This window comes from Odocoileus virginianus, unplaced genomic scaffold, assembly GCF_023699985.2.
Source record: "Odocoileus virginianus isolate 20LAN1187 ecotype Illinois unplaced genomic scaffold, Ovbor_1.2 Unplaced_Scaffold_1, whole genome shotgun sequence".
NCBI lineage: Eukaryota > Metazoa > Chordata > Mammalia > Artiodactyla > Cervidae > Odocoileus > Odocoileus virginianus.
Window position 1 is genome coordinate 2551556 of NW_027224263.1, and position 144179 is coordinate 2695734.

The window sequence follows — 144179 nt, forward strand, 5'->3', positions numbered from 1 at the left end:
AGAAGAAAAATTATGAATAAAGTCAAGGAATCAGAAAAGGTCAGGAGAAAGAGCAAGCAATAGGTTTGGGCTACAGCATAAACTATAGAAAGAAGTTAAAGAAAGTTATAAGATCTAAACTTTAACCCCAGAAAAGTACAATGAAATTTAGATGGAGATATACACAGAGAGGGAAAAAAATTACTTCTCTAGAGTAACATGACCATCATATGACACCCTTTTGGAATACTGTCACCACAACAAACAATTAGTTTTATACTTTATAGACATAAAAAAGGTTTTTCATGTTAACATTTGTCCTTTGGGGTCAGTGACCAAGTCAACTCAAATCTGACCAATGAGACAGGTTCTACAGACTCACAACCATCCCAATGAATTTAATCTGACTGTAGATTGTTCCTGGACCAAGGGATACCTAAAAGAACAAGCAGGTCTTGCTTCTTAATCACACCAAATATGTCCCAGTTAAGTTAATATACTGCCATTTGTAAAAAAACCTACCTCCATCAGCTAGTTCCCTAGAGGATTCTAAGCAATTGCTCAGGGCAATTGCTTTTCCTTTGATCTTTCATTCCAGAAAAGCATGATCATGAGAAATTTACCTGGGACTGCTGCCCATGATGGGGTCAATCTCCCTGAAGCAGCCGGAGCCAGTAAGTGCGGGTCAAAGCTCCTCCCCAGCCAGTCTATTCTCACTGGGTACACAAGTATACCCACAACGCAGATTTCATGACTCTGGAGGAGAAAGGTGGCGTCTACAGGAGTAATCAGAATTGGATCTTATCTCGCTTTGAAGTTTGCAGGCTTGGCTCTCCTCTGACTTCCTTCATTATATACTGGAGCTCTTAGTTGGATGATAAGCACAGTAAAAATGTCCCTAAGATGTCCTCTGAAGTCAGGCCTCTTCTCAGGTATTTCTGAGACTTTAATTCTATAAATAGAACTAAGACCATGTGCTATCAACTACAAATAAATCCATGAGGCTGGACAGAACTGGAGGTTTGTTTTCTATCCACTCAGACCAAATCAACTTAGGAACATATATGGATCTGGATGAGATCCTATCTGTGTGATACAGGTGATTTAGTGACCAAGGAATCTGCTATTCTCTCTGTCCGGACTTTGATGTCAATACAGTCAACTAGCTCAAAAACACCCCAAACTGAAGTATTACCACCAAGCTTATGCCCATTTTTACAGTTAAGGGTCTTACCCCAGGAATTCTAAGAGGTGTTCTAAGGGTCAGGGGTTGTCCTTGATAACTCAGATCTCTTTTTGACTTTGTAAGAATAGCCCCTCTTTTCCTAACTAGAAGGTGAATTTAGGAAGATGGCTTCTCCTCTCTGGACCTTAATATACTCTTCCACATTTCAACAGGGTTGATGGTTTCCAAGGCCCTCCAGGTCTATAACTCTATGTGCACATTCATTTGTTTGGAATTAGGTCACCTTTGAAAAATCTTTAGTGGCATCTAATTTGCAGTGAGCCAAAGTTAGAATATAGATTAGTGGTCACCTCTGCTCTCAGTGCCTCTTTGAATGAGATTCACTATTGCTTGGCCAGCAGCAAATCCAAACTGGAAAAGAGGTAAGATAGCAGGGTTTTTACAAACCACTCCAGAGAAACCCAAACAACTCACAAATAACAGATTTATGTTTTTAAAAGGTACCTTGTATCTATGTTTGTGATCTACCTATCAATCATCTTGACCTGAGAAGATGACATGGACCAGAGAAAGGGTAAGAGAGAATCATATTGCAGATTCCATTATTTTAATGGGCTAGAAATAACCAGCCAGGTGGGAAATGTGCTTGATTAGGTCAACCAGCTTTGGCTATAGAGGAGGCTAAAATAAAAGGACCAATCCATTGTGGCCTTTTGTATAATTAATGCTTACTGAGTTTCAAGTTACATTCAATTGCTTGATGTCACATAGATGTGACCACCTAGTGTACGAAGTATTACCATTTGGCTGTTTGCCACCTCCCACTCCTTGCAAGTAGATTCCACTTGGATTAAGGACAAGAATGTGATGAGATGAGTAGCCTGGTAATAAAACCATTTATACTAAGACAATGTAGGCAGAATGGGAGTCCTTGGAACAACACTTTTTGGTAGAGTAGCTTTGTGTAGTAAACCGAGTTACAGATGAGGTAGATAGCCATCTGCTATCTCCTCCTGCTTAGCTACACCAAGTGAAATAAGAAACAAGTGGATCACTGAAAACTGCCCACAATCTAAACAGATTCACTTCTACTGTCGAAAATACGAGTAACACTGCCAGCAATAAAAGTAAAATGGACTAATTTGAGAATCAGACTGACTTCAGGTATTCTTTGGATGGATGAATATTATAATAACATGCAATAATCTATTAAGTGAGCCCAAACAGGAATGATAAAACAGAATAAAGGATCTAAAGGGATTTTGAACAAGTTTAATTTCCTTTGTGCCTTTCTGTGTTTTCTAAATTTTCTACAATGAACACGTATTGCTGTTGAGATCAGTAAGGAAAAAAAAAAAAAAAACCTAAATGGATTTAAATAATCCCCATAGGATGACCATTTTGTTATGTTACATTTGTAGAGTACAGTAAAACCTCAAGTAAGCAGAGCCCAACTTGTAGTTCATCAGCATTTGGCTTTCTTTTTCAAATAATCCATCTTGAGAAGAGGCAAATCACAAGAAAACAAGCAGATATAAGAGATGTGATAAAAAACTAATTTAAATATCTATTTTAAAACCTTGTCTAAATTGTTTTCCAAGTTGTTTTGTACAAATGAATACATGTTACTTAGAAAAACATCATTTTGAAAAAATCATTTTGGTCCCTCTTAACCACCAACTCAACCTCCTGTGTTATTAGCAACAGACGAATGGAGAAATAATTGGTTGTCTACAAGAATCGGGCTATACTCCACTAAATAAATCAAATGGTACCTGAAAGTGGAGTGTTTTTCTTTTCCATGAATAATTAAAAACACTAAGGCAAATTGAAGAAAGCTTAGTTTTGGTCAATGCAGAAGGCTTTAATGAAAAAGAATCCAAGAAAGGAGGGAGTGATTTTAGATAGAGGTTCATGATAGAATCAAGCAAAGGAAGATGTGATCACGACCAAGACAGGACTAGCAGGCTAGACAAGGTAGGCTTGGCTGGTATGCTGGACTACAGAAATACTAAGGAGGGAACTAAAGGGTAGGCAGGATTAGATCCAGAGCTAGCAATCACACTCTTAATCTTATGGTTCACTAAACACCATGGCTGGTCATTCCTTACTTTACATGGTCAGCCCAGGGACTAGACAGTTCCTAGGGTTAAAGCACTAGACTATGTCTGGGAGAATCCTGATCCATAGTGCCTACAGGTGCAGCCTCATTGCTCCTCCCTTGCCCCCACTCCCCAAAAAATCTTTCCATATTCATAGAAGAGGGCAGTGCCACCTCCTCTAGAAGTCAAGTAATGTTTTGAGTTGATACCTTCCTTTGAAACTTCCCTCAGGCTTTGCCTCTTCCTAGAAGCCTTAAAAGTTCAGCTTTGGACTGACCCTTCTCACTGGTAGAGGATGATATTTCATGTCTCCTCCTCCTCTGCCATGTCTAGAAAAGGGGATTAGAAACTCAGTTCAAGGAGATTGAAAGGCAACTTGAGCCTTTTCTGCATCCTCTTGAAGAGCTTTAGCATAGTAAATAGACCACCCCGAGGCTGGGAGAAGTGAGCTTCTGTGAAGAAAGAAATAGTCCAAGGGTGCTTTGACTGAAGACTAAGGAAAAACTGCTGGAAAGAGCTTTTGACTCTAACCTCAAATTCAGGGTGAGTTGATAATAGAAAAATTAAATATTAGTGAGAAAGGTATCAAATTATACCTTAGGCATTTCTTTCTTTAAAAAGGTTTGTTCTAAAAGAATTAACTGCTTTACTAGCTGATATGTTTGGGTTCAGCTGTTTTAATAAAGAGATTATTTTTTATAATAAAAGAGAGGAAAAGCTTGCTTAACTATTTTAAACATGCCTGTGACTTAAGCCTTATTGCTTCAGTCCATGTGACTGTGGCAAGCCACTGCCAACAACCCCTTGAAAGTAGACTCTGGAAAACTAAAAGCAGAAAGTAAAAACAAATGTTCAGAGGGATTTATTTTAAGGGCAGGGTGGGCTTGAAAGGCAGGGTGGGCAGGAAAAGGGAGGGAAAGTACCACACTTCAAGGGAATTGCTCAAGTTGGTCTATGACTTCTATATCTTTTACCCTGACAGTATCTCTGCTCTGTCAATGTTCAGAATATGACCATGAGACCCAGTGAGGTACTCACCTAGCAAGGACAATTCAATTATGTTACTTAAATTCTCCTTACTTAGACAAGAAAAGAGACCATGACAGTTTTGGAAATTTGAGTAATAAGCGATCAGAAAACAAAGGAACTTCTTTTTAGCCCTCAGTTATCCAAACAACACAATTAACCAGACCCTTCTCCCCCCTCCTCCTGCCTATGCATTCCAGCCAACTGAGGTCACAGTGCACTGGGATTCAGATGTATGTTTGCTGGAAGATTTTTTTTCCTGGCACTACTCTCATAGTATCTGAGTTATAAATTATGCTCATTAAATACTTTCTAGAGATTTAAACGAAATGAAAAAGAAAACAAAGTGCCTCCTACTTTTTTCTGTGAAAAGAGAGACCTTCTTATTTTAGTCCAAGTAGGGCCTGCTATTTTGGAATGACTAAACTTGGAGGTGGTTCTCTGCCCTTCTTTAGGGCTCACATTCATTGTAGTATACATTCAAATGGTCTTTTGGGAATAGATGTATAGTGAGCAAAGCTTATTAAGGTTATTTCCCAGGGGCCCCCTTTCAGTAGAATTAGGCTTGAGTAACCTTAGAGATTGGTCATCCTCAGAGGTAACATCGTTCACTAATTTCTTGCCCGGGCAGATCAATTTGTTGAACTGAAGCAAGCTTTTCCACTGCTTCACCAAGAGATTCCAATCATGGAGCCCTTCACTCCTGAGTGGGAGAAAGAGGAAACAGTAAGTATACCTTCCCATCCTAGGCCTTTCATAGGCTTTCAATATGAATGATTCCAACCCTGTAATACCATGCTACTCCACTAGCAGCTTGCAAATTGCTGAACTTGCCTGGATTGTTGAACAAATAAACATCATTACATTTGTCAGGATTGTATAATTACAGTTGCATAATGTTGCTATTAACAAGGTTTTTTGTTTGTTTGTTTGTTTTTTACCAATTTTAACACAAAAGAGGAGGCATATTAATATATAGGTAATTCTTAATTAACTAATGAGATGTGTCCTAAACATTTGTAAGTCAATGATTGGAGTTTGGAATGCCTTGCTGCTTGGAAGCTGTTACATATGTGGTGGTCAAGTTTCTAGGCCAGTCCACAAAGGCTGCCCACACCACATGAAGCAGAGTTGTATTAGTTCTCTCATGGAGGCCCTAGGTCTTGAGAGCAGAAGGAAAAGCATGCTTTCTTCCCATTCTTTGGGTTCAAGGAAAACCCAAAGCATAAGTTTTGAAGTAAGGGACTCTAAACAGACTTTCCCACCCTCATACTTGTTTTCACCCTTCTTCCATCTCCTAGGGATTCACTGCTTTTGTCTCGTCCCAAGGCCTCCCCTGTGATCCTTCATTCTTCAAAACTGCCAACTTCTTCATTTCTCCTAGTCCACATGAAAATGAAAGTTCCCAGTCCTCCTGAGCATGTAGCTCAGTTCAACTTCATTATAATATTAGATGAATTGCCCCTTCCTCTCCAAAACGTATATCTATGGTATATCTGGGCTTCCCTGGTGGCTCAGACAGTAAAGAATCTGCCTGCAATGCAGGAGACCCGGGTTTGATCCCTGGGTTGGGAAGATCCCCTGGAGGAGGGAATGGCTACCCATTCCAGTATTCTTGCCTGGAGAATCCCATGGACAGAGCAGCCTGGCAGGCTGCAGTCCATGGGGTTGCAAAGAGTTGGACAAGAATGAGCAACACTTAACTAATGGTGTATCTAAGAGGAGACTTGTCAATCCCACATGAACCACAGTTGATGAAATTTAAGGGAAAGTAAACAGACAAAGTAATAAGCTCGAGGAAGTTTTAGGAAATGGTAGATATTGGAGGACAAGAGGAAGACGCTATAGTAGACAGCAGGGCACAGACTGAAAGGCAAGTCCTGGAGTCAGTTCACCAAAGTTATACCCCCTTTCTCAGGATCTTTCCTCCCACCCTGTCTGACACCACAGTGCTCTCTAAAGGTTTTTGAGTTTCTCCTCAGTGGCTCCCATGGTCTTGCAGGTTTTTCATAAGTTGGATCTATCTCACTAAGGGTCAACCTGAAAAGTAATAAAAAGTTGGAAACATTCTGGAATAGGTGGTGTCACTGGGTGACAGCAACATAGAACATTTAATGAGAGGTAAGCGAAATGTCTGGGAACTCTTGGATTTAGGTCAAGCCTTCTAAAATTTATTGGGGGTGCTCTTTTTGAGGATTTTTGGGATTTGCACAACCTGCCAAGGCCATTGTGGTCAATTAACATGCTGATTAAAGCCCAAGTGCTAATGACTGCGTGCCTGTTCAGTCACTAAGTCATGTCCGACTCTTTGCAACCCTGTGGACTGCAGCCCACCAAGCTCCTCTGTCCATGGGATTCTCCAGGCAAGAATACTGGAGTGGGTAGCCATGCCCTTCTCCAGGGGATCTTCCCAACCCAGGGATCAAACCTGGGTCTCCTGCATTGCAGGCAGATTCTTTACCGTCTGAGCCACCAGGGAAGCCCATGCTAATGAGGCCAGTGGTCAAATTCACTTTTGAGCCAATTGGCTTCAATCTGTCCCATAGACTCACGGCCCACAGCATCTTCCCCTCTAGCAAGGGAACCCAGATGAGTGAGTGTAAATGGCCTCAGTCACACCCAGCTGCAATGCTGGAAAAGTGCTACCCAGCACACAGCCGATGATGGTAAACCTGCTTCAGTGTTTTCTGCTGCCAACTCCAACACATTCTTAGGAATGCATAGGTTCTTGTACAGTACCTCCAATGCCCATGCTACCCTACCAAAGGGAAAACCCTTCAAGAGCTTCCAAACCCTTTTCTGCTGTGAGAGAGAGTCAGAGAGACAGAGACCAGTTGCTTATTTGCTTGTACTGGTCAACAGAAAAGAACAGAGCCCAGGCCCAGGTAGCAGGGTGGCAGAGGGTGGTGCAGGGGCTGCAGGACAGCCATGTGCTCAGTACAGAAGATTTCTGAAGCATAAATGTTATAACTCAGAGAGGATACCTGTGATCATCACAGAAATGAGAACACCTTGGCTTTCTTAGGAGAAAAGCAGTTATCAACGGCAGACAAAGTTAACAGAGGCCACTGGGAAAAGAGGAAGTATATGGCCTTTGGTCGTTGTGTAGCAGCTAGAATTGTGATTATTCTGGAACATGTTAAAAAGACAAGGAAACAGGAGTGTGTGGAGATGCCCGAACGTTTACTTTAGAATCTTGTGATTTCCAAGGCTATGTGGAGGAAGTGATGGTCTGAGGGTCAGTGTCTCCATGAAAGAAGGAATAAGAAAGCAAGATAAGAGAAGAGACACTGACAGGAGCCCAATAAGGCACTGGATTCTTCCGAGAGAGATACATGGGGGGAGAATCCTTGATAAGTGATCTGTTGTTTTTGCTTGGGAATGATACCCTTCTTGTCAGGGACGAGAGATGAAGGAAATTGTCCTGAATTCAAGCCAGGCAGTTAAGAAGTTGCCAGTCTTATTTTGGTTGGCAAGACCAACCTCAGAAGCAATCAGGCAGGGCCGCCAGAGGAAATAACATAAGCATCTTGCCACGTGGCTTAGATAGAATAATCTCTAAAGGCCTGAGGTGGCTCACCATGTGGCTCAGGTGCTGGACAATGGGAGAGACAGGTGCACCTGCCTGAGAACTGGATAACAAGGCCAGCCTTGTTAACATTCAAACATGTTATCAGCGCAGGAGGCAAGGAGCTCTCTCAGGCTGGGGCAGCCAACCTCCCTCTGAGGCAGCTCGCTCTGCAACAGGCCTCCTCACAAGGTTTTTGCACAACTCAGTAGACCTTGGAATTTCGCCAACTCCATCACACTCTGCCAACAGAGTGTAGGTGGACACTGGCACCCATGCCAAAGGGAGCCCCAGCTTTGAAAGTCTGGCCAGCTCCTGGGCTCTGTTTCCCTGCTGGCCATTACCTTATGGCTTGTTTCTCACCAGCTGCTTTTCTGCTTTTCTTCTTTGGAAGGCTGCAATCTCTACTGGTTGCAGGCCATGGCCCACTTGCCTGTGGGGCAGGAGCAACACAAAAATAGTTAGTGAAGAGGATGTGGCAGAGAGGGGCATGGGAAGACGCTAATTAAGTGTGATCTCCACTTACCCATCTTTGCCCACTGGTGGGGGCACAGGAAGGGGCTTCGTGAAGCCCTTTTTCCCAACCAGCCAGAAGGTCTCTTCTGTGCCTTTGCCCTTATTAGAGAAAAGATGGAAAATCTTAAAGGTATTATAACCAATTTTTCTAAAAAAGTCTTTCTGGTCAATAGGAATGGAATGTCTACAAACATTCCATTTGGCTCAGAAACTGCCTCTGCTTTCCCCTTGTCCCCACTCCCTGGCATCTTCCTTCCAATACGCTTCTTTGTCATATATACCTAAGGCTCAGACAAGGAAATGGCAACCCAGTGTTCTTGCCTGGAGAATCCCATGGACGGGGGGGGAGCCTGGTGGGCTGCGGTCTATGGGGTTGCAAACAGTTGGACATGACTGAGAAACTAACATACGCACACACACACACACAGAAAAGCTCCATAAGCTGCCACCACAGCTAGATGAAAAGCGAACAGCATTTCAAGTTGTCATCTAAATGTTTTGCCTATCCGCCACCACACAGCTCCATCTTTGGGAATATGTGGCTGTTTCGCTTCACTGCTGCCAAAGAGCTATATGTTCAATCGAAGATTTTGTCTGTCATTTTTGCCCTGATCTTTTGGTATTAGTCAACCTGTTGTCTTTTGTACCCAGAGTACATACATTCAGGGTCCACCTCCCCGCAACCCTCCACCATCCAATGGCTGTCACAAAACCCAAAAAGGGAATAAAAATGGAAAGCACACCATGCAACTTGGTTCTTAAGCCCAGGGCATCCTGGCTGCTTTGAGAAGTCTGCATTTCTGCAGTGTTTCTTTTCTTCCTGCCAAGGGAGTCTTACAGGTAGAGAGAGACCCCAGGGAGGCCTCCGCCTACAGCCTCACTAGTTGACTGTCAAGAACCACAGGTCCGAGAAGAGAAAAAGAATGTAAACTCAAGTTCATTGCCCCAGAGCCTGAGTGATGACTTCCAAAGAGCCACATTTTCTGCCCCTGCCCTGCCCTCCCCTCTTCTTCAATCAGTCCTCCTCAACAGCATGGTTCTCTCTCCTCCTTTCAATTCTGTTTTGTCTGTCCTCCCATTTCCCCCAATCCATAAGGGGAAAATGTGTTTACCAAGACTGAGAAAAGTAACGGGATGTGTTTCCAACTCATTAATCTGAAATATGGTCTCACTCTCAGCAGATCTTATTTGGAACAGTTCTAAATTGCTTAACTTAGAACTTCCAATTTGGTTTGCCCCTTTAAATACCAAATCCATTATTCTCTATTTTATATCACATGTATTCATCCCTTAACAATCATGACAACAACCATAATAATTATTAGCATATTTAATTGGAGAATCTTAAAACTTTTCACAAATATTTGGTTCAAGACTCTGAGCGAGCCCTCTATGAGGAAGAGAAAACCACAACAGCCCAACCTCTCTGAACAGACAGCCAACCCACCCTAAGCTCATATAATTGAACTATTTGAGACCAGAAGAAGTGAGCAACTTGAAAATATGTTCATATCACTCATTCTTAAATTTATTTCACCCTCATTGTGCCTGGGCTGAAAATATAGACATGGATTTGTCCTCAAGGAGCTCACAGTGTAGTTAAATAAAAACAACTACCAGGCCATATCTTGGGCCCTAAACAGAAGCCCAACTCTTCTGCCTCTTAAGCAGTTTCCTTTCCTCACAGAATCTAGTTCAGCATCTCATATAGAATAGGTGCTAAATAAACAGAGACTATTCCATTCCCTGGCATTCTAATCCCTTGAGTATTTGGAATACTCACTGTGTCATTGGACCTCGCTTTGGTAAAACATACTCTCAAAACTTGACCCCAAGCCCCAGCCATAGTCAACTGTTTTTCTTGAGCTCTAGAAGCTATCAGGACAGCATGCCAATACCCAAGGGAACTTTTGCAGATGCCAGGACAGTCCAGATATTTGGGTGAGTCCTAGGATGTGCTGGGATGCCAAAACTAATGGTTGCAAAATGAGATGGGAGTATTATGGACTCAGGCAAGCTTCCAAATCAAAGAATATGCTGGGGAGCTCCAGGGGTGCTCTGAGGTTTTGGAGCCCATCCAGGAGAATTCTTAGAATCCTAGCTCTCTGTTTACCCACCCTATTCCAAAATTCTGCTGAAAGGAGAGAGAGAGAGTGGGGAAACAAGTAAGCAACAACTAAAGCCTAAAGCAAACTCTTTGACTCAGTATCAATCCCTAGGCAGTCCCAGAGACCTCCCAAATAATAGCACCTTCCTTTGGCCCGACACTTTTAAGACATCTCCTGTCTTATTTAATCCTCATAAAAACTCTGGAAAACAGGTTTATTATTAACTTCATTCTGCAAATGGGGCCCTTGTTTATCGTTATAAAATGACTTGGCATAGGTGGGACTTTGATCCCAACTCTGCTAGACTATAAACTTTATTTATTTTTTACTATGACTTTCTATATTTTATGGAGGTGGAATTGACATATAACATAGTGGAGGACAGGGAAGCTGAGTGTGCTGCAGTCCACGGTGTTGCGAAGAGCAACTGAGCAACTGAACAACAAACAAACAATTATGTTAGTTTCAGGATCACAGCAAGTCTAGTTAACATGTAGACGCCAAAGTTTAAATGTTCTTCCCTCTCCACTGCATAGCTTTTCCCACACACTGGAGTCAAGGGGCAGGTCTAGTGACCAAAAAGCAGCTGTTGGTAATTTTAAAGCTTGCAATTAATGAGTTTCCTGATAATCACAGGTCAGAAGGGGACTCTATGTTGAGAAATGGAAGCACAGGGAAGATAAAGTTACTTGTCCAATGTCACACGTTGAGTTATCGATGGGACAAGAATTACAGACCAGACCTTCTGACCTTCATGACTCTGTCAATACAACTTCATTACTGCTTAGCTCAATTGCTGGTGTGTAAATGTCCACCTCTGGCAAAGACAACAGAAACCACCTGAGAACAACCATTTGGGAAAATCTTTTTAGAATGTAAATCTACCTGAGATGAGAGGTCCTGGCAAAAGCATGTGATAAGCCTAGATATATACAAAGTCTCAGCAAGGAGCTTCAAACTTGTCAGGAAAATGATAAGTGAAGCAGGACTCATTCATGTAAGAGACGAGGTAATAAGATGACTTATCACCAGGCTACTTGGAGAAAAATACTGCAAAAAAAAGAAATAGCCAGTTAAGCACTGATGATTTTTGTGCCACTGTGGTAGCTCAGCTGGTAAAGAATCCGCCTGCAATGCAGGAGACCCTGGTTTGATTCCTGGGTCAGGAAAGATCCCCTGGAGAAGGGATAGGCTACCCACTCCAGTATTCCTGGGCTTCCCTGGTGGCTCAGACAGTGAAGAATCTGCCTGCAATGCGGGAGACCTGGGTTCAATCCCTGAGTTGGGAAGATCCCCTGGAGGAGGGCATGGCAACCCACTCCAGTATTCTTGCCTGGAGAATCCCCATGGACAGAGGAGCCTGGCAGGCTACAGTCCATGGGGTCGCAAAGAGTTGGACACGACTGAGCGACTAAGCACAGCACAGTACAAGAGGGGGTTGGAGTGGACAGTGGGACAACTTCCTAGAGAGCATGAGCTTCTCATCTCTCAATGTGTCTTCTTCTAAGCTTCCTTATTTTGGTGTCTCTCTTTGTACCCCTCACCCACCCAATTACTCAACTGCTCTGTGTTTTCTTCTCTCAGCCAACCCAACCCACATCTTTGATCCCACTAAGAGAAACAACTTAAAGCGTCATCACTCCAATGGAGAGGGGATGGGGTTGGCAGAGGAGACTGTTGTTGATGATGGCACCAAGCCTTGAGCTTAAGAGAAGAGGCTCTAATGGAGGAATTTTAAGCATCAGCCAGCTGGAAGGAGAGGATGCTTTTGGCCATCAACTTTGAAATCACACCTGGCTCCCCATCAAATATGGTCCTTCTGACCCAGGTACTAGAGCAATTCATGCTTTCCAGCAGCACAGAGTGGATGAGGGGTGGGAATGTTGAAACAGAGTTTTTGAAGTGTGCTGGAATATATTGCATATCCTCAAGGGACAAGGAATCCTCTGTCCCCCAGTCCCTACTAGGTGATAGTCAATACCTTTCCCTGGTGGGGAGGTGAAGGCTCAGAGACAGAAAAGATCTCCCCTCTTCTTCCTTCCTTCCTTTGGGTCTTACTTCCCATCCTTATCTTTCTTCTCGCTGGCCCTTCCTTTCCCCTGGGGCACCCTCACTTCTCTCTCAGTATCTCCCTCTCAATCTCTCTTCCTCAGGAAGCCCCTGATAACCCAATAACCAAGGCCTGATGTGGCTGGCCTTAGGGGGCAGCCTCTTGCTGCCTCTTCCTCCATATTCCCTGGGATAGGGGAAACTATGATGTTGCAAAGGGCCCTTTTGAAGTAGTCCTGCTTTTATCTGTGAACCACCCAAAGGTGTGATTATTCCTAACCAGTATGGCAGGAGGCAATAAAAATCTGGGGGGGGGGCAGGTGGTGAAGGCATATTTTTCCTTTTCAGTTGCATAAAGTGGCACCTCTTCAGTCCTTAAGTTCTCTCTTAAATGAGGGAATTTGTGTTTAGTAACATAGGGAGGCAAGTGCTTCAGGAAACTAAGCCACCTTTGTCCTCCTCTGCTGAGAAATGACCAAATATATAGAGGGATCACAAAAGCCTTGGGTGACTTGATTCATTGCCCATGTAATATCACCACTCCATCATATCTTTGTGTTCTCTGCAGAGGTGGGAAAGAAACCTCTGTCCCCTAATAAGTGATCTATTCCCTCTGCTAGAGACATTAAGGATCTATTGGAAGGGACAATCTAGGATTAGCCATAGAAGGAATTAACTGATCAACTATAATCAGGCCTTTCGATCTTTGACTTCTGAAATTCCTTTATATGTAAATTGCAACCATTTGGGGAAGGCATACCAGTGACAGAAACAAATTATGCATCACTCAGTGCCCAGATTTTGCTTTGCTGGAGATTTGGGCTTCCTTGGTGGCTCAGACAGTAAAGAATCCGCCTGCAATGAGGGAGACCTGGGTTTGATCCCTGGGTTGGGAAGATCCCCTGGAGGAGGGAATGGCAACCCACTCCAGTATTCTTGCCTGGAGAATCCCCATGGACAGAGGAGCCTGGTGGGCTATAGTCCATAGGGTCACAAAGAGTCAGACATGACTGAGCAACTACATACAGAGAATAATCACTGAGAAAATAATTTTCATGTACAATGGTATCATAGAAAGACTACTAGGGCTTTCCTGGTGGCTCAGTGGTAAAGAATTTGTCTGCCAATGCAGGAGACATGGGTTCAATCTCTGGTCTGGGAAGATCCCACATGCCAGGAGCAACTAAGCCCATGTGCCACAACTATTGAGCCTGTGTTCTAGAGCTGGGAGCCACAACTACTGAGCCCACATTCCCTAGATCCCATGCTACACAAGAGAAGCCACTGAGATGAAAAGCCCACATGCTGCAATGAAGAGTAGCCCCAACTCGCCACAACTAGAGAAAGTAACAAACACCTAGCACAGACAAAAATAAATAAATAAACATTATTTTAAAAGAGAAAGATTAATGAAGGAGAAGTCAGGCTTCCTGGGTTATGGCTTGACCCTGCTGTCAGTTGACTATGTGACCCTGATCAAATTACTTCACCATTTTGGGCCTTGGCTCTTCATCTGAAATTTAAAGGCATTAAATGATCAAATCTCTAGAGTCTCTTATAGCTGGGACCACCTGGGGCCCTAGGGCCATCCAGAGGAAGATGAAAAGAATCCAGTGGAAATGGTGAAAAAGAAAAAGAGATATTAGTCTAATCCTGAATCCTAGATCAACTGATAGCCCTCACAAAGAAAAGGTGTTATGTTTGTCTTTCATCAGAACTGACTTCATTCTTCCTGGTCCTTGGGGAAATACATAAAGCTTCTCTGTACACAGGGGATTGATGCTGTGGATGAAAAATGTGAAATGAGGGCCACCAAGCCAATGGACAGAAAATCCAAACTCCCCAGTAGTGTAGTTTATTGAACAACACTTGGCACTGCCAGATACTAAATGAGATGGAAGTCAGACAATGTAAATAATAATGCAAAATTCTGGGCAATTTTTTAAGAGAGAAAAATGCAACTCACAGTCTGAAAAATGCAGAGGGACTTTTAACAATCCTTCTCACTGCAGCCATATTTTAAAGAGATGAAAACTGAGGCAAAGGGAATGATCTTTGGGGAACCACACATGGAATTGAGAATTCTGCCTGAATTACAGCTCTGAGTCTCAGACACCCAGGTAAACTCTTTCAGCAGACCACGACCTCTCCACAAGCAGGTGTGTCCAAGTGGTTTGACTCAAAAAACAAAAGGACATTATACCTTGAGCTCTGTTCTTCCTCGAAGCTCCACTTCATAGCCTTCACCCAGGGTTCGAAGAATTGTCACTGTGCTATGACTGACGTGAATGCGATAAGCTGCAAAAGCAAGAGAGGCATGACTTTGGGTCCTTTCAGGTAAAATCAGTGACAGAATATTAATGTCATAAATGCTCCCACTTCTGAATGGACGAGACCCTAAGCAGATTCCCTGAGAGAGAGAGTATGCTTTAGTTAGGGTTTCACTGGAGGAGGTAAGGGGAAGGGATGGTCTTCCTCACCAGGCCCAAATAAAACATTAGCTGTAGCACCTATCAGCCTCCTAGTCTACTATCTCAGATGAAAGGCCATGCAATAGAAATGGTTGAGATGACCACCTGTAAAAGAATGAAACTAGAACACTTTCGAACACCATACACAAAAATAAACTCAAAATGGATTAAAGATCTACATGTAAGACCAGAAACTATAAAACTCCTAGAGGAGAACATAGGTAAAACACTCTCCGACATAAATCACAGCAGGATCCTCTATGACCCACATCCCAGAATTTTAGAAATAAAAGAAAAAATAAACAAATGGGACCTAATGAAACTTAAAAGCTTTTGCACAACAAAGGAAACTATAAGCAAAGTGAAAAGACAGCCCTCAGATTGGGAGAAAATAATAGCAAACGAAGCAACAGACAAAGGATTAATCTCAAAAATATACAAGCAACTCCTCCAGCTCAACTCCAGAAAAATAAATGACCCAATCAAAAAATGGGCCAAAGAACTCAACAGACATTTCTCCAAGGAAGACATACAGATGGCAAAAAAACACATGAAAAGATGCTCAACATCACTCATTATCAGAGAAATGCAAATCAAAACCACAATGAGGTACCATTACACGCCAGTCAGGATGGCTGCTATCCAAAAGTCTACAAGCAATAAATGCTGGAGAGGGTGTGGAGAAAAGGGAACCCTCTCACACTGTTGGTGGGAATGCAAATTAGTACAGCCGCTATGGAAAACAGTGTGGAGATTTCTTAAAAAGCTGGAAATAGAACTGCCATATGACCCAGCAATCCCACTTCTGGGCATACACACTGAGGAAACCAGATCTGAAAGAGACACGTGCACCCCAATGTTCATCGCAGCACTGTTTATAATAGCCAGGACATGGAAGCAACCCAGATGCCCATCAGCAGACGAATGGATGAGGAAGCTGTGGTACATATACACCATGGAATATTACTCAGCCATTAAAAAGAATTCATTTGAATCAGTTCTAATGAGATGGATGAAACTGGAGCCCATTATACAGAGTGAAGTAAGCCAGAAAGATAAAGACCATTACAGTATACTAACACATATATATGGAATTTAGAAAGATGGTAATGATAACCCTATATGCAAAACAGAAAAAGAGACTCAGATGTATAGAACAGACTTGTGGACTCTGGGAGAAGGCGAGGGTGGGATGTTTCAAGAGAACAGCATTGAAACATGTATATTATCTAGGGTGAAACAGATCACCAGCCCAGGTTGGGTGCATGAGACAAGTGCTCGGGCCTGGTGGACTGGGAAGACCCAGAGGGATCGGGTGGAGAGGGAGGTGGGAGGGGGGGACCGGGATGGGGAATACATGTAAATCCATGGCTAATTCATTTCAATGTATGACAAAAACTACTGTAATGATGTAAAATAATTAGCGTCCAACTAATAAAAATAAATGGAAAAAAAAAAAAAAGAAATGGTTGAGATGAAGAAAACAGCAACCACTACTTGCCCTCGGCTGAAATGTGACCTCCTCTGAGGGAAGTTACAGTCTCACAGGCTTCTGCTGGGGCTGAACCCTCAAGGTTGGCATATCCTACTTAAGAGACAAAAGGGTATCTTTTCCATACACATTCATCCAACTATCTTTCAACACTGCTATACTTAAAATGAGACATCAATGAGAAATGTCCCAAGACCTCTGCCAACATTGTGTGGTGACTACATCTATAGCTATCTTTTTGGCAGATGCCTCTAGCTGTGTACACACATGAATGAATGATTTTCCAACTAATACAAACTTAGGATAAGAGACTGGGGAACTATGACTAAAACGTCTATTCAGAAATTAAGTGTAATTCTTTGGTGAAGAGCAATCATTTAACTGAGGTAGGATCCTTAACTGTCCTGAAAACTATCTTCCTGGGAAGTAAGATCTTGTTCAGGCTGAGTGGTCAATAAAAGTCCAAGACAGTCCCACACACACTTGAGAAAGTATTGAGGGTGGCCAAAAAGTTCGTTCGGGTTTTCACATAAGATCTAGTGGAAAACTTATCAGCTAACCTAATAATTCTTTTTCTTTCATTTATTATTTTTGTTGGAGTATAATTGCTTTACAATGTTCCCAATAATTCTTTTAGAATCTGAGTATAATCTGAGTAGCATGGCATGAGTGAAAAGAACCGCAAGAAATTTTTGCTGTCTTCTACAATGACTTTCCTTCTGTTGACAGCTCAGTATTGTCATTTGTGTCTTCCTCACTACTTCATGGTCATCCCCAAACCTCCACTCCAAATGGTTCTTAAAAGTCATCTAGTGTGTCCCTAGCTAGCCCTATGTGTGACATTCCACTAGCATCTGGTCATGAGGGAATATCTCAATAGAATAATCCTACTGATGGGGAACACACAGTTCAACACAGAGAGATAGCTGATTCCAACCACCATCCAGTTGTGTGGCAAGGGAGATTACTCCAGGGCTGAGTCACTAGTCACTTCCATTTTAGACTCAGTAGATTCAACTGAACATAAAAGAGGTGTTGATGAAACTGATTTTTAAAAAATAGACCTATGATGCGTCCTAATCTCATATCCAACACGCACTTAGAAGCTACCTCTTTACAGGTCTTCAGTCAGGAGTAGCACTTAATGTCATGTTTCAGTCACAGTCATTAGCTTCCAGAAAAGCACTCTAACCAGTTTCTGTAGTACAGAGACTACATATGTATACTTCTCTATATCCCTCACAATGCCTTCCTTACAGAGTCGGTGCTTCATATACATCTGCAGTGCATGATTCACTCCATTTTCTACTTCCTATCTGATCACTGGACAAGGTTCTGACTGAATCTGAAAATCCACTTTCTGCTCTCAGCTCTGTATTTCCAACATAATGTGTGGAGTCTCCCTGGTGCAGACCAGAATATGACTTCACTGTTCTACAGGCTTACATCAGTCCAGACTACTGTGCCAGCTTCACTTCCTCCTGGGTCGCACTTCCAGAGCAAAGTTATACGCCTGAAGCAGTTCCTGGACGACTACGCCCATGGCCTCTGCCATGTCTGCGGCATTTGAAGACTTTGCCAGATGTCAGAAAATTTATTCTGACAACAGCTTCTAAGTTCCGTGCTGCCTCCTTTATCATGGCTGCACGGGCTAGATTGACTAAGACTGGACCTATTGTACAGGCCTGTTTCTGCACATGAGTGATGAGACGTGGGGTCAGACAGGGCACTACCCACTGTGATATAAGCCACCATATCATCAGGGACTAGGTTGCATACACTGCTGAAGTGTGAGAAGAGCTTGTCTTGCTTAGTAGCTGCCAGAGCCAGGGCTGCTAAGAGCTTAAGTGATTTTTTTCTAATATGTAATCCATGAAAACTGTATATAAAATCTATTGTTGTCTCTGTTTTTTTATACTAGCTTGAACAAATCACTTTGCCTAACTATGATATAGGTAAAGCACACTGTGATTCTGACATTGCCTTAGGAGTGATAGGAAATAAACAAAAGTGTTGTCAGCCACAGACAAATGGCATAATGGTTTGTATAGTTTTCTTCTCAAAGCAATGGGGGAGAAATGGCATCTTTGATACCATACCTGGTTTGATAGAAGCTAAGAGTTTTATATACAGGCAAGTTGAAATTATTTCAGAATTCCAAGCTCCTCAGATTGAAGATTTATTGCTAGCTAAATTTGAGGGTGCTTTGATGAAGTCAGACCTCCTGGGGTCCTAACTAGTTCAAAAGAGGACTAAAGCAGGAAACATCAGCTGGTTGGGAGGTAGTTGACTCTGGGTGTGTCTCTACAAACTAGTTAAAAAACTAAAAATGTCAGTTCCTTTCTTATTTATTTTTTCAATATGATGCCCACAAACCCATCAGGCTGGCCAATTTTTTCCTTTACCCAAAGGATTTTTTTGTTGTTGTTTTGATCAAATTGCTGGCTGATTCAGTGTCACCTAGCTACAGCTTCATTTCTAAAACAAGAAAGGTACATGTTCAGTCCAACATCACCCCCTACTGGTTTGCCATTAGAGACAAAAACTTGTGTGTTACATCCCCTTAAGATTCTCAAATTACCTTTTAATAATTCTTTGAAACATTCAAACATCTCTGTTCTCTTTCCCCTCTCTTGAGAAAGAATCACTTTCCCAGTAGTGGGAGATTACCATCCCATTCATTCCTCTAGAGGTACTCACGTAACCCTGTTGATTCCATCCGAGAAGCTGTGTTCACAGTGTCTCCAAACAAGCAGTATCTGGGCATGGTGAGGCCCACCACTCCAGCAACAACCGGTCCTATAGAGGAGCACAAGTAATCAGGATTATAGTCAACAGGTATGATCCAATGTTAATAGAGGAACACTGCCAAGGGAAGGAATGTAGCTGCAAGAAAGATTAAAGTTGCCACTAAATAGCTCTGGGACTCTGAAGGAAGTCTTACGGTGACTAATGAACTCTTTGCCCTACAAGAAAGCAAATTTATGACAATGCAGAAATGATTACCCTTCTAATTGATGCCTTTGTTCCAAGTAACAGTTACACCCAAGATGCTTATATCTGTCAATATGGACAACCGAGCATTAAACCCAATCAGGAAAGCCTGGGCAGGGATTCAGAATCCAAGCATGTTTGTTTCAAGGGGAAAATGTGAGTCTTTCTTGTGCCTTAGGGTTGGAAGGAGGTATCCATGGGGCTAAATGTCTCCCAAATTGTGTCTATAAAGAGAATTATTGCTAAGACAGTTGGAAAATCTGAAAAGAAGTATAGTTGACATTCAATCATTTGTGTTAGGGGCATGGAAGGGTAGTATATAAAGATAATCTGAGAATATTTTCTATTTGCCCTTAGAATGGTTTTTGCTTTTACATTTTAATACAACCATGAAAAGTGTTCAGAGAATGAACATTACTTGAAAGAAATTTCAGCAACCATACTGAAAATCTAGTTCAAAAAGATCTAGAAATGTCTCCAACTTCACCTTTCTTGTCTCTGTTCTAAGTGAAAATTGTTTAGCATTATCTTTTTGCTGTTTCGTGAGTTAGAGAAGGGCTTCCCTGGTCACTCAGATGGTAAAGAATCCGCCTGCAATGCGGGAGACCTGGGTTTGATCCCTGGGTTGGGAAGATCCCCTGGAGGAGGGCATGGCAACTCACTCCAGTATTCTTGCCTGGAGAATCCCCATGGACAGAGGAGCCTGGCAGGCTACAGTCCATGGGGTCGCAAAGAGTCAGACATGACTGAGCAACTAAGCATGCACACACAAAATAATTATTTTTGCTCTAAAAAATTCCTTCTGAGCATTCATTTGTAAGAACAAAAGTTAAAAAGAAAACTACAAAAGTTATGTTTCTCATTATAATTCATGTCTCACCCATTAAGAAGCATTCACTGAGCACTGAACTAGGCACCAAGGGGAATAAAAAAGAAATGTGTCATATAGCCTCAGTTCTGTAGGAATTTAGAGCTTAATCGAAGAGAGGAGACTACCAAACCAGAAGCAGTTAAGCAACAGTCCAAGACAATGTATGGTTGAGGCAAGTGCTCTAATGGTTTAGAAAATGGGAGAGGGGTTGCTTATTAAGGCATGGTTCAGTCCAAAAAGTTCCAATGGAGAAGGTAGGATTTGATTTAGATCTTGATGAGTGAGTTGGATTTGAGTAGGAGAAAAGGGACAAAAATCAAAGGTTTGTGGTTGGGATCGAATTTGGAATTTTGGGAAGCTCTTATAGAAAGCAGTCTGCTTAGTTCAGGTGCCTGGGGAGAAACTAGAGACAAGATTGGCTATTGGGTTGTACAAGATGGTGGACCTTGAACCACTAGAGAATTTTGAGCAGGGAATTACATGATGAAAATTCTTTTTCTTTTTTTTCTCACATCAGTGTATAGAATGCACTGAAAGGGGAGAAAGTAAAACCAGGGAAAACAGTTAAGTGACTATTGCAGTAACTCAAGCACAAAGTTGTAAGTACTGGAAAGGAGGTGATGATAGAGGGCAAAAAAGGAGTGATAAAAGAGAAAGACATTAGAGAAGGAGAACCAACAGACATGTTGACTGTCTGATTGACAACCATGAGAAAATTAGCATGTGGGCTTGTGAACTTATGCTGGTTTGTGGGAAAAGATGACTTGAAGTTTCAGAAATGCAAGATTTGAAGTAATGGTAAATCATCCAAGAAGAGTTGTGCCGAGGGGAGTTGTTAATGTGAAACTGAAGCAGCAATGAGAGATGAAGGCTCCTGTTTAAAAGAAAAGTAATGAAAATCATCTATGTGCTAAGCATTCGGGATATAAACATGAGTAAGATCTGGTTCCTGCCATCAAGGAGCTTATAGTCTAATGGATGGACAGGCAAGCAAAGATAGATTATGATAATAACTATGAGAAGGATGGATAGAAAGAAGCAAGAGTGGAAGCAAGAAGAAGTTATTGCAGTGATCCAGGCAAGAGATACTGGTGGCCTAGACTTGAGTAGTGACAGTCAAGAAGAGACAAGACAGAATCAAGAAATATTGAAAAGGTAAAATGTAAATATTGAATGTAAATATTGAAAAGGTAAGACTTAGTAATTGGTTGAATGGTGAAGATCAGAGTGAGGGCAGAGTCAAGGAGGATGACTCTTAAGACTAACTGGAATAACTAGGTGAATGGTAGTGACACCAACTGAAATAGAAAATAAATATAGGAAGAGGAGATCATTTATATGGGTAGAAAGTCACTCTGTTTTGGATGTGTTGGTCTGATGTCCGTGTGGAACATTCAAATGGAAATGTCAGCAGTAAGCCTGATATACAGGACTGAAGCTTAAGGGAGAAGACAGGTGTTGAAGTTGTGGAGTTGGAAGTCATCAGTACACAAGTGGTAGTTAAACCACAGACATGGATGAGATCACCCAGAAGAGCATAGCAGGGGAGAGAAACAGTGGGTGAAGGACAGAACCCTGGGACATATCAATATAGACAAAGACAGAAGGCTTTCCAGGTGGCACAGTGGTGAAGAATCTGCCTGCCAATGCAGAAGGTACAAAGGATGCAGGTTTGATCCCTGGATGTGGAAGATCCCCTGGAGAAAGAAATGGCAACCCACTCCAGTATTCTTGCCTGAAAATTCCATGGACAGAGGAGCCTGGCAGGCTACAGTCCCTGGGGTCACAAAGAGTCGGACACAACTGAGCATGCACACAGACAAAGACAGATGAGATTATCAGACAATGGTAGAAAATGAAAGCCAGTTTGGAGTGAGTTGAGAAATGAATTCAAGGTCAGGACATACAGAGAGCAAGGAGATCACAGCTCAGAGCTTTGCAGAAAATGTGGGAGCAGTTAGAGAGCAGGGATTGCTAAGGGAGCCAGTAAATGAAATAGACAAGAAGCATTCAGAGAGTGAGGAGCAGGTCATAAAAGCCAATTGGGGGGGAATTGTCAAGAATACCAAATGCTGCAGAGATAGGGGCAGACTAGGGCTGGGAAAAGTGGTGAGGGCTGAAGCCAGATGGCAAAGGGGCTAAAGAGGGAGTGGATAGTGAAGAAATGGCGTGATAAATGTCAATCATTCTTCTACACAATGGTAGGAAAGGGATGAAAATGATGGGAGAAGAAAAGGGGCCTAGAAGAGCAAAGTTAAACAGGAGGTGAGTAGAAGCTAATAGATGAGAGACCTGAGAAGATACCTGGGAATGTATAAAGACAGATGGAAAGGGTACAATGAAGGGCCATCCTGAAGATGTTCAAGCAAGTGAGGAGGGAGGTGGGAGAAAAAATACTCCAGCAGTTGAGACTTCAACAAATTAAAGGAATGATCCTTTAAATACTACATATGCAGGCTGGTCCTGTATCATAAACACGGAGATGTTGGCTCTAACAAGAAAGGTGGACTGGAAGGGTTTGGTACTTAGAACAAGAGCTTCTGCCCACTGGGGTAGGGCAGGTGCTGGAAGGAGAGGAAACTTGGGGAGACAAAAAGGAATGATGCAGCACTAGACACCTGGATAATCCAGCTGCCAATAATCAGGGAAGAGCTACCCTCTTCCTCCGTTTCCAGCCTTTCCTTGAGGTGCATAATGTTTTCTCCCACTTTAGCTGCTGGTTGTTACCTGAGTGTAGGCCTATTCGAATCCGGACTGGCACCTCTGGCATGTGCCGCATTTTGAAGGTACCCACGGAGCTGAGGATGTCTAGGGACATGTTTGCAATCTCGGCTGCATGCCTCATGCCATTCCTCTTTGGGAGGCCTGAGGCCACCATGTAAGCATCTCCAATGGTCTCTACCTGGAAATCAGGGGAAATAGAATTAGCAAGTAAATAGTGTGTGTGTCTGTGTGTGTGTGTGTGTGTGTGAGAGAGAGAGAGAGAGAGAGAGAGAGAGAGAGAGAGAGAGAGCCCGCATACATGAATGCACGTGTGAACTTTCATACAGTTAAAGGGTATGATGGACGCTAAGTGTTCTTCTTGTAAAGTGAGGAAGTCAGAAAGAGACTCTCAGTGCTTCACAGGCCTGGCTGCAGAGTAGAATCACTTAAGAAACTTATTTTAAAAATACTGATGTTTAAGTCTTACACTCATAGATTCTACAGTTACTTCTCAGGTTCCTGTCTGGCCCGAGTGAACTATCTGGCTCCAAATAATTCCTGGGGCAAGGGAAAGGGGAGATTTCTGGGACTGTCCATGGATATTCACTGGGGAGCACCCTTGGAGAAGGTGCTTTCCCAGCAAGCATTTCTCTAGACCATTTGGGGTCAAAGAGCCAGGGAAGCTTTAAGGCAAATATAGGGAAAAGGAAAGGAAGGAAGTGAAAGAGTCTGTTTCTTCTGCTTTGCTTGCTAATATGACAGTTTTGCAGCTTCCTCAGGTATGAGAGCCGTCTTTTCCCGCCAGCCCCCTGCCCTAGCACTCCCTCTCTAAGGAGCAGCAGTACTAGCCCTCCACTGCTTTGCAGGCGGCAGTTAGAGCTGCACACCTGTGAATAAAGGTGACTCTGTGCTCCTCGTCTTCCCCACAGAAGTGTATCCACTCTTTCTAGTGACTAGTAAGGTGAAGCTTTGCAAGTAAATCCAAAAGATAAGTAAGCTGAAGGGATGTCTATGAAATGTGCCAGTCAGACTGCTAGTACAAGTTTCCATTCAGTTAAAACTTTATGTTCTCCTAGATTCTCTAAAAAACTAGGAATAAAACTACATTACCCAGCAATCCCGCTACTAAGCATATACCCTGAGGAAATCAAAACTGAAAAAGAGACACATACCCCAGTGTTCACTGCAGCACTATTTACAATAGCTAGGACATGGAAGCAACCTAGATGTCCATTGACAGATGAATGGATAAAGAAGCTGTGGTACATATATACAATGGATTACTCAGTCATAAAAAGGAACACATTTGAGTCAGTTCTAGTGAGGTGGATGAACCTAGAGCCTATTACACAGAGTGAAGTAAGTCAGAAAGCAAAACAAATATCATGTATTGACATACATATATATGGAATATAGAAAGAAGGCACTGATCAACCTATTTTTAGGGCAGCAATGCAGACACAGGCATAGAGAATAGACTTGGGGACACACTGGGGGAAGGAGAGGGTGGGGCAAATGGAGAGAGTATATGGAAACATATACACACACATGTAAAACAGATAGCCAGTGGGAATTTGCTGTATGACTCAGGGAGCTCAAACTGGGGCTCTGTGACAACCTAGAGGGGTGGGATGGGGTGGGAGGTGGGAGGGAGGTTCAAGAGGGAGGGGACATATGTATACCTATGGCTGATTCATGTTGATGTGTGGCAGAAATCAACACAATATTGTAAAGCAATTATTCTTTAATTAAAATGAATAATTTTTTTTAAATGGACAAAAAAAAAAACTATGTTCTCCTAAATAACTGCACTCACAGGGCACCATGGTTAAGAGCATGAAACTCTGAAGTCACACAGCCTTGTTTAGAATCCCAGATGCACCTTTTACAAACTGTGTGGCCTTAGTCACATAACTTTTCCCCTCTGCGCTTCAGTATCCTTATCTGTAAAATAGGGACAATGAGAGCACCCACCTCATAGAGTGTTTTAAGGACAAAATAATATATGTCAAAACAATTAAAACCTGCCTGGGGGATGATAAGTGCCAGCCATTACCATCATCATCATCACCATCTTCATCATGGCCAAACTGATGTGACTTGAAATAAACCATAGGACTGTGCCTATGACTCAGTTCCAGATAAAATTTAGTACTTGGCAGTAGGCTCCACATTATAACTTTCTATAGTGATCCTTTGCACCTATGGGGCTTTGTACCTCAGGATGCTTCCATTCAGGGCCTCCCTTACCTGATACAATTTGAGAAAAGGATTCCTGCTCTCAGATAAATAAGCATGCCTGCCCACACAGCAGAAGGCAATGGTACAATGCAAATACTATATGTACAGGAGGGAGAAACTCACTGGCTGGCTATTATCATTGACTGGTGGTTGATCCTTCAGCTTTAACAAGTCAGTCACCCAGGAGACCCCAGGGATATGGATGAGAAAATTAGAAGGACAGGGAACATGAGTGCTTCTTGGCCTTGGTGTGATGCTGGTATGGGGAATACGGGTTGCATAAATCAGAATAAGGACACGGAAAGGGTGGATGAGGCATAGAAAAGGTCTGGTTGAGATGCAGCGGTAGTAAGAAAACTGAAACTAAAAACAAATCACCAACTTCATAATTCTGCAGCAGCCTTCTCACTTCCACTTCAGATTATCAAGTGTCAGGGGAGGTGATTCCAATTTTATAGGTAAAGAAAATGAAAACACAAACGGATTTGGTGATCTGCCACTGGTTTAATATTTATTTCCTCTGTACTGTGTCATTTTTATTAAAAAGGACTGAATACTTAGATGTAATTTTTGGATTCATATAGCCCTACTCTGTCCTGAAAACAGCCCGCTAGCTTCCTATTGCAGCCACGAAGTATCAAAATACCTAACAGCCTCATTCCCAAGACCCCCAACAATTGTCTGAACAGTATCAGCTGGATTGATTAAACCCGTGGCTGTGTTACTGCCCACACTGAATCATCTTTGATTTTAATTTCAACTGAATTAGCTTTCAGTGATTTGTTTTTCTCTTCAGGCTGCTTGAATTCAACAAGTTAAGACAGGTAGTCTGATTCCATGGATTTTTCCTCCACCATGGTTTCCACGTGTGCTTCTTGATTAGTTTGCAACTCATGCTGATTGACAGGCATGATGCCTGTTTCTGAGCCCTATTTAGGCAGCTTGGCCTAGCCCTGAGGCTCTCTACTTGACCTGAAAGAGCCCTGTCTAATCTGAGATAGACACACTGCCCTGTGTGTGATTTGAGAGTTGGAACCTTTCAGGCTACTGTGAAGGATCCAATGAATGAAGCTACTCATTCTCCAGCTCCAGCTGGGTTCCTGGGACAGAGAAGCTGTCTAAAGTGTGGGATGCCTGGGGCATCTTTTTCCATTACTAAAACAAGTTTCGATGTTGCAGACAACATGGACATGTTCCTACACAGCTATGAGATTTTTAGTCATTTTTCTGCCTAGAGACAAGGCAACACATAAAATCAAGGGGAAAGAAGCATGGCACTGAAATGAGTGAATATAGTCATCTGTTCTCCACTCATCTTCTGCCACCTTTGATAGAAATAGTGGAAAGTGACACGCTGGAAGGATCGGGGAAAGTGGGAGCAGCAGGTTACAACCTCACAATTAATCACTTCCTGAGACCTCAGACCACTAGGTGGGCTTTAGGTTACTCTGTAGCAATCCTAGAAGAGCCTCAGGTCCAATGTTGAGTTTCCTCCTGTATAAAAACAGTACCTAAAGGAGGGAACCAAATTTTAACAGCACACATTATATATACAAAAATTTTCCCAAGATGAACTTAGTCATCAACTATGGGCCAAACACTAACACTTCTGTATGCCCTTCCATGCCTGCCCTGTGGGTACTTGGAAACTGAAGAACAATAATACTTTTTGGTTTCAATCTCTTCTTAGTCCCAGTTCTAGAAAACAGCTCAAAAGAAATCTTACCAGCAATCTCTTGCTGTGTTGAGCTTGTTATTTTGAAAAATGTGACATTATATGCATTTTATTTGGCCTTTGTTTTCAAAGGGAGACCAATGGAAGTGGTATACTATTTAAATTTTAATTCCTAAATAACAGCATTTGATAAAATTGCATCCTTCCTTCAATTTTGGAGTACACACAGGTGGGCCTCATATCAAAATTGCTCTCTGGAACATATTGTCCTGCTAAGTAACATACCTTGTAGACATCATGACTGCCAATGATGGCATCAAAGAGAGTGTATAGGTCATTGAGAAGATCCACCACCTCAATGGGCTCACTCATGGCTGAGATGGTAGTGAAGCCCACAATGTCACTGAAGTACAAGGTGACCAAGTCAAAGCCTTCCGGTTCGACTGTGCAGCCCTTTTTGAGAGATTCAGCAACTGATCTGAAAAGCAGGCACAGATATTCCTCAGAGGACACAGGCTTCCCTCCAGGCCACATCTGCTAGAACACAATTTCTCCAAACTTCACTGCCAAGTAGGTGAGAAGGAAGAAAATGTCACCGGGATGCAAACACTCATTCTTTCATTTATCTTACAAACAGATACTGAGTGCTTACAATGTGCCAGGCAATGTGCCAGGTGCTGGAATACATCATTGAGCAGAGAGTCCTGGTTTGTTCCTTTGTGGACTCTTTCCAACTCTCTATCCTTCTTTCTCTGCTTCCCCCAGACCGAACCACTCCACCCCACCTGGGGGCAGGAAATGTTCCCAGGAGGTTGCCTTCGCAGGAGACTAACTTCCCTGATTATCTCCTAGCAGATTATGATAAGGGGACTTGAAAAATTTGGAAATGGTAGCAACACATAAGGCTCTCACTCTAAGGAAGGAAAAGCTTAGAAAAACAACCCAGCTACTTCCCTCTAGGAGCTCAAAAAACTGTCTCCTTTTAATTGGTCAACTTCCAGGCAAAGTCATGAAGTGACAAACAGAAAAACCAAGGCACCAAAAATGTAAATGACTAGCATGATACACAAGAAGTGGAAAATTAGGAAGTGTGCTCTGCTCCCTGGGTTTTCCAATTCTTTGATTTGAAGGTGTGACTCAAACCTACTGGGAGTAGAGAGGGTACAGGACACGTGGAGGGAGCAGTTAGCTGATGGGCACTTTTTTTTAGTATTTTTAATAGAACACACTGTTACAAGCATTCACACTCCTCAGGTGTTCACACATACGGTGGTAGCATCTGTGTTAGGAGCTTTTCCGTTTTCTGTTTTTCGATTTCCAGCTCTTCAGTTCGCTCCTGGATCAAATCTTCCAAGTTGCTAGAATATTGCTCCAGCATCCGAAGCATAGAGTCAATAATATTAGTCTTCTTCCCTTTATTGAAAGTTTTAAACTGGAAGTAAAGCAGAAAGAGAGCCAGAGAATTCTTACTCCTTAAACTTAGAGGTGATGGAGCAAGACCCTTTATCACACATTCCTTCCTCTAAAATGCCAGGGCAAGAGATGTAAACCCAGGTATAAATAGGAAAAGTCACTTCTCACTCTATTGTTACCCTGGCCCATTCACAGGGCTCTTTTTCCAGAGTAGTTCTTCCCCTACCCTTCTGGTTCTTTCAAGTCTAAGCAAAGGTGTTCTCTGGTCTGAGTGGCAGCAGCCACTTCAAAGGCAAGAGGATTTGGTCTGGAGCTCAGGCCAGTCGTGAAGTGGGATAAGGGAAACAGGAGGGCTCTTTTACTCTTCTAGATCATCAACCTATAAAACTATACTTATCTTCTAATGCCACCATGTTACCAGTTCTTGGACAGCTGGAGGTTCCTTGACCTCTTAAATGTAACCCAAGATTTACAATTTTTTTTTAATGTTTGTTAGTCACCCAGTCATGTCTGACTCTGTGATCCCATGGATTGTAGCCCTGCAGGCTCCTCTGTCCATGGAATTCTCCAGGCAAGAATACTGGAGTAGGTTGCCATTTCCTTCTCCAGGGGATCTTCCCGACCCAGGGATTGAGCCCAGGTCTCCTGCATTGCAGGCAGATTCCTTACCATCTGAGCCACCAGGAAAGACTGGTAAGATCTACATCGTAAGATCTATCCTTATTTCTCATCATGGGGCCCAAGAATAATGGTGTCTCCTAACACTTGGCCTTCATGGCAGGGTCATGTAGAAATTCAACTGGTCTTGCCCCTGATCCTTTAGAGGTAGCTGCATGCCACAGATTTGCAATATGCCCTCCTGGAACCCTGTTCATCTACAGGGACAAGGAGCTTGTCATAACATTGGTTCAGTTCAGTCACTCAGTCATGTCTGACTCTTTGCAACCCCATGGACTGCAGCACACCAGGCTTCCCTGTCCATCACCAACTCCCAGAGCTTGCTCAAATTCATGTCCATTGAGTCGGTGATGCCATCCAACCATCTCATCCTCTGTCGTCCCCTTCTCCTCCTGCCTTCAATCTTCATGAAGGGTAGCCCCTCCTTACTGCTGTATTCAGCAGGCAAAAGGCTGGGTTGACACCGAGAGAAGACTGGTGGTAATTTTGCTCGACAAACACCTAGGAATCTGTCCCAATGAGCCCTTTAACACACATAAGGGTTCACACATGTTCTACGTAGCACTCAATGCCCCAAGGCTAACACTATGAGCTTCCTTCTGAGCCTGGTCTGTATCTACCTGTCCATCAAGGTCCTGTTGGTAATCACAGGAGCAAACTCAGATGCTTTGGTGCTCAGATGCTCAGTCGTGTCTGACTCTGTGTGACCCCATGGACTGTAGCCCGCCAGGCTCCTCTGTCCATGGGATTCTCCAGGCAAGAATACTGGAGTGGGTTGCTGTGCCCCCCTCCAGGGGATCTTTCCAATTCCCCTATTGCCTAACCCAGAGGGCCTCCTCCTCTTCCCATTTCAGTTGGATTAGCTGCACAGATTGGAGAGGCATTTCAGTGAGGGCAGCCCCAAGCCATCCTGTTTGAAGGTCATATGATGTGCACTCCTATCTATCACCGGCTTCTGTGCTGCCTTCTGAAATAACATCTCTAGCATCAACACCAAGGTGAATGCTTTTCTTCCTGCCTCATGGTAAGTTTTCAGAAATTTGACCTCCATGGTTCTGTGCCTTTTCCCTACTACTACTGAACACCTGTTTGAGTGTCCTCAGGAGACTCAGCCAGGCTAATGGAGGCATTCTGAGCCAGGGACATGGATGACTTAATATTCAGGGCCCCCCCAGGCTTTCAATCCAACTCTTTCCATTTTCCACCTCAGATACCTGCCACTCACTGAGCATCTCAGTGCGGTACACCAGCCAGGTTCAAAAGCCTCTCTGCCACCGCTGACACAGCACTCCCTCAGTTTTGGTATCCTTTCACTTGAACAAAGCCCTCAAGCGCATGCTCTGACATAGGAACTGCACCCTAGCAGGGCTCCCTTAGCCGGGCTCTCTCTCTCCGCTCCTCATTTTCCCTGTTGAATCCCGAATTCTAGGGAAAGAGTCAAGCTCTTTAGAAACTCAGTATCTTAAGGAGGGAGCTTATCACTTTTCATGTACTTTATTGCCTCAAGTAGGGCTTACCAGGTGGCTAAATGGTAAAGAATTCGCCTGCCAATGCAGGAGACGCAGGCTTGATCCCTGGGTAGGTCACCTGGAGAAGGAAATGGCAACCCACTCCAGTATTCTTGCCTGGGAAATCCCATGGACAGAGGAGCCTGGCAGCTACAGTCCATGGGGTCGCAAAGAGTCAGACACGACTGAGTTCACAGGGCTTATTGCCTCAAGTAGTTCCCTGGGAACCAAAGGAATCTCCTGCTTTTGTACTCCATGTGTGCACTTCCTTCCATCTTGAAAACACTTTCAAACTCCTCATATTTTCCCATACCCTCCAAAAACAATCTGGCTTCACTTAAACAAGATACTCATCAGAGTTCTCTGGAGTTTCCAAAGCAAATAGGGCTCTATGAGGGTCCCCATCTATTCCAGGATCCACCTACTCCTTCTACTAATGGTCTCAATGACACGGCCTTGCAAATGCTTAGTGGTTCAAGTTCATCTTTGAAAGGTCAGTTAGGTCAGATTGTGGATGGTATGGAGCAGAGGTTCAGATACAGGAGAGACCAAAACGAATCCTAATGCTCTTGGGGGATATACTGGAGATGATCCAGCACCAAAGGGCCTTCGAATAGCCAGTTCCGTGCTTCAACCCCATGATGAATGCTTTTTTCTCTTTCAAGACGTTCCTTCCACAGTATGATGAAAACCCAAGCAGTTCGTTTTGGTAGGCTGGCTTCAGGATGGCTTCTGGGCAGTGCTAAGTTTCACAGAGTCCTTACCTGGTTAAATATTTCATCAAATGTTGGTCGTTGCTCTGCAGCCTCAGCCCAGCACTGCTTCATCAGCTGGAGACATTCTGAGGGTGCATGCTCAGGAGGAACCACTGGTCTGTACACTGGAGGAGGCTTCTTAAGTCTTTCTATGATTTCTGTCAGGAAGCAAAAAAAAAAAAAAAGTCTACAAATTGTGGGGAAAGTACCAAGATTTGGTAAAGATAATTGAGTTTTAACCAAGAATGATGTTGGGCAAGAGAAACCACAAAAAGGCCATCTATTTCACTTTCTCCTTAGGTGGCCTGAATCTAAATTATATCTGAGCAAAGGCTATATCAATCAGTTGAGAAAGGGAGTGAGAAACTATTAATAATTAACTGAGGTATTTGGTATCATTTAAGCAGGCTTCCCTGGTGGCTCAGTGATAATGAATCTGTCTGCCAATGCAGGAGATGCAGGTTCGATCCCTGGGTCGGGAAAATCCCCTGGAGGAGGAAATGGCAACCCATTCCAGTATTTTTGCCTGGGAAATCCCATGGACATAAGGAGCCTGGTGGCCTACAGTCCATGGGGTCGCAAAGACATGACTTAATGACTAAACAATAACAAAATCATTTAAGCACAGCTTTGTTCTGCTTCTGCTACATATTATTTATGTTTTTATTGAAATATAGTTGATTTACAATGTTGTGTTAATTTCTGGTATATATCATAATTATATATGAAAGTCCCTCAGTTGTGTCTGACTCTTTGCGACCCCATGGATTGTAGCCCACCAGACTCCTCTGTCCATGGAATTCTCCAGGCAAGAATACTGGAGTGGGTTGCCATTCCCTTCTCCAGGGGATCTTCCTGACCCAGGGATCAAACCCACACATCTCCTGCATTGGTAGGCGGATTCTTTACCACTGAGCCACCAGGGAAGCCTGTGCTATACAGTGGGACCTTGATATTTATCCATTGCATCAATGATCTGGCTCCTTTCACCCACCCCCAAATATCTAAGCCTTTCAATCCCCACAGGAGACCCAATTAGCCCCCACTGAAGGCCCAGGTTATGGGCCCTGCCTGGTCTCTAGGGGAAGGGACTTAAGAACACCATTAAATCATTCAGGGCCTCATTGGGATCCTCCTGGCTGCTAGTACTTGACTTCCACTCTGAGTGGAACATTTACTATGTATCAGACTTTGCATGGTCTCTCTGCTTCCAGCCTAGCCTTCTCCAAACCATTCTGAAAACATTAATTTGGCCATGTCACTTCTTTGCTTGAAATCTCTTTATGGGTTTTTATTACCCACAGGATAAAATCCAAGCCCTGACTATCTTTTCAGCTCATTTCTTATCCCTAGTCCCCTCTTCACACCCTTGACTCTCACATCCTCATCATGAACCAAACCTTGCTGGCACCACCAGTGTGTCTTTCCTACCCTTGCCTTGGCTATAACCCTCCAGCAGTATGGCTTTATACCACATAAGAAGTATCACCTAGCCTCCATGAAAGAATTTCAGTTGTTGCCTCTGCTCCTTGTGACATGACACCTTCTGCTCTGCTAACTCAGGCTGGCCCGTACAGTGATGGTTTCTCCACCACATCTCTCACCCTGGCCCCAGTGCAATAGATTCCATGGAAATTGACCCTATGGAGTGCAACTGCCCTACCCAACTCACTAGTACAGGGAGTCTCTTTCTCAGAATACCATCAAGTCCCCTTGTCCCTGTGTCAGGATACCGACAATGAACTAGGTCACCTCTGTCCTTAGGCCCAGCATGGTTCATGTCCTTGAGGAGCTCATAGTCCAATTGGAAAGATAAACAAGGACCAGCAATATAAGTGCTCTAGCAGACATACGCACAGGAGAGCACAGAGGGGACATCTATCCCACACTTAAACGGTCAGAGAAGGTTTCCCAGTGAAGGTGACATGAGTTGGATGAGGCAAGGTGGGGAGAAGGCATAGGCAACACATGAGTAGGCACCAAGGTGGGAGAGATGGTGGTGATTTCAAGGCACTGCCAGTAACATACCTTAGCTGGAGTATGAGGAATGATAGAAGATAAGCCTAGAGACGCGGCTAGGGACCAGACTGTGTGTCTTAAGTGAGGAGACTGGGCTTCATTTAACTTGTGATGAGGAGCTGTTGGGGAGGGGGTTTAAGTAGAAATAAAACTTTGGTTGGGGCAAAAGACTACTAAGTATTTTAGGTTTGGTTTGATTTTGCATTTTTAAAATCTTGTATTTTGAAATACATATAGACTTGCAGAAAAGTTGTAAAAAACTGAAAGTACAATAATTGCCTATATCTCCCTTACTCAGCTTCCCCCTAATGTTAGCAACTTATAAAACCACAGTACAGAGGAAGTTAATATCAGTACAATGCTTATTACTAATCAAGAGTCTTTATTTGAATTTCATTATTTTCCCCCAATATCCTTTTTTTTTTGTTTCACAACCCAATTCAAGATCCATATCATATTTCATTGTTATGTCTCAGTCTCCTCCAGTTTGTGATGGTTCCTCATTCTTTCCCTGTCTTTCATGACTTTGATACTTCTGATGAGTACTGACCAGTCAGAATGCCTCTCAGTTGGGCTATGTCTGATGTTTTCTCATGGTAAGATTGAGGTTATGCATTTGGGGGCAAGAAGACCACAAGGGTGGTACTGTGCCCTTCTCAGTGCATTATGGCAGGGGAGACATGATATTGATGTTCCTTGATCACTTGGTTAAAGCAGTGTCGGCAGGGCCCTCCACTAATAAACTTACTATTTTTCCATTCCTAATTAGTTAATATCTAGTGAGTTCATACTTTTAGAATATGTCAGCATCCTGTTTCTCCTCAAACTTCTGCCTGGTAGCCAAAGATTCTGATGGGAGATAAGGATGAAAGACTATGGCGGGTCACAAGGAAAGAAGGGGAGGATTCTGACATCCAGGAGCATCAAGGAGGGGGCACTGAAATCTCTGGCAGGGGGTATCTGAAAGGAATGGTAGGGGGCTGCTAAAAAAAAAACTAACATAAAAGTCCTGTAGGCTCTTGGCTTCTGTCACAGTTAAGAAAAGGACCAGCTTCTTGGGTGGGGGGGATTTCCTTCCAAATGCCTAAAGCGTCCTGGCTCCAAGTCCCACCTGCACACAACACAGGCTGTTTGCAGACCAGCAGGCAGTTAGCACAAACATAGGACCGTGTTCACTCTTTTGGCAAATCACAACAGCCAGGTTGGCCTGATGACCTGGATCATGGTGGGGTCCTGGTACCTTTTTCGCATCTCCTGCTTACCTTTGGCAGGCAGATCCATCATGCAGAATGGGGTGCCCCGGACCATCACTTCCTGCATGATGATGGCAAAGCTATAGACGTCTCCTGCAAAAGAACGTAACCTGCTGCCCCTCGGGGCTCTCAACAGTTCAGGGGCTGTCCACAGCAACTCTGAAAAGAAAGCATTGTGTAATGAATCCAGGGAGAATTAACTGACAGCATTTGCAATGCCCTCGAGGGCTCCAAGGGTGCTGTTTTATTGACTGCTTTATATTTTTATTAAGACAGACTGGCATGCTAGTGTTGCCCTCCCGCCCCCAGGGTCTGAATCTATGAATCTAGGAATTACTCACAGCAAAAGCATACTACTTTCCCCACCCCAGGAGCATTCAGGCAGACACAGCAGAGGTGTGGGGAAGGGCACAGAAGCCCGAAATAGAAAAACTATCTGGTGCTGGCTTTCTTGCTCTGTTGAGTCTGCAAGTAACAGTTGGCCAGCTTCCAGGGCAAGACGAGTGCACTGCCAGACTGGTTGCCATGGATTTGCTGTGTGCTGAGATCTACATGTGTCTGGTAATTTGAATGTGCTGGGGCACGGGGATTCACAAGTTGATTTCTACAGGTCTTAACTGAGGATTAGAGGATCCCCAAGCCTCCTCTGTTCCTTGCAGAGCAAAAGGGTGCAGCAATTCCTTCAACTCATTTCCACAATTATTTATTGAGGATTTACTATGTACCAGGCACCGTGCTAGGGATGGGGCAGTGGCAGAGATGAATTAGACCTTGCCTTTGCCAATGCAGAGTTCACAGACCAGTTGGCAAGACATGCATGTGCACCCCTAACTGCAATACAACAGAGATGGTGATGTGGCCACTGTATAGTGTATGCATAGTCACTCAGTCATGTCTGACTCTTTGTGACCCCATGGGCTGTAGCCCACCAGGCTCCTCTGTCCACAGGATTTCCCAGGCAAGAATACTGGAGTGGGTTGCCATTTCCTTCTCCAGGGGATCTTCCCAACCCAGGGGTCAAACCTGTGTCCTGTGGCTCCTGCATTGGCAGGCAGATTCTTTACCACTGAGCCACCTGGGAAGCTCTATAGTGTAAGGAAGGAAATCTATTAAAAGCCAATATTAAGCACCCGTTAAAAAATCTCTGCAGGTGATGCTAGTGGTAAAGAACCTGCCTACCAATGCAGGAGTTATGAGACTCAGGTTTGATACCTGGGTCGAAAAGATCCCTTGGAGGGCATGGCAATCCACTCCTGTATTCTTGCCTGGAGAATCCCATGGACCGAGGAGCCTGGTGAGCTACAGTCCATAGGGTTGCAAGAGTTGGACATGACTGAAGTGACTTAGCACACACATGCATGCTGCTTTCAAAGAGTTATGGCAATCAGAGACTCAGAAATTTGGGGGGAAGGTCCCTTAAGCAATATATAAAGAAATACCAATTAATAATGGGAATGTTTTACATTGAATCATAAGAAATTACTGTTTCTGTAGCTCAAAAAATGGTTCTGTATTGGCAATTCCATGAGATTGAGCTAATAAAAAAAAAACTGAGTTGATCAAATTATTCCAGGAAGGCTTCCTGGAAAAGTTAAATCTTAAAGGAGCTTGTTAAGAAGGTCAAGGATGCAGTTTCCTAGAGCTGAGAGGGTAAGGGCTTTGCAGGGAGAAGGAACAGTGCGTGCAAAAGAACAAGAGATAGAAAGGAACAAATTGTGGATGCAGGTGATGATAAGCAGATTAGCTTGGCTGAAGAGAAGAGCTCTGTTAAGGAATAATGAGAAATGAGAAATGAGGTTGATGAAGTGGGGAGGGAGGGTCGCTGGAAGAATGAGGGCAGGAGGTGAGAGGCCCCGAGAGCCAAATGAAGGCATTTGGAGTGAATACAAAAGGCAGTAGGGGTGCTGGAGCTGGAGAGGGATTTGATGAAAGTTGTGTTCAGGAAGATTAATCTGGCAACCTGCACAAACTGGATTGAAGAAGGAGAGACGCTGGAATCAGGGAAACCAGCTAGGAAATTATTGCAGTAAGAGCCAGAGGTGAGGTGCAAGGGGTGACAGCAGCAGGATGAGGACCAAGACATATACGAAAGTTAAAATGGACATGGAAGGGACAGGGTGCTCCTCCACGGGAGAGAGGTGGAATAAACAACAGGTTGACAACCAGACAGGGAGGCTGGAGAAGACTGTCTGCTGAGGGTGGGGGTGGCAGGGAAAAGCGCTGGCTAACTTTTTAGCTTGTCAAGTTTGGGGTATTGGGAAGACAGTCCAGAGGACAAGGCCCTAGGAAGCAGGGAGGAGGATAAAAGGTCAGATTATTTTGGTTTGTTGCTGAAACCCAGGAAAGAGACACTCACCCTGGAAATTCTTATTTGGAGCCCATTCTGAATGGCAACCCACTCCAGTACTCTTGCCTGGAAAATCCCATGGACAGAGGGGCCTGGTGGGCTACAGTCCATGGGGTTGCAAAGAGTCGGACATGACTGAGCGACTTCACTTCACTTCACTGATCTAAATGGTGGTCCAGGAAATTCTAGCCTCACCCCAAGCACATACTCATCTCATTTTGTCTTCCAGATGTCCCCAGACTTTGTCCCCCAACTCCCCTGCCCACTCCTGGTGTGTTTTGCCCATCAGTCACCTTGCCTAGGTGAACTGATGCTTGCAAATAAAACTGAAAAGACCGAATAATACTTTAGTCAAAGGAATACATTACTGACTGTGGGATTTCAGGCATATGTTTGAGGTTGGGGGTGCAGGGAAAATGGTATGCAGCTGCTTGTTCCTGGCATCCTCTCCCGTTGCACATTTAACAGCAAAAGAAGGGAAAAGAGGACACAACTCTCGGTTAAAAAGCTGGGTGATTAAATACAATCATTACCAAACAGTATTTTCAGAGAGCACTTACATGTATGTTGCTAATGACTAAAATGCTTTTTCTGCACTATACTTATGTAATTGAGAGTGGGCAGTAATGAATCCACTTACAACATGCCCCCATCTCCCACTTTCCACTCCAGAGCCCAGTAAGAGCCACTGTCTACCATTAGACTTGAACTCTCAGAAAAAAAAGCAAAACTAAAAAAAATCACTTTGGCTTGCTTTGTATTTACTGGAGCCAAGGCTAACTTTAGCCCTGCTATGGTGATAAAATCAACCTTGGAGAGCCAGTGATGTGATACAAGAGAACACAGAGCAAAAGTCAAGAATCCTGGGTTCCCGATCTCAACTGGGTCACTAATCAGCTCACCTTCCTAAACCTTGGCTTCCCCATCTGTAAAATGGAAATTGAGCCAGACGATCTACAAGGCCTTCCAATTGTAAGATTCAATTAGCCCTGTCATCTAAGGTAGGGAGCAGCAAGTTTCTTTATTTTATTTCTTCCATTCATTTGTTCAACAAACATTTATTCCACCAGGTATGGTGAAAGGCACTGTGGGAGGCAAACTTATCTCTTGCCTTCACAAGACTTATAGTTTAGGGAGGGAGAGGAGATAGCTAATTAAAAATGTGATACCAACAAAATGTGGTATTAAAACAAAGTTCAAAGCCTTAAAGGATCATAAAGAGGATAATTTCACCAAGCCTAAGGGATCATAGGAAGCCTCTTGAATCAGTTGAGCCCTCTGGAAGGAGCAGAATTTAGCCAGACTCAGATGAGTGGGTAACAGTGGGAAGGGAAGAGTGTTCCAAGCAATGAACAAGGTATATGTAAAGTTCTGGAAGTAAGAGAGAACCTAGTGCAAATAAACAACTGGAAGGTGGTCAGCTCTGCTGGAATATAGAGACAGCGGTTAAGCACGAGAGGTCCTCACGTCAGACCACGAAGGACTTGTAAGGCATGTAAAGGAGTTTGAACTTTATCCTAAGAGCAAACGGAAGCCATTCAGCGAGTTTTGGCACAGCTGTAACATGATCAGATTTGCAGTTTAGGAAACTCCCTCTGGTTTCGGTGTGTGAAGAATGTGGACTGAGCATCCAGATTGCCATTGCAATTTGGAGAATGGAACAAAAGTGTAAGAGGGAGAAACAGGGAAAGAGACAGACACAGTACATCAAAAAAACAAAAACAAACAAGAAACCACTGCAGGTACCCTGTCCTTACTCTAAAACTAGAGTTTCTTAAGCTTGAAAGTTGCCAACCTGTGAGTTAGATGGAATTCTAGGAAGCTGGACATTGTGTTTTATTTTATAGGTGAGTAATTTTGACAGGAAGATAAGTACTTCCCACTCAGCAGCTGTCATCCCAACATCCTAGTCCTAACATTGGGCAACTACTCCAAGATTTCAAATTGGGATTAGCCAAATAATAACCATATGACTCAGTTGTCAACAAGAACAGGTCCACGGAGAAAATAGAGGGAAGAAGAAACAGAGACAGAGAGAGACATAAAGAAAGACAATAGCACATGTTTCTATTGTGATTACCAAGAGCTTCAAGTCTTTTAAAGCACTGATGGTCAGAGAAAGGAAATTGTTATTAAATGTTTTCATTTAGCTGGGTATAGGAGCTAGTCTTCAGAAGATCTGAACTGGTGCTGCTAAGTAGGTACACAATTTGAGCAAATCTTGAGACTCAGTTATCTCATTTGTAAAATGGGCAAGTTGGACCAGATGACTCCCTAAAGGTTCATATTCCACTGGCTTTATTAAGCGCAAAAATGATGTCACTGATGACTGGACTGTGTCTCTATCTGTGCATGTATCCCTGTGTGTCCTTCAGTCTTCATTTCTCCTATAAAGTCAGCAATTTTAAAAGTTTTAACACCAAAGATTCTTTTAAGAATATGAGTATATGTTGTCATTTTGCATCTCGCTCTGTCTCTTTTGGGTTGTCTGCTTTTTCATTTTTGTGTTATTTCCCCTCTTCCCCCTTGCAATACTGCTTAAAACATTACTGTGCTAATTTCCTGTATTTATTTAACCCTATTCACTTTCTCTCCTTACGTCTTTTTCTTCCTTCCTTCCTCCTTTCCATCAGTTCATTCCCTCCTAGCCCTGAAGTCTCAGATTTCTCCTGTTTCTTTGATCTGTTATGACCCCTACAGGCATTGTCTGGTGCTGCCAAGGGTGCACCAAATAGAAGACAAAAACACAATATGGGCATTACAGCCATGCCTACTGATTTCTTAGAAGGCCATAGTTCCGTCTGACGCCATCCCACACAACCCATGGAGCATTTACTCGCTGGGGGGCCCCCTACTTGCTTCTTCTCTCTAGACAGAGACAGTGAGAGTAGGCTTTAGTGACATCCCATTCCAGAATGGGCTTTGTGGGAGTCCAACTACCAAATTACCTTCCATTCAATCTGACAAGTATTTATTGAGCACCTACTGTGTGCCTAGCACTCACCAAGTTCCTCCAGGGACACCTGGGGTCTCCACACAATATAACCTAATCCTGCCACAGTAGGAATTCAACATTATTGCACTGGCTTTGTTCAGAAGGCTGGGCTGTGTGGAGATTACGGCCTGCAGATTTCATTCAACTCCTTTGGCTTGGAAATGAGGCTGATTTTCAACAAAAGTGAGGAGTTGAATCAGCCTGAGGCTTTAATCCAAGGCATGCTCTCTTGTGAACTTCGGAGTACCTTGTGTGCGTCACAAGGGCACAATACATTGCTTACCTTCCACAGAAGGTTCCTCTTGGGAGAGTCTTAGCGTTTCCAAGATGTCATTAAAGCCATAATCTGTCACTTTGAGTACAAAACGCCCATCCACCACACAGTTCCGAGACTTCAGCCTCCCATGAGCAAACTCTCTGTGGTGTAAGTACTTCATGCCCTGCAGATGATACAAACAAGATTTATTTAGCAACTTACTTAACTGTTTTGTGCTTTTAGAGCCACTTTCTGAGATTGTTCACAGCTACTATGTTCTGGAATTCAGTTTTTTTCTCTCATATGCAGGCAAAGTAAAACTTTTGACAAGAATTGTTTCTAGGTCCCTTTTAGCGCTAAAATTTTACACTCTGAAGAAGAATCATATTTTGTGGATGTAAAGAACTGTATGTATGCTATAGCAAGATTTATTGACATTTCAAACACAGGATGGATCTATACACATATAATTGCCAAGAAATTGAAGATTCTGATTTTCCCCCCAAGGTCTAGCCCAACTCTCATCCACTACTGGTAGGAATGGAAACTGACACAGCCTTTTGGGTGGGTAATTTGGAAACAGTAATCAAAATTGAAAGTATGCATATATACCCTGTGACCTGGGAATTTTACTTCTCCAAATGCTTGCACATGTACACAAGGAGACACTCACAAGAATGTTCTTTGCATCTCTGCTTTATATTATATAATTGGATATATAATAAATAGCTATCAAGAGGGGATGTCCAAATTGTGGTACATCCAAACTATGAAATATTTTGCAACAGCTAAAAAAGTAATAAGACAAACCTGTATGTACTAATAGGGAGCCATATCTAAGTCACAAAGTAAGTGAAAAAGAGGAAGTTGCAGAACTATGTGACAGTATGTATTTTAAAGAGCAAACAAAATCTATAATGTATGTAAATACACACAAAATGAATTGCAAGGCTAATCACCAAACTGTGATTAGCAGTGATGAAGTTGGAGGGAGGATATGAAAGAGGGTTGAGTAATTGTCAATATTTTTCCCATATACATTTATATCATTTGACTTTCAAATTTAATTTAATACATTATTTTTATAAATAGAATTATTTTATGTTCATAATTTATATAAAATATATAACTTTCATAAAATATAGAAGTATATAAAATATATGCAATTTATTGTATGTGTCTTTATAATTTAAAATAGATGATAAAAAAAAAAGCTGGATACTACTTCTGCAGTTTGTTTGGCAATCTTATATGACATTCAAATGTGATGAAACGGGACTTTTTCAGATGACTTTAATCATTCAAAACAAATTCACCCATATTCTAGTGCAGTAATCTCAGGATTGTTTATGCTGAGTCCTTTTTAGTATATGACTCTATTTTGCAACTTGACACTCCTTTGTATTAGTACACTTTACATCTTGCACCCTGGAAATTCTGTAGTCCCCAGTACTTCCAAGCAGAGTCTAGTGGGTGAGATTTCTCCCAAGATGCTTGGGTTTCATTCATCATGGGCCTCAGAGGACTCATTTAGAGGACTCTCCCTTAACTCATGGGACTTTGCTTACGGAGTGAGTAGACAAAGTATTATAATAGGAATTAAGAGATTTAAATTATATTATCAGCTCTGTCACTGGTTGATAAATCAGCTGGTTGATAAATATTTATTGAGCACCTACTATGTGTGGTAGACACTATATTTTATTTTATTTTTCCATTTATTTTTATTAGTTGGAGGCTAATTACTTTACAACATTGCAGTGGTTTTTGTCATACATTGACATGAATTAGCCATGGATTTACATGTATTCCCCATCCCGATCCCCCCTCCCACCTCCCTCTCATCGGGCCTGGTTAGTACGTGGATGGGAGACACTATATTTTAAAAAAAAAAACACCTCATTTTGCTTCTCAGAGCCTCCATAAAAGGAGGCTAATCACAATTCTTTTATGCAAAATTGGAACGAGATAATGTCTATAAAGCTACCTTAAAAAGGGTTAGGCCACAATACAAGGGTCAAGACTCTGATTAACATACAGAAAGCTCAACCAGTCATTGATTATCCAGATCAGCTCACTACAGGTGCATATAGACACAATTTTTATATCATTTCAGGATTTCATGGATTCCACTGGAATCCATGCACACATGGACCCATCTGTGAACCCCACTGACTGTTAACAGTCCTGGCCTCTGAGTGCTGCCTGATAGAACCAATGGTCTTTTCGGTCTTATAGAGTTCCACATCTATAACTATGGCATAGAACTATGCAAAGACCTATCACCTATTTCTAAACTGAACCACCTTTTAGAAGGTGAAAGCCAGGAGATGGGGCTAAGCAGAACTAAACAGCCCAGGAATGAGCCCATCCCCACGTCCAGAAAGCAGAGAAATGGGATGGAAGAGGAGTGCTTAAGGCAGAAGAGTGCTCAATGGCTATAGCCATGCGTGCTCAGTCACTTCAGTCATATCTGACTCTTTGTGACCCCATGGACTGTAACCTACCAGGCTCCTCTGTCCGGTTCTCCCAGTAAGAATACTGAAATGCATTGCCATGCCCTTCTCCAGGGGATACTCTCCACCTATGGATCAAACCCACGTCTCTTGCGTCTCCTGCACTGGAGGCAGATTCTTTACCCACTGAGCCACCTGAGAAGCCCAATGGCTATAGGAAGTATAGATAAATCTGGCCCTCAAATTGGTAGTGGGGGGAACAAACAAATTTTTTCTTTATCAGGACCTTATAACATATTATATATAAATATTCAACAAATAAGAAAGGTGCTGTGAGAAGAGGTGAGGGCCAACATAGGGAAGGAAGGTGGAGGGGTGATCCAAGGAAAATGACCGAAGGAAAATAAAACATCACAAAATATTGAAGTTCTAATCTATGGGGGAAATCTTGGATTTTCAGTCTTTCCATTAACCTTGATGAGATCCAGCAGGAGTGATGATTTAAACATCCAATCTAGTTTCACATCCTGATTCATCAGTATGTCTTCTAGGCTCCTTCGGGAACAGAATTCTGTCACAATGGCAAACATCCCCGAATCATAGAAGAAACCCACCAAAGGGTTAATATTCTCATGACGCAGGTCCTTCATCTGGAAACAGAGGGAGAGAAGAGAGTCACAGCTGTTCTGTCTCAGTTGGAGTTGGGGCCTTCTTCCTGTTTCTTTAGGGACTCTGACAGAGTGGAGCTCAGTGACCTAGGAATACTAAAAAGGTTAGTACAGTAAGAGGTGGAAGAGATTGTCTTTCCGTGAATATTCATGTAGGCAGCATCTATTAAAATAAATAGCTTCTATAAACATCAGGCCAAAGTTTATAAAATTTGTTTCAGAAGAAATATTTAGAATTTGGACATTTTGCCTTTGCATTCATTCATTTTTTTCACTAACATGAGAAACATTTAGGGTGTCCTAACAATGTCCAAGGCATTGGACTGCATGCTAGTGATACAAAGATAAACAAACTGAAATCAATATCCTGAAAGGGCTCACATTCAAAGAGAGGTGATAGACAAACAAACTGACTGATGCATTTCCATGTGAAATGAGTTCTTATCAAAGGGAGAGCAGGATGCTGGTGGAGCTCAGATGGGAAGTGTTTAATTTAGCCTTGGAGATCAGAGAAGGCTTTCAGTTCAGTTCAGTTGCTCAGTCGTGTCCGACTCTTTGCAACCCCATGAATCGCAGCACACCAGGCCTCCCTGTCCATCACCAACTCCCGGAGTTTACCCAAACTCATGTCCATCAAGTCGGTGATGCCATCCAGCCATCTCATCCTCTGTCGTCCCCTTCCCATATTCCCTTTACCGTGCATCTCCCAGCTGCTGTAAATGTTAGCTGATCATTCACAGTTGCTCCATTCTCTTGAAAATTGTCCTAGAGCCCAACCCAAAGGGGAGCTATCTTACTTGATATGTTAGAGCCCACCCACAGATCCCAGGTAATGATTGACTGACTGGGAGTGGTACAAAAGTTCAACTCCCTAGCCTCAAAGGGGAACTCATGGTGTAACTTGTGTGGCAGTATTTCTCCCATAGGATCATAGTGAAGCTAGTCTCAAGCTGAGATCACATACTTGCTGAGCTTTTATTTCTGCCTTATCCTGCATTCCTCTCCCTTTAACTGCCTTATTCTGCATTCCACTCCCTTTCTCTTGAGAGCATTCTTTCAATGAGTAATTTGAACAAGAATTCCCATCTCAGGCTCAGCTTTTAGAGAATCTGACCTAAGACAGTGGGAAAACAAATTTTGGGTGATGAGGAAGACTGATTAATTCAGTTTGAGACATATTAAAAATAAAGGGCCTGTGGAACATCAAGTTGGAAATATTTCAAAGACGGTTGGAGATAATCAGAGTTTGAAGCTCAGGAGAAAAGTGTGTTCTGGATAAATAGACCTGGGAATTGTAAACATGTAAATGGTAGATGAAATTAATGGGAGTGAATGAGATAACTCAAGGAAGTATATAGAATAAAAAGAGAAGGGGGGAATTTCAACATTTAAAGGATGGGGAAAGGAAGAATATCCCACATAAACACCTAGAAATGAGACTAAAGAGAAAGGCTTATTTAGAACATTATGAACACCACAAGAAGAGTTTCAGGAAGGTGAGATAAATGCTGGAAGGAATTTCAGGAAAATGTGATAAATACCAGAGAAGTCAAGTAAGATGAGAACAACTACACCTAGACACATCATAATCAAACTCTTAAAATCTAAAGATAAACTTTTGCAGGCAGTCAGAGAATATACAAAAACCTCTTCATCATTAAAAAAAAGTTAGAGTCAAAGGGACATGTGTGAAAAAACCTTCAGGTAATATCAAATTCAACAGTAAAACATTAAATTCTTTCCCTCTAGAGTCAAGAGTAAGACAAGGATGTCTTCCTTCACCATTTCTACTCAATACTGTATAATAGTATCAAAACATTGGTGAGAAGATTTAAAGAAAACTTAAACAAAGATCTGCACCACATTAATGGACTGGAAGACTCAATATTGTTAAGATATCCATTTTCCCTAAATTGATTTATAAATTCATATAACTCCCCATGAAAAATTCCAAAAGGGTTTATTAAAGTAATAGACTAGTAGATTTAAGAACTTATTGAAAATTAAAATGAACTACTCTAACAAAAACAATCTTGCAAAAGGACAATTTGCAGAGCTTACACAACTTAACTACAGGACTTACTCTGGAGCTATGATAATCAAGATAGTGTGATACTGGCAGTAGGATACACTGATGAGCTAATGAAACAGAGTAGAAAAGTCTAAAAACATACCCACACATATACAGTCAGTTAATTTTTCATCAAGTTGAAAAGTTAATTAAATGGAGACAGGAAAGCCTTTTGTAAACAATTGTTACTGGAACACTGGACATCTCTATGGAAAAAAATTAACTGTGACCACTACTCTCAGTCCATATACAAAAACAAATTCAAAATGGATCATAACTCTATATTTAAAATCTTGGAATAGGCAAAGATTTCTGAGCCACAAAATACAATAAAATAATAAATTGGGATTTCCTCAAAATTATAGTTTGCTTATCAAAAGACACCATTCAATAAACAGGTCACAGATTGAGAAAAAATATTGTAGAACATATATCTGACCAAAAGCAGGATATATAAAAGAATATCTACATGTCAACAATTAAAAGACAAAACTCTCAATTTTTAAAAAATGGGCAAAAACATAAAAAGACAAGTAACAAAAGAAGATATAGAAATGAATTATAAGCACTTGAAAAGGTGCTCAATAACTTTAGTTATCAGGAAAATGCAAATTAAAGTCACAATAATAAAACATTTTCTACACACTGGAAAGTTTTGCAGTATCAGAAATCTGTATCAAAAAGACAAATGTTGCTGAGAATTTAAAGTAACTGGAACATTTGTACATTTCTAACAGGAGAGTAAAATTTTATAACCAATTTGGAGAACTGTTTGTATGTTTCATGTAAGTTATACTTACATCTACTCTATGACTCAGACTATTAAGTATTTACCCAAGAGAAGTGAAAATATATGTTCACAAAAATACTTGTGCAAAAATGTTTACAGTTGCTTATGAAAAGACAACCCAACACACTAATCATCAGAAAAATGCAAATCTAAATTAAACTGCAGTATCATCTCCCACCCACTAGGACGGCTACTATAAAATTTTTTAAAAATAGATAATAAGTGTCAGCAAGGATGTGGAGAAATTAGAACTCATGTGCACTGTTGATAGGATTGTAAAATGGTGCAACTGCTATGGAAAACAGTATGGAGGTTACTCAAAAAATTAAAATTAGAACTACAATATGATCCAGAAATTCACTACTCAGTATGTATACAAAGAATTGAAAGGAGGATTTCAAAGAGATATTTGCATATACATATTCATAGCAACCCAAATGTCCATCAAGAAATGAATGAATAACATAAAATGGAATATTATCCAGTCTTTAAAAGGAAAACTATTCATACGCTACCACATGGATGAATCTTGAAGACATTATGCTAAGTGAAATAAACCAGTCACAAAAAGACAAATACCATATTATTCCACTTATATAAGGTGTCTAAAGTAGTCAAATCCATGCAAACAGAAAGTAGAATAATGGCTATCCAGAAATACAAGGAGGGGGAAAAGGTGAGTTGCTATATAATGGGAACAGAGTTTTATATTTGCAAGATGAAAAAGTTCCAGAGATGTGTTTCACAGCAATTTGAGTATATTTAACACTGTCGAACTGTACATTTAAAAATTGTTAAGATGGTAAAATTTACATAATGTGTTTTACATAATTAAACAAATATATATGGTTGCCTTAATCATAATGCAAAAAAAACTAGAAACAAGCCAAATTTTCATCAACAAGAAAATTATAAACAAACTGTGATATATTCATAAAATGAAATACTACTCAGCATTTTTTAAAAATGAGCTGATACTGATATATGTAAAAACATGCATTTATCTTAAAACATGCTATGTTGAGAGAAAAAAGGAGTGTACGCTCTATCACTCCATTTACATGAAATTCAAAAACAGAAATAAAATACTAATTCATGGTGATAGATATCAGAACAAATGTTGCCTTTGGGGTTAAAAAATATTGACTGATAAGGGAAACGGGATTTTCTGGGGTGATGAAAATATTTTGTATCTTGTTTTGAGGAATGGTTACATAGATAAATGCAGTTGTCAAAATTCATTGTACAGACCATCTAATTATACCTAAATAAAAAGTATGTTGGAAAAGACCCTGATGCTGGGAAAAACTGAAGGCAAAAGGAGAAGGGGGTGGCAGAGGATGAGATGGTTAGATAGCATCACTGACTCAATGGACGTGAATTTGAGCAAACTCCAGGAGATAGTGGAGAACAGGAAGCCTGGTGTGCTGCAGTTCATGGAGTCACAAAGTCGGACACACTTTAGCAACTGAACAACAATGAAAAAATGTATTTCCAAAACACACTGAGACATTACAGGAAGTGAAATAAGCCAGTGACACAAACACAAATACTGTATGATTCTGCTTCTGTATAGTATCTAAAGTAGTCATATTCATAGAGACAGAACATAGACTGGTGGTTACCAGGTATTGAGGGTGAGTGGGGAAAAGAAAAGTTTTGTTTAGTGGGTACAGAGTTTCAGTTTTACAAGATGTAAAGCTGTGATGATCTGTTGTAAAATAATGTGAATATACTTAACACCTAGAGATGGTAATTTTTGTTGTTTCTATCTAATTAAAATTAAAATTTTGAAAAACACGAGATACCCATAGAAACCAATTATGACTAAAACAAGAAAAACTAACAATATGAAACATTGGTGATGAGGTAGAGTAAAGGGAGTTCTCATAACTTGTGTGCAGGAAATGAAAATAGTAAAGGTTTGGTAGTGCCTTATAAAGTTAAACATGTACTATATTATAACATCCCTGGAGGAGGGCATGGCAACCCACTCCAGTATTCTTGCCTGGAGAATCCCATGGACAGAGGAGCCTGGTGGGCTACAGTCCATAGGGTCACACAGAGTTGGACACGACTGAAGCAACTTAGCACACACACACATATTTTAACATAGAAATTCCACTCCTAAGTATTTACCCAAGATAAATTAAAATATGTGTCCATAAAAAGACTTATCAAAAGCACATTCATATCAGTTTTATTCACAATAGCCCAAATTGGAACCAGCCTAAATGCCCATCAGTAGGAAAAATACATACATTGTGTTATATCCATACAATTGACTACTACTTAGCAATGATGAGAACAAGCTATTTATACTTATAACATGAATGAATCAGTCAGTATGCTGTGTGATTCCACTTACATAAGGTTATAGGATAAGCAAAATTAATTCAAGATAGGCCAAAAACCCAAAAACCCAGAACAGTGGTTTCCTTTGTGGTGTGGCAGCGGTGGGAGGGAGCATGAAATAATTTATTGATGAACACAAGGGAACTTTCTTGAGAAAAAGAAATGTTTTATATCAGAGGTCAGCAATCTTCTTCTGTAAAGGTAAATATAGTAAATATTTTAGGCTTGGCAGATTATATATGATTTCTGTTGCAACAATCTTTGTTTTCTTTTTTTAATAACCCTTAAAAAATGTAAAACACATTCTTAGCTACCAGGATGTAATAAACAGGCCAGGGGCCTTATTCTATTTCATAATAGAAGTCTAGATTATATGCACATATCCCTTCATCAAAATTATATATCTATTTTATGAGCATTTCAATGTATGTATTTTACCTCAAAGATACAAAACTGAAAAATAACAACAACAATAATAACCAAGTTAGAGATGTGGGAAGTGAGTGGAGGTATAGATGAAATAATAATTGTAGAGTGTTGGTAACTGTTGAAGTTGGGTGACAGGCATATGGTGTTTAGTTATGTTAATCTGTTTACTTTGCATGTGTTTGTTATTTTCCATAATAAACATCTTTAAAAAGAAACACATCTACGATGTAGCTGAAGCAGTACTTAAATGGAAATTTCTAGCTTTAAGTGATTGTATTAGAAATTAAGAATCAATTATAAAAACTTCCAGCTCAGAGGAGACTGAGGCACAGAGAGGTTATGTGGCTAATGACACAGGCTGGGCTGACACTTGCAGGCTGCCTGCAGCCTCCTACCCTGACCCCACACCAGGCACCACGTCATCCCGGGACAGGTGAGCACATGAACACCTGGCACAGAAGCAGCTCTAAAGGGCAAAATCACAGTGCCTGGCTCTCAGGATGAAAGAATGTAATACATTGGCAGACTGCCAAAATGTGTTTGGCACTTAGTGAGTATCTATAATATCAACTATTTATTTATTATGATTATTGACATAAGAACAATTATCCTCCTTCCAGAGAATCAAGCAAGGATAGGAGGCTTAGTTCCGGGCTGGGTCCTCCTAACAGATACAGAAGGATCCTGCCGTTTCTGCTCTCACCTGCCTCAGGATTTCCTTACCATTTTCTTCTCAATGATTCATATTTTCTTGGGTATATCATATGCAAAATAAAGCTACATGAAAAGTTCATTATTAAAAAAAAAAACCTTCCAGCTCAAAAAAAACTAGAAAAAAAAACAACAAATTAAAAACAAAGAAACTAAAGGAAATAATCAGAATACAAATCAATGAAATAGAAAGCAGACATACAAATGAGAAAAATCAACAAAGCCAAGTTTATTTCTGAGAAAGATTAATAAAATTGATAATCTAGCAAAACTGATCAAGAAAGAGAAAATACAAATTATCAGTATCAGAAATGAAAATGGGAGCATCACTACAGATCTTAAAACTATTTAAAAGATTGCATGAACATATTATATGCAACTTTATGCTGGTAAATTTGACAAAATATATGAAATGGACAGCTTCCTTGTAAGCTGTAACTTACTAAAACAGATACGGAAAGAAATAGAAAGTTTGAATAGTCTAATATTTATTCAAGATATTGAATCTGTAATTTAAAATCTCCACACAAAAAAGAACAATAGGAATATATTTAAAGAGATTTAAGCAGAGAATTGACAAAATCAGGTTTGATTTTGATTCAGACTGCAGTGTGGAGAAAAGATTTCACCAATGGTGAAAATGGATGTGCATAGCATTAAAAAAAAAACTGCCAGTGGTTGCCAGTGGTTAGGGGGAGAAAGATGTGAATAGACAGAACATAGAGGATTTTTAGGGCACTGAAACTATCCTATATGTTACTGTCAATATAATGGTAGATACGTCATTATGCATTTGTCAAAACTCATAGGATATACTACCTTATATGAACCCTAATGTAAGCTATGGACTTGGAATGATAATGATGTGTCAATGCATGCTCATGGGTTATAATAAATGTACCATTCTGGTTCAGGATGTTGAATAGTGTGGGAGGCTGTGTGCATGAGTGGGGGCAGGGGGTGATGGAAACTCTCTCTACTCTGCTTAGTTTTGTTGTGAACCTAAAACTGTTCCCCCAAAATTCTCTCTTTAAAAAGAAAGACAGTAGCAGTAGCTCTAGTGGGTGATGATGGGGGCTTGGACCAGGATGATAACAGTAAAAATAAAGGAAGAGAAGAACATAGGAGGTTTAAGAAAAATTGAGAAGCTTTGAAAAATGGATTGTAGAAACCAATGAAGTACAGTAATGGACTTAAAAGACAATGTTAAGGTGCATTTTAAGATGAGAGACATGAATTTATAGTGGAAACAATATATTTTGCATGACTTTCTGCCATAATGCTTGGTTGTTCAAGTGCAGGCACAAAGAAAGTTAAGAGTTAGGGTCATCTAGAATGTGAGTTTTATAAATTTACCTGACCAAAAAGACAGAAATAATGCTTTCAAATGATCAATTATGTAATCTAAGGTGGACCTGAAATGGGGTGGGAGACAGTAGAGGTCTGGAAGACCCAATGAAAGTATAGGTACAGTTCAAAGAAGAGAAGGCTATAGTCAAAGAGTGTGATGTTTGAATCTATGATTTTGGAAGTAAAGCATTTTCAGTAGCAATTATAGATAACAACAAAGCCCAAGGTATAATGATAGCAGTGGGTGGCTAAAGTGAAATGGAAGAGATGATCAGAGATTACATGGCAAGGAACTAAGTAGCCAAGGTATTAGATGATACAGGGAGTATGCTGCTCAGTTCCACATGATGGGAAAGAACATGAGGCTGAGAAACAGACAGAGCTTGATTTTCCTACATACACCTTTGCAGAAGTTGGGACCCTAAAAGATGTTGGAAGTCATCAGTCCTTTGGCTTCTGACTCCAGCTGCTTCTCTTTCAGGAACATCAATCTGACTGTACAGGACTCCCTTCTGTAGCTGGCTCACCAAGATGTGTTTTCCAGTCTGGCCCCTGGTACCCAGACCTCAACACGTCAAGGTCATGAAAGCACAGAAGTAGTCAAAGCAGTGTTGGACTCACAGTGGTAGCATCATCAGATCACCTTCCTGCTTCATAGAAGTACTGCTGCTGCTGCTAAGTCACTTCAGTTGTGTCCGACTCTGTGCGACCCCATAGACGGCAGCTCACCAGGCTCCTCCATCCCTGAGATTCTCCAGGCAAGAATACTGGAGTGGGTTGCCATTTCCTCTCCAATACATGCATGCAACCCCATAGACGGCAGCCCACCAGGCTCCTCCGTCCCTGGGATTCTCCAGGCAAGAATACTGGAGTGGGTTGCCATTTCCTCCTCCAATGCATGCATGCAACCCCATAGACGGCAGCCCACCAGGCTCCTCCGTCCCTGGGATTCTCCAGGCAAGAATACTGGAGTGGGTTGCCATTTCCTTCTCCACATAGAAGTACTAGAAAGGAATTAAGACTTTTTACAAGATAAATTCTGAAAAACTGTCCTACACCCTAGGACTGAGTTAATATCTGCACCTGACATGGCAACACAAGTTAGTAAGGGGGCACAAAAAGATGTCATAAGGATAATGGGAGCCAGTTTTCTAACTGTTGGAGAAAGGAGTTACAAGTGTGAAAAGGAAAAGAATAGAATGAACTCTGTGGCATTCATTTATAACGGGAGGTATTAGATATGATAGATACATAGATATATACATAGATAAATAGATATACAGATAGATTGAATGAAACTAAAACCACTGATATAAATGTATGAATAAATGGTACAGAAGGTAAGGCTCTTTCTTACTGTACAATCCCAACAAATAAACATAGAAAGAATGCTAGAGTTAGAGGGTCATTAATGGATGACAAAATTAGTAGTATAAATTTGATGAAAAACAGGATATTTATACAGACTCAAAGTATTAATTACAATAGAGAAAAATAACAGTAGCCTTACAGTGGCAAAATCTGGTAGACACCACCTAAAGCAAGTAATCAAAATTAATATCATGCACATCCAAATAAGAATGTCTTTGTTTTTAGGAAATAAACACTGACGTATTTAGAGGTAAAAATGTATGGTGTCTACACCTCACACTGAAATGGTTCTGAAAAAAAGAATATATAGTCATTCCTCAGTATCCATTGGGGATTGATTCCAGGACCTGTGAGGATACCAAAACCCATGGATACTCAAGTCCCTTATATAAAATAGTATAGTGGGCCCTCCATTTCCTTGGGTTTTACACCTGCATATTCAACCAATTCAAGGTTGGTTAAATTGGGGTAGTGGAACCTGTGGATTCTGAAGGCCAACTGTACATAAATTTATAAACAAAGAATGAAAAGCACTAGGCAAAATGTAAACAATTGTTGAACCTGGGTAGGATATACAGGAGTTCCTTGAATTATTTTTGTAGCTTCTCTGTAAGTTTGAAATTATATCAAAATTTTAAATTACCCAAAAAAAAGATATCATGGATGCACTCTACCTTGGGCCTTCTTATTTCCATATTTTTAGCTTAGTAGTTCCCCTAGGTCTGGCCATTTTGGCTCTATACTTTGGATCTAGCTCTTTGTTTGGCATTCCAGATGATCAAACCAGTGTGGAACTACCCATTCTAGCTCTGATCTTGGTCTCCCTTCCGGATTCCTCCTCATTATTTTTCCTTCAGCTCCAGGCATCAAAACCACATGCAGGGCTTCCCTGGTGGCTCAGTGGTAAAGAATCCACCTGCCAATGCAGGAAACACAGGTTCGATCCCTGATCTGGGAAGATCCCACATGCTGGAGCAACTAAGCCCATGTGCACCACAACTATTGAGCCTGTGCTGTATAGCCCACAAGCCACAACTACTGAAGCCCGCATACCCTAGAGTCCATGCTCCATGACAGGAGAAGCCACTGTAATGAGAAGCCTGAGCACTGCAACTAGAGAGTAGCCCCCACTTTGCAACTAGAGAAAAGCCCAAGCAGCAACGAAGACCCAGCACAGTGAAAAATGAATAAATAATTTTTTAAAAAACAACTACATGTAAAAGAAATACCAAATCATAACATCTCATTGGGATCCATGGGTCGCAGCTGGTCTCCCATAGCCCACACCTCTTCCATGTCCCCATTTCCTTTGTTTTCTCACTAGTTCTGAATATAGCATGTGCCTCATTCAAACCTATTGGATTGATTTGAACTTGCCTGATTCAGAAATGTGAAGGAATCCATCATTATCTTCTAGAAATCCCATTTTCATGAGTCTGAAGGAACCAGACAGTCTCCACAAATCTTTTATGAACTCAAAGTTCCAAGGAGTTGATCTTAAATGGTTTGAGAGGGAGCATCATCATCTCTGCCTCATCTTTAGGCTGCTTCCTTAAACAACTCATCCAAGGACTTTTTGAATATAATTGGTGGGATTGGGAAGTCACCATTTGTCTTATATAAATAGAAATTACCAGATGACTTTTCTAGGTATAGCAGCTAGAGAATATGAAAGATTATGGGATATGTACTTAATAATAATCATAGTAGCTACCATTTTACAAAGAAGCTATATGTCAGGAAACGTGCAAGATGCTATACATGTATTATCTTAACGCTGGGAAGCAGACATTAATATACTCCTTTCACAACTAAGGAAAGTAAAGCTCAGAGTTTAGGTGATTTGCTCAAGTTAATACACCTCTTAAATGGCAGAGCTGGGATTGAATCCTTCATGTCTTTTTGACTCTGGAGTCTATACTTCTGCCATTCCATCATATAGTCATAACAAGTCAGTCACCTCCCTGTAGTTTCCCTGTACTGATTTGTTAAAAGACCTTCCTAACAGCTAGTATTTGTTACTTTGGAGAAATGATTGGTTTCAGTGGGAATATTAAACATATTTAATATTATGATATTTAATAATATGAGAGAGAGTTTCTCATACCATTTCAAATATGTCACTTGCACTTGATTCGACGGATTTAATGTCTCCAAAATTTCCAGAGGGGAATTTTTTCAGCCATACCCAATCACCCTAGAAAGAAAAGGTAAAGAGTGTTGAGGAGCCTTAGTTGCCAACAGCTTTAGAGCAACTCTTCCCTTCAACATGAAGAGTTTATAGTTAGACCATCAACACACACAAGCTCTGTTCCTCTTTCTCACCCTCCACCCCATGGATATTCTGTATTCCAAGCTAAAAAGGATGTCATACGGAGAAGTTACAGTTTAAAATTCCAACTAACTAAAGACAGGGAAACAATTGCAGGAATGCAGACCCCAGAAAAGGAATGATACTGATCTCTACAACGACTACCTGAACTCACTGCAGAAAGTGCTGGGTCATTTCACTCATTCATAGCTAAGTGATGTAGCACCAGGTTTCCTGCGATTAATGGTGATGGTTGGTGGTTGCAATTCTGACTGCCTTGAGGCGTCTGTGGTGAGAGATGTAGGGCAGGAGATGCAGTGCAGCCAATGTTGCCTGCATTTACCTTGATCCATTTTTCTCTCATGGGACAGGCCATTTGGGGGCCTTTTATGCTTTAATCATAAACCAATTGGCTTCAACACCAATTAAACATTTTTCATTTGGATGTACAAGTGTACGACCACAGTAACATGAGTAATCTAGACTTTTTCAGAAGTCTATTTCTGACTTTTTAAGCACAAAACTGATTTTCTAAGGCTGCCTGTCAAGTCAAAAACAACAATTATTTTATTGTCTTCACTTTAACACCGGTGCCTGCTAGATAATTTTCTCCTACCTGCACAGCCTCAAGGATTCATCAGTCACCAAGCCCTATTTAGTTTCTGTCCAACCCAAATTCGAAAAAAGCAATACATATATAGATACCTTTTTCTCTGTAATAATAATAATGCCTGACATTTGCACAGCACTCTCTCCTCTTCCAAGTGCTTTCACATCTATTACCTATAGCCTGGAGATTCCATTTCAGGCTGCACCAATTTGTCATCAAGTAGAGATAATAAAGCAGAGAGCTCTATACAGTCAAATTCCAAGAATAAGAGAGTGTAGCCACTCTCTTATTAAGGAATATATCCAGCTGTGGCACTGCATCGGAGACCAGCCGGAGGCGAAGGCTAATAACAGGAGCTACGGGCATCTGAGTTACTTGCCTCTACTGTGTGTCAGAGGGCATCTTCTAGTAAGGAACTCAAAACCCTTTAACTAGGAACTTGCTTTCAGGGGCCTTCAGCAACTGAAAAGAACTATGCCAATCAGGCTCATGCTCACAAAGTTCAGAAAGGTAGTCTAGGACCAGTGCCCATCTGCACTAGAATGGTCAAAGTACCAATTCCTGGTCTCTTGCCTAGCAACTCCCTGTATGTGGCCCCATACCAGCTACATCACAGTCACCAAGGAACTGGTTAGGCAAAAGACATAGACTGGCTGGGCAGATGAAAACATGTGCATGTATGCACACTTACCACATCACTCTACTTAACCCCCCAAATTGTATGTAATTATTTTATATTGTTAGGTTAATCATGTTTCCATTATGGCTTGCAATTATAATGATCCTTCATTTAAAAAATAAAAGGAACTGGTTACAAAGGCCCATTCTAAGGCCCCCCCCCACACTTACTCACTTAGTCATGAGAGTCATGAGGGCCTGACAGCTCAAAGCTTTAGCCTTCAGAGGACTTTGTATTTTGTGCGTTTGTGCTCAGTCGCTCAGTTCTGTTCAACACTTTGCGGCCCCGTGGACTGTAGCCCTCCAGGCTCCTCTGTCCATGGGATCTTCCAGGCAAGAATACTGGAGTGGGTTGCCATTTCTTCCTCCAGGGGATCTTCCTGGCCCAGGGATCAAACCCATGTCTTCTGTGTCTCCTGCATTGGCAGACGGATTCTTTACCACTGAGCTACCTGCTCCTTTTCAGAGGACTCTGCCCAGGATCAAAGGCTGAAGTTTAAGCTGAAAGAATAAACTCTAATGGGAATTTACAAACTCAGCCCATGTGTGCGTTATGTGTGGGTTATACACTGATGGTCATTAATGCCTTTCAGCACCTTTGCAATTCTATTACTTGGATCATGGTCACTGCTAGCTTCTATGGCACCTTTGTGCTAATTAGCAAAGTTAAAATAATAATTGTGTGAGACTATTTATTACCTTGCAGCCTGTGGAAGCCCCGTGATGCTGGGCAGCAGCCCCAGCTGTATGTATCTATGCATATACCACATTTTCATTGATTCATACATTCTCCAGATGCCAGAAAACACTCCCCCAGCAACTTCAATACTCTGGGTATCATCAAACCCTGCCTGACAGGTAAGGCCTCTTCACAGGTTTGGAGTCAGGCTGTAGAGGTGCTGGTGAGAAGCTGAAATTGGGTCTATAGAAATATTAGGCAGGAGAAAGAAGTAATCTCAAGAAACTTCAGGGGTATTGTCAAGGTAGCACAAAGTCAGGTGCATATTTGTTTACCAGTGACTATGTATGTGCATAGTCAGGTATGCTGGTATAAATGTAGATACATGTGAAAGTTGCCCCCACCACCTCATTCCAGAACTAGGCTTAGAGGCCAGAATCTCTCTGCTCACTCCTGCACCACTCTCACATTAGTTAGTGTATGTCTACAGTGTGAATAGTACCCTCTTAGATGCTGACCCCTTGTGCAGTGTACAACCTGAACATCAGTACTGGCAGCCTTGACTCTGTCTATAGCCAGTGCCTATTACCTTCTTCCTGGAATCAGCCCTATTACAGACATGGGTTAGCTATCTCCCTTGCTTATTAACTTTTAATAAGTTAATCAGAGCTTTTTTCCTGCCAAATCACCAAATTTGAGAGCTTCATAGTTAAAGAAATTAAAGCCTAAAGAGATTAAATGACTGGCCCAAGGTCAGAAGGCTAGGTAGTAACAGAAGCAAGGTCTTCCATCTCCCACTTTGTTGCTCTTTCTTCCCATGGGCTTTCTTTAGTTTGGGGTCTTTGTGTGTTTGTTTTAAGATTTAAATACTTCTCACGAACTTTATAAGCAAAATTTTATTGAGTCTGTGTGTGTCCTACTTTATTAATAACGAGGAAAAGGGAGGATATGGGCAGGTTTTATTTTTGCCACACATGCACCATTTGTTTTGTTTTGTTAAGAGAAAGAATGATAAAATATCAATACTTCACTCATCATTCATTTTTTCATTAAGAGGAAGAAACATCAAACTCTATCCACTGAAGTTTTTAAGTCCATAAATTTTGCGCTAAGGCCATGTTGTATTAACTAAGAGCCAAGAGAATTAGGTTCTACACCTGGCTTTTTCTCAAATTCAAGGGTGGCCTTAGGGTAGCTGGGCTTCCCAGGTGGTGCTAGTGGTAAAGAACCCGCCTGCCAATTGCAGGAGACATAAGAGACGTGGGTTCAATCCCTGGGTCAGGAAGATCCCCTGGAGGAGGGCATGGCAACCCACTCCAGTATTCTTGCCTGGAGAATCCCATGGACAGAGGAGCCTGGCAGGCTACAGTCCATGGGGTTGCAAAGAGTAGGACACAACTGAAGTGACTTAGCATGCAGGCACGCATGCTTAGGGTAGTCACTTCATTGGCCTGAGTTTCAGTTTCCCCACCAATAGAGCTGGACCACTTAGATGATTTCTAAGCTCCTTTTCAGCTTTGATGATCTGATTCTGTGATGAGAGAGAGAAGATGGCTGTGGAAAGGAAAGGGGTGGAGAGAAAGAGCTACATGGGATCTAGAAGGTGGGAAGATAGAAAAAAAGGTTCTGGGAAAGAGAGATGGATGTGGAGGATGTGTGAGGGAGAGACAGAAATGGGATAAAGAGAAAAACACAGGGGGAAGTGAAGAGGCAGAGGAGTCAGAGAATGAAGAGGAGGAACAGCTCAGTGGGTTCTCTCTGAGTGTGTCAGGGTGGCACTACTGCTTGCCTCACCCTTCTTCCCTATACAGTGGCTATTAGAACAGATCCTGACATGTTCCCTTTGCATCTGCTGGCCACAGCTCTTTCTCCCAAGCAGCCTGCTCAGCTAGCTTTCCTGGTTCATCTCTGAGTATAAGGGCTGAGTTTCCTGCACAATTCCAGAAGATATGCACCCGTGTGTCCCATCAAAGTATGAATCTGTATCAGTGTATTACAATGACTAGAAAGGCACGTCCTAGAGAAGCCTGTCCTTTGTTACTAGGTATCTGCTACTCCAGGCACATTGTCTGGAGCTTCCATATCTTCCAATAAAAATCTTATGAAAATTCTCTTTAAACAGAAACTAGATAATGAATCTTCTTTAAAACACGCCTAATAGAGGGCCGTTTCAGAAGGCATACTGAACCTCTTTGTTTGGTCTGTTGATTTGATTGACTTCTGCTCTTTCCCAAAGTCCTCCTCAATCTAGCTAGACAGTTTTCTAGCTTCAGCTGTCTTTCTTTGCATGCTGACCTCGTGGTGTGGTATTATTCTCACTAATACCCTCCTTTTGTGCAGATAAACATCCCCTATGGACTGTGCAGTTCAGAAATACCCATGATCTGAATGACCAACAACAATCATTATGGCAACTAACTCAACTGTTTGCCTCCTTCCAAAATGAGGAAATATCTGACAGATTCTTAAAGGCCAATTACATACAGATGTTTATTTTTTTCTCCTTCTTCATTCTATACCAAAACCTTTCAGCTCCACCAAATAAAGCATACCACAATTTAACACATAAACTCTTCTGCAGAATCAGAGAATCATAGAACATTTGAGCCCAAAGAGGCCCCAGAGTTCTCTCAGTTCAGCAATTCTCAACCCTGGCTACACACATAGGGGAACTTAAAAAAAATAACACTGCCTGGGCCCACCCCAAACCAACTGAACCAGAGTTACCAGGGGTGGAGCCTCATAGATATTTTTTTGTTTCCCACAGGGCTTCCCAGGTGGTACTAGAGGTAAAGAACCTGCCTGCCAATGCAGGAGACATAAGAGACACAGGTTCAATCCCTGGGTCTGGAAAGATCCCCTGGAGAAGGGCATGGCAACCCACTCCAGTATTCCTGCCTGAAGAATCCCATGGACAGAGGAACCTGGTGGGCTGCAGTCCATGGGGTCGCAAAGAGTCAGACCACATGCACACACAGAGATTCTAATGAGCAGCCAAGATTAAGAATTTAGTTAAACCCCTCAATTTACAGATGAAAAACCAAGAGACTGCCTTAGGTGTTGAGATTTACTTCAGAATCAGAGGCATCAATACATCTGTAAAGCCAGCAGCCTCATTCCATTTGACGTTCAAAAGATTATCTTGAGATTACCTTATCTTTGGTCTTTGAGAGTGTAGAATTTTCAATTCCCCAATAACTCAAGTTTACATTTGAATCAGATCTCCCCTTTGATTAAATTAAGTTCAAGGCAAGATCCAGAGGTTTCCTGCTCCAAATTTAAAGTCAACACACTTTCTGTAAACTGAGGAAAGATATACCATACTAACCTTGGTGTTTTAAGTAGCTATAAATTATTTATCAAATAGATGAGAGCATTCAACTCCATAATCCAATGATGGAGAACCTAAAAATTCATTCTGACCTGTTTTGGACTTTCTTTGTAGTTACTATTAAAGTTGCGAGCGTTTGCTGCTTGGGGAGTGTCTTCAAACAAAACAAGGAAACCACACTGGAAAGGCCTCACTTTGGAGGGACAGAAAGGCAGTCTGGTTTCCCTTTTATCCACTGCTTAACTCTTTCCTGGGTTTCCCTGATAGCTCAGTTGGTAAAAAAAAAAAAAAAAATCCACCTGCTACATTGCAATCGACCCCAGTTCGATTCCTGGGTGGGGAAGATCCCCTGGAGAAGGGATAGGCTACCCACTCCAGTGTTCTTGGGCTTCCCTTGTGGCTCAGCTGATAAAAGAATCTGCCTGCAATGAGGGAGACCTGGGTTCGATCCCTGGGTTGGGAAGATCCCCTGGAGAAGGGAAAGGTTACCCACTCCAGTATTCTGGCCTGGAGAATACAGTCCATGGGGTCGCAAAGAGTCGGACACAACTGAGCAACTTTCACTTTAACTCTTTCCTGCTGAGAAAAAACAGTTCATCTCTCCAACCGATGTGAGATTTATTCTGGTCACCAAATGCCAGTATTTTAGATCAAGGGGTTGGACGTAGTCTTTTAAAGCTTGAAAGACAGAAATGTAAGTGAAATAAAAAGGATTTCTATTTTAGACAGCAGAAAGTAACCTGTTACTCCATGAATCAGTACAGACTGAGAAAAGAAATGAATAATTTTTAAAAGATTTCCATAATATCGGAGAATAACAGGTATAGGAAGAAGAACCAGAATATGAAGAGTTTGTCCCAACCCTTACTCTATATAAAGCATATCTCTAGACATCACATCACAAACAGTTCACCAGGAAATAATTTCTTCTATTATTATACCTATGTCTTCTGGAATGAGTGACATGGTTAAGTGTTAAGTCTGAGTCTCACAGACTTTTTTCCACATTCATAGTAAATAAACAGTGTGGAAAGATCAGTGAAGTTGTAAGTTAAGTAGATTAGTTGCTGAGGAAAATGGTCAGCTGAATGAGTCTGTAAGGGGATAATGGACAAAAAACTTACCAAAAGGAAAGACTTACCAAAGCCTCAACATTTTTGCACAAAAACTAAGCAAGTTCTAAGTCACTGCCTCGTTTTAAAACCCAAGAAGGGCAGCAAATTAGATAGCTGTTGGATATCCTACCTCATAAATCGCTATGTTGGAGTTTTCACAGGTCGCTGGAGTTAGACTCCCTGAAGAAAAGGAGAGTCTTGGGGACCTTCCACTCTGGACCTCTGACATGATCTGGAAACTTACACTGGCGCGACTTCCTCTCTGTGAAAGGATTAAGAAAGTTCATGAACAAAATTATCATGATTAAGGACAGAGCACAGAGCTATGATATAGGTACTATGTTTATCTGGTATTTTTTTCTTTTTTTATTCCTAAGAAAGTAACTTTCTGAGCTGAGCTCTATAAACATGACATTTATTCATTTTTCCTATTGCCAGCATTTTTTAATGCTACAATTGGCTCTTTGCTTCACCTCCATATGCCATAAAAGAAAGTCAGAGATTTCCATATATTTCCATCTCCTAGAGAAGTTAGAGTGATTCTGGGGGACAAGAAAGAACACCAGTCATAATTCAGTGTGGGACCCTCATTTACAAACAAAAATGAGAAAAGGATGAAAATCTAATGTTTTGAAAACATCGAGTGCAGAACTAGGACAGAATCCCACCCTTCTGGCTGTTAGGCCTAGTTCTTTATGTTACACCATCTTGCATGCATGCTCAGTCACTCAGTCGTGTCCAACTCTTTGTGACCTCATGGACTATAGCCTGCCAGGTTCCTCTGTCCATGGAATTTTCCCCAGGCAAAAATACTGGAGTGGGTTGCCATTTCCTTCTCCAGGGGATCTTCCCAACCCAAGGATCAAACCCACATCTCCTGCATTGGCAGGAAGATTCTTTACCACTGAATCACCTGGGAAGCCCATACCATCTTGAATGACATCCTTTTTCCATGCAGGCAAGATTCATGACACAAGGTATTTCAGAAAGCAATAAGATGGTAGAGAGTAGATCATCTACCCATGATTTATAAGTCTGATGCTTTATAAGTCCAGGTGGCGCTAGTGGTAAAGAACCTGCTGCCAATGCAGGAGATGTAAGAGATGCAGGTTCGATCCCTGGGTTGGGAAGATCCCCTGGAGGAAGGCATGGCAACCCACTCCAGTATTCTTGCCTGGAGAATCCCATGGACAGAGGAGTCTGGTGGGCTACAGTTCATAGGGTCACAGAGTTGGACACGACTGAAGCAACTTAGCACACACATAAGTCTGATAAAAGAGGGCTAGGAAGTGCAGTTAAATGACAAAAGGAAGGATTGTCTGAAATCTTTGTTAACCTTTAAAACTGAACATCTTCAACTGAACTTAATATCTTCACCTGAACCAGCAAACTTATTTTATATGAAGAAATATCTTCTGACCCAGGGATCGAACCCTTGTCTCTTACATCTCCTGCATTGGCAGGCAGGTTCTTTACCACTAGTGCCACCTGGGAAGCCCAATCAATCAACAGGTTCCTCATATTCTTCTCCATGTCTCCAAATATGCCTTTTTAGAATTATAGCAATGCAGACTTAGTAGTCACATTTGGTATTGTCTAGGCTATTCCCCGCCCCCAACTCTAACACTCTCATTTTACAGTGAAGAAACAGAGACCTAGGGACGGGAAGAAGAATGTGGATGTTATATTTCTGGTCCTGTGTGTTCTTTCTACCACATCATGCTTTGTTTCACTCTTGTTTGCCAATAAAAATTAATCTTAAGTACTGTCAACACACTCTGCCCTTAATAGTCTTTGATAAACTAAAAATTACCAGTTGATTTAGCCCCGAGTTCAGTTCATTCCACCAAGACAAGACTATCACAAAGCTCCAAGGCAATGGTAAACTACACCCAGCCCTTAATGTGTTGAAATTCCAACAGTTCAAGATTCAGACAAGATGGAAAACTTGACTCTTCACATAACCCTTGCATCAACCTGAACTCTCCTCAAGAGAGCAAGGCTAGAGAAGAATCTACTTCCCTTTCAGTCTTTATTTGCCTATCTCAGCAGGAGCACTTAAATTAGTATAATGAGTTATAGACCTCTTCATGAAGGCCAAAGGAGAAAGCAAGAGAATCTGCCAAAATCCACATACATTTGGACTTCAGCTTCGCTTTCTTCTAAAAATTTCCTTTCCTGACCTGACTTCTCCTGACTTGCCAATTTTTCTAGACTGAATTAATTTTATATTCACCAAGAGTTTATACTTTCAGACATTCCATTTGGATGGAATTCTTGACTTGGCTTTGACCGATTAGACCCAGCCAGCTGCAAGTTTGTGACTACACAACATTTAAGGAAAATGTATGCTTCCCTATCTTTTCCCATCAGAACCCCTGATACAAGCCAAGTGCCAAAAAGGATGTGAAGGTTAAGAGCTAGGTTCTCCTATGGTAGTGCCATCTCTTTCTACCTGGGCCAATATAGTCAAGAAGAAGAAGAACACTCCCTCTAAGGCTATCTATTTCAGTTGCTATTCATTTTTATCACTCCTATGGTGAAAAGTGATGATGATTGTTTTTTTAAACTCTCATTATGTCAAAATTTATGCACAAGTGAAAGAAAAGATCTATTATCATGAACAAGATTTTAAAACTTTAGGTACTTTGTTCATCTGGAGCTAGCACTATTCTGCTATTTATGGTGGTTTTCTGAGGACTAGTATGAAAGCCAAACATGTTTTGTGTCTTAGTAGGAAAGAGAGGATGGGCTTCCAGGGGACTCAATGGTAAAGAATCCACCTGCAATGCAGGAGACCCAGGAGATGCAGTTCGATCCCTGGGTCAGGAAGATCCCCTGGAAGAGGAAATGGCAACCCACTCCAGTATCCTTGCTTGGGAAATCCCATGGACAGAGGAGACTGGCAGGCTATAGTCCATGGGGTTGCAAAGAGTTGGACATGACTGAGCATGCACACAAGTACAGGAAAGAAAGAAGCCATAGGTGAAGGAGGTTTTATATTTACTGGACCACCGCAAGGCCTATACAAAGGAAAGGATAATTCAGTTCAAAATTGTTTATTGTTTTGATCCTTTAGACCCAAAATATCTAGGCAATTGACATGAATTGTCATTTTGACATTTCAAATGTCAAATGAACATGGAACAATGGACTGGTTCCAAATTGGGAAAGGAGTATGTCAAGGCTGTATATTGTCACCCTGCTTACTTAACTTATATGCAGAGTACATCATGTGAAATGCCGGGCTGGATGAAGCACAAGCTGGAATCAAGATTGCCAGGAGAAATATCAACAACCGTCAGATATGCAGATGACACCACCCTTATGGCAGAAAGCAAAGAGGAACTAAAGAGCCTCTTGATGAAAGTGAAAGAGGAGAGTGAAAAAGCTGGCTTAAAACTCAACATTCAAAAAACAAAGATCATGGCATCCGGTCCCATCACTTCATGGCAAATAGATATGGAAACAGTGACAGACTTTATTTTTGGGGGCTCCAAAATCACTGCAGATGGTGACTGTAGCCATGAAATTAAAAGACACTTGCTCCTTGGAAGAAAAGCTATGACAAACCTAGACAGCATATTAAAAAGCAGAGATATTACTTTGCTGACAAAGGTCCATCTAGTCAAAGCTGTGGTTTTTCCAGTAGCCATGTACAGATGTGAGAGTTGGACCATAAAGAAAGCTGAGCGCCAAAGAACTGATGCTTTTGAACTGTGGTGTTGGAGAAGACTCTTGAGAGTCCCTTGGACTGCAAGGAGATCAAACCAGTCAATCCTAAAGGAAATCAGTCCTGAATTTTTTTTTTTCATTTATTTTTATTAGTTGGAGGCTAACTACTTTACAATATTGTAGTGGTTTTTGTCATACATTGACATGAATCAGCCATGGATTTACATGTATTCCCCATCCCGATCCCCCCTCCCACCTCCCTCTCGACCCGTAAGATTTTAAAAATAGGTTTATTTCCTTTGATCAAAACTTTACTATATATTGCTTCATTTGGACAATGACTACTAGCCATCTGCTTTTATTACTGACCACCCATTTCAGGATAAAATACTTTGTCACAGAATTGAATACTTGTTCTCTTAGTATTAGGTTATCTATTTGGGTTGGTTTAGAGCTTGTACTTCAGTATCTACCCTTCCTAATTGAGGTGGGAAATTTCATACAAGCTATATTGAATATGACAAATCTAGACAAGTTACACTGCATGAGTTCCAGGGTCCTCTCGTGGCTTCAAAATTAGAGACTAACATCAATATGCTTTGACGGCATAAGAATAGAATGTACCTTTCAGTCACTGTGATCACTTTGGCATTCAGCAATACATTTCCAGGAACATGATGTCAACCTTACAAAAGGATCCGGTGATTTACACACGTAAGGGTTAGGGTTGTTATTGAGACTTAAAGCAAACAGCTGAACATTTCATTTGATTCCAGATGTACAAGGTATTATCCTGTAAATCCATTCTCACCCAGACAACTAGTTAAAGCACGCTTTTTACTGTCACATTTCGGCAAATGATCAGTTCTGTCACAGAGATAATTATTTCTCAGATCTTTTATGCTGGTGTAGCAAAAATAGCACATGGGGGCAATGTGAGGTGTTTGCATCCTCTCCAGACACCCTGCCAACCACCATAATAGAATCTGCAGAGACTACTGTCTTTATTTCAACCACACAGACTGGGCACAAAGAGGCATGTGCATGCTTATGTGCTAAGTCACTTCAGTGACCGACTCTTTGTAACACCATGGACTGTAGCCCGCCAGGATCCTCCGTCCATGGGATTCTCCAGGCAAGAATACTAGAGTGGGTTGTCATGCCCTCCTTCCCAACCCAGGGATTGAACCTGTGTCTCTTATGTCTCCTGCTTTGGCAGGTGGGTTCTTTACCACTAGCACCACCTGGGAAGCCCTACAAAGAGGCACACTCTCCCACTACTAGCTAAATTCAACAAAACTGTTCCCTACACATTCTCTTTTTCAAACTTTTTTATGCTGTTTTCTCTGCCTAGGATGCCTATAGGAGCCAGGCAGGTAATATAAATTAATGAAATAAGCTGAGTGCATGCATGCTTAATGGCTCAGTCATGTCTGACTCTTTGTGACCCTATGGACTGTAGCCTGCCAGGCTCCTCTGTCCATGGGATTCTCCAGGCAAGAATACTGGAGTGGGTTGCCATTTCCTCCTCCAGGGGATCTTCCTGACCCAGGGATTGAACCCGCACCTCCTGTGTCTCCTGCATCACAGATGGACTCTACCTGCTGAGCCATCGGGGAAGCCCCAATAGGCTGAGCAGAAGACAATGGAGAGTGATGGAAAGTGTGTCAAACAGCAGAAACTGTTTTTACAAATTTTTCCAAAATGGCAAACTACTGCAGAGTTCCAGCCAATTGCCACAATGATACCCAAAGTTGATAGATCTTCCAACTTGTAAGGAATACCCAGAAATCCAAGATTTTATGTGTAACCTCAGGATTCCAAAATTCTGGCTACAATTTTTATAACCATAAAGATCAAACAAAAGTGGTTACCAGTTTGTGACCTGGGACCTAGACAAAGCCCATCCTTCCTTCTTTAAGACCCAGATTTGGTTCTGGGTCTCTGAGAAGTTTTCCTCCAGTAATCTGTCTCCTCTGAAGTTCTACCATATGTCTGGTTTCCTTTGTGCAACATGGCATCTACTCACTCTTCTGTATGGTATAACTTGTCTCTCTGACTTGACTGTAAACTCCATGAAGGCAGGGACTATGTGCCATCTCTTACAAAACCTAGCCCAAGGACAGGACATAGTAGCAGGCATTAATTACAAACAGCCAATACAACACAATCACAATCAGAACACCACCCTGTGACACTTAAATCTCTTTCACTAGTTGATTGATCCACCAAGCTTTTACAAGCACCTATTACCCCATCAGCACCACATCAGGTGCTATGGTTGACATTAAAAACCAAAGATGTACCTCCGCCCTTGGGGAATTAACAATCACATGTTGAGTCCAAATGTACAAAGAAGGGCTATATAAAGTCATTGCTACCCTATTGTTCAAGGTACTTCACTTTCTCAAAACTGTTCTAAGTCAGCACTATCCAACAGAAATGTAATATGAACCACATGTGTACTTTTAAGTTTTCTAGTAGTCACATTAAAAAATCTAAAAAGAAACAGATAAGATTAATTTCAGTAATGTTATTGAGTTGGTCGCTCAGTCATGTCTGACTCTTTGAGACTCCATGCAGCACGCAGGCTTCCCTGTCCTTCACTATCTCCCAGAGTTTGCTCAAACTCATGTCCATTGAGTCGATGATGCCATCCAACCATCTCATCCTCTGTCACCCCCTTCTCCTCCTGCTCTCAATCTTTCCCAGCATCAGGGTCTTTTCCAATGAGTTGGCTCTTTGCATCAGGTGGCCAAAGTATTGGAGCTTCAGCTTTAGCATCAGTCCTTCCAATGAGTATTCAGGGTTGATTTCCTTTAGGATTGACTGGTTTGATCTCCTTGCAGTCCAAGGGACTCTCAAGAGTCTTCTCCAGCACCACAGTTTGAAAGCATCAGTTCTTTGGCACTCAGCCTTCTTTATGGTCCAACTCTCACATCTGTACATGACTACTGGAAAAACCATAGCTTTGACTATATGGACCTTTGTTGGCAAAGTGATGTCTCTGCTTTTTAATACTCTGTCTAGGTTTGTCATAGCTTTCCTTCCAAGTAATATAGTAATACACTTTATTTAACCCAATATATCCAAAGTATTATCATTTTGACATGTCATTAATATTTTGAAATATTAGAATGAAATATTTTACATGTTTCTGTACTATCCTCTAAATCCAACATGTATTTTACTCTTACAGCACATTTCAATTCAGCCTAGCCATATGCAAAGTGCCTGCAAGTCACCTGTGGCTTGCGGATACCACCAGGGGCCACACAGTAAGAGAAAGGGATGCTCCTTACCTTACTGCCAAAGTGGGGATTGATAAATGTCACATCCTCCAAAGTCAGTAGAATTCTGTTGGGTCCTTTAATCAACTGGATTTTATTTATACGATGTCTGAAACAAGCATAAAGTCAGAAGGTCACGGGGGTTGGATATTTTGCAAACCAGGGGGTAAATTTGCCCTATGATGAAAGTTAAAAAAATATACAAGATAATTGAGAGAATGAACACACAGGGATGTTTACCACAGTATCCACAGCAAAGAGAGAGAGCAAGTCTGGGCCTCATAATTCACAATATTATAAAGACCAAAAGAGAAAAGTGAAAATGCTATTAAAGAAGTATCAGAAGGGAGGGTACTGCATAGGGATGGGTATCTCAGACTATTAAAACAGTGATTCCATATCAAGGGCACATTCAAAACAACACCTCTGAATACTTCTAAAGAATACAACACCTTTTCTCATTTGCCATAGTATATATTCTACTAATATCAGGGCTAAGAATCATTAATCTCAATTTTACAAATACAAAAAATATTAAAGAAACAAAACAAAATTAAGCAAATTGTGTAAGATACCATTGCCTGATGCAGAGCTGGGGCTTGAATCCTGGGTGTCTGGCTATGGGCCCAGATTCCTGCCCACAAGACCACTTGTCTTGCAAAATTGCATCTACGTGTTGCCAAAGCAACAGGTTGAAAAGTGGAAAAATTCAATCAGTTGGCTGCTTTGTCTACATGATTCCAAACAAATGGGCTGACTGTTTTTTTTCCTTTGACTGAATTGGTCTCTTGTCTGAGCATTACATAGACACAGTTTAAACCTGATTCTCTCCAAACATGCCCATTAATTTGTGGTGAATGCAATTATTTCTTACAAATCAATTAGTAGACACAGAAGTTTGTGATGTCTACCCGCATAGTCAGGTAGGTCCTCAGCTGAGCTAACTGGGCAACTTGAGGATCTCGAGGGAATCTTGGATTAGTTCGTGTGGTTGTTTTGTTCTGTTTCATCTTGGGGGCTCTGATAGCTAGAGTTAGGATTCACTTTTTCCATAATCCCTTAATGGTCACCCTGTGGAATGTATTAAAGCAGACAGCCAGAATGGGGGGAACAATCACTGAATCAAAATGCTTTGTCAGAAAAAAAAATGCTTTGTCAGGTTGCTCTAAGAAGTCTAAGGTTTCACTGTAGCTTTAAGTACCAACAACCCAGACAGTTTTTCTCAGTGATTCCACTGATTTGTAAACAAACAATTAATGTGTTTCTAATTGTCTGCCAACAAATATGTCCCTTATCATTGTGGGAACTGCTGCCCTGCAGAGAAAATTAAAAGAGCCCTTTAGTGAATTATTGGGTAGAGTGCATGAATCTTGGCAAAGTAAAGCATCACTCCCTAACTTATCTATTTCATATGTGCAATGAATTGTCTTAAGGCAGGCACACCTGTAAAAATAATCATGCTACAGAATACACTCTAGTAGAAAGAAAACTGAACCCCCCAATCCAGAGATCTGAGGTGCAGTGCAGATTCTGTCATTAATTAACCAGATAACCTTGGATAAATAATTTAACCTCTTCATGCACCAGTGTCCTCATCTCTCCAGCAGGATAATAGTCCTTGCATTACTCGCTTTATAGAGTTGTTTTGAAAATCAAATGAGATAATATATGTGAAAGTGCTCTGAAAAGCATGAAGCACTATGAAAGTATAAGAGCTCATTATTACCATTATCATCATTAGTATTACAAAGCACGGGAGAGCTTTATAGAAAGGCGCGGCAATCTGTTTCGGAGTAGAGAGAAAGGAGGAGTTCAAAGAATCCTTTGTTTTGGGGTGGCTGGGTTCTTTGCACGTCTTTCTTTTTGAAAAGAAAAAAAAACTTAAACAATCAAAACACAGAGAAAAGGAAGGAACAGAGAGCCACTCTCCTGCAAGTAATCACCATCTATTACCGAAACTCATCAGCCGCTCAGCTCTTCTGATTGCAGCCGTGGTGGGCAGAGAAAGGGAGGAAGGCAGTGAAGAGGGGGCACCTTTTGTGCTTTGTTAGCTGGAGACCCAAGACCCAAGTGACTCTGGGAAACGACGTGCCTCTCTCCCGTCCCTGAGTTTTCTGTGGCCACTTGAAGCACCAATTGTCTCAAGCTCATTTTCCTCTCCAATCATTTTCCTCTCTAATCATGTCCCTCTCCAATCATCTCCCTCTCCAGTCTTCTTTGCCCTTCAGCCCACAAGCTCCAAACAAATCCCCCGCCTCCATGCTTTTTTTTCTTTTTTTCTTCCCTCCCTAAGAATTACAGGTCAGGCTCCCTCTGAGCCCAAAGAACAGTCCATTTCATGGGAAAGACCAGCCAGATCAGTCATTTGCGGGGGGCGGGGGGCAGTTGTCAAATAACATAAGCAACTGAGTGACTCCATTTTCCACCCTGCCATGGCATCTTTTGCCACTGGGGAGCCAGAGCCTACTCCTCTTCAAATCTCTCTAGAGGGAGAAGATTTTTATTGGAAGGCATTTATATTCACTAAAAGTAGCTCATGATGTTAATTAAATCTTTATTCCTTGGCACTGGGAAGACCCAGAGGGATCGGGTGGAGAGGGAGGTGGGAGGGGGGACCGGGATGGGGAATACATGTAAATCCATGGCTGATTCATTTCAATGTATGACAAAGACCACTGCAATGATGTAAAGTAATTAGCCTCCAACTAATAAAAATAAATAAAAAAATAAAAAAAATTTATGTTCTGAGTAGGGGTATGTCACAGTCACAGAAATTCAAAGAAAAACTTTAAACTATCATCTTTATCCAGTGTGCTTTAACAATTTATAAGCTACCTACAACTTTGTGTGGCTTTATCAAGTCTCTAATACTCGGGAGACTTGATAATAGTGGATTTTCACAGTGATACTAACATACTAAACACTAGGAATAACACCTGTCAGTTTCAACCCAGGATTTTACATACTTGTTAGAATATCAGAGCTGGAAGGGCTCTTTAAAGATCATCTAATCCAATTCCTTCATTTTACAAATAAGAAAATTCTGACCAAGAGAAATTCAGTGTCTTGTCCAAATTTACACAGATACTTAAGACACTCTATAGACACTTTTTTTCCTTGAAATTTGCCCAAATAGCTCCACCCCGTTCTCCATCAAGTTCTTGTCATATTGTTGTTAGGACCACCCTTACAAAGAGATAACAAAGTTGCGGTTTACAGAGTAGAAAGGGTAAGTAGGAGGGTTGTGGTTGATCTCTTTTTTCCAAAATCATCCTACTGTGGGGAGGAACCAACTGTTAAAGTGTGAAGATTATGAGAAAGGGGTGTCATATTATAAAGCCAGCTTAAGCCATTTATCCCTGATCCTGAATTAGTTCATCAGAGTAGTTGGTCATGAATTTAAGGATCTGAAGAAGAAAGATAAAGACTTGATGGTAATGATGATGGTGATGATTAGCTAGGACTGATTTTGTCCAAGCAAGAATGATGGTAAAAATCTGCAATAGGATACCCTGGGCAAAAGTGATGACTCTCAAAGCAAGGATTCTCAGTTCCCAACAACCAGCAGGAGAGTTCCAGGTGCTTGAGAAGGAGTTGAGATTTACCATTTCTTGGCACCTATGTGAGACAGGTATTGTTCTAGGTACTTTATTGGCTTTGGTTTATTTAATCCCCTCTACAGTCCTGTGAATTCATACCATTATTCCTAAATCTTAGAGTCTAGCCAAAGTTTGCCTAATTCTTGGAACTTGTTAAAATATCCCAGTCCACACCACTTGTGGAGGGAAGTGTTTATAGGAGACTCTGCCAGTGGAAAAGGTAGCACAGATGGGGGGTAGGCAGTCCCTAAAGTACTAGCTCTCTTATTTCACAATAGTGTTGAGAGCCAGATCTACTCACAGGCAATAACACTGACAACACAGCTGAGGAAGTTATTCTTGGCATCATGAAAACACTTCACTCTAAATGGGGCCGGTAGGGATGGTAAATCACTATGGAAAAAAAGAAAATCAGTGGGTCATGTAATGAGGCAATTGTACTGAAACATGACTTCCCAGAAATCAATATTAACAAGGCTATTATGGGCTTGTAGTTTTATATACAAAAAGAAAAAAAAAAGTGTACCTTATAAAGTAAGCAAATCCATTAATAGACAGCAGGGCTATAAGCAACGCAAGGCAGACCGTCACAGCAAAGGTAGGGCTGATGCCTGCAGAGAGAAAGAGGAAGAGGAAGAATGGCATCAGAGAGAGGCTGTATACAAAGGGCACCACAGAGCGACTCCTCGTGCTTTCTGGTGACTCTAAAATCAAGCTACATCTACCTAACTTATTTCTATTCTTCTCCAGCACAGTCTGTCTTGTTGACTTTATGGACACAGAAAGCAATTTCACTGTTCTGAAGCAAAACTACTCACCACTCTGACAATAACAAATCACATGTTTCTTTGGAGAAAAAAGTTCACGAATGGAAAACTTTGAGTACGCTAATTTAAGTTGAACAGCAATAGAGTTCTTGAGAACAAATATGTTATCTCACCTGTGAAGGGTATTATGTTGCCTTCATAAAATAAAAAATCTTTTTAATCCACCCAAGCCCACAGACCTCGTGAGTTATAGATGAAAAACGCAGCACTTGTCCTTCAAGGGTGAGCCTGGTTTTGATAATCAGTATTTTCACTAGGATGTAAATTGTCCTCTGCAAAAGCTAAGTGTTTGGATGCATTACGAAGATTTCAGAGGGAAATGATGCAAGTGAAGAGGAACTGAGGTGCTAAAGCAAAAGAGAAGTTGAAGTCTAATTCAAATAGATGCATTTGGTTTTAGAAAGATGTGGGGTATACCTGCATAGGAATAATATAGATCTTCCAAATTTCTCCTCTGGGTCTCAGAGATTTGATGGAGTGAGAGTTTCCATCAGTCAATCAAACTGCCAGTATTATGGGATTCCGACTGTGTTGGATGGTTGGGGGTGGGGCATAAGAATTATTAGCTCTGGTCCCTGCCCTCCAGGAGCAGTCCATTTGGGAGGAAGAGACACAATCAATATACAAGAAACAATTGGAGAGCAATTTTGTGCTAAGCTGTGAGGTACAGACTTTTAGTTCAATGGGAGTTCAGAGAGGAGAGGGTGGAGAAATTGTATTTCCGTGGTGGAACCTGATTGACAGGATTCAGATACATCAAGGAAAGGACAGGTGAATTTTCCAGCAAGGGAAACAATTGCAGATCATAGCATACAAAAGACCAAGATAAAGAGTCGTGCCTTCCTCTTACTAGAAAAACCTCTTTGGGAGTGGGATCCTTTAACGACTGCAGGCGGCTTTTAAATTGTGGATGGTTATTCAAAGCTGCAAAGTACCTCTCATTGTCCTTATTATTTTAAATTAACTACATAGAGTTCCAAGCTGTTTATGTCACCTGACTGCAAATGATTGATTCTGTGAGTGTCCCAATATTAAAGCATGCCTTCCCCTAAACAGGTTCCCTGTAACCCAAGCTGAGCCAAATTGACTACCTGTGATTTTCCATTCCTTACCTCCTTGACAGATCTTCCCATCTGCAAACCAGCATTTTGCATCTGCTCGAGGGGGCCTGCCACCAGGAAAGTGAATAGGGGTCTCTCCAAACCGTAGCAGCTCCGTTTCCATGTCCACAGTGTAAGTACTATGGAGTTCCCATTCTTTCCAGTTGGTGTCCAGGATTACATATTCTGAAATTCCATTTCCATTTGAATCTGTCCTTATCAACTGGTTGAATCCATAGAACTGCATATTTCTGGAATGCTGAACCAGGCTAGCAGCACTAGCCCATCCATTTTCTTTCATAGCATTATTCATGGCTTGTGCGATAAAGTAAATTGAATTGTAGATGGTTCCAAACAACGGCGAAACCTATTTTTAAAAATTACAATTATCTTGAGCCCTAGTTGCCCTAGAGCAATCTCAGAGTGTATTCCAAGCCTGTGTTCATTATTATGGGCTGCACATCTGAGTGGAGGTGAGCTATGAAGACCCAGAGGAAAAAAAAAAAAGATTGTTTCTCAGGACTTGCTTGGTTTCTCCTTTGATTTTTTCTGTTTTTTTCCCCCCAGGCCTTCACATCTTTAAATATATCAAATATGACAATTTTATGAGCAAACCAAGTCATACACAATATATTTTTATGCTTCTAAACTAAGAAAGTGATTTAGAGTTATAAAGGGGCTAAAAAAAAAGTATGAAATAGATAAGAGGCACTCAAAAGAAATTTACCAGGTTAATTACCGGGACATTATGGATGGTAAAATCATTTGGTTGGTAAAATCATTTGGTAGTTGGTAAAATCATTTGGTTCCCTCTCTCTGAGCTTCAATTTCTTCCTCTCTAAATTGAGGATACATAATCATGAATGGAGTCATCCAGTCTAGCTATCTTACTTGCTAGATATGAAAAGGAGTCCCAAAGAAGTTAAGTGATTGGTCAAGGTCGACTAGCAAACATTTGCTTTGCTGTTCGAAACAGTCATATGGGCTTCCCAGTGGTAAAGATTGAACCTAGGGTTCAATCCCTAGGTCGGGAAGATCCCCTGGAGAAAGAAATGGCAACCCACTCCAGTATTTTTGCCTGGGAAATCCCATAGACAGAGGAGCCTGGCTGGCTACAGTCCATGGGGTTGCCAAGAGTCAGACATGACTTAGTAACTAAAACAACAAACAAAAAGAGCAAAACAGTCATAAGATTTGCAGGACCATTTGTTCCTGTCCAAAATGTCCATGGGCATATTCTGTCCATGTCAAATGGTTCTGGAGAAGACCAAATATCAAGGACATTTTGGCATGGACCAAATGTCTTATGGCTGTTTTGAACATGACTATATGGTCCTGCAAATATCAAAGACCATTTGGCAAGGACCAAATGTATTATGAACCAAATGCAGATAGATGTTTTGGTCATGACCAAATATCAAGGGCATTTTGGTGTGGACCAAATTTCTTATGGATATTTGGGACAGGATCAAATGTCCTGCAAGGGTCATGGTCACTCACCTAGGCATAAAATCAGGACTCTAGTCAACCCATGTCTGTTGATTTGGTTTATTTTAGCATTCTTGATTGAAACACATATTCACCATGGTCACTTCTAGTTCTAAGCTCCTGTGAAACTTCCCAAATCTTAATCTAGTCCAGGGAGCAAATTTAGCTTGCAGACTTTTTTGTTTGGCTTGTTTATAGGTTCTTCTTAATTCCTCTGACCTTCTATCATTGATGTGCCCTACAGCTCAGTCCTTGGTCCTTGGTCCTTGGTCTTCTCTATCTAAACTCACTCCCTTAGTGATCTCTTCTGCTCTCCTGGCTTTAATATATCACTCTATGCCATAAATCTCAGATTTACACTTCCAGTTAAGACCTGTTTCCTAAATTCTAGATTCATACAGTCAACTGCTTACTTGGTATCTCTGCTTAAATTTCAGTGTACCCCAAATCAAACTCTTGATCTTTACCTCAAATCTTTGTGCTCCATTTACAACAAGGCTTTCCCATTTTTGTTAAAAGCCACTCCATTCTTCCAGTTGTTCAGGCCAAAGACCTTGCCCCAGCAACAGAGTTAACTAATAGCAGAGAAGAAACTAACATCTCAATCTCCTGAGCTTTATTCCAATGATCCCCCTTCACCACCCTACCTTAACACACACTATAGAAACAAGCATGGTGAATGGATGACATGTGCTGCCACTAAGGCATCCACACTTAGTTGCCTAGCACACACTGAGGTCCCTTTAGGGGGCTGCACTAACTCTCCCTCCTGACATTCTCAGATGCTCCAGTTAATTGTATTTAGGATTTCTGCAAGAGTCTGCCTGTTCCCTGGGGCTTGGGTAGGTTATGACAATAACTGAAGGCTGGAAGGTAGAGGATAAAATCAATACTAGTAAAACAAATGAGTAAAAACCCTCAGGGCAGCAAGTTCCTGAAAATAGGGAGAATGCTAGTATTCTGTTTCGAAAGGCACAGAGCCTTCTGGGAAAGGGACTGCATCTAACCTACCACCAGAAGCAAAGATTTGAACTCTTAAAAACAATATCCTCGCCTCTAGGCTGACCCATCCCATAGGGTTTTCAGCTGGCCAGCCATCCCTGCCCTCAGATCTCTCGGATTGACCCCTGTTAAAGCTCACTGACAGTAACTCCCCAAGATGAATGAAACCTGAAGCTTATCCTGCAGGATTCTCTAGCTTCCACCACATATCACACACATATACACACACATGCACACACTCACACACAAAGAGCCACAAAATTATGGTAGGGGGACTTGAAGCTAAGGAAAAGAACACAGCTGTGGCAACGGCATTCATTTGCAAAAGAGGGGCTGTCACTATGACCCACTCTCGCTGTGAGGGCTTAGATTTGTGTTCTAGCTGGTTTATGTTGCCATTTTACCTGCTGTGCCCTTCAACAATGGTAACTGCCCCTTCCCATAAGCCAAAGGCATACTCTGTTAGCATTAGTAGCAAAAGCTCTGTAGTTGGCAGCTGTTGCACATAATGAGGAAAAGAAGTAGAGGATGGGACAAGGGAAGTAAGAACACTCTTTACAACCTTCTGTGTTGGCTTCTGACTATAGTTCCAAAGAAGCAAGACAGGATTAGCAGGACCTACTGTCAGGCAGATGACCTTGTCACAGATCACAATGGTGAAACCACTGGTGACTCAGCCTATTGGTTTTGACTACTGTATAGACCCGAATCAGAATGAATGAACTGTGAATAAATGAATGATAATTGAGATTTAATCTTTCATTACTCAGAGATTTTGGGCTTCCCTTGTGGCTCAGCTGGTAAAGAATCCGCCTGCAATGAGGGAGACCTGGGTTCCATCCCTGGGTTGGGAAGATCCCCTGGAGAAGGGAAAGGCTACCCACTCCAGTATTCTGGCCTAGAGAATTCCATGGACTGTATAGTCCATGGGGTCGCAAAGAGTTGGACACGACTGAGAGACTTTCAGTGATTTTGGCTACCCTCGGCCATCTGGAGCTTGTGTCCAAGAAACCAAGGTCTGGGTCAGGAGCAGTGATATTTGAATTTGTTCAGTGTAATGATTCTTGCTGTCATTAAGTTGACTATTATCAGTTCAGATTTACTGTGCTTAAAAGACACAAAACGCTTCCAAAGAATTTTGTCCTTGGAAGTACATTAAAAAAAAAAAATACCTGGCTTGGAAAGCACCATTTGAAGGACAAAATGGCAACATTACCTTTGAACCAAAAGCCAGGTGCATACAGAGATCAAGAAACCAAAAGGTAACTGAATTCTTGTTATTAAAGGTGGTACCTCCAATAATGCATTTCCTGAACTTAGCCAAGAAATGGCTAATAGCCTAATCTGTTTGGCATGATACTCATGAACATCACATTCTTATTTTATATAGAATAAAGCACAAAGACAATTGTAGCCACTATGAGCGGCAGGCAACCTTTTCGGATAACCTGTCTGGTAGGCCCCATCCTGGAAAGCTCTAGTCTTAACCACATCCCCATCAGCCTAGCATCCCCCTGCTAACCACCCATATCTATGGTAATGGAAAACAATAGGTGTAGGAGCTTCAGGTCCCCCAGGCTTGCTGAGAAATCCAGAGGACTTCTTTTGCTTAGCCAAATAAGATCACATTTGGAAAAAATATTCAAAATATGTGTTCTAGCAACATGTATTTGTAGCCAATAGAATTTCAATGAAAACAAAGATTGGGAATACAATGAAAACGAAGAAGGCAGGAACTAAAACCTTATTTCAGAAGTCTTTTTGTGCCAATATATAAAGGTGCAAAGTGTAATCCTTGTCTAATCATGCTGAGACCAAATTAGAAAGTTTGTCACTGATGTCCCACCTCCCAATCTCCATTCAGATTTATTTTTATCTTTTCACAGGTTGCCATAATGTCCTATCACCTTCTCTACTAGAGGAAAACAATTCAATGTGTGTGTGTCTGTGTATGTGTGTGCTCAGTCGTATCCAACTCCATCGACCCCATGGACTGCAACCCCACCAGGCTCCACTGTCCATGGTATTTTCCTAGCAAGAATCAAGAGTGGATTGCCATTTCCCCCTCCAGGAGGTCTCCCCAATCCATTGATCAAACCCATGTCTCCTGCGTCTCCTGCATTGCAGGCAGATTCTTTACCACTGAGCCACCAGGGGAGCCCCAAATGATACAATAAATCCATTCAAATCAAAGTATTAATCACTTAGTAATGTTACTTTGAGTAAAGTACTAGACATGGGAAATGATCTAATTTTTTTAAAGGCTATTGTGTGGTTAAATGGTCAGGTTCTGGTACTTCTGGTATTAGACTTGGGTTAGAATCCTAGTTGGTTTATGGACAAGTGGACAAGTTACCTTGAGCCTCAGTTTCATCATCCATAATATGGAATTCAATCAGTTCACTTACTCAGTCATGTCCAACTCGTTGCGACCCCATAGACTTGATAATACCTAATTTGTAGGCTTGGACTGAGGATTCAATGAGACCATTTATGTAAATTACCTGGTACAAAATAAACATAGGCTACATGATAGCTGCTATTGTTTGTATTTCAGAAGAGGAGCATAGGGCTCTGGTAATATCATCCTAGAAGTTAGTATTCAAGATCCCTGTTCCAGTCTTGAATTCATCACCAATAAATAACAAGAGTCCCAGTTTTAGATCCAGTGTCCTTAGCATCCTGAAATGGTAAAACTGTTCACCTTATTGGGGGAAAGATCTTGTTTCTATTTTGTTTTCCATTACATTACCTGCAGAATGCCTAGGCTGTCATAATAATAAAAATAACAACATTAATAATAACAATAAACATTTATTAAGGAGTCATTAGGTGCCAGGCAAGCTCTTTTATGTGTATTAATTCATTTAATCTTCACAACAACTGTATGAGGTAGGTACTGTTATTATTCCCAATTTAAAATTAGTGAAGATACAGTGAGCTTAAGTAAATTTGCAGCACTCGGCCCTCAGAGCCCATGCTCTTACTTACCATGTTATCACTGAGGTTAATAAATACATGCTAAATTAATTAATGGATGGTAGTTAAACTCACCAATAAAAGAGTATCATGTATACCTTTTGTAACTTCTTTTTTTCCTTTCATGGCTTCCTTATTAAAGACAGAAAAACCAAAATTTTTTCTTCACTCTCTTCACCTTCTCAAACATCACTCCCAAACAACAAGAACAAGAACCAGAAACAGTAAACCTCCACATCTAATGGTATTAGGAGACATCTATAATCTTGAACCACAGAATATGAAGATAGAAACCTGCTACAGGAGTGGTAACTGATTTAGCAGAGTGGAAGGTGATTAAATTTAAGTACCTGAAGAGGGGGGGACTATTGGTAAGCAACAAGGAGATTTGCCCTTTGAATCCTGGAAGGGCTTAGGAGTTAGAGGCGCTATGCACAGAAGTAGGGGTTAGGCAGAGCACTAAAAGAGGGGTAGTTTTGAATGTGTGTGTACAGAATAGATTTCTGCCATCTACCTCTACCAAGGAGAGCCAAATCTCTGCAGGAAGCAGGTTAAACGGATTCAGAGCAGCTCCAGAGCTGGAACACTTGACCCAAAGGACAGTGAAAATGAGGTGGGCCATAGAAAAATGAATAATGAAGCTAAAGTGTTCATACTTAATGATGAAAATCCCAGTCTACTTCTCCCAACATGGCTCCTAGAAGAGTGACAATCAGGATTACAACTCCCAGGAAGGAGATCGAAGCATTCTTCTCTGAAGAAAGTGACTAACCCAAGAGGCAAGATCTACAGATATTCACACACACACACACACACACACACACACACACAAAAACAGCTGGCAAGTCAATTCCCTGATACTGAAACCTACAGGTCAACATGCCCACCATGGACCTTCAAATCCTTCTTTTAAAGCTTCACTGTTAAATATGACCAGACAGCCAGGATCATCACTTAAGGAAAGCTTCCAAGATTAAATAGAGTGACCAAAACAAAGAAGCATGAAAAATTAGGAACTGAGGGAGACATAAAGAGCAAAGGAAAACTTCAAAGAAACTATAATGAATATTTTCAGAGAAATAAGAGAAAATGATATATTCTTGAAACAAAAGCAGGATGCTATAACAAAATAGAATCAAACAAGAATTAATTCTTGGAAATAAAAAACATGATAGCAAAAAATTTAATCAGTAAAAGAGTCAGAACACAAAATTGAGGAACTTTTTCAGGAAGAAACACTAAAAACAAAGATATGAGTGATACAAGGGAACTAATAAGACAATTTAAAAATTCAACCAAGAAAAAAAAAATTCAACCCAGGCAATCTTATATCAACTAGTGGTATTTTCAGAAAGTACAAAGACAATGTTGCTGAGGAAATTATCAGACAAAAAGAAAAAAAGAAAAGAAAATTTTCTAGGCAGAAGGAACTTCTAGATTGAAAGGCCCTACCAAACATACAGCACAATACATGTCAAAAATCCAGGCATAATCATGAAATTTCACTACACAGGGAAAAAAGTGAAGTGAAGTCGCTCAGTCGTGTCCTGACTCTTTGTGACCCCATGGACTGTAGCCTACCAGGTTCCTCCATCCATGGGATTTTCCAGGCAAGAATACTGGAGTGGGTTGCCATTTCCTTCTCCATAAAGAGATAACCTTAAAAGTTTCCAGGGGAGATAAGAAGGAGTGAAAACACATTGCATCAAAGGATCAGGAATAAGAATAACACTGGAGTTCTCAACACCAACGATGGCAATAAGAAGACAAAGCGCCGTGTCTTCAAAGTGCTAATAGAAAATAATTTTTAATCTATATTTATGCTATGCTGTGCTAAGTCACTTCAGTTGTGTCTGACTCTTTGCAACGCTATGGACTGTAGCCTGCCAGGCTCCTCTGTTCATGGGGATTCTCCAGGCAAGAATGCTGGAGTGGGTTGCCTCCAGGGGATCTTCCCATCCCAGTAATTGAACCCGTGTTTCTTGTCTCCTGCACTGGCAGGTAGATTCTTTACCACAAGCATCACCTAGGAAGCCAACCTATACTTATTACAAGCTTAGTCAAACTATTAATCAATAGTGAAGCTAGAATAAAAGTTCACAGTGTAAAATTTTGAAAGTTTAACTCCTGTATATCTTTCTCATAATCTGCTAAAGGATGTGCTCCACCAAAATGAGACCATAAACAAGAAAATGGGAGTCATGAGAGTCATGAATAGTGAATCCAACACAGAAAAAAAGAGAAAAAGGAATTTCCAGAGTGGCAAAAAGGAAGATCCTATCATAATAGTTGTACAGCAACCTTAGGTAGCAACAAGTTTAGATTGGAATAGGAGGACAGAGAGCCTCAGGAAAAACAAATGAAACTGATAAGGGATTTAACAGATTTTGCCATGTATAAAATTGTTTTGAAAGGATTCTATAGTTTTATCAGACAGTGCAGAAAGACTTGGAAATCCAAATTAAGGAAAAAAATTAAAAATAAAGCAATTATTAACTCCAGTAAAAATCAGAAGTTATAACTGAAATGAATTCTTATCATAGTATACCACATGGATTATATATGAGTGATATTTAGACAGGTAAAATATTAAAAACATAAAATATGAATTTAACTAAAAGGTGTGACATAATTGAAGTCTGAAGGAGGGTAAGAAAGTATATAAGAGCTTTAACTATAATGGGAAGTGAGCAAATAATATCCAAAGTAGAGTAATCAAGAAATCAGTAGCAGTATGATATTTAGAAATATAAATACCACATACATATACACCATGGAATATTACTCAGCCGTTAAAAAGAATTCATTTGAATCAGTTCTAATGAGATGGGTGAAACTGGAGCCTATTATACAGAGCGAAGTAAGCCAGAAAGATAAAGACCATTACAGTATACTAACACATATATATGGAATTTAGAAAGATGGTAACGATAACCCTATATGCAAAAAAAGAAAAAGAGACTCAGATGTATAGAACAGACTTGTGGACTCTATGGGAGAACGCGGGGGTGGGATGTTTCAAGAGAACAGCATCGAAACATGTATATCTTGTTAGGGTGAAACAGATCACCAGCCCAGGTTGGATGCATGAGACAAGTGCTCAGGCCTGGTGCACTGGGAAGACCCAGAGGGATGGGGTGGAGAGGGAGGTGGGAGGGGGGACCGGGATGGGGAATACATGTAAATCCACGGCTAATTCAATGTATGACAAAAACCACTGCAATGCTGTAAATTAATTAGCCTCCAACTAATAAAAATAAATGGAAAATAAATAAATAAATAAATAAATTTTAAAAAAAGAAAGAAAGAAAGAAATATAAATACCACAATAGAGAACTAAAAGACATGAAAGTGGTTGTTTCTGATGAAGAGTGAGAGGAAGGCCTAGGGACTGCCTTGTTGATACAAAACATTTTAGTATTTCTTGAATTTTTTTAATTTCTTGTCTTTTAAAACCATGTGCATGCATTGCTTTCATAATTTTGTTTTTTTTTTAATTTTTTGAAGACACGATTGTATAAACTAAAAGGATGTAAACCATTGCTACAAGCACTATAGCCTCTATATTTGGAATTTTCAACTCCACTGGAAGTTATTGGGCAAGGGAAAAATATAGTCATCTTTCTCATATATTTGTTTACTCATTTACAATCTCTCTTTCATTAGAATTTAAGCCCCATAAGATTGGGGACAATTAATGTGCTAGTAAATATTAGCAATAGCTCTAAGAGAAGGGAAAAAACCTCTTACTTATAGCATTTACCTCTTACTTGTAGCATTTACCAATTTATGTGGCATAAATATTCTCAATGCCTGATTCAATCTAACAATATGATGCCAATGAACACAGTGTTGGGAAAAGAGGCACACAATTGGCTTTTATGAACTGTCTCCAATTCTACTGCCAAAAATCCTGTCTTGTTTACTCTTTTATCTGAAGTTCAGCATAGTGCATGGCACATGGTATGTGCTTAATAAACAGCTGTTGATCTGTTGACTGAACAAGAAAAAAACACACACACAGGAGTCCAGGGATAAGCAAAGGAACTATTGAGAAATTCTTTGCCAATAATCATAAAACTTCAAGGAAGTAGGAAGCTTAGGTCAGACTGGAACTTAGAGGCTAGGTCACCATCAGCCAATAAGGTCATTAACCAAAAACAAAAGGCGAAAAGGAAGTAGCTCTAAGTCAAGCACTCTGCTAGTCACTTTACCCACATTGCTTTGTTTGATCTTCCCAACAATCCTAAACGCTGTAGATTACTAATCTTCTTTACAGATGGTAAAATTGATACTCAAATTTGCCCAAGGGTACACAGCTAGCAAAAGGAAAAGCTGAGATTTAAACCAAGTTTGTCTCTTTACCATATGCTCTTTCTGCTATACTAGCTGCCTTTAAAAATAACTTTTAGCAAGGTAATTTAGGGGAAAGGTGGTTTTTGTTTATCAGAGATGAAAAAATAATTATCTTACACTTCCATCACTCTTTGGTTATGAAGGTAAAGCCAAGGCACCTGCAAAGTGGGGGCAGAAACGCATCTAAACTAGCTTCCTTTATATATAAGCTTTAGAGTCTTTGTTTTCGCTCTATTTCCTTGTCTAAAGCAGAGTACAGGCTGCCTAGCAACCAAACTAATGGTGTCTTTTTTACCTTAATTACCTTATGTTTTCCACAAGCTCAAAGAGATTGGATCAACTATTAAGAGTGAAAGGTCTGAAATTTTTGTATCAAAATATCTGCTCACATACACGTATTACACACACAGACACACACACCCATACACACACAGACACAGACACACACACAAACACTTCTTTCTATTTCCCTCAAGCCTGCGATTAAAGTAAAAAAAATGATTTAGTCTTGTATCTATATGATACCATATCATTGGATAAAAAGTACAAAAATTCACCATCTGGTTGCTCGCCTGTGAATACACCAAACAACTGGTTTGAGCAACCATTCTTGGCAGTTTGCAGGATTCTTGCCACTCTTGACCAAATCAATGAATTATTTTTAATAAATATATGTGTGTCTCCTAAAAGAAAGATTTATTATAAATATATCAGTGGCAATAATGTTCAAATCCAAAACTGTTAATATCTCTGCTAGCTACTTTTTTTTATTAGAACAAGAATCAGCAAAATCTTTGCTATCAATACTCAGGACAGAAAGAGATAAGAAAACCTAAGGTTGACCTGAATCATTTATTCAGATAGAAAGGCAATGCACAGAATAAAGGAATAAATAGTATACATAAAGGAGAAGATTATGGAGAATGTGTTAGGCACAATCAATTGCCTACACGACAGCCTTCTTCCTTGCTAATGGAATCTCAATTTTAATTGAGCATACTTTTCCAGCAGCCATAGGGTCAGTCACAATGGTCTCATTCTTCTTTCTAAATTTTCAGTTTGGCATGAGTATGGGACATGACTGATCAGGAAAGTGTGGGGAGAAGTCTGCTTGAAGACATTCTGGGCAAGATTTCCTCACTTTAAAAAAGAGACACAAGAAAGGAACATTTCTCACTTTCATTTGTAGACAGGTCCACTTGGATGTGCTGTCCAGAACTGTAGCAGTCATCTTGGGACCAGGAGAGCAACCAGATTATGAGGGCAAGCCAGCATACTATGGTTGTAAAGTGAAAAAGTGAAAATAACCTGGTTCATTGAACAGCTGAATTAACTGACTCTGAGACAGTGGAAACAGTGTCAGACTTTATTTTTGGGGGCTCCAAAATCATTGCAGATGGTGACTGCAGCCATGAAATTAAAAGATGCTTACTCCTTGGAAGGAAAGTTATGACCAACCTAGATAGCATATTAAAAAGCAGAGACATTACTTTGCCAACAAAGGTCCATCTAGTCAAGGCTATGGTTTTTCCAGTGGTCATGTATGGATGTGAGAGTTGGACTGTGAGGAAAGCTGAGTGCCGAAGAATTGATGCTTTTGAACTGTGGTGTTGGAGAAGACTCTTGAGAGTCCCTTGGACTGCAAGGAGATCCAACCAGTCCATCCTAAAGGAGATCAGTCCTGGGTGTTCACTGGTAAGGACTGATGCTGAAGCTGAAACTCCAGTACTTTGGCCACCTCATGCGAAGAGTTGACTCATTGGAAAAGACCCTGATGCTGGGAGGGATTGGGGGCAGGAGGAGAAGGGGACGACAGAGGATGAGATGGCTGGATGGCATCACTGACTCGATGGGCATGAGTTTGAGTAAACTCCGGGAGTTGGTGATGGACAGGGAGGCCTGGCGTGCTGCGATTCATGGGGTGGCAAAGAGTCGGACACAATTGAGCGACTGAACTGAACTGAACTGAACTGAAAGTCCCCGTATCTTCCAGTTTCGAAAAAAAAAAATTACTTGGGCTATTTTGTGTTGAGCTCTCTGTTAGTTACAGCCAGAGCATTATAACTAATACAATATGCTAGCAAATGCTGGAACTTTTCAACTTATTTATGTGCCACTCTAAATGCTTCTAAAAATGAGTGCCTTCTATTTCTGGCCTCTAACCTACAAACAAAAACTCCCTCTGTATTTTTTCTGATATAACTATCTTTGGCCTTCCCATCTTCCTCTCATATTCCTTGTCTTCTTTTTATTTCTCCCTCTTTGTTTTTGCCTTTTGTCCATTTTTTGATCCATTTTGTTTTTGTCCATTCATTTCTCTGCTTTCTTCCCATCTCCACTATTTTTTCTTCCACTAGTCCCTCTGGCTGTGATTTGAATCTGAAATATGTTTATACACATACTCATCTATACATATATATCTCTATTTAATTTCTTATATATTATTAGGCAGGAATTCTTCCCCATTCCCAAAGATTCCTTTCATATACAGATAGCCCTACTAGCAAAAAAAACACCTAACTTCTTCACCACCTTACTCATTCCTTCCCACAAAGGAGGAGTGACTTAGTCTGACTGGTTCATTTGGAAAGAGAATCAAACATGTGTATCCAAGGCCATCCTAATTTCTTTCTCTTAGGAGTGAGCTACCTATGGGGAGTACATACTCCACTATGCTCTTCTAGGTTACACATTTAAATGAAAGGCATGCCCTCATCGGGCAGGAATATAGGGGTCTGGTAATGCTGGTGACTAGATGGAGAAGGCTGATCAATCTTCAGATTCAGCAGTGGGAAACACATAGACAGAAGCTGTATTCCCCAATACCAGCTTTATTAATAATAAAGCCAGTATCTTCTTACATACCAGCTCTTATTGTTGACTTGATCAGAACTTGGGTCAGAAATAGGATTCATTTTTACTAGGCGCCCTTGAACAGCACTTATATGTATATGTATATATATGTATATATATATAAAATATGTATTTTAGCACTAGTATATATTAAAGTTTTGTGTCCCTACTCTTAAACACATTTTGTTTCTTTTACATGACTGTATGCTGTTATTGCGGGTAGCTTGAAGATAAAAAATAAAAATAAAACTCCAATAATGTGTCTTTGTTCTACAAAAGTTTTTTGCAAACAAAAGGTGTTTTTAACTTGTGTGCAGTTGTCTGTTATTGACTGAGTTTCCTCAGGAATAGAGGCACTTGATAGGAGAAATATTTACTTTCCTGATTTTCGAGTTTTTCTGATCATGATTAATTTGTGAATCTGCACTTACTTGATCTGACTCCAGCTTCTCAGGAATTTCACCTCTAGCTGCTGCCTCCGCAAAGGCTTGATAGAAGGTCTTTTCTTGGGACTCTACTGTGATGGTCAACACAGCATCATAGGCTTCCCGAAGTTTTGGGTTGTTCCTTAGAACCTGGTAGGGGGTATGCTTATAAGGTAAACTGTAGAGCAGGGTGTCATAGGGAACAAAGACATAGGTGCCATCAGTCATCTGCAGATCGTGAGCCCATTCCAAGAGATGCATCTGAGTCTCTCCCCCAATCAAAGTCGAATGCATACACATGATGATTACTGAAACCAACAAAGCAGAGAGGTTATGGCGGCAATTTGTTAGATACAGAACTAAACACTACAAACTGGGAGAAACAAATAAATGTACTATAACCAATTTGATCTATCTTAACGTCTTCAAGATGAGCAAGATGTTGAAACCTTGAGCTGAGGCTGAGGTATTTTCAGGGACTCTGATTAGGCAATAGGGAAAAATCAGATATGTCTACAGGCTGCAGAGTCTAATACTAGCTGGGAATAAGAACAAGGATAGCAAGTGGGAGGTAGCATAATGAAAGGCTTTGGAGTTAGAAGACCTAGGTTTATATCCTAATGTCACCACTTACTAGCTGTATACCCACCCTTAGGTAAGTTACTTAACCTCTCTCTGCCTAAATATTTACTTCAGAAGATGGTAGTGATGACTGAAGGAGGAATCCATATAATGGGCTTAACACACAGTGCTCAATAAATGGTGTATGTGTGTGTTAGTCTCTCAGTCATGTCCAACTCTTTGTGACCCCATGGATTGTAGCCCACCAGGCTCCTCTGTCCCATGGAATTCTCCAGGTAAGAATACTGGAGTGGGTAGCCATTCCCTTCTCCAGGGGATCTTCCCAACCCAAGGATAGAAACAGAGTCTCCTGATTGCATGCAGATTCTTTACTGGCTGAGCCACCAGGGAAGCCCTCAATAAATGGTAACTATTATTATAACTAAGAATAAGACACCTAGAAGAAGATGGGAGATTTTCCCATAGCCACTGTTGCTTTTTATTGCCTACCTCCTACAAACACACATTCTAACAGATGTTGACCAAGTGTTCCCACACTTACCAAGGCAATTATAGAAAATGAATGGCACTAACTCAAACTCTGGTATAATAATATTACAGGTGATATGTTCAATTTTTGAAAATCAAACTTCCTTATAATCAGAATTACTTTGTATTCACTCCAATTCTTCCTAGACTTATGAAACTATGTTGCTTGGCAAGGCTATGCTAGAATAGAGTGGATTGGCCACGGTTGGAGAATGGCAGCTAGATCATGAGACTGAGTCTTATATCCAATTTCGCCCTTGGCATGCTAAATGAGTTTAGTTTAAGTCCACTTGTGCTTCAGCGCCCACATCTTTAAAATGTAGATTCCAATGCATTTCACAGGTACATTGAGTGGTTTAATTAGATAATGCCAGGCAAGTACTCTGAGCTCCTTGAAGAAAGGCAAAGACCCTACTACCATTGGTAATATTAATTATACATGCTTACACGGAACCTTTAATCTCAGGAACTGAGTATGCTTAAACTATGTTCAATGACTAATGTTGGGCATTTACATATTGCTTCCTCTATTTTCAAAAACCTTCTTTGCAGTTGTTAGATAGCCCCAGAAAATTTATTCTTTGAGGCAGAGCTAGTACCCTTAATTTTTTAAGGCATACCTAGTAAGTTATGAAGTTGACTTAAACACCAAACACACACACCCACACCCACACACATACACACACTATAACTTGAATTTTCAAATGACCATTAGCTCCTTCAATATTATTATCCTGAGAGGTTCTACATGTATTTTGATGCACAAACTTTCTGTTGAATACTCTAGGGATATCTCGGGAGCTAGTTCATGAGCCACACAAGGAATTCAACCTCCCTGATTCATAATCACACATTGTATAATGGGGAAATTGAGTGACAGGGAGGTCTGACAAGGCAATGATTGGATTTAGAAGAAAAAATAGGACCGAAGGTCCGGAGCTCCCTAAATTTGGCTACACCATTAAATACGAATCACTGTGGTCAAGTTAGTGCAGTCACATGTCCATTGAGGGGAAAAATTGAGTTTTGTCAGGTGCTTCAGGTAGCTGGCCAGTTCTTCCAACAGTATCTCTGGCAAGTAGGTTAGTATTGGCATCTTTCTTCTACAAAAACAGATCAGTTGATGAGACCACGGTTACCCAAGAGAGATAAAATTCATTTAATTAACTTGTGCATGCATGCTGAGCTAAGTTGCTTCAGTCGTGTCTCTTTGTGACCCTATGGACTGTAGCCCACCAGGCTCCTCTGTCCATGGGATTCTCCAGGCAAGAATACCAGAGTGGGTTGCTATTTCCTTCTCCAGGGGATCTTCCCAACCCAGGGATTGAACTCAGGTCTCTTATGTCTCCTGCATTGGCAGGCGGGTTCTTTACTACTAGCGCCACCTGGGAAAGGAATATTAAAATTACTTCACTGAATGGAAAACATTATATAAAACTAAGTGCTTCGTGTTGGTTGAAATACAACAAATATTTTAACATAGCTGTGGTGTGCCAGCCAGATGCAACCTTCAGTAATGAAACATTCTTTCTCCTAGCTTTTGGGAATGTTTGGAGATAATAGCTGATACCTCCCTGGGAACTAGTCTCAGGTGAGGAGAACCACCTTTCCCAAGATTGTATCCCCTCAGTAGTGTACTAGAGCTGGCTCATGCTGGTTCACAAGAGCCAATGGTTATATTTTCAGGGATTTTCTGAGCTAGTTAATGTCATGTTGGTAGCTTGAAATTGGCCATGGTGGGCGTTACAAAACTATGGGAATCAACAAATGCTACAAATCAGGGCTTTTCCCTCCTCCCCCATAAACTGGCTGTTAAACAATTATTATCACAATGTGAAATGAAAATATCTCCTGCCATATTAATCAACAAGAAATGTCACAGCCATCAGTGATTTCTGGCCTCCAAATGTGAATGAGGGCTCCCAAAACTGCAATCCAGGGGGTGCTGCCACCCTCCACGGTGATTGCTGAGGAGCTGGGGGAATGCAAGAAGCAAGGTGAACAAGGAAACAGGATTGGCCCCAGATAGCTGAGGTGCATATGAAAGGAATGAATTCAGTGAGCCCAGAGGCTTGCATCTTCCCATACATAGAATGCTAAATTCCTTAACTTGATACCTGATCTTTGATGTTCAGACTGCCTGCTCCCTTTGTTGCAAACTTGTATATAGCCTGACTTCCTCCCATACATAGAATGCTAAATTCCTTAACTTGATACCTGATCTTTGATGTTCAGACTGCCTGCTCCCTTTGTTGCAAACTTGTATATAGCCTGACTTCCCCTCCTGCCTCCTTGGAGCAGTTTTCTCAGAGCTACTGAGATGCTGTCTCCCAGGCTCAGAGTCCTAAACATTCCCACCAAATAAAATAACTCTCTACTTTCAGGTTGTGACTATATTTTTTAAGTCAACAACACTGCATGCCTTTCTCTGCATCAGCCTGTGCCCAGTGACTGGTCAATATGGAGGCATAAAGGCCAACACTCCTTGCTACTGCTACTGCTAAGTCACTTCTGGACAATTCTGAAAGGCCATCCCAGCTCCAGAGTTCCCACTGGGACTGGCTGGGGCCTTCGTTGCAGCTGCATGACAGTTTAATTTCTCTCTTTCCAATCCTACTTCTGTCTCTCCTTCACAGACGTTGTCCTTGAAAGCAATCCCCCAATAAGCTTCCTGCAGACAAATCTCCATCTACCATACTTTTTTCCAGGGTACCAATTTATGACACTGGTTTAGATACCCACTGTACACTGAACTGACATCCATCATGGCACGTACAAGATGTATTGCCCTTATTTATTTATGTCAGCTTCTACTATGAAACCATGAGTTCCCTGAAGCAAAAAAACTGTATTTTATTTATTTTTGTATCCTGGTACATAATTATGCACCAAGTATACAATGAATATTTGAAAATTTCAGAAAGAGAAGTTAGGAATTGGGTATCTTTTGTGGGTTCCTTGAGATGTGAGACATAGGCATTTCAGATTGTTAGTATGGAGGAGCAATTCAAAGGGATATTTGCTGGGCAGGTAGATACTAACATGCCTGTCTTTAATGCTTAGTGCCATTAACTATGCTCAAGACCTTACCCTCAACCTGAACCTCTCCTCTTAATTTTCCTTTCATTGGCCCACATGGAGGTCATTTCAGGCAAAGAGTCAGAATTTTTATGGCTGGAAAGACTCTTGAGACCATCTACCTCCTCTTACTCCCTTATTATTTTACAGATGATGAAATGGAAGACTCAAGAGGGAACAATCACAGTATACTCTATTTTTTGCAAGGTAAGACTTTGCTATTGAACATGATTAAAACAGAAAGCATAAATACGGAATTCAAACAACACCATCTTAATTTAATAGATTGTGTGCTTCGTGAATAAGGATTTTTGGATGCATCTGTTCTACATGATTATTTTACTAAATAGCTTTATTATCTCAAAATGACATTCATTAAAATGGGATTTTACCTGTAAGTTGTCAGGAAAGGATTAGTAGACAGAAACCTTAAATCCTTGACAAGGTCTAGGTCAACAGGTAATCATTGAATAATATTAATCTGTAAGTTTCCATCCTGATTGTTAACTGTCAAGCCACTCTACGGCCTAAACAAGGACCAGGAAATACATCCTCCTGAGATCCCATCTCACCAAGATATGATACTAGCACTTTCTCTGAGCCACCTGAGCCCCACTTGAGTTGTCTAACAGCTATGTCTTCATACCGTGGTACACACTATGGCAGGGTGCTCAGAACCCTTCAATGCTAGCAGCAGGAAATGTCATGAAACTCTAGAAGCTAATTCCCAAGTCACTCAACTCCCACTTCTCTTCCTATATTAAAATACTCTATCTAATACTTCCTTGAGATATAGGAACTGTGTTTCTCCAAAAGCAAAGTTTATTTCTCCCAAATTCCTGGCTATAGAGTGCTTGGTGGAGGAACCTGAGCCCAGTCTCACATCTTATGAGATGAAAATGTTTTCACTAGCTACTGCTGAAGAAGTTCTTAGAAGTCCTATTCACACCGTGAGCCTACAACACTGCTCCCAACCCACAGAAACCCTCCATTCTACTGTCCTTGATTTTCATTTTAACCTTTTGTGATATTTCCTACCACTAGCATTCATCTTAACCTATTTCGTGTTAACGGACATTGAGAGAGATGGGAGAGAATAAGCAGTCCAGAGTGGGAGAGGGGTATCCACTGTGATTTATCCCAGGTCTCACATTCTCCCAGGATTCACACCCATGGGGCCACAGCCTGATAGAAGTAGATTCATACCATCCTCCTCTCAGCTCTCCCCCACCCACTCTATAAAATGGATACATAACTAGAATCTGCATGTTTCCCAACCACCACCCCAAAGTGTGATTCAGTGCAGGAGGCCCTCAAAAACCATACTTTTAGAACACCACAGTACGTGATGTGTGGCTATTTCTATCAATTGAGGACACCTCACACATTTTTAGCATTACGTCCTGAGACTATCACTTACATACCTGCCACCAGTGTTGAACTGGTTCAAGAAGCTCAGCATGCTGTCAGATGCATATTACATTCAATGGCCATTCTGTCTGTATTAGATCATGCTTTTTCATACCCAGTAAAACTGGTATTACAAGTACTTTTACTGCCTTCACATTGCTGCCCAGCTTGCATTTTTAATATTCCTTCATATCTTGCAACATATGTTTTCTTCAACTTTTCCTAAACTGCTATGCAGATGTGTGTATGTATGTTTGTGTGTGTGTTCAGACACACACAAGAGTCGTGTCTGACTCTTTTGAACCCCATGGACTGTAGGCCCGCCAGGCTCCTCTGTCCATGGGATTTTCCAGGCAAGAATACTGGAGTGGGTTGCCATTTCCTTCTCCAGGGGATCTTCCTGACCCAGGGATCAAACCCGTGTCTCCTGCATTGGCAGGCAGATTCTTTACCACCGAGCCACCAGGGAAGCCCAGATAAGGGCTTTTAAATGCAGGAAGCCTAGATGTTTATAGATTTTCTCTTGGGCTGGGTCTTCAATAATTACATCATCACTGATAGTGGACCCATTCATGAGAGCAAGTTGTCCTTTCACCATTCACAGTGATTTACATTTAACTATACCAAATTCCCTATCAGCACTAAGGTTCTTGGTCATAGTATTATACTATCACTATTGTTATTACTGTAGGAAAAATGGGATAATGTTTATCACTTTGAGGCACTTAAGAGAATTTCATCAGTGGGCCCAAAAGTTAAGAGAGAAAAATGGAAGGGAAACACACCATGGAAACACAGGATCTCAAGTGAGTATGCCTTAGGGGCATCCCTCAAGTACACAAGAGGCAGTAGAGCTTAAGTCTTTCATTAAACCAGTGATTCTCAAAGTATGATCCCCGAACCATCAGCATCAGCACTACCTTGAGCTGCTTAGAAATGCAGATTCTAGGGCCCTATTCTGGCCCTATTCCAGCCCCCGAGTCAGAAACTCTGGAGGAGGGATGTAAGCCTTCCAGGGGATTCTGCCCACACTTAGGTTTGAGAGGCACTACTTTAGATCAACTTGACCATGTAGCCTAGCCCTCCTACTCACTAGTTACGTGATATTGGGCAATTATTTGATCTCTCTTCGCCTCCAAATCGGAAAAGGCAATGGCAACCCACTCCAGTACTCTTGCCTGGAAAATCCCATGGACAGAGGAGCCTGGTAGGCTGCAGTCCATGGGGTCGCAAAGAGTCGGACACAGCTGAGCAACTTCACTTTCACTTTTCACTTTCATGCACTGGAGAAGGAAATGGCAACCCACTCCAGTATTCTTGCCCTGGAGAATCCCAGGGACAGAGGAGCCTGGTGGGCTGCTGTCTATGGGGTTGCACAGAGTTGGACACGACTGACGCGACTTAGCAGCAGCAGAAGCCTCCAACTCTCATCCATGAAAGTGAAAGTGTTAGTCACTAAGTCCTATCTGACTCTTTGCAACCCCATGAACTGTAGCCCGTCAGGCTCCTCTGTCCATGGGATTCTCCAGGCAAGAATACTGAAGTGGGTAGCCATTCCCTTCTTCAGGGGATCTTCCCGACCCAGGGATCAAACCTGGGTCTCCTGCATTGCAGGCAGATTCTTTACCAGGCTTCGTCCACTCACTAGTTATGTGGTGTTCGGCAAGTATTTAATCTCTCTTAGACTCCAAAGTCTCATCCTTAAAGTGCATTTAATGGTAATTGGCCTTACTTTATAGGGCTGTTGCAAAAATTGAATGAGATGGTCCATATAAAACCCTTGCAAAATGACCAACATATAATAAATACTCAATAAATATTAGCTTTTATCATTATTGTCATTATTACTGGTGTTTTTTTTTTTTGGTATGTGTGTGTGTGTCAAGAATCTTCAACAGATGGCAGAGGCTGGCCAGATCCCTGATAATGAGGTAGTAATAAGGTATCTGATTTTGGAAGAACAAGAGAAGGACATTCTGACAGTGTCCTAGTTACTGAACATCATATTGTAACTAAGCACTCCCAATTTGGAAGGATTTAAAGGAATCCCCAAATGGTTCAACAGCCTGGTAAACCCAAATTGAAAGGATTTCACAATCAGCCAAGCATTGATAGGCAAAAAGGTGAGGAGAAGGGAGGAGAGCTTGAAATAGTCATTTGAAAAGTTCTCTAAAGAGCTTTTCAGTGGGGCCTCCTGCTAGTCTTTGTGAGAATTAGCAAAAGAACTAGGTAATTGCAATTCCACAGGTGCTCAGCCTGTGAGAGATGCTCTTTCCTGCCTCTGGATCAAAACCTCCAACAGGACTCGTGGTTTAAGGAGTGGAGAGTGAACGAATTTTGGCCCTCACATCCACTCAGCTAGGTTCTCTTGTGCAGGGCACAATTTCCATAACCACACACAGCAGCACTGACCATAAGTTGAGGCCTTTATCTTTGATCAATATCTCTCCTTTATGACTTTTTTGGAAACAAAGATAATTGGTAATTGCCTCTGAAGCTTAAAGGAAACAAGCTGACAATCTGGGAGAAACAGAATACCAACTTCTCTGGGACTTCATTTACCCCATTCTTTGATTTTAGTGATGTCTGTGTCTACCTACTTGTTATGTGAGATCCACAGGCGTTGTAAAACTTAAAAGAGAATACCTTTCTCCTGGATAACCCAGAGGATTAAATAATATTATCTATATGCAAATACCTTGTAAACTGTAGAGTTTTCATTGTCTCAGTGGCAGCCTCTAATAACGCCCCCGCTGTTTCCCCTTCCGAAAGCCCACAACCATTATTATTTTTATGATCATCTTTACAGTTAAATTTTATCATTGTCTTGCTGTCGTGTAAGCACAATTTAGACTGGTTTCTAAGAAAGACATTCCTTCTGACTCCAGTTAAGGTGCCAGTAAGCACTCACGCTTATGCTCATGTTGAGTCACTCAGTTGTGTCTGACTCTTTGCAACCCCATGGACTGTAGCCCACCAGTCTCCTCTGTCCATGGGATTCTCCAGGCAAGAATACTGGAGTGGGTTGCCATTTCCTTCTCCAGGGGATCTTCCCGACCCAGGGATTGAACCCATGTCTCCTGCATTGGCAGGCAGATTCTTTACCACTGAGCCACCCAGAAGCCCAGTGAGCACCAGAAACATAAATTTATGTGAAAGAGAAGTGGCATATCAGCCAGAAATAAGATAACTTTCTCTACCCTCCCTCCCCACCACTACGTCTCACTGCCACCACCACTGCCACTGTCACGTGGGGCTGTGGTAAGCAGGTCAGACGAAATCAGCTTTCCAACTATTTCCATTACTTCCAAACATTGCCAGTCCTCTCCAAAGGAAGGGATCCCTTTCTACTATATTTTGTACATCCCAAAAGGTCCTACTCTGAAGGTTTGCTTGCGGGTCCATAGTGTTAAGAAGTAGCTTCATATCCAGCAGAATAAGGAAGAGGCCAGGTCCTGCCTTGCTCAGTCCTTCTCAGCTGAGGTCACCACGAAAACCTTAGTGCTTTTTCAGTCATGATAGTTAACAGCTAGGAATACTATTACAGTATTATACTGTACTGTATAAATACTATATACAGCATTACCATATTTCTAGTCCCAGTCGAAAGGTGCTAGAAAATCAGCTAGAGATGTCAACCACAAATTGGCACTTGTCATGGGTGCTTGCCATCTACTTCTACAAGGATTAAATCATGTGCTGCTGCAGCTGCTGACCTTCAACACCCCTTGAAGGAGTTCAGGGTGGAGAGCAGAAATGAGGCACTCTGTGCTCTGGGAAAACTGGCAGGACAGGTCTTCAGATAGTTAGATATTTTCAGGAGCTGATTTTATGAGCCCAATTCTTGTATCTCCTTGTATCTAGAAAAGCACTAAAATCCTTCATGGTGATGGCTGTTTCTCCTGACTAGCAGAGGCTTCCTGAGACCAGCAGAAACTTTCTACAATAAAATACGTGCTTGATTGCATGTACTCCTTCTTCACCAGAATCACATATATACTGTCCTTTCCCCGTATCTCTTTGGAGCAGTTTCTCAGAGATATCTGAGGTGCTGTCTCTCGGGTTGCTGTCCTCATATTGCCCCAAATAAAACTTAACTTGCAACTCTCACATTGTGCTTTTTTTTTTTAAGTCAACAGATTTTTGATCTAGTATGTGCTGAATCGGGTGTATTGTAACTGTCCTCACTTGTTCTGTTGGCCCAATCCATACTCATTGGGGCTTCCCTCATAGCTCAGTCGGTAAAGAATCTGCCTGCAATGCAGGAGACCCGGGTTCAATTCCTGGGTCAGGAAGATCCCCTGGAGAAGGAAATGGCAACCGCACTCCAGTATTCTTGCCTGGAGAATCCCATGGGACAGAGGAACCTGGCAGGCTACAGTCCATGGGGTCGCAAGAGTCAGACACGACTTAGTGACTAAACCACCACCATACTCATTAGCTTCCAACTCAGTTTCTCACCAGATCTCCCATTCTCTGATGGGACCAGAGATGTGCCCTGAACCTCAGACTTCGTGGCTAGTCCCGATACTCAATTTACATTTATACTCTGAATCCTGCTTCTCATGCTCCTATTGGCTGGTGCACTACTCTCAATGATCAAGCGGACAACAAGTTTACCTTATGACTCACTCCTCTTCTGCAAATCCTTCTACCACATTCCACCCACCACTTGGGGCACCCTCAGATACCAACAACTAGCTGTGCCACGGGTGAGTACCACACACTCTTGGATACTGCACACCGAACTGCCAGAGGTCATACTCAAACCACAGATCAACCAATGGCTCAGTTTCCCTGCATCCACCCCCAACCTACCCACATTCTGATTCATGTTGCTGAGGTCCCAGCATGCCTCATCTGAGTCTGCATATGTTTTGTCAGAAACCCAGGGTAAAATCCTTGCAAGCAAGCTTTGTCTTCACTCACTTTGTCTTTCTGAGTCCTTACTGCACTTTCTGTTGCTTCTCTCCCTATTCAGGGTCTTCCTTTGCTCCATAACCACATACCTTCCTCTCTAGGTTTCCAGGCTCCCACCTCCATTCTGCCCCCATCTACTCTCTCACCCCCATCTTAAAATTTTCATTCCCTTAGTGAGCTGATCCACACTGTTATACAGAAAAAAATCTGATTAAACAAAGTCATATTAAGAAAAAATATCTGGTAACTTAAAGTAGGGAAAGTTTATTTGCATTTTCATGAACTTGAAGCAGTGGTTCTTGACTCTAGCTTTATTTTGCAAGCACCTGGGAAGCTACTTAAAGTACCTTTACTGCGCCCTCACCACCAGAACATTGGGCTATCTGGAGGTGGTACTCTGGCTCCAATCATTTTGAATAGATGTCCAAGTATTTCCAGTATGCAGCCGGAGTGAGAACCATTGACCTAAGGGAATGAATCTCCAATAGTAGGGCAATAATGTGTATTTGCTACCTCCCTGCCTCAAAAGAGTTGTGGGTGTTGAGCACTCAATCCCAACTTCTCTCAGTCTGAAAACCCAAAGAGCTTTGGGGCCTGGATTTATTTAACACTTCATGGTAGGGAACAAAATGTCATTTTAAAGAGTATACTATTTAGAATGGGTGGGATGTGAAATGCTCATGGAATGTAAACTTGCAGGAGACACGGTCTTCATGAAGATTTGTAACATATTATAAAGTTATGGTATTAAATATGTTAGCTTGTTTCTGGCATGACTCCTTCCTGGAAATGGTTTTATATCTTTGAAAATAATTTTGTGCTCTGCTTTGAAAGTATCAGGCTCTATTATGAAGTAATCAGAGCCACACTGATTGCTTAACATTTATAGGATCTTGTAGACTCGAGCTAGAAGCAGACTACTGTAGTTCCTGGAACTAAATATTCTTGCCCTCATCCTCCCATAACGATCATAATTAAGGTCCAATACTGGAGACACTCAAAACTTAAACTGAGCTTCTGGGTATAGGCCAGCCTCAAGCTGGACCATTCTCTGACAAGTGCATTGTTATGTTAAGGAAATGACTGGGACCAGGACTAATCCTAGAAGTAATCAGTTTGACAAGTAGTTTCTGAGCTATCTGTCTGAAAGTGATGGAATGACTGCAGTAGAGGATAAGCAGTGTTCCCACAAATCTTTGCTACTTTCCAGAAAAAGGTAAGGTAGAATAGAAAAAAAAATCAAGACCCAGTGTCACAAGGGCTTGCAGTAAGTATATGTAAAACACATCCATCTGATTTAAGAGGACCAGGAAGAGTCCTCCCCTTCCCCAAAATGCACCCAACTCGCCCTTAGTCAGTGGGTCAGTCCTCTGCTTTACAGTTGCTCCATGGTCTCTGCAAGAATCATCTTTGAACAGAAAACTTCTCTTGGAAGGGGAATGGTTACAATTTAGGTAGGTTTCTCATTTTAATATGCTTTCTTTTATCAGCTAGGTCCCTCCATATCAGCTCATTGTGTGCTGCAGAGAGAGAAGAACCCTGCTTTCAAGGACTAGAAAGCAAGAAGGGGTGGGTGTGCATTTTGGAGTCCAGAGAAGACACGTTCTAAGTGAGAGGTGATGACCCAGGGACACTGGGCACCTATGAGGGAAAGTACCCAGAAGGGAATCAAAGGTAAATCTCACTTCAGTGACTAGATTGGACAAAAATAAAGCTCTAAGAACACCCCTTCTCTGCTGATCTGAAACTGCCGAGGTCCTAAGAGCATGGAGGGTGTGTGGCCACAGCTGCTCTTGGTGCTAATCTTCCCCACCGAGGCGCTGAAAGCAGGCACTGGCACCCAAGGGCATTTGAACCACAGAGGTCTTTGTACTTGTACTCAGTTCATAAAATAGGCTCTGTTGAAGCAGGACAGTCTTGGGGCCTGAGTGTGATTGAAAGGGGGCAAATGCATGAAGAACTGGGGAGTAATGTGCTATCCTAGGCTGTGAGGGTCAGAAACCTTTCACTGAAGCCACATTGAAAGCTGAGCCACGAGAAAGCACTCACTGCGAATTCTATCTGCCTGGCGAATCTGCTGGAGAGCTTTCTGGATGCTTTGGCTGTCTTGTCCTGTGGTCAGGACGACCCCTACTGGTAGGCCGCAGCTTCGAAGAGCACTTGCAACTCGATAGGCTGTGTGCACCCAAATGTCTTCATCTGAGGAAATGACTCCAGCATGAGCCCACTGGAAATATTTCATGACAGTTAGCAGCACCCGGATGGGAGAAGGGAGGGTTCGAGAAAAGGTCGGGTGGCTATTTTTACTGTCTAATTCATAATTCACGCAAGCCCAAGAGAAAATCCCTTTGTCCCAGCTGTTTCCCAGGAGCGAGGCTGCCTCACAGTAGCCGGGGTTGGCAGGTCCAACAAACCCTGAGGCCATCTGGTGGTGGGAAATGAAACTGGAGAGAGCCCTGGAAGCCTGGCAGTCTTCATTGAAAATCACATATTCAAGAGAGTGACCCAGGTCAAAGGCTGGGTCGTTATTGATCCGCTCAGTGGCTAACCGAGCAGCAATCTCAGGCAGGGCCTTTGAGAACAACGGATCACAAGTCCAAGGGCCCACCACCCCTATCTTGTAGGGTGGTGCCCACACCTGCAGTGGGAGAGACGTAAGGACCAAGAGCCACAAACACCACAGGAGCTTGAAAGATGCAAGGCCATGTTGTCCTCGCTGTCTTCCCAGAGTCGCAAACCAGAGCATAAGGTGGGAGAAAGGCCAGGGTCCCAAGAACATAGCCCTCCTGCTTCCAGTAGGCTAATGAAGAAACACTGGAAGGTGATTCTGTTGTTCCGAGATAGACAGTGGGGTGTCCAAGTGCCTGTCAATCAGAAGAAAAGGTATATTACTCCCATTATTCCTGAAGCTTCTGGAAATAAAAGTTATGAAAGAAATGTGTGTGTTAGTTGCTCAGTCATGTCCAACTCTTTGCGACCCATGGACTGTAGCCCACCAGGCTCCTCTGTCCATGGGATTTTTCAGGCAAGAATACTGGAGTGGGTTACCATTTCCTCCTCCAGGGGATCTTCCCAACCCAGGAATCGAACCCGTGTCTCCTGTGTCTCCTGCATTGTAGGCAGATTCTTACCCACTGAGCCATGAAAAGAATGGCAGTCCCTAAACTATAAGTTTCCCTCCCCGACCTTGATCAAAACTCTTCCTGTTTCTCTAGTTCTCGTAATCCTTATCTCAGGAGATGACACCTGCATCTATGCTTGCTCTGGTCAGAAACCTGGCAATCAGCTGAGATTCTTTCTTCTTCTGCCTCTCACTCAATCTATCCCCAATTACTGTTGATTCAACTTCAGCAATAGCTGCTCATCTCATAGTGTTGTAAGGATTACATGGATTAAAACATACAGCAAATGCTTTTAATATTTAATTATTTTAACATAATAACACATCATTAATGTTATTTTAGTGATATTATTATTATTATAGTTTCAAGTATGTCCATTTTTCTCTAGCAGACTGCCCTCTTGGGGCCAGATGCAGATGTTAATAGATAATGGCAATGCAGAGTAAAATGTGCTATGATTGAAGCAGACCAGACAGAGGAAGATAGAGAGGGTCATCTAAGCCCAAATTTCAGGGGAGTAGAAGAGGGACTGTCATTCCTTTCATGGCTCAGTGGGTAAAGAATCCTCCTGCAATACAAGAGACACAGGAGATCCCTGGGTTGGGAAGATCCCCTGGAGAAGAAAATGGTAACCCACTCCAGTATTCTTGCCTGAAGAATCCCATGGACAGAGGAGCCTGGTGGGCTTCAGTCCATGGGTCGCAAAGGGTTGGACATGACTGAGCAACTAACACACACAGAAGAGGAGGAGGAGGGAAGTCTCTCTGAGTTGAGCTTCAAAGAAAAGTTAGCCTGGTGAATGGGGTTGCCAGGGGGTTGGTGCTAAGAGCCTTCCAGGCAGAAGGAACAATATGCAGTAAGGACCAGAGGTGGAAAAAGGAAAAGGATATATTGATATTAGATTCTCAGAATTCCAAGACATTTGTTCTGCTCAGGTCTGTGGTGTCAACCAAGGCAGGCGACAGATCACCAAGAATCCTATATACCATTTATAAGCTTTTAGATTTAATCATGTAGATAATAACTTTAAGCAGAGAAATGGTATAATAAGATTCCCATTTTTTAAAGATTACTCAAATAACAGTGCAGAGAATGGGTTGAAACGGGGCAGGGAGACCAGTTTTGAGGCTATTGTAGTAATCCATATGAGAAATGATGGCAGGGATTTCCCTGGTGGTCCAGTGGTTAAGAATCTGCTTGCCAATGCAGGAGATGGTGATTTGATTCCTGGTTGGGGAACTAAGATCGCACATTCCTCAGGGCTGTGGAGCCCACATGCCACAACTAGAGACAAGCTGGTATGCCACAACAAAGATCCCGCCTGCCTCAATTAAGACCCAATGCAGCCAAATAAATAAATATTTTTTAAACCTTAAAAAATATCACTCACCTAGAGCCAGACATTTTGGAATGCGAAGTCAAGTGGGCCTTAGGAAGCATCACTATGAACAAAGCTAATGGAGGTGATGGAATTCCAGTTGAGCTATTTCAAATCCTAAAATATGATGCTGTGAAAGTGCTGCACTCAATATGTCAGCAAATTTGGAAAACTCAGAAGTGGCCACAGGACTGGAAAAGGTCAGTTTTCATTCCAATCCCAAAGAAAGGCAATGCCAAAGAATGCTCAAACTACTGCACTCATCTCACATGCTAGCAAAATAATGCTCAAAATTCTTCAAGCCAGGCTTCAACAATACGTGAACCATGAACTTCCAGATGTTTAAGCTGGTTTTAGAAAAGGCAGAGGAACCAGAGATCAAATTGCCAACATCTGCTGGATCATTTGAAAAAGCAAGAGAGTTCCAGAAAAACATCTATTTCTGCTTTATTGACTATGCCAAAGCCTTTGACTGTGTGAATCACAATAAACTGTGGAAAATTCTGAGAGATGGGAATACCAGACCACCTGACCTGCCTCCTGAGAAACCTGTATGCAGGTCAGGAAGCAACAGTTAGAACTGGACATGGAACAACAGATTGGTTCCAAATAGGAAAAGGAGTATGTCAAGGCTGTATATTGTCACCCTGCTTATTTAACTTATATGCAGAGTACATCATGAGAAATGCTGGGCTGGATGAAGCACAAGCTGGAATCAAGATTGCCAGGAGAAATATCAATAACCTCAGATATGCAGATGACACCACCCTTATGGCAAAAAGTGAAGAAGAACTAAAGAGCCTCTTGATGAAAGTGAAAGAGGAGAGTGAAAAAGTTGGCTTAAAACTCAACATTCAGAAAACTAAGATCATGGCATCCGGTCCCATCACTTCATGGCAAATAGATGGGGGGGAAACAATGGAAACAGTGAGAGACTTTATTTTGGGGGGTTCCAAAATCACTGCAGATGGTGACTGCAGCCATGAAATTAAAAGATGCTTGCTCCTTGGAAGAAAAGTTATGACCAACCTAGACAGCATATTAAAAAGCAGAGACATTACTTTGCCAACAAAGGTCCATCTAGGCAAGGCTATGGTTTTTCCAGTAGTCATGTATGGATGTGAGAGTTGGACTATAAAGAAAGCTGAGCACCAAAGAATTGGTGCTTTTGAACTGTGGTGTTGGAGAAGACTCTTGAGAGTCCCTTGGACTGCAAAGAGATCAAACTAGTCCATCCTAAAGGAAATCAGTCCTGAATATTCATTGGAAGGACTGATGCTGAAGCTCCAATACTTTGGCCACCTGATGTGAAGAACTGACTCATTGGAAAAGACCCTGATGCTGGGAAAGATTGAAGGCAGGAGGAGAAGGGGACGACAGAGGATGAGATGGTTGGATGGCATCATCACTGAGCTCAATGGACATGAGTTTGAGTAAACTCTGGGAGTTGGTGATGGACAGGGAAGCCTGGCGTGCTGCAGTCCATGGGGTCACAAAGAGTCAGACACGACTGAGTGACTGAACTGAAGTGAACTGAAACCTTATAAAAGGATAGGACAGCACACCAAGAGAGTAGTAAGGATTAAAAATATAAATGAGATTAAGAAGGTAAAACCAATAATAACTTAGTGACTGATAAGATGTAGAAGGTAATGGGAGAAAAAAGGAGGACTCCAAGATGATTTTGAGCTATGCAACTGGTTGGAAAATAATACAAGTCTCCAAGATAGGGAACACTAAAGGAAGGAGTGGGAAGTATATCGTATTCAATTAGACATGTCGAACTGATGATGTCTGTAGACTAATCAAGTAGCAAGTTCCAAGTAGCAAGTCGACAATTTGACATACTTGATCTCATAACAGAAAGCTGAGCTAGATATATAAATTTGAGTGAAATCAATTGATAGAGGGCAACTGAAGACATGGCAGTGTGTAAGATCAACAAAAGAGAGTTGCAGAGTAAAGTTAAGAAGTCAGAGGACAAAGCCCTGAGAACCCACAACACAAAGTTCAGGCAGAGAAAAGGGAGGTCATAATGAAAACATCCATGAATGGTATGGAGAAACAGCAAAGTCCAGGAGCTAGTGGTGTCTTACAATCCAAGAAAGATGACACTTTTAGGATGAAAAGTGTTTATCACATCTCACATTCTGTTGAGAAGTCAGGTAAGCTAAAGATAGAAAGGTATCTGTCCATCAGATTTGGATTCAGAGAGTAAGGCTGCAAGTGGAAGGACCCACAATGAGTCAAAAATGAATGGGAATTTTTTATAATGTATTTTAAATTATTTATTTATTTTTACTTATTTGGCTGCTCCAGGCCTTAATGCTGGCCCCAGGGATCTTTGATCTTCATTATGGTATGTGGAATCTTTTAGTTGCAGCACATAGGATCTTTTTAGTTGTGGCATGTGCAATCCAGTTTCTTGACCAGGGATCAAACCTGGGAACCCTGCATTGGAAGCTTTGGAGTTTTAGCCACTGGACCACCAGGGAAGTCCCACTGAATAGGAATTAATGAAGTGGAGTCAGTAAATGTGGAGAACTCTTTCAACACAATGCATGCAAAGCCTTTCTCCATTTGACCCTTGTTTTTCTCTATACCCCAGCTCCCTGTTCTCATCTGATGCTATAGTAAATTTTTTTACAGTTCTAAATACATGTATCACATAGTTTGTCAAGCATAGGATTTGGAAAATGCCTTTCCTTCTGCCTGGAATGTCCTTCTCCTTCTTCCCATACTCCACTTTCAGATTCTCCTGATGAACCTTCTACCAGCAAAACCCAAATGAAGTGTTCACCACTCTGTTCAGCCTTAGTTAACACTCCCAGGTTGAGTTCATTGTTTTTCCACCTGTGCTTCATACTTACATCCATTAGGAAAGGTGTTCCTTTGATTTATAAACAGCCCCCATTTCTGGTCTATGTTGTGACAAGGATACTGAACTGTTTGATATCTCTGTATTTACAAGACCTCACACTTTCAACTATGAGGGGTGGGCAATGAGGGCAACTTTCTATGGGGAGCAGAGCCCCCTGTAATGGAATTTCCTAGCGATCTTCCTCATCATCCTAATGCCTAGCCAACGCATAGTAGATACCAGATAAATGTTTGTGAAATCAATTAATAAAACATTAAATTTGGTCTAAAGTTAAGAATAGCCTCACTGGATATAAAAAGAAAAAGAATTACTTGCTTGGGAGTGATGTTAATGAGGAAAATCCTTAATGAATTGTTAATTCCAAACAAAGATCAAAATAATGGTATGACACTCTTCATGGCTAATAATCAGCACTGGTATGAACTGGGCAAACCCAACTGGTTGCTTATTGCCAGCAACAATTCTGCCTGTGCTAGGTCTGTTGGTTATTATCTTGACTTTCATCCCTCATTTTAAGAGAAAATTTGACTCTTCAAGAAACCAGCCAGAGGAACATCTGCTGGATCTTACAGACCTACCACAATAGTATGCTCCATCATCTGTGAGCAGGTGAAAGCTCATGGAAAGGACGGTCAGAATGACAGTTGAGGAGACAGATCGAAAAACAGCATGAACTGGGTATGTAGGTTTGAGGGGGAAACTTCAACTTTGCTTTGGAGGTGGTAGAAAGGTAGTTCTGCACTGCTTATATGCATAAAGACATCAAATTTATTCCTAGACTTCTGAAAATGATCTAGTGCAACCTTCCTCCCCTGAAACAGATGCATTCTGTGTGCTCTGTTGAAAGCATCTGGGTGAGATTTATAATGGACAAGGTGTTGAGATGGGGACTCAGCCTAGCTCTCTCAGCCTAGCACTACAAGGTGAGCTCTAGTCAGGAGCCACATACTTCTCTCTCCATCCTCCCCTGGCCCTGATCCCTTATTTGGCATGACAAAACTTGGGAGCCAGGTCAGTCTAGGAGCAGCCCCTTCTCTGGAGTGGCATGGGAAAGGTCCCTATTTTTGTACTGGAACAACGACACTGAGCTGTAGGATCTGTCTTTTTAGGACCTCGCTCTTTCAATCACTAGGATTTGGCAGAATGAAGGCCATTCTATATGGGGAGCAGAGCTCTGTTGACAGCAGCAGAGCCAGGAGGCCAATTAACTGCCTCTTCTTCCCCAAATATACCTAGTTTGATGGGTTATCTCCCAGAAGTTATACATTTAAATCAGAAATTAGCATTAGGAGATAAAAGGCTAAGACTTACTGAGTTCTTGCTATGTATCAAACACTGGGCTAAATTCTGCATGTATTACCTTATTTTTAAAACTCAATATCCATCAACAGATGAATGGATAAAGAAGATGTAGTGCATGTGTGTTTTATATATATATATATATATAATGGAATACTACTCAGCCATAAAAAAAGAATGAAATAATTTAATTTGCAGCAACATGGGTGCAACTAGCTGGAGGAGGAAATGGCAGAAAGACAAACACCATATGGTATCACTTATATGTGGAATCTAAAATATGGCACAAATGAACCTATCTACAAAACAGAAACAGACTCACAGACATAGAGAACAGACTTGTAGCTGTCAAGAGGGTGGGTGGGGAGGAAAGGACTGAGAGTTTGGGATTAGCAGATTTAAACTATTTTATATAGGATGGACAGACAACAAGGTCCTACTACATAGCAGATAGAACTATATTCAATATCCTGTGATAAATCATAATAGAAAAGAATATAAAAAAGAATGTATATATGTATATAACTGAGTCACTTTGCTGTACAACAGACATTGGTACAGCATTGTAAATAAACTATTCTTCAATGAAAAATAAAATTATGATAGTGATAACTAAGTAAAAACAAACAAAAAATAAATAAAATCAACTCATCACAACCTTTTGAGGTAGGTACTATTATTACCCTCATTTACAGATGATGAAACTAAGGCTCAGAAAGGGTAACTTTCCTAAGAGCACATAGTAGCAGGATGGGGATTTATACCCCAGTTGATCAAGCACTGCCTGCCAACAGCCCCTAATTTATGAAATCACTGAGACCATCCTTATTGTACCTTCTATACTACCCAGATTGAACCTGAATGATTCATCGGTGGTTTTTTTAAAAATTCTCTTGTTCCCCTTGAAATAATAAATTAGGTAATAAGAGGGATGGATGGAGTAAACTGGGAGGGATGAACAGAAATTTATCATCCAACTGGAGGAAATTTGTTACTGGTGTTCCAGCCAAACCTGGAGACCCCTCACTCAGGGTGCAGTATTGCACAACTGGGGGAATGGGTCTCCAATCACATTGTACTCTATATGAAGCTAATCCTAGTCTTTGAGAGTGGAAGTCTTGGGAATATGACCTTTGGCACATTAGCTCTGCTTCTTAACTGCCTCATCTACAAAATAAGAGGTAAATTTAATGCCTTTGAGGTAAGGGATTAAATAAGACAGAATGCTGAGCACGCAGCTGTCCTTCAGTAAATATAGTTCTTCCTTGCTGTTTGGGAAAAGGACTGCATTAGGAATTGGAAGACGTGGATCCTTAACCCAGGACTGCCACTGATTCACCATATGACATTGAAGATATCATTACCCCTTCTAGGTTTCTCTTTTACTCCCTCAGTTGAACTAGAGGATCTTCAAGTCCTTTTCTTCTCTGACCTACATTGATCCTGGGATCCTGTACTTCTTCCAAGCAGTACTTGGAAGAGGTTTTCTAAACCTCTGCACTATTAAACTGCTTTCTGAATTCATTCAACATTTCCTAGGCTTTGCTGTTCTAATTAGATTTTGCTGAAGGGTTTAGCACTTGCTTCTACCTGGCAGATCCAGTTCCTGATCATTTTAAATTTTGGTCTAGAATCCTCTATCAAGTACTTACAATGTGAAGTTCCCCCCACCCTTGCTGGGGTTATGCCACACTGAAAATCTGGACTCCTAGAACCATTCACTATCATATCATCATTATGAGGAAGGATACATTGAGAACCTGGTTTGTCCTAGGCGTGTTTGAGTGCTCAGTGGCTCAGTAGTGTCTGACTCTTTGCGACCCCGTGGACTGTAGCCTGCCAGGCTCCTCTGTCCATGGAATTTTCCAGGCAAGAATACTGGAGTGGGTTGCCATTTTCTCCTCCAGGGGATCTTCCCAACCCAGGGATTGAATCCATGTCTCTTGAGTCTCTTGCATTGGCAGGCAGATTCTTTACCACTGTGCCACCTGGCAAGCTAGGCCTGTAGCTACAAGAAAAAAAAGTGGGGGCATATAAGGCTTGGCCAAGAAATTTTACCGCGAAAAGAAACTAAACACACATCAGGAGGAAAAGGGCAATAATGTCCATCAACATGGCTCTATATAAAGTCAAATTTGTAAGTTACCTGCTTGTTTTTGCTCACTATGGTATCTCCAGGGCCATGCCCAGCCTGAAACATTATAGGTATTCAATAAATATTTGTTGAATAAAATAGTGAAGAAGAGACATGGAGTACAAGTAAAATGTTTTCTATTACCATGTTCTTGAAAAGGCTCTATTTTAGGCCTTGGTTAGGAACCACCTTTGGCAAATTATCCAGCAGGCAAAGTTTGTGTTCAAGCTTCTAGTTGGGCTTTCTTTGCCCCCTCTATTAATGGAGAGGAAAAGCAACTCTACAGAAAGAAACTCTTTAAGTGATTTCCACTGATATATAAAAGAATAATAATATTTGATACTTTCCCCTTCTTCCCCCCCCAACAAATGGTGTCTGATTTTAAACATGGGGTGGGGAGAAATTTATGACAAAGGAATTAATCTATAATATTATCATTTCAATTTTAAGCATCAGTAGCAGGTAGGCAAAGGGGGATGGGCCGCTTTGTGAATAGAAAAATAAAGGGAGTTTTGGCACTTCTCAGATCAAAGTGATCAGCTGTCTATTCTAGTTGTAAGGTTGGCATTTTTAAGTTATAATTCAGGTCATTCCACCTAAGCAGAATGCTTACCCATTCCAAGTTTTAAAAAGTTTGTTTTTCAAAAGCACTTTAAAGATTTATATATCATGATCAAATTGGATTTATCCCTGGGATGTAAGGATTGTTCAAATTCATAAATCAAAAAATATGATACTGCATGAACAAAATGAAGGATTAAAATCACATTATCATCTCAATAAAAACAGAAAAAGCATTTGACAAAATTCAACACCCTTTCATGATAAAAACTCTCAACAAAATAGGTAGAGAAGGAATGTACCTCAAAACAATAAAGGCCATATACAATAAGCTCACAGTCCACATCATTCTCAAGGGTGAAAAACTAAACGCTTTTCCTCTAGATCACAAACAGGACAGGGATGCCCTTTCTTACCACTCCTATTCAACTTAGTACTGGAAGTCCTAACCAGAGCAATCAGGCAAGAAAATGAAATAAAAGACATCAAAATTGGAAATGAAGAAGTAAAGTTATCCCAGTTTCTAGATTACTTGACCTTATACTCAGAAAACCCTAATGACTCAAAACAAAACAAACCCCCCACCTATTAGGACTTAAAAGTGAACTCAATAAAGTTGCAGGAATAAAATCAACATACAAAAATTAGTTGCATTTCTATATACTAACAATGAACTATACAAAAAAGTAAATTTAAAATGTAATCCTATTTACAATAGCATCAAAAAATAATAAACTACTTAGGAATAAATTTGATAAAGGAGGTGAAAGACTTTCACACTGAAAACTATAAGACAATGATGAAAGAAAATTAAGGAATACTCTCAAATAAATGGAAAGATATCCCACATAATGGATTGGAAGAATTAATATTCTAAAGTGTCCATACTTCCAAAGCAATCTACAGATTCAGTATTATTCCCATCAAAATTCCAATTTTTTTATAGAAACAGAAGAATAATCCTAAAATTCATATTGAACCACAAAAAAATCTGAATAGCCAAAGCAATCCTGATAAAGCTGGAAGTATAATACTCTTGATATCAAAATACATTACAAAGCTACAGTAATCAAAACAGTGTGGTACTGGCATAAAGACAGACATGTGGACCAATGGAACAGAATAGAGAACATAGAAATAAACCCATGCATATAGAGTCAACTGATCTTTAATAAGGGAGCCAAGAATACACTGTCCTCATTGTCCTGTGAAGAAAGGACAGTTTTTTCAACAAATGATAATTGGAAAACTGAAAAGGGATGAGTTAGACTCTTACTTTACACTATATACAAAAATTAACTTGAATAGGTCAAAAATCTAAATGTGTAAGAGCTATAACTATTAAACTCCTAGAAGAAAACAAGTGGAAATCTTCCTGGCATTAGTCTTGGCAATGACTTCTTGGATTTGAGGCCAAAAGCACAGTAAACAAGAGCAAAAACAGAAAAGTAGGACTACATCAAATGAAAAGCTCTGCACAGCCAAGGAAATAATCAACAGGATGAAAAGACAACCTACAGAGTGGGAGAAAATATTTGCAAATTCTAAACCTGATAAGTGGTTTATATTCAAAATATATAAGGAACTCCTACAAGTCAACAGCAAATAATAAAAATGTGATTTAAAAATGGGCAAGGGACATTAATAGATATTTCTCTGAAGAAGACATACAAATGCTATGTCTATGAATATAGACAGATGGTAGATGAAGAAGTGCTCAATATTACTAATCATCAGGGAAATGCAACTCAAAACCATGAGATACCCCTCACACTTGTCAAGGTGGCTATTATTTTTTTTAAAGTGATATCAAATGTTGATAAGCATGCAGAGAAATTGGAATCCTTGCATACTGTTGGTGGGAATGTAACATGGTGTAGCAGCTGTGGAAGACAGTATAGACATTCCACAAAACATTAAAAATAGATCTATCATATAATCTAGTAGTCCACCTTCTGGATATATATCTAACGAATTGAAACTAGGTTCTCAAAGAGATGTCTGAACTCCCATGTCCATTTCAGATTATTCACAATAGCCAAGATACAGAAACAACCTAAATGTGCATCAACGGATAAATAGAAAAGAAAATGTGGTATATACATAAAATGGAATATTATTAAGCCTTTAAAAACAAGGAAATCCTGCCATATGCAATTACATGGATTAACCTGGAGGATATTACGCTAATTGAAATAAGCCATGACAAATATTGTATAATTCTACTTATATGAGCTATCTAACATAGTCAAAAGGATTAAAGCAGAGAATAGAATAGTCATTGCTGAGGGCTATGGAGAGAGGGAAATGGTGAGTTGTTGTTCAATGAGTATAAAGTTTCAGTTAATCAAGTTGAAAAAGATCTAGTGATTTACTGTACAACACAGTGCCTACAGTTAACAGTATGTATTTTGCACTTAAAAAATTTGTTAAGAGAGTAGATCTCATGTTAACTGTTCTTATGATAAAAATTTAAATTAAAATTTTGCTCTTTCTGTGTAGCATTTTTCAATTTTACACATTTACAACATGGATCCTTCCTCAAAGCACATATCAGAAAATCCCTTTCTATTTGTATTTGTCTAGGTGTTACCCTTTGTTAAACAACTTCCAAGCTGAAGATTTGTCCCTCAATTCTTCCTGGGCTCTATTTCATGCCTTGGGTGGTATTTCTAACTCTTCTAGGACTCTCTGGGAGAGCAGAAAGTTCTGTGTTGCTCTAGAATTTGGTCTTGACCCCTGATCCCAGGATTTTTCAGAAGTAAACTTAGTCTGAGAAAACATGTGGGAAGACAGAAAAGAGAGGAAGACAAGGAAGGAAGGAGGAAAGGGAAAAAAAGGAAGAGGGAGGGAGGGGTGAGAGAGGATACCCTAACCCTTCTTCATTGGGTTTAAAAACAAAATTATAAAGTTCTCATGTAAAAGACACTGCCTTCACAACAAGCCTACTGAAGCCTTCCTTTGGGTTAAAAGGAAATATGGATATAACTGAAAGTTTGAAGGTATGAAATTTTGAAAGTTAAATACTACTGACCCACAGCTCTTCTGGGGCTGTTGCCTAGGTAACTTAGGTTTGAAGTCCTGCATGGAATCGGGCTTCCATGGAAAGTAACTAGAGCACAGGGATGCAACATTTTATTTCTGGTAACTTTCATAATGTGACGGGAAGCCTGATTTCACAAGGGAAATGATTGTTCTTTAAACCTGTACAAAGAAAGACTATGACAAATAGCTCTGAGGAAAATGGTTCCTCATCCTAACTTGTCAAGCCGAAGACATCTATGGATGATTGATCTTTGCAGTTACAGCCTGAGTTAACAGTTTGTGTAAGGCAACATCAGGAAGAAATAAAAAAGAATCATGGGAAAAACTAAATGAAAACTTGGATGAGAGCCTTTGAGCCCAAATCTTGATTTAAAGTGTCCTGAAAGCTCCTTTTCCAACCCTTTTCTCTCATTCTTTCTCCTCTTTCATTCTTTGTTTCTTTTTTCCCCCCACTACATATTGCTGTAAAACTGATGTATCTCAGTCAGAAGTCTGAGCTGCCAAGTGGGCTCTGTTTTTTCCCCACTACAATCTTTCTAATAAACAAGAGCTGTCAACTACTCACCATGTAATTCACTGCTCAAATATCTTCAATTTACCATCTGCACAGGCAAATCTCTGGCATGGCTACTCAGTGTATCCATTTTGGTGCATCCTCTACAGGTTCATCATCCTGCCAAGGACTCCAGTCTGTTGATAAATTCCATTAATGGGGTAAATAATTGAGAGGGATAGTAAACCGTTTTTAAAATTACTCTTCAGCATCCCTAGCCCAAGACTAGGATTAGGATTTAGAGACACTGCTAATCCTTTAAATTGATCCCACCTGTAGCAGAGTTAGTGCTGACCTAAATGCATTGACCCAGAGATTAACAAACAGCCCCCCAGATAAATTCGTCTTCAACAGACTATTTACTGCCTTCTTCTACCTTTCAAATTTGGACTCATATACCTTCGGATTTTGCCTCTGAGTTCTTTGTTCTTCCTTTTTCCATTCTAATAATCACACATCACCCTTTTTCCGGGATGGCTTCAAATGCCAGAACATTCATCAGTTGTGATTCCAGTCCAGGATATGAAAGGTTGCAGGCTGACTCCCTGCAAAATTCAAAGTAGGTGAAGTTTGTCTCCTTCTTCTGTTCTCCTTGAATGCCTTCACTGCCTTTCCTTCCAAGAGAAACCCCCAACTCCCTCCCCTCAACTATGCACATACCCTCACCCTTTAAATCTATCCATTTTCCCTTAGCAATCTTCCTTGTCGTGAGCGTCATTCATTCAGGGAACTGTTCTGGAATCCTAAGGTAAGAGCTGAGGTGTTGGTGGCTAAAAATGACTTCTGGTAAATGATGACTACCACATGGCAGACATTAAAAAAACTAACAGCTTTATTGAGACACAATTCACATACCATAAAATTCACTCCTTAAAAGCATACAATTTGGTGGCTTTGATATATATAACCACACGGTTGTATAACCATCACTACTGTCCAATTCCAGAGCATTTTTATCACTCCCCACAAAGAAATCTTGTATCCATTTAGCAGTCCTTCTCTATTCTTCCCCTCCTCCCAGCCATTGTCAACCACCAATCTACTTTCTGTGGATTTGCCTATTCTGGAAATTTCATATAAATGCACACATATAATATACTGTCATTTGTGACTTGGCACAATGTTTTCAAAGGTCATATATATGGTAGCATGGATCAGTACTTCATTCGCTTTTATTAATATCACTGAATAATTTTCTACTTTATTGAATATATCACATTTTGTTCACTCATTTATGAATGGATGGACATTTGGGTAATTTCCACTTTTTAGCTAGTTTGAATAATGCTTCTACCAACATTGTGTACAAGCTTTTGTATGGACATACTTTTTCAATTCTTTTGTGTATATACCTAAACATAAAATTGCTGGGTCATGTGATGATAACTCTGTTTAGCTTTCTGAGAAACTGTCAAACTGTTTTCCAAAGAGGCTATACCTGAGATTTCCCTGGCGATCCAGTGGTTGGGACTCCGTGCTTCCACTGTAGGGGACCCAGGTTCGATCCCTAGTCAGGAAACTAAGATCCCACAAGTTGCATATGGAGGCCAAACAAACAAATTTTTAAAAAGCTGAAAAAACAAAGAGGCTGTACCATTTTACATTCCCACCATAAATATATTAGTTCTTGTTTCTCCACCTGTTCTTGCCAATACTCATTATTTGTCTGCCTTTTTTTTAGTAAACACTTTTACATGTATATGATCTCATTTTATATTCACAATAACCATGAAAGTAGCTATTATTCCCCCCATTCTGTAAAGGAAGATACCAAGACTCAGATAAGTTAGACAATAATAATATTTATTGAGTACTGATGGTATGGCCGGCATTCCTATCTTGGAATCCCTAGTTCCTTTAATCTGCACAGTGATCCTGTAAGGTAGATACTGTTTGAATTGCAGACATAAAGATAGGAGGTTAAAGTAACTTACCCAAAGTCTTATAGCCACTAATCAGTGGAGCCAGAATTTTTACCCAGACAGTCTGATTCTGAATAAGTGATGTAGTTAAAATTCAAACCCGAGGCCATTTGGCTCCAACAAAGCCCATTCTTATCCTTGCCACATTCCACTAATGCATCTCTTGTGCTCTGCCTCCAAGGCTGCTTGCATCTTAACAGGGGCTCCAGGAAAACCTGGTGACTACCCAAAGGAAACAATCCCTAATTGTGGAATGCTGGGTAACCTGATGGAAATATTCATGCAAGTGAGGGCCTTCTAGATCTACTTAGAGTGCCAGCAGATTCTTCATAGGAGTGTTCTGATGAGGGCTAGGATGGATGCTCAAGGAGCCATATTCAAGAAATGCTCAAAAATCCTGAATAGACATGAGATTCCAAATTTCTAGGCAGGAGTAGCTGAGAATTACATGAATAAAATTATATAAATAAAATTTATATAAAATTATATAAACTTCTAAAGAGATATTTTTACTGAGTTCCATAAACATTTGTCTCTCTCTTATTAATGATAACTAACAGTTACTAAAGGTTCACTATGTACTAGGCACTGTTCTATGGGTTTTACATATACTAAATCACTGAATCATCACAATAGTCCTATAGGATTTGTATTACTATCATCCACATTTTATAGATGAGGAAACTGAAGCACAGAGGTCAAGTAACTTGCCCAAGGATGCACAACTATGTGGTGGAGCCACATTGTGAAAACAAATGGTCTAGCTTTAGAGTCAAGGCGTCTTAAAAGGCATCATAGGGTGAGGCCATTGGATTTATCCATAAGCTCAAAAATATCCACTGGATCTCTAGGCCTCCCTCAGTGACAGTATAATTAGTGATAAAATAACAATGATTCAAAACCACTTGGGTTCCTTGTGAGTCTAAAAATTGCAAAAATTTTACATTCATTCATGTGTACAGTCTCAGGGATCATTCCTATGGACCTTTTAGAATCACTGTGTCAGAAACATCAGCTACATTGTCTGATTAAATATTGTCCCTCAGGGATCTTGTTGAAAAACATTCATGGGATTCTACTGGATTTTATTGAAGCTTATATCAGTTCCCATTCTATGTTCCCTATATTGAAGCCTAGTGATTAACAGAATTCAGGCATCTCTGGATGATCTTTACTTCTTAAGGAGCCATGGAACAAAAGGATCCAAAGGGATCCAACCCTCTCTCCCCACAAGACTGATTGTGAAGCCAGACACATATCTCTAGATTCCTTCTTAACTTTAGCTGCAAAAGCAGAAACACAATTCCTTAATATTTAATGATTGTTTTTTGTACTGCTAAACACTACAGGAAACCTCCAATTATACACATCATGGAAAAGTGGCCAAGGCTTTCCATGACATTACCCTGGGATCTCTGCATTCTTTTCGAGACACAGGATGAATAGTTCTGCAGGGCTGGGGCCTCAATTATAAAAATAGGTCCAGAATGATGTGTTCCTAGTTAATTATCCAGAACAAGGCTTGGACAAGTAGCTCTTTGCAGTCAGGAAGTCATGTGAGAGCCTAAGGAGCAAGGGAGGTAGGGGAAGATGACTGAGAATGGGAGAGGAAAACTATAAGAAAAGATGTTAAAAAATCATACACATTTTGCCACAAGGGCTGCCACGTCATGTGTAACCCCACTGAGGGTAAGGAGAAAAACAAAATTTAACAGTTGTTGTGAGCTCTACATGTGCTACAAGCCTGAGAGGCACTTTCAATTTTCAATTATCACAAAAACTCTACGATGCACATAATACTGTTTTCTCCATCTTTGACAAATGAAGCATAGACAGAGCAGGTAACTTGCTTGAGCGCAAGCCAGAGCTTCCTGATTCCAGTACAGGCTCTGAACAGCAATTTTCAACTTCTCTTTAAATGTTTCACATAAACCCGATCTCACTGAAAGTTCTTTTGTGAATTCAGTAATAATGACAAAGTTCTCTTTGCTTATAACGCTCAACAAGGTATATACTGATTCTTAAAGGAAGGATAGCTTTGGGCAGCAGGCAATATAATAATTACCAATCATTAAGCAACCCCCAAATGACACTGTAAGTGTATTATTTCATTTCTTTCTCACAAAACCCTAATGGGACAATTCTTATCCTCACTTTAGAGATGGAGAAAAAGATAAAGTACAGAGGGGTTGTGTGAGTTGGCCAAGATCCCAAAGCTAGGGAATGCTAGAGTCACATCTCAAATTCAAGCAACACGGATCCAGGGCTGGGAGCTTAATGACTTCGCTATATTGTTTCAGGCTGCAGAGAAGCTATTAGAGAGTATTTTCTTTACCTATTTATCTGTCTATCTATTTACCTATGAGTCAGTGGCAGCTCCACTTCTTGTGATCTTCTCTCCAGGACCCAGCTAGTGGAGTAGCCTGTCTAGAATACACCCAATCAAAGCATTAGTGAACTTTTCCTGCTGTGGATTCCTGGCAATTTTGTGAAACAGACCCTTCCCAGAACAATATTTTAAGTATAATAAAATCACATTAATTAAACTCTACTTAAGTATAATTGCCCAAAAAATGACATTATAAGTTTTCTTCCCCAATTTTGAGAGAAAAGGTGGAATCCTGACTAAGTTTTCTGCCACATTCAGCCCAGAAATCTTGACCAACATAAAGCTCAGTGCTGCCTTCAAGCAGTCAGTGCCCGAACTGAAATTAAAGCTAAGACTGCAATGACCTCCATATATCCACAAGATGTCACTATTGTGCAAGTATTCTGCAACTCAATTTTTTTGTGTGTTGCATGACTTGTAAAAATATTTTAGAAAATGCAGAACAGTAAAAATCAGAAAAAAATTGTTCTTAATGAATACTGTATTTTTTTCTAAAGTCACAATCAAACCACATACAATTGTGTAAGCTCCTTTAAAAAAAAATAACACCATAACATACATAAACTTAAAGGTTCAGAATAAGGAGTCAAGCCAACCTGCCTTCGAATTCCAGCTTCACCTTTCCTAGCCATGTGATCTTGAGATACTTGCATAATTCTTCTTATGAAAGAAATGATGATTAAACAGAGCTACAAACCAGCACTGCTGTGGGGATTAGAGATGACGCATATAAAGAGCTTGGCATACACTAGGTACTAAAAACATGGCATTTCTTAGGCAGAACATTTTAAGACCATACTAAATCCCATGTACTCTTACTTTTGGAGGGCCACTCTATATATTTCCACTTATACTTTGAACATGTACTCACATCCTACATTAAATATATTTTTTGCTAAATTGAAGTAACTTTTAAAATTCTGTTTTTGAAATTTAGAACTTATAACTTCTTAGCAGAGATCATGTATACTCAGGAGTTCTTACAAATGAATATAATCTAACCATCAATTTTTTTCTGATATAACATTTCTGAATACAAAAAGAAATAATTTATAAAATTATGTTACATTTTTAACATTTACTTAGACATTTTTTACTTTAATTTTGCAGTTACCTACATAATTTGAAGCCAATAATTTTCATCAAGTGTAAAGCACATTTGCAGGTCCTTGAAAAGGTCAGTCAGTCAGTTCACTTGCTCAGTAGTGTATGAATCTTCACGACCTATGGACTGCAGCACACCAGGCTTCCCTGTCCATCACCAACTCCTAGAGCTTGCTCAAACTCATGTCCATTGAGTCAGTGATGCCATCCAACCATCTCATCCTCTGTCATCTCCTTCTCCTGCCTTCAATCTTTCCCAGCATCAGGGTCTTTCCAAATGAGTCAGTTCTTCGAATTAGGTGGCTAAAGTATTGCAGCTTCAGCATTAGTCCTTCCAATGAATATTCAGGACTGATTTCCTTTAGGATTGATTGGTTTGATCTCCTTGCAGTCCAAGGGACTCTCAAGAGTCTTCTCCAGCACCACAATTCAAAAGCATCAATTTTTCAGTGCTCAGCTTTCTTTATGGTCCAACTCTCACATCCATACATGACTACTGGAAAAACCATAGCTTTGACTAGACGGACCTTTGCTGGCAAAGTAATGTCTCTGCTTTTTAATATGTGGTCTAGGTTGGTCAAAGCTGTCCTTCCAAGGAACAAACGTCTTTTAATTTCATGGCTACAGTCACCATCTGGAGTGATTTGGAGCCCAAGAAAATAAAGTCTGTCACTGTTTCCATTGTTTCCACATCTATTTGCCATGAAGTGATAGGACCAGATGCCATGATCTTTGTTTTTTGAATGTTTTTAAACCATCTTTTTCACTCTCCTCTTTCACTTTCATCAAGAGGCTCTTTAAAGACTTCTTTAAAGAAGTCTTCACTTTCTGTCATAAGGGTACTGGCATCTGCATATCTGAGGTTATTGATATTTCTTCCAGCAATCTTGATTCCAGCTTGTGCTTCATCCAACCCAGCATTTCCCATGATGTACTCTGCATATAAGTTAAATAAACAGGGTGACAATATACAGCCTTGATGTACTCCTTTCCCAATTTGAAACCAGTCCATTGTTCCATGTCCAGTTCTAACTGTTGCTTCTTGACCTGCATACAGATTTCTCAGGAAGCAGGTAAGATGGTCTGGTATTCCCATCTCTTAAGAATTTTCCACAGTTTGTTATGACCCACACAGTCAAAGGCTTTAGCATAGTCAATAAAGCAGAAATAGATGTTTTCTGGAACTCTCTTGCTTTTTCGATGATCCAACGGATGTTGGCAATTTGATCTCTGGTTCCTCTGCCTTTTCTAAATCCAGCTTGAACATCTGAAAGTTCTCAGTTCACATACTGTTGAAGCCTAGCTTGGAGAATTTTGAGCATTACTTTGCTAGCATGTGAGATGAGTGCAATTGTGTGGTAGATTTGAGCACATTCTTTGGCATTGCCTTTCTTTGGGATTGGAATGAAAACTGACCTTTTCCAGTCCTGTGGCCACTGCTGTGTTTTCCAAATTTGCTGGCATATTGAGTGCAGCACTTTAACAGCATCATCTTCTAAGTCATAGACCTTAGATATTATGCCTTTAGTATTTAATGGATTAAAATGAAAGTTTCTGGCTAACATCATTATCATTTCACTTATGCATTATTTTATGGCCGTGGAATATTTAATTTTCCGTATGATCCAAAATTGACTCAACCATTCCCTTATTATTATAAACTTAGATTGTTTCCATTTTTTTATTATAAGTGATGCTACATAAGTATCTTTTAATATAAACTTCTTTTCAGTATATTAGGATTATTACCTTTGAATTGATTCCCAGAAGTGAAATTACTGGGTCAGAGTATAAGAACATCAATAATGATTTTTGACACACATGGTCTATTTATTTTCTAAAATATTTGGGCCAATTTATGCTCTAATAGTGAATAAAATGAAAAGTGCCCATTTTATTGCTCTGTCATCAGCTCTACCTTGTTTCAAATTTATATTTGTTAATTTCACAGCCCCCCCCAAAATGGTATCTGATTTTAATATGCATTTTTGGAATACTGGTGAGTTGTTCAAGCATTCTTTTGCCATAATTTTTTTAAGTGATATGAATTTCCTGTTTTGTAAAGAGTCTCTTTGTCTCTTCTCCCACTTCTAAGGTCCAGTGGTATCAAGAGACTCAGTTCAGTCGCTCAGTCATGTCCGACTCTTTGCGACCCCATGAATCGCAGCACGCCAGGCCTCCCTGTCCATCACCAACTCCCAGAGTTTACTCAAACTCATGTCCATCGAATCGGTGATGCCATCCAGCCATCTCATCCTCTGTCGTCCCCTTCTCCTCCTGCCCCCAATCCCTCCCAGCATCAGGGTCTTTTCCAGTGAGTCAACTCTTCGCATGAGGTGGCCAAAGTATTGGAGTTTCAGCTTCAGCATCAGTCCTTCCAATGAACACCCAGGACTGATCTCCTTTAGGATGGACTGGTTGGATCTCCTTGCAGTCCAAGGGACTCTCAAGAGGCTTCTCCAACACCACAGTTCAAAAGCATCAATTCTTCAGTGCTCAGCTTTCTTCACAGTCCAACTCTCACATCCATACATGACCACTGGAAAAACCATAGCCTTGACCAGATGGACCTTTGTTGGCAAAGTAATGTCTCTGCTTTTTAATATGCTATCCAGGTTGGTCATAACTTTCCTTCCAAGGAGTAAACGTCTTTTAATTTCATGGCTGCAATCACCATCTGCAGTGATTTTGGAGCCCAAAAAAATAAAGTCTGACACTGTTTCCACTGTTTCCCCATCTATTTCCCATGAAGTAAGGGGACCAGATGCCATGATACTAGTTTTCTGAATGTTGAGCTTTAAGCCAGCTTTTTCACTCTCCTCTTTCACTTTCATCAAGAGGCTCTTCAGTTCTTCTTCACTTTCTGCCATAAGGGTGGTGTCATCTGCCTATCTGAGGTTACTGATATTTCTCCCGGCAATCTTGATTCCAACTTGTGCTTCCTCCAGCCCAGCATTTCTCATGATGTACTCTGCATGTAAGTTAAATAAGCAGGGTGACAGTATACAGCCTTGACGTACTCCTTTTCCTATTTGGAACCAGTCTGTTGTTCCATGTCCAGTTCTAACTGTTGCTTCCTGACCTGCATATAGGTTTCTCAAGAGGCAGGTCAGGTGGTCTGGTATTCCCATCTCTTTCAGAATTTTCCACAGTTTATTGTGATCCACACAGTCAAAGGCTTTGGCATAGTCAATAAAGCAGAAATAGATGTTTTTCTGGAACTCTCTTGCTTTTTCAATGATCCAGCGGTGTTGGCAATTTGATCTCTGGTTCCTCTGCCTTTTCTAAAACCATTTTGAACATCTGGAAGTTCACGTATTGCTGAAGAGAGAATAGCCCCTAATTAATGTCTTGCCCAGCATCATGCAAAATTGGGTAGTTAGTAATAATGTATAATAACTGTAGACTGTAGCTAGCAGTATGGATTGGTTTACTCCATGTCCAATCCACCACAGAGTTCCCATCCAGCTAGGGTTTTGCATGTAAGTTAGATATCACCCACCGAGATTCACTTATGTAAAAGTTTGGCAGATGGAAATGGGCTGTTGTTCTTGTTTAGTCACTAAGCATTGTCTGACTCTTTTGTGACCCTATGGACTGTAGCCCGCCAGGCTCCTCTGTCTGTGGGATTTCCCAGGCAAGAATACTGGAGCAGGTTGCCATTTCCTTCTCCAGGGAATCTTCCTGACCCAGGGATCAAACCCATATCTCTTAGGTCTCCTGCATTGGCAGGTGGAATCTTTACCACCAAACCACCAGGAAGTCCCTGGAAATGGGTTGACAAGCTAGAAATTGTAGTCCTGCTTATAGATATGAGGATTTTCTGCAGTGTTTCGTCTCCGGCTTCCTGGGTATCAAGAGGAACAGAGGGGTTACCCCCAGAAAAGGCAGCAAGAGCATTTTCTCAATGTGGTTTCTAATCACTGGATCGCAGTTATTGATGCTCTTTGTCTACCTCCCTGGGTACTCAGAGAGAGCTGTACCAGATACCGAGGTGACAATGGCAGGTCCTTGATTCTGGCAGGGCTCTAGGGGGTGACAACAAAAGGAGGAGGTCCCTTGAGGTTTAAGTTCAGTATTTTTTAGAACTATTCTTTTAAATCTAGACTCCACTCTCCTCCTTTAGACCTTTCGGCAATTTTGTAAGTACTCATTTCTCTATTTTAAATTCATTCCTGTAAACTGTTATAAACTTTCTAGAGTGCAGTCTAACTGTATCTATTACAGCTTTAAAATACGTATACCCTTTGACCCAGCAGTCTTACTTAGAAAATTCTATTGTACAAAAGTAAGAGCATCAGGATTCACTGCCACAAAGACATTTATTGCAGTGTTATTTTCAGTGGCAAGAAAAAATAACCCTGGAGACTACCTGAATTTCCATCAATAGAGGGATGGCTAAATTCATTACAGTAAATCTACACTATGAGATATTTTAGATCAAACTGAAAAAAATGCTGTGTATGTATGTCATGATATATGTTGTATTTAATAAAACAGGTTACATAATTCCATTTTTGTAATAAAGAGGTAAAGACATCCATTCCTGCTTAAACTTCTTAGAGTGGCTTCTCTTTCCTACCCTAAAATCTGACTGATACACACATTGTCACACTGGCACCATAATCATTAAACATTATGTATTTAAGGAATTGCTAACATCTGGTTTCCAATTCAGTTATGGGCCACATAACTTAGAGAAATATACAATAAAATTCCAGGCCCAATACTTATGAAAATATTGTACTATACAAGGGACTTCTGATTCAGGATGGAATAACTTGTAGCAGACCAATGTTGTTGCTGAGAGTAACTAAAAAAATCAGGTAAAATTCCAAAAACCAAAATCCTTTTTGAAAGTATCAGGGAGCCAGGACTTGGGAAGGGAGATTCCAGAAAGGAAGGAAACTCATCAAAGTAAACCCAACTTCCTACATGTTGTTTTTTCCCTTAGGATATGTTAATTCTTGGCCCAGACACTGAGTAGAGGATTACTCTGATGAGGCAGAGAGGCCATCAGAGCTTTAGGTAATATCACAAGACTGGAGGGATAAAAATTGGAGTTTATGTTGTGCCAAAGTCTTAAGTGGCCACCATCTGGAGGGAGGAGAAGCACAAAAAAGTGAGCATGATATTCAGCCCAGGTTTTTTTTCCTTTCAGAAAATTGCCAAATAAGTTGCATGGGGCAAACAATTAGAGAAGTTAAGCAGAGTGGCTAAAAAGTAGAGTGGAGTTTGGGAAAGTTTCAGAGAGCTGAGGAAAAAAAGGTTGGAGTCTAGAACTTCTCAAGGAGGAAGGTCCTTATGAAACATTCCCCCTTTGGCTCTCATTTGGGACCCCTTAGAGAGCTACATCATTGGAATGGGGCAAACTAGAGGCAGACTGAGTCTAGCAAACCCTGTAAAACAGCTTCAAGTCACTTCAGTGGATGGTTGGATTATGGTAATCTGCCCTTCTGCTGCCTTGCAGAAAATAAGGTGAAACCTCTTTGGAATGACATGTGATCACTTAGACCATGTATGACTTTCCAGGCACGAAGTCTGGCAGTTAGGAAAAAGTTAGTGAAAGTGAAAGTGTTAATCACTCAGTCATGTCCAACTCTTTGCAACCCCATGGACTGTAGCCTGCCAGGCTCCTCTGTCCATGGGATTCTCCAGGCAAGAATACTGGAATGGATTGCCATGCCCTCCTCCAGGGGATCTTCCCAACCCAGGGATCGAACCCATGTCTGCACTGCAGGCAGGTTCTTTAAAAAGTTAACTGACATACAAATAAACGAACCCAAGAAGAGAAAAAAAAACCAAACAATAGAAACAGACTCATGGTGATCCAGTTATTGCAGTTGTATGACAGGGACTATAAATACTCAAGAAAATAAATGACAACATAGTACATGTCACCTGAAAGCTAGAATATATTAAAAAAAAGCCACGTGAAAAATCTAAACTTGAAAAGTAAAATAACTGAAATTAAGAATTCTACACGGACCACATAAAGCAAACTGTTTGTTGCTACTTTTCAGACATTCCAAGTGCCAGCTTGGAATTCCCTTTGGATTACTCGCCTTCCCCACTATATGTAACACTTGAGGGACTGCCAACTAGTATGTCCGCCACAGATTCTCTGGTCACCAAGTGGGCATGAGGTCCAAGCCAAACCAACTGGCTTCCCCTAGGAATTTGAATTTTGAGCTGAGCAATGCAAAGACAGGAAAGAGTTGGAGCTGATTCATAGTGCCAAAGGTGCCTGGAAAAGTGGTCCATTAGATCCTTTTATCTAGATTTCAGACACTGCCTGTTTCTAAGACCTGGTTTTTTAGTTTTTCTTTCTGTGAGCTAAACCATTGCATTTCAAGTGTATTTCTTGATTAGCCAGTATATTCATTTAAGTAATAAACAAACTGCTAAATCTTTGTGGCTTTAAAAAATGTTTATTTCTCATTCATATCAATCTAAAGCCAGTCAGCAAGAAAACGACACTCCATAGGGGCCTAGGCTCTTTCCATTCTTTGGTTCGGCTCTCCTCTAGGTCTTAAGAGTTGCTATGACTGAATGATTATGTCTCCCCTCAGAATCATGTGTTGAAGCCCTAATCCTCATTGTGATAGTATTTAGAGGTGGGGCCTTTGGGAGGTGATTAGGTCATGAGTGGAGCCCTCATGAATGGGATTAGTGCCCTTATAAAAACAGACACAAAAGAGATGAACTGGGGGCCCGCCCTGCCCCCGCTGGCCTGGGTGCTCTAGGCCGGCCTGGGTGCTCTAGGCGCCGCACAGAGACCCTCTGCGCCCGTGCGAACATGGCGCTGCGAGGGGTGCGGAGCGTGCAGGCACGGTGGGCAGCCTGCAGGCCATGTCTGCACCCAGCGTGCCCTGCTCACTGCGGCCCCGGGGACTGCGGGCGGGTGCCGCCCGGGCACTGCACACTGGCCCTGCTCTGCTGTCGGTGTGGAAACTCGCAGGAAAACACGAATGGGTAACAACAGAAGACAGTGTTGGAACAGTGGGAATCAGCAATTTTGAACGGGAAGCTTTGGGAGATGTTGTTTACTGCAGTCTGCCTGAAGTTGGGACAAAGTTGAACAAACAAGAGGAGTTTGGTGCTTTGGAAAGTGTGAAAGCTGCTGCTGCTGCTACTGCTAAGTCAATTCAGTTGTGTCTGACTCTTTGTGACCCCATGAATCGCAGCACGCCAGGCCTCCCTGTCCATCACCAACTCCCAGAGTTTACTCAAACTCATGTCCATCGAGTTGGTGATGCCATCCAGCCATCTCATCCTCTGTCGTCCCCTTCTCCTCCTGCCCCCAATCCCTCCCAGCATCAGGGTCTTTTCCAGTGAGTCAACTCTTCGCATGAGGTGGCCAAAGTATGTTGGAGTTTCAGCTTCAGCATCAGTCCTTCCAATGAACACCCAGGACTGATCTCCTTTAGGATGGACTGGTTGGATCTCCTTGCAGTCCAAGGGACTCTCAAGAGTCTTCTCCAACACCACAGTTCAAAAGCATCAATTCTTCAGTGCTCAGCTTTCTTCACAGTTCAACTCTCACATCCATACAGGACCACTGGAAAAACCATAGCCTTGACTAGATGGACCTTTGTTGGCAAAGTAATGTCTCTGCTTTTTATGTGCTATCTAGGTTGGTCATAACTTTCCTTCCACGGAATAAACATCTTTTAATTTCATGGCTGCAATCACCATCCACAGTGATTTTGGAGGCCAAAAAAATAAAGTTTGACACTGTTTCCACTGTTTCCCATCTATTTCCCATGAAGTGATGGGACCAGATGCCATGATCTTAGTTTTCTGAATGTTGAGCTTTAAGCCAACATTTTCACTCTCCTCTTTCACTTTCATCAAGAGGCTCTTTAGTTCTTCACTTTTTGCCATAAGGGTGGTGTCATCTGCATATCTGAGGTTATTGATATTTCTCCTGGCAATCTTGATTCCAACTTGTGCTTCCTCCAGCCCAGCATTTCTCATGATGTACTCTGCATGTAAGTTAAATAAGCAGGATGACAATATACAGCCTTGACGTACTCCTTTTCCTATTTGGAACCAGTCTGTTTTTCCATGTCCAGTTCTAACTGTTGCTTCCTGACCTGCATACAGGTTTCTCAAGAGGCAGGTCAGGTGGTCTGGTACTCCCATCTCTTTCAGAATTTTCCACAGTTTATTGTGATCCACACAGTCAAAGGCTTTGGTGTAGTCAGAAATAGATGGTTTTCTGGAACTCTCTTGCTTTTTTGATGATCCAGCAGATATTGGCAATTTGATCTCTGGTTCCTCTCCTCTGCCTTTTCTAAAACCAGCTTGAACATCTGGAAGTTCACGGTTCATGTATTGCTGAAGCCTGGCTTAGAGAATTTTGAGCATTACTTTACTAGCGTGTGAGATGAGTGCAATTGTGCGGTAGTTTGAGCATTCTTTGGGATTGCCTTTCTTAGGGACTGGAATGAAAACTGACCTTTTCCAGTCCTGTGATCACTGCTGAGTTTTCCAAATTTGCTGGCATATTGAGTGCAGCACTTTCGCTGCATCATCCTTGTCTTAAGTTAGTGGTGGATAAATATTTAAAAAGCCAACTTTTAGCAAAAGAAACTACTTGTAACAATGTTTCCTGAAGAAAATACCCCTTAACTTTCTAATGACTTCAGATAAACACTGTGCATCTTTTCCACAGCATCCTGTGATTTTTAGGCTAGGCTCCAGTTATAATATTCAGAATTCCTGAAATTATCTCTGATAAAACTAGTTACAAAAATTATGTAATTCAAGGATAACATGGTTATCTTAAACCTTATATGACATTGTAACTTGCTTACAGCTATCCTTGGATTTGGGTCAAAATGATCTTCCCACTAGAAATAACTGCCAGTGGAGAAAAGTTTGTTAGTTGTATAGTGTCTGATGAAGAACATTACTATCTTAATTTTGCAATATACTGTGTTTGCTGGTGCTATTTTTATACAGTGAAGCAACAGCCTTGCAGGAGAATAAACAATTTAATAATAAAGTATTTAACCTCTTAAAAAAAAAAGAGAGATAATCTCTTGCTACCATGTGAGAATACAGCAAGAAGGTGGCCATCTGCAGACAGAGAAGAGGGACCTCATCAGGAACTGAATCAGTCAGCATCTTGATTTTGAACTTCCCAGCTCCAGAACTGTGAAAAGTAAATTTCTGTTGTTTATATCACTCAGTTTATGGTATTTTGTTATAGCAGCTTGAGTTGGCTAAAACAGGCATCTTCTGCATTCATCTGGCAGGATCAAAGGTGGGAGGTTTTGATGGAAAATAGCACATGTCACTTCTGTTCATATTCCACTGGCCAAAACTCAATTACATGGCTACACTTCACTGAAAGGTGGGCTGGGAAATGTAATCTAGATGGGCATCCAGAAAGAAAAAGACATCTAAATGGGCATCCAAAAAGAAAATACTGATGAGTATCCGCAGTCTATACCACAGCCAAAGTTAGTTCTGTTGCTTGCAAAGGAACCTAATCAATACAGATACACAGGACTTCAATAGACAGAGCTTGAAGAGAAGGGCAATTAAGATAGAGGAACTAGGGTAAACAAAGAGAACAGAGCATCATCTGGTTTGGCTGGAGTGTTCAATGGATGATTGGTGTTGGAGGACATGACCACCAGTTGACCCGCAATCTGAACTTGAGCAACTGGAGGCTCCTCCCTATCCTTGGAATGTGCATTCTGCTTGTCTTCCCCAGGCCACAGGCTATCCCAAGAACACAGCCTTGAGATAGTAATGTGGTGGTGAGGCCATCTGAACTGTATATGTTACTAAACCCAGTTAAGGCCTCAATATAAACTTTGAAGATTCTGGAGGACAGGTGTAGATATCTACTCATCTTCCAGACCTCCCCCCCCAAACACAAAGATAAGCCTAGTATATAAACTCCCTTGCTCATTAAATCTGCCATCTACCAATCTAGAGTGCCCTGCCTGCTTTTTGATGTCTCTTTACCCTCTGTGTACAGGGGCCAGTCTGTGAACCAATAGTTGAGAGCAAGTGGAAGGCAAGGTTGTAAGAAGCAGGTAGGGTCCTGAATGCTAAATTAATTCTGTAGACCAAGGGTTGACAAACTCTGGCCTGTGGGCCGAATTCAGCAACCCCCCACACACTGCCTACCCATCCTAGGTTGGTTTTGTAAGTAAACTTTTATTAGAATGCATTCACACACATTGTATTATGTACTTTCTATGAATGCTTTTACTATACAATGGCAGGGATAAGTAGTGGCAATGGAGAATAAATAAGCTCACAAAGCCTAAGAATACTTACTATGTGGCCTTTTACAAAAAAAAAAAAACACATTAGCCTACTCCTGCTTGTAGGCAATTGGTAACTACTGAAGGATTTTGAGCAGGTGAGCAGTATGTAAGATAACAATGGTAACCCTGCATTGAAGTAAATGGGAATATGTAAGCTGGTTGTGTGGTTTGGGGAGAAGGTACAGCTGGAGAGAGAGGAGTCAGGTAGGTGAGTTAGGAAGCTATTACAACAGTATACAAGATAATAATAGTAGCTGCCATCTATCAAGTGGCTAGTACTTGGCAGGCACTGTGATACATACTTTGCATGCATTATAAGATTTCATCTCCACAAAATCCTTGTGCAGCACAATATTATTTCCATGTTACAAATGAGAAAACTGAAACTCATGGAGTTGATACTACTTCTCAATTTCTTTTACAGTTTCTTCCTTCTCTCTTCTCTTGGCTAGGTGGCTTAGGAGGGGACAGTATTCTTCAAGGAAGTTAAGAACATGGGTTACAAAACAAGACTGCCAGTTTTACCATTTTCTTCCTATATGACCTTAGGCAAGTTACTTAACCTCTCTGTGCTTCAGTTTAATCTTTAGTAAAATGATGGTAAGATAAAAATGATACCCTCTAGGGTTCTGGCAAGGATTGAATGAATTACTGTATGTAATGCACTTAGGACAGTGCCTGGAATTTAGTGAGAACCACAAACACGTTTGTTCTTCTTTTTGCAAACCTAAAAATCCTGGCATGCCCCAGAGCTTAGCCACAACCCTTTTCTCTTTTTCTAGCCACACTTCCCTTACGACTCTAAGATTTTTCTTCCTATAACAGTTATTTCCCATTACCCCGTTTTGTTTTCATTAGAGTATAATCTGAAATTATCTTATTTGTTGTTTTGTTCATGTATCTATAATCTGTCTCCCTCACGTAAGGAAAGCAAGACTTAGTCTTGTTCATTGCTGAATCCCTAGGGCCTAGCACAGTACCTGGCACAAAGTTGTTGCTCAGTAAATATTTCTTGAATGAAGGAATGAACTTGTCCAAGTAAGTGGCAGACATAGAATTCAAACTTAGGTCTCACTGATGAATTATGGACGGAGGTTCTTGACATTGTACAGGAGACAGGGAGCAAGACCATCTCCAAGAAAAAGAAAAGCAAAAAAGCAAAATGGCTGTCTGAGGAGGCCTTACAAATAGCTTTGAGTAGAAGAGAAGTGAAAGGGCAAAGGAGAAAAGGAAAGATATACCCATTTGAATGCAGAGTTCCAAAGAATAGCAAGGAGAGATAAGAAAGCCTTCCTCAGCAATCAATGCAAAGAAATAGAGGAAAACAATAGAATGGGAAAGACTAGAGATCTCTTCAAGAAAATTAGAGATACCAAGGGAACATTTCATGCAAAGATGGGCTCAGTAAAGGACAGAAATGGTATGGACCTAACAGAAGCAGAGATATTAAGAAGAGGTGGCAAGAATACACAGAAGAACTGTACAAAAAAGATCTTCACGACCCAGATAATCACGAAGGTGTGATCACTCACACTCACCTAGAGCCGGACATCCTGGAATGTGAAGTCAGGTGGGCCTTAGGAAGCATCACTATGAACAAAGCTAGTGGAGGTGATGGAATTCCAGTTGAGCTATTTCAAATCCTAAAAGATGATGCTGTGAAAGTGCTGCACTCAATATGTCAGCAAATTTGGAGAACTCAGCAGTGGCCATAGGACTGGAAAAGGTCAGTTTTCATTCCAATCTCAAAGAAAGGCAATGCCAAAGAATGCTCAAACTACTGCACAATTGCACTCATCTCACACACTAGTAAAGTAATGCTCAAAATTCTCCAAGCCAGGCTTCAGCAATATGTGAACCGTGAACTTCCAGATGTTCAAACTGGTTTTAGAAAAGGCAGAGGAACCAGAAATCAAATTGCCAACATCCGCTGGATCATCAAAAAAGCAAGAGAGTTCCAGAAAAATGTCTATTTCTGCTTTATTGACTATGCCAAAGCCTTTGACTGTGTGGATCACAATAAACTGTGGAAAATTCTGAAAGAGATGGGAGTACCAGACCACCTGACCTGCCTCTTGAGAAACCTGTATGCAGGTCAGGAAGCAACAGTTAGAACTGGACATGGAAAAACAGACTGGTTCCAAATAGGAAAAGGAGTACATCAAGGCTGTATATTGTCACCCTGCTTATTTAACTTACATGCAGAGTACATCATGAGAAATGCTGGGCTGGAGGAAGCACAAGTTGGAATCAAGATTGCCAGGAGAAATATCAATAACCTCAGATATGCAGATGACACCACCCTTATGGCAGAAAGTGAAGAAGAACTGAAGAGCCTCTTGATGAAAGTGAAAGAGGAGAGTGAAAAAGTTGGCTTAAAACTCAACATTCAGAAAACTAATATCATGGCATTTGGTCCCATCACTTCATGGCAAATAGATGGGGAAACAGTGGAAACAGTGTCAGACTTTATTTTTCTGGGCTCCAAAATCACTGTGGATGGTGATTGCAGCCATGAAATTAAAAGATGCTTACTCCTTGGAAGGAAAGTTATGACCAACCTGGATAGCATATTAAATAAGCAGAGACATTACTTTGCCAACAAAGGTCCATCTAGTCAAGGCTATGGTTTTTCCAGTGGTCATGTATGGATGTGAGAGTTGGACTGTGAAGAAAGCTGAGCACTGAAGAATTGATGCTTTTGAACTGTGGTGTTGGAGAAGACTCTTGAGAGTCCCGTGGACTGCAAGGAGATCCAACCAGTCCATCCTAAGGAGATCAGTCCTGGGTGTTCATTGGAAGGACTGATGCTGAAGCTGAAACTCCAATACTTTGGCCACCTCATGCGAAGAGTTGACTCATTGGAAAAGACCCTGATGCTGGGAGGGATTGGGGGCAGGAGGAGAAGGGGACGACAGAGGATGAGATGGCTGGATGGCATCACCAACTCGATGGACATGAGTTTGAGTAAACTCTGGGAGTTGGTGATGGACAGGGAGGCCTGGCGTGCTGTGGTTCATGGGATCACAAAGAGTCAGACATGACTGAGCGACTGAACTGAACTGAACTGAGGTCAAAGTCCATGTTCTTCATCACCATGCTGCATAGTATAATAATCATGAGACTAGAGAGGAGAGAGTGGATGGAAAAAAACACTTAAGAGGCAAAACTGACATAACAGCAACTGATCTGTTAGCAGTGGAGGTAGGAGTGGGCGATATGAGTAAGATATGATTTGAGATTGAGGCCTGGATGACACTGAGCTGTAGATTTGGGTGTCACCTGCTTACAGGAAATAGCTGAAATTATAGGAAATACAGTTAAGGGAATTGGAGGACGAAAGGAATAAGACAGAGAGAGAAAACAAGGAGAAGGGACCTAATAGGGTCCCAATAGGAAACAAATGATACACTCAAAACAGGAAAATTCAAGGATGCTTTAAAAAAGGGATTGTTTGCAAAGATATAGGCAGGGTGTAGCAAAACCACAAGGGATAACATTATATGCTGGAGTTGTTAAAACCCCTAGACTGGAGGGAATGAGGGAAGGAAACAATTACCAGAACTCAGAAAGATTCATATGGAAGGACTACTCTGAAAAGAACTGTGACCTTTGGTAGATAAACAGAACCAGCTCTAGGTCACTCTTCACGAAAAAGCTAGGGGTAACAAACAACTTAAACTCACTTCTTCTCTTTATGATAACCTGCTATGGACATCCAGTGGACAGATCTAACTGGAAATTAACTAAAAAACAGGGAGTCTGTTGATGTATTCCATAAAGATCATTCTCTCAGGGATGAGAAAAGAGTGAAGAAAAGAAGAGGAGAGGATCTGGAGGAGCAAGTGGAAGCTATTCAACACAGTTTACCCCTCAAGCCCCTGAGTATCCCCTCTTATCCTTCATCTAGTGAAGATTTTGTTTCACAAGCACAGGATCACACAAAGACCTGCTACTATATAACCATAGGGTGATGTGAATCCAGTCAAATTTCCATCTGAAACCTAAAACAATGGCCACCACTACTGCTCTTCACATAAGTTAGTGGGGATTAAAAATAGGGTTTTTAAAAAGTAACATAAAACCTAGCAGCTGCAATCTCTGTTTTTATGGCTTTCCTAAAGTAATAATCAAAGCTGCCTTCTCCCACCACCATTCTATATTCCCCTTACCCTCTGCCAGCATCCAGGCTAGAAATGATTCTTAAATTCATGGGAAAACAAGATTCTAATTCCCATGATTATGGCTATAGGATATAAGTTCTTTATGTATGGTATTATATACATTATTGGGTTGCTTCAGATTCCATTTACCCAGTATAATTGGGCAAAGGGGTATAATAAAAACTCAGAATCATCTGGGTTCCAGAAATAGTCCTCCTTTCCCCCATTGTGTGTCAGTCTCAGGTAGTTGAATTCCATCACATTCAACCCTGAATCCTGGGAGAGTGTACCTCCGTCAATGTATTTGTCTTGACCAAACCTATATTTTCTTCTGTATGATCTAATAAATTTAGAAAGTAGTAAATACGTGAATAAGCCAAAATAAACACTGAATGCATAAAACAATAATGATGTCTAATTTATGGAGTCAAAATATAGGACAAAACCATTGGTCAATAAATACTTATGTCAGAACAGGACAATCTGAGTTAAAGTGTTCTGTGGTCCTTGCATTGTTTAGGAGAATGGCAAATACGCTGATTTACTTTCAGTTTTATTAAATATGCTCATTAACATTTCTAGGTACCCACTAAAAGAATAAAAACATAGCCCATAACTTCCAAATAGAAATGGGAAAGTAGTTAAGATAAATAGACACATATTATAAAATATAAATCCAAATGGAAGCAATAAATAAGATAGTGGAAGAGAAACAAAAGGAGAAACATGAGAAACATCAAAGTAAGATGTTAGAATGTACAATTAAATACAGATAGATCAGTAGCCATAATAAACATAACAGAGTAACCTCTTCAGTTGAAGTCAAAAGCAAATGGGGAAAAAAGACTTCCAGTTACACCTGCAAGGGACTAGCCTTTAGCAGACTAACTTTCCCACTGGAAATAATTATAAAAGTTACATAAAATATGTATTTTAAAAGTGCTTGTAGATGCTGATAAGTGAACAATACAAGCAGGACTTCTTTATATGCTACATGCCTTCAATACAGGATACATACAAGGTGTAAAACAAAACATACCAAAGTTAATGCAATGCATCAAAAGCAGTGCTACAACATGGATGAACCTCAAAAACATTATACTCTGTGAAAGAAGCCAGACAAAAAAAATTCACATAATTCACATATTACATGATTTCATTTATATGAAATGTCCAGAATCAATAAATCCACAGAGAAAGAGAGCAGACTGATGGTTTCTTGCAGCTGGGAAGAAGAGGAAACTAGGAGTAACTACTTAAGATGCACAAGGATTCTTTTGGGAGTGATGAAAATGTTTTGAAATCTGATAGAAGTGATAGTTGCACAACATTGTGAATATACTAAATTGTTCACTTTCCCCTTCAGCTTTTTCAGATACATTGACATATTACATTGCATAAGTTTATCATGTACACTGTGATGATTTTATACAGGTGTATATTGCAAAATGTCTACCACAATAAGATTAGTCAGCACATCCTTTACTTCACATAATACTATTTTGTTGTTGTTATGGTGAAAACATTAAAGCTCTACTCTCATAACAGCTTTAAAGTACAGAATATAGTATTAACACAAGGGACAATACTGTTCACTTTTATATGGTTTTGTTGTTCAGTTGCTCAGTGGTGTCTGACTCTTTGCGACCCCATGGACTACAGCATACCAGGCTTCCCTTGTCCTTCACTATCTCCTGGAGTTTGCTCAAACTCATGTCCATTGAGTTGATGATGCCATCCAACCATCTCATCTTCTGTTGTCCCCTTCTCCTCCTGCCCTCAATCTTCCCAGCATCAGGGTCTTTCCAATGAGTCAGCTCTTTGCATCAGGTGGCCAAAGTATTGGAGCTTCAGCTTCAGCATCAGTCCTTCCAATGAATATTCAAGACTGATTTCCTTTAGGATTGACTGGTTTTGATCTTGCAGTCCAAGGGACTCTCAAAAGTCTTCTCCAGCACTACAGTTAGAAAGTATCAATTCTTTGGTGCTCAGCCTTCTTGATGGTCCAACTCTCATATCACTGGAAAAACCACAGCTTTGACTATATGGACCTTTCTCAGCATTGCCCTTCTTCAAGACTGGAATGAAAACTGACCTTTTCCAGTCCTGTGGCCACTGCTGAGTTTTCCAAATTTGCTGGCATATTGAGTGCAGGACTTTCACAGCATCATCTTTTAGGATTTGAAATAGTTCAGCTGGAATTCCATCACCTCCACTAGCTTTATTCATAGTAATGCTTCCTAAGGCCCACTTGACTTCACACTCCAGGATGTCTGGCTCTAGGTGAGTGACCACATCATCATGGTTATCCAAGTCATTAAGACCTTTTTTGTATAGTTCTTCTGTATATTCTTGCCACCTCTTCTTAATCTCTTCTGCTTCTGTTAGGTCCTTACCGTTTCTGTCCTTTATTGTGCACACTTTTGCATGAAATGTTCCCTCGGTATATCAAATTTTCTTGACGAGATCTCTAGTTTTTCCCATTCTATTATTGTCCTCTATTTCTTTGCATTGATCACTGAGGAAGGCTTTCTTATCTCTCCTTGCTATTCTCTGGAACTCTGCATTCAGTTGGGTATATCTTTCCCTTTCTCCTTTGCCTTTTGCTTCTCTTCTTTTCTCAGCTATTTGTAAAGCCTCCTCAGACAACCATTTTGCCTTCTTGCATTTCTTTTTCTTGGGGATGGTTTTGGTCACCACCTCCTGTACAATGTTATGAACCTCTATCCATAGTTCTTCAGGCACTCTGTCTGTCAGATCTAATCCCTTGAATCTATTTGTCATGTTCACTGTATAATCATAAGGGATTTGATTTAGGTCATACCTGAATGGCCTAGTGGTTTTCCCTACTTTCTTCAATTTAAGTCTGAATTTTGCAATAAGGAGCTCATGATCTGAGCCACAGTCAGCTCCAGGCCTCTTGTTTTTGCTGACTGTATAGAGCTTCTCCATCTTTGGCTGCAAAGAATATAATCAGTCTGATTTCAGTATTGACCATCTGGTGATGTCCATGTGTAGAGTCATCTCTTGTGTTGTTGGAAGAGGGTGTTTGCTGTGACCAGTGTGTTCTCTTGGCAAAACTCTGTTAGCCTCAACCCTGCTGCATCTTGTACTCCAAGGCCAAATTTGCCAGTTACTCCAGGTATCTCTTGACTTCCTACTTTTGCATTCTAGTCTGCTACGAAGAAAAGAACATCTTTTTTTTAATGTCAGTTCTAGAAGGTCTTGTAAGTATTCACAGAATTATTCAAATTCAACTTCTTTAGCATTAGTAGTCGGGGCATAGACTTGGATTACTGTGATGTTGAATGGTTTGGCTTGGAAACGAATGGGGATCATTCTGTTATTTTTGAGACTGCAAGACTCTTTTGTTGACTATGAGGGCTACTCTATTTCTTCTAACAGATTCTTGCCCACAGTAGTAGATATAATGCATGCATGCTCAGTCACTTTAGTCATGTCTGACTCTTTGCAATCCCATGGACTGTAGCCCACCAGCCTCCTCTGTCCATGGGATTCTCCAGGCAAGAATACTGGAGTGGGTTGCCATTTCCTGCTCCAGGGGATCTTCCTGACCCAGGGATTGAACCCGCATCTCCTGTGTCTCCTGCACTGCAGGCAGATTCTTTACCACTGAACCACGGGGGATGGACATCTGAATTAAATTCACCCATTCCCATCCATTTTAGTTCACAGATTCCTAAAATGTTGATGTTCACTCTTGCCATCTCCTGTTTGACCACATCCAATTTACCTTGATTCATGGACCTAATATTCCAGGTTCCTATGCAATATTGTTCTTTACAGCATCAGACTTTACTTTCACCACCAGACACATCCACAACTGGGTGTCATTTCCACTTTGGCCAGCCTCTTCATTCTATTTCTCCACTCTTCCCCAGTAGCATATTGGACACCCTACCCACCTGGGGGGCTCATCTTTCAGTGTCATATCTTTTTGCCTTTTCATACTGTTCATGGGGTTCTCAAGGCAAGAATGCTGAAGTGGTTTGCCATTCCCTTCTCCAGTGGACCACATTTTGTCAGAACTCTTCACCATGACCCATCTGTCTTGGGTGGCCCTGCACGGCATGGCTCATAGTTTCATTGAGTTATACAAGGCTGTGATCATTTTGGTGATCATTTTGGTCAGTTTTCTGTGATTATGGGTTTTCATTCTGTCTGCCCTCTGATGGATGAGGATAAGAGGCTTGTGTAAGCTTCCTGATGGGAGGGACTGGCTGTGGGGAAAACTGGGTCTTGCTCTGGTGGGCAGGGCCATGCTCAGTAAATCTTTAATCCAATTTTCTGCTGATGGTGGGGCTGTGCTTCCTCCCTGTAGTTTGGCCTGAGGCAGCCCTCTTGGAGTATGCAATCTCTATGGTAGGTCTATAGGTTCTGTGGTGGGGCTAATGGCAACCTCCTCCAAGAGGACTTATGTCAACAGGCCATGCCTCCCAGGACTGCTGCTGTCAGTGCCCCTAACCCTGCAGCAGGCCACTGTCAACCTATGCCTCTGCTGGAGACCCCCAAACATTCATATGCAAGTCTGATTCAGTCTCTTATGAGGTCGCTGCTCCCTTCTCCTGGGTCCTGGTGCACACAAGTTTTGTTTGTGCTCTCCCAGAGTCTCTGTTTCCCCAGTCCTGTGGAAGTTCTATAATCAAATCCCACTGACTTTCAAAGTCAAATTTCCTGGGGTTTCCCAGTTCCTTTGCCAGATCCCCGGGTTGGAAAGTCTGTTGTGGGGGCTAGAACCTTCACAACAGTGCAAGAACTTCTTTGATATTATTGTTCTCCAGTTTGAGAGTCGACCACCCGGTGGCTCTATGGCAGAGCTAATAACGACCACCTCCAAGAGGACTTATGCCACATACTGCGCCTCCAAGGCCTGCTGCAGGCAGAGCCCCTGTCCCCGTGGCAGGCCACTGCTGACCCACGCTTCTGCCAGAGACTCCCAAACACTCACAGGCAGGTCTGGCTCAGGCTCTTGTGGGTCACTGTTCCTGGGTTCTGGTGTGGACAGGGTTTTGTTTGTGTCCTCCAAGAGTCTCTGGCAGGTATGAGGTTTGATTTTATCATGATTGCATCCTTCCTACCATCTCATTGAGGCTTCTCCTTTGTCCTTGGATGTAGGGTATCTTTTTTTGGTGGGTTCCAACATCCTCTTGTCAATGGCTTGTTCAGCAGCTAACTGCAATTTTGGTGTTCTTGCAGGAGAAGATGAGTGCATGTCCTTCTGTGAATTTCACCTCAATAAAAAAAGATTTTCAAATAAAAGTTGATTCTTTTCTAGGAGCTATACATTATAAGAAATATGAAAGGGGACACTTCAGGCTGAAAGAAATGATCACAGATGGAAGCATGCACCTTCAGAAAGGAAAAAAGTGCACTAACTGGTTAAAACGATGATAATAATGTCCTGTAGGGGGGTCGTATTTTGATAAAATTTACATAACATAAAAAATAACTCCCATGGGGTTTTTACATACATAGAAATACAATATATAACAAAGACAGCACAAAATATGAGAGGCCAATACAAGGAGTGAAACTGTTATATGGTTCTTAAGGGTTCAGCAGATGGTAAAAATACTAATTTAAGATAGACTGGAATAAGTCAAGGACGCATATTATACTCTCCATGGTAATCACAAAAGAAATTATAAAATTAATAGAGGGTAGACTTGATCAAGTCCTCAGTGCAAACACATCACAGATGAGAAAACTGAAGGACAAAGTTCAAGGAACTTAGCCAAGGTGATACAAACCGGAACCTGATTTTCTCAGCCACATCTGATTGAACCAGACAGCCTAGCTATAATGGTTTGCCACAGCAGGAAAATAATTTGCCTTCACCAGTCAACTCAGACTGGAGTACTGGATGGGTCAGCTGGTGGCAACCAAAGAGATCAAACCCTGAGCCTTTGGAGTGGGAGCACTGACCCCAAGACCCTAGATTACCAGAAAACTAACTCTGAAGAAGTGAAGTGAAGTCACTCAGTCGTGTCCAACTCTTTGAGACCCCGTGGACTGTAGCCTACCAGGCTCCTCTGTCCATGGGATTCTTCAGGCAAGAATACTGGAGTGGGCTGCCATTTCCTTCTCCAGGGGATCTTCCCAACACAGGGATCAAACCCGGGTCTCCCACATTACAGGCAGATTCTTTAAGCTCTGAGCCGTAACCCTAGGGAGTATCAAATAGTGACAACTCACACAAAGGAAACCACTTGAATACAAGACCTGGCATCACCCAACCACCAGTAGCACCCTGTGCAGGACACCTCATCTAAACAACAAACAAAACAAAAATACAAAACCAATCATCAGCAGACAGGATTACCACCTCACTCAGCCTTGCCCATCAGAGGAAAAAACAAAAACAAAAAAAAAAAAAAAACTCAGCACAAATCTCACCCTATACAAAGCTTACACAAACCACTGGACCAACCTTAGGAGGGCAGAAACCAAAAGGAAGAAAGAATTCAACCTTGAAGCCTGGGAAAAGGAGACCTCAAACACAGTAAGTTTTTAAAAAAAATAATGAAAAGGCAGAGAAATACTGCACAAATGAAGGAACAAACTAGAAACACAGAAGTCCAAATAAATGAAGAGGAAATAGGCAAACTACCTGAAAAAGAATTCAGAATAATGATAGTAAAGATGATCAAAAACCTTGAAAACAAAATGGAGAAAATGCAAGAATCAATTAACAAAGACCTAGAAGAATTAAAGAATAAACATACAGAGACAAACAACACAATTACTGAAATTAAAAATACTCTAGAAGGAATCAATAGCAGAATATCTGAAGCAGAAGAATGAATCAGTGAGCTGGAAGATAAAATGGTGGAAATAACTTCTGAAGAGCAGAATAAAGTAAAAAGAATGAAAAGAACTGAGGATAGTCTCAGAGACCTCTGGGACAATATCAAATGCACCAACATTCAAATTATAGGGGTCCCAGAAGAAGAGAAAAAGAAAGGGTATGAGAAAATTTTTGAAGAGAGATTATAGTTGAAAATTTCCCCAACATGGAAAAGAAATAGTCAATCAAGTCCAAGAGGCGCAGAGTCCCATATAGGATAAACCCAAGAAGAAATACGCCAAGACACATACTAATCAAACTAACAAAGACTAAACACAAAGAAAGAATATTAAAAGCAGCAAGGGAAAAGCAACAAGTAACATACAAGGGAAACTCCATACAGTTAACAGCTGATCTTTCAGCAGAAACTCTGCAGGCCAGAAGGGAGTGGCAGGATACATTTAAAGTATGAAAGGGAAAACTTACAATCAAGATTACTCTACCCAGCAAATCATTCAAAATTGATGGAGAAATAAAGTTTTTCAGACAAGCAAAAGTTAAGAGAATTCAGTACCACCAAACCAGCTTTACAACAAATGTTAAAGGGACTTATATAGTCAAGAAATACAAGAGAAAAAAGATCTACAAAATCAACCCCAAACAATTAAGAAAATGGCAATAGGAACATATATATATCAATAATTACTTTAAAGGTAAACGGATTAAATGCTCCAACCAAAACACACAGACTGGCTGAATGGATACAAAACAAGACCCATATATATGCTGTCTACAAGATACCCACTTCAGACCTAAAGACACATAGACTGAAAGTGAGAGGATGGAAAAATATATTCCATGCAAATGGGAAGCAAAAGAAAGCTGGAGTAGCAATCCTCATATCAGACAAAACAGACCTTAAAATAAAGAAGATTATAAGAGATAAGGAAGGACACTACATAATGATCAAGGGATCAATCCAAGAGGAAGACATAACAATTGTAAATATCTATGCACCCAACATAGGAGCACCTCAATACATAAGACAAACACTAACAGATATAAAAGGAGAAATTGACAGTAACACAATTAGTAGGAGACTTTAATACCCCACTCACACCAATGGACAGATCATCAAACAGAAAATCAACAAGGAAACACAAGTCTTAAATGACACATTAGACCAGATGGATCACATTGATATCTTCAGGACATTCCATTCAAGTGCAGAAAAACACACCTTCTTCTCAAGTGCACGGAACATTCTCCATGATAGACCACATCTTGGGTCACAAATCAAACCTCAGTAATCTTAAGAAAACTAAACTCATATCAAGCATCTTTTCTGGCCACAACACTATGAGACTGCTGCTGCTGTTGCTGCTAAGTCACTTCAGTCGTGTCCAACTCTGTGTGATCCCATAGACGGCAGCCCACCAGGCTCCCCCGTCCCTGGGATTCTCCAGGCAAGAACACTGGAGTGGGTTGCCATTTCCTTCTCCAATGCATGAAAGTGAAAAGTGAAAGTGAAGTCTCTCAGTCGTGTCCGACTCTTAGCGACCCCATGGACTGCAGCCCACCAGGCTCCTCTGTCCATGGTGGATTTTCCAGGCAAGAGTACTGGAGTGGGGTGCCATTGCCTTCTCCAACTATGAGACTAGATATCAATTACAAGAAAAAAACTGTAAAAAACACAAACACATGGAGATTAAACAATATGTTTCCAAATAACCAACAGGTTACTAAAGAAATCAAAAGGGAAATAAAAAAATTTCTAGAAACAAATGACAATGAAAACATGACAACTCAAAACCTATGGGATGCAGCAAAACCAGTTATAGAGGGAAGTTTATAGAAATTCAATCCTACAAGAAGCAAGAAAAACATCGAATAGACAACCTAACTTTACACCTAAAACAACTGGAAAAAGAAGAACAAAAACCCAAAAATTAGTAGAAGGAAAGAAATCATAAAGATCCAAGCAGAAATAAATGAAAAATAAATGAAAGAAACAATAGTAAAGATTAATAAAACTAAAAGCTGGTTCTTTGAGAAGATAAACAAAATTGACAAACCTTTAGCCAGACTCATCAAGAAGAAAAGAATCAAATCAACAAAATTAGAAATGAAAAAGGAAGGTTACAACAGACAATGCAGAAATATAAAGGATTGTGAGAGACTATTATGAACAATTATATGGTAATAAAAGGGATAACCTGGAAGAAATGGACAGATTCTTAGAAAAGCTCAATCTTCCAAGACTGAACCAGGAAGAAATAAAAATTATGAACAACCCAATTAGAAGCACTGAAATTGAAGCTGTGATCAAAAATCATCCAAAAAACAAAATCCCAGGACCAGATGGCTTCATAGGAGAATTCTATTAAACATATACAAAAGTGCAAATGCATATCCTTCTAAAACTCTTTCAAAAATTGCAGAGGAAGGAACACTTCCAAATTCATTCTACAAGGCCACCATCACCCTGATACCAAAACCAGACAAAGACAACACAAAAAAGAAAACTACAGGCCAATATCACTGATGAACATAGATGCAAAAATCCTCAACAAAATTTTAACAGAATCAACAACACATCAAAAAGATCATACACCATGATCAAATGTGGTTTATACCAGGGATGCAAGGATTCTTCAATATATGCAAATCAATCAATGTGATACATCATATTAACAAATTGATAAAAACATACAATCATCTCAATAGATGCAGAAAAAGCCTTTGACAAAATTCAGCACCCATTTATGATTAAAACTCTTCAAAAAATGGGCATAGAAGGAACCTACCTCAACATAGTAAAGGCCATATATGATAAGCCTACAGCAAACATTATTCTCAATGGTGAAAAACTGAAAGCATTCCCCCTAAGATCAGGAACAAGACAAGGGTGTCCACTTTCACCACTATTATTCAACATAGTTTTGGAAGTCCTAGCTACAGCAATCAGAGAAGAAAAATAAATAAAAGGAATCCAGATCAGAAAAGAAGTAAAACTCTCACTGTTTGCAGATGACATGATACTATACATAGAAAACTCTAAAGATACTATCAGAAAATTACTAGAGCTAATCAGTGAATTTAGCAAAGTTGCAGGATACAAAATCAATACATAAATCACACTTGCATTTCTATATACTAACAATGAAAAATCAGAAAGAGAAATTAAGGAATCAATCCCATTCACCACTGCAACAAAAAGAATAAAATATCTAGGAATAAACTTACCTAAGGAGACAAAAGAACTGTACACAGAAAATTATAAGACACTGATGAAAGAAATCAAAGATGACATAAACAGATGGAGAGATATTCCATGTTCCTGGGTAGGAAGAATCAATATTGTGAAAATGACTATACTACCAAACACAATCTACAGATTCAATGTGATCCCTATCAAATTACCAATGGCATTTTTCACAGAACTAGAACAAAAAAATTTCACAATTCATATGGAAACACAAAAGACCCTGAATAGCCAAAGCAGTCTTGAGAAAGAAGAATGGAGCTGGAGGAATCAACCTTCCTGACTTCAGATTATACTACAAAGCTATCAAGACAGTATGGTAGTGGCACAAAAACAGAAATATAGACCAATGGAACAAGATAGAAAGCCCAGAAATAAACCCATGCACCTATGGGTACCTTATTTTTGACAAAGGAGGCAAGAATATACAATGGGGCAAAGACAGTCTCTTCAATAAATGGTGCTGAGAAAACTGGACAGCTACATGTAAAAGAATGAAATTAGAACACTTCCTAACACCATACACAAAGATAAACTCAAAATGGATTAAAGACCTAAATATAAGACCAGAAACTATAAAACTCTTAGAGGAAAACATAGGCAGAACACTCGATGACATAAATCAAAGCAAGATCCTCTATGACCCACCTCCTGGAGTAATGGAAATAAAAACAAAAGTAAACAAGTGGGACCTGATTAAACTTAAAAGGTTTTGTGCAGCAAGGTGAAAAGACAACCCTCAGAATGGGAGAAAATAATAGCAAATGAAACAACTGACAAAGGAAAGCAAAGCTGACAAATTTCCACAATATACAAGCAGACCATACAACTCAGTACCAGAAAAACAAACAACCCAATCAAAAAGTGGGAAAAAGACCTAAACAGACATTTCTCCAAAGAAAACATACAGATGGCTAACAAACACATGAAAAGATGCTCAACATCACTCATTATTAGAGAAATGCAAATCAAAACTACAATGAGATATCACCTCACACCAGTCAGAATGGCCATCATCAAAAAGTCTACAAACAATAAATGCTGGAGAGGATGTGGAGAAAAGGGAATGCTCTTGCACTGTTGGTGGGAATGTAAATTGATACAGCCACTATGGAAGACGGTATGGAGATTCTTTTAAAAACTAGGAATAAAACCAGGGGGCAGTCCTAAGATGGCAGAGGAATAGGACGAGGAGACCACTTTCTCTCCCACAAATTCATCGAAAGATCATTTGAACACTGAGCAAATTCCACAGAACAGCTTTTGAACGCTGGCGGAAGACACAAGGCACCCAGAAAGGCAGCCCATTTTCTTTTTTTTTTCCTCCCGGGGAGGGAGTCGTGAAGGAGGAGAAGTTTCCAAACACCAGGAAACCCTCTCACCAGCAGGTCTGTGGGGAGTTTTGGAATCTCAGAGGGCAACATAACTGGGAGGAAAAAATAAATAAATAAAACCCACAGATTACATGCCTAACCACAACTCCCAGCAGAGAAGTAGCCCAGATGCTCATGTCCTCCACCAGCAAGCGGGGGCTGAACACAGAGGCACAGGCTGCATTTTTTAGGGTAAGGACTGGGCCTGAATGCCCTGAGGACAATCTGAAGGAGCTAACGTGAGATAGCAACCCAAACTGTGGGATAGCCAGAGAAAAAAAAAAAAAAGAGAGAGAGAGAGAGAAAGAGAACTTTCCCATGAAAAGTTCTAACCTAAGGCACTGCCGGCCCACTCACAGAACAAAGGACTGAGCGAATACCAGAGGAGAGCTAGCTGGCTGCGGACTGGCCCATCCCCCACCAAACTCTGTGGGAGAAGGCGAGGGTGGGATGTTTCGAGAGAATAGCATCGGAACATGTATGTTATCTAGGGTGAAACAGATCACCAGCCCAGGTTGGATGCATGAGACAAGTGCTTGGGCCTGGTGCACTGGGAAGACCCAGAGGGAGCAGGTAGAGAGGGAGGTGGGAGGGGGGATCGGGATGGGGAATACATGTAAAACCATGGCTGATTCATGTCAATGT

The 144179-nt window shown here is 40.9% G+C and overlaps 1 protein-coding gene across 1 annotated transcript; it reads right to left on the reverse strand.

Moving 5' to 3' along the window:
- Positions 1 to 8206: 8206 nt before the first annotated feature.
- GUCY2F (guanylate cyclase 2F, retinal) lies at positions 8207 to 100021 on the reverse strand. The gene is made up of 18 exons (XM_020898370.2): positions 99292 to 100021; positions 86731 to 87032; positions 73634 to 73988; positions 72221 to 72305; positions 68108 to 68204; positions 61261 to 61392; positions 54514 to 54603; positions 43135 to 43311; positions 40233 to 40389; positions 34617 to 34766; positions 31345 to 31493; positions 28250 to 28413; positions 27267 to 27459; positions 23090 to 23264; positions 19198 to 19296; positions 14738 to 14832; positions 8388 to 8476; positions 8207 to 8294 (listed from the first exon to the last, which is right to left on the reverse strand). Exons 1-18 carry the CDS (start codon positions 100019 to 100021, stop codon positions 8207 to 8209), a joined length of 3327 nt encoding a protein of 1108 aa, XP_020754029.1.
- Positions 100022 to 144179: the final 44158 nt, after the last annotated feature.

What these genes read in the sequence shown, in the direction of transcription:
- GUCY2F (XM_020898370.2), bottom strand. Translation starts at nt 100,021, where the DNA reads ATGTTCTTGGGACCCTGGCCTTTCTCCCACCTTATGCTCTGGTTTGCG. An exon ending in ATCCCCACTTTGGCAGTAAG is followed by an intron (nt 61,393 to 68,107) that starts GTAAGGAGCATC and finishes ATCCTTTCACAG; the next exon opens with AGAGGAAGTCGCGCCAGTGT. An exon ending in GCAGTCATGATGTCTACAAG is followed by an intron (nt 23,265 to 27,266) that starts GTATGTTACTTA and finishes CCTGATTTCCAG; the next exon opens with GTAGAGACCATTGGAGATGC.